We start from the raw sequence: 144,179 nt of genomic DNA, 5'->3' as shown, positions 1-144,179 counted from the left end.
AAGAGGTAAGTTAAACATTGAGATTTTTTTTTCTATTGATAATTTTAGGTGTGTGGAGTTTTCTTGATTTTTGTGTTAATATATTTTGACAAACACTTTTTAATGGTCTTATTTTATTAATTATCACTTAACAAATTTAAGAAAAATTAGTTGGCAATAGTTTTTACTTTGTAACAATTGTTGGCATATGTGTTCCTTGGAGTATTGGGGAGAGAGATATAATTACATAGATTTAGGAACTCACAGTCCTGATCTTAGGATATTGGTATTTTCTTAATCTCTGCAATGGTGCACAGGATAACTTGAGTTTTTTGTTATGGTATAGCATTCAAAAGCAGTAGTACATGCTGATCTATACTTTAAAGTGTTGAGATTAAAATATCAATTTTGTGTTTAATATCTGTGGATTTCATTTTGTAAAAGGAAAACATCATCTATAAGATAATTATGTATTAATTAATCAATCAATCAATTAATTAATAATTATGTATTAATGAATTAATCAAGTTCAGGCCACATACTTAGCCATTTTCTGATCTCAAACAACTCTCCTAATTTTTGTCTTTTCTTATATCAGTAAAATAGGAGAGATTGCCTTGCAATAATGAATTTCTTCTTAGCAATCAGGCTTAAATGATTAATATTTACCAAGTGCTCTTCCTAATGTAAATGCAGAATTTACGAAGGTGCTAAGTGAGCTGATCACTAAGAAGAAGAGAGGAAAAACAAGAAAAATCGTAGGTCAGGTATTTAGTTTCACATCTATTAAGGGAAGCAACCTTTTCGGAAATCACATGCAATGTTTCTTCTCTCATTCCAGCCACCTAACATCACCGACCAATTCTGCTCCACTGCGCAGGCAATATTCTGCTTCATTTGACCCAGTCACGTCTTCAATCTTGTTAAACTACAGAGCACAACAAAACCAACTCCGAAAAAGGTTAACTGAGGCCTTCAGATTGATTGAAACAGCTTGTCAAGGGTGCTGTCCCTCACCATGTACAATGGGTTTTCATTAGAATTTTGTTGTCTGCCTTGGCGTAGTTGGAAACATTCACATGATGGATTAATCAATTTCTGAGCTAATGCATTCACATGTGGTAATGACTTGCTCAAATGCCTCTCTGGCTGGCTGAATGGGCTTAAAGGAATTAAGTAGGACCACGAAGGAACCACACTTTCAATTAAGGAAGAAAGTTGCCAAGTATTCTTTTCTAACCTAGGAAATGAACCAAGCCTGATAATTTCCTTTTATTTCCCCATGACATATTACAAGTTTAAAAAAAGCTAAACCTATAAAAAAATATAACATCATTTGCATCTTCAATTTGTAGTGCTGTTGGATGCACCATTAAGTATAAATGGGATGCAATAAAAATGCATTAATTAGTATAAAAGCAGCAAAAAAAGCAAAATTTCAAGTTCATTTCTCTTCTCAAAAAAGGAAGGCATATATTTATATATTTATGCATAATTAGAAATCACTAACTTATTTTTCTGTGATGAACATAACAGGAAGACTTGGAGAAAGAACTAAACAGAATGATCATTTTCATAAACCATGACTGCACCTCAGGCCTGGGTAGAACTTCTCCTGGTTATTATACTCATAAAGTACCTATAAAAATGACTACATATAGCTGCACATTTATTGTCTGTCATTGTCCCATGGATCAAGTTGTGTTTACAAGCCAAGAGATGATTTTCTTCTCATTTCAATCGCTAGCCTTTCAGACGTCTTCTAGACTCTAGTATGGAGCAGCCTTTGGACACATTTTATAGCCTAGTCATAAAGACAAGTCTCTGATTGAACTGGAGAGCGGTGAAGGGCATATTGAATCCCAAACCTCACCTTGTGTCGCATCCTCTTTGTAGTTTTGAGCCCAGTGATTAACTAGGCTTCAGCCGAGGGAAGAGCAGTTTTCACAGAAGGTGATATCTGGAGGACGTTTCATTTGCTATTGTCGTTCCTTGTCCACCAAAGAGTTTGCAGATCAGTCTCTTTGATGGTGGATGTGAAAAGTCTTGGGCTCATAAAGCTATGCATATAGAGTCCTATAGATATTAAAAACACAACACAATTACTAAGTTAAAAGTTTCGATTTCTGGACATCCCTCTCTTTGTAGATTATGAACAACTTCCTTTTAATAGCAGGAGAAGAGGATTTGGCTAAGTCAATTTCTAAAGGAAGGAGAACATGAAGAGGATATAGCTTTACAAGCCAGCCCTGCCCCAGGACAAAACTTCTTGGTGCATGTGCACCAATGTTGCACATGTCCTTCAAGGTTACTGAAGCCTGCATACTTAAGTTTTCCTGCTGTGAGGAGCTCAGTCTCCTTCCTCCCCTAATCAAGGCTGAGACAACAGAGGCCAGGCTGCAGTGAACTGTGGGAGATAATGGCTGCCCACAATAAAGGGATACACCAGGATATGTGCCCAAATTCTAGCATCCCTGATCCAAATGTGCTATCCCTTTGAATATTGTCTTTGCCTATAAACAGGGTAAATTTCTAAACTGGATAAAGCATTTTAGAAGTTGGGATTTCAAGACAGTGCAGTCTAAATTTTGGCCCGGATTGCAGTCATTTGAAGTCTTGACTGGGACTAGAGGACCAACCACTTCCAGTGTGACTCAGGCTCATGCTTGACAAGTTGTTGGCAGGAATTGAATGCTAGATGTTGGCAAGAGTCTTCAGGTCCTCTCTCATGAGGATCCTTGAGTGTCCTCACAGAGTGTTGACAGGCATCTTACAGATTATGTAATCCCAAATAGGACAAGAGAAAAGTCACTTGGACTTTGGAATCTACACTTTCAGCCACATTCTGTCATTTACATAATCCTCCCTTTGTCATAGCTCTATTTGAGAGTGCGTAGACAAGAGGGAGATAATCACTGGAGACTGGTTGCTATGACTAGGTTCTGATGATAATGGAATCAGGAGCCACAAGTACACAAAAGTTAGTTCCATAATGGATTATATAACTCATAATGGATTAGAGTTAGGGGACTGGGATTAAAGATCTGAAAAAAGTATAGATGGTTGAGACCAGAATTTGTGTGACAGACTTTCATTAACAACCTGGAAGACTGAATAGGTGCATTTATCTCAGATGTCCATAGTGGAAATGTATCTCAAATAAGGAAAACCTGCAGAATAGAGTTAACGCTCTGGTCAGCAAGTATGCGAAATGATAGCATTCAGGCAATGCCAATAAGAGGCCTAATAGATGGTGTCAAATGAATTGAATTTGTGATTTAACTGAAAATAAAAGGAGAAAAGACACTGTGATAATGAGAAAACCTTAAATCCTTCATTCCAAAATCCAACACCACTATCAGCAGTATCTTTGGCTGGGTGGGGAATAACAGCATGCAGATCAGCAAATCTGGGTGAAATGTAGCTTAGGCAGCTCACAAATCCTCGTCTTCAGTATGCGGAAAATAAAGAAAAAGTAAGAATAAAATCAGAAAAGGTTTTGAGCAATAAATGTGGCTCCTGCAAAGAAGTCGTGATGTTTTTGTCCTTTTTTCCAGCTCAGGTGGCTGCCCTGCGATCCTTTCTAGACATCCAAACACGGGTCAGTATGCCAGCATCTCAAGCAGTTTCATCTTGAAGAGCAGAATCTTGCAGGCTTTTCCTCCCAGCATTCATGCTGAGAAACAAATCTTAGGCTGCATCGCAGCATAATTTATTCTTCATTAGTCTAAGATAGGACTTGCTCACGATTACATTCAATTTCAGTGTTTACAGATTCATTTTCATAATATTTCCTCTGGGCTTATTATTTCCATTTGTAAAAACGAACTAAATCTTCGGAGTCACAGCGAGCCGAGATCATTTGCAAGGGGCCATTGCTCTGCCTCACAATCAGCCAAGAGCTTTGCAGCAACAGAGGACACTCCATTTGAGAGTGCTTGAATTTCAGGTCCTCCGGAGTTTCTTATTTTTATCAAGTTTATTTTTTTCTGCCTTGGCTGTCTATGGCATCACAGGTATGCCAGTGTTGAGAGTTATGACATAATTTTGGGGAAAGAAGTGTTTTTTAGGTATGGCTCTGGTTCTTTGTGGATGGCTGTGCTTAGATCCTTTCAATGGCCTCTTTGACAGGATACTGGCCCTTCTTAATGCCATTTTCACAGTAGCCAGCAGAAATCTCCATGTAAATATTAATACAGCTAACAAAACTCTTTGTTGGAGGTTTTGGTTTCCACAATATGTTATTCACCTTTCCATCCTTCTACTGCATTGATTTTTAATTATTCGAGACATGATCAGCTGTGCAGTATCTTTAGTCACTGATACATTCATCCAATGGCATGCTCTAAGAACATGTTGGATATTAGGCTTCTGGTTAAGACTCAGGTGTGCAATGATGCTACTGTCCAGTTCTTGAGAGTCAGGTCATTGTTGCCTCTGTGTAGCATCTTGAAACCTCATTTATTAGAAACAAAAGACTAGCAAATTTATGTATTATATTAATGTCCTATCTTAAAAATTTTTCTTGAAAGCCACTTCGGAGAACCCATGTGGATTTCCTCTGATACAGAACATGGGGGTATTCCTTATATTGATGATTCAAACAGGACCAGGAAGTTACCTATAAAACTGATCAGAACCAACCTAAATATTCTTAAATATTCTTTCTCAAGTTCTTTACTGTCCTATAATCTTTTATTAATTGGTTTCTTTTTTACTGTACTATATAATCTTTTATTACTAAGGATTTTCAGTCTCAAAGAACAAAAAGTTCGTTTGAAATTGACTTGTCTGTACAGGGCATATACCGTGTTTGGTGACTCATACATTCTAGATTGCATTTGACTTCAGATACTCTTGCAGAGGCGCACAGCAATGACCTGGGCTCCATTTCCTTCTTTCGTTTCTTGACTCTGTTTCTGCAATGACCCCATTTTTTTTTTTGAGACAGAATTTCTCTGTAGCTTTGGACCCTGTCCTGGAACTAGCTCTTGTAGATCAGCTGGCCTCGAACTCACAGAGATCCGCCTGCCTCTGCCTCCAGAGTGCTAGGATTAAAGGCGTGAGCCACCACCGCCCAGCTACTGATTCCATTTTCTAAGAGCCCCTGAGAGTCACCTGTTGGATTGCTAAAACTTCTTAGGCTCGTTTTATATCAACTTGACACAAGCTAGAGATGGTTTAGAAGAGGAAACTTCAGTTCAGAAATGCCCCCACCAGACTGCCCAGTGGTAAGTCTTTGGCTCATTTTCTTGATTAAAGTGGATGCAGAGGGCCTGACTCGCTGTGGGCACTGCCGTCCTTCAGCTTGTGGCCCTGTGTCCTGTCAGAAATCAGGCTGCGCAAACCACGGAGAATGAGTTAGCAAGCAACACTCCTCACGACTTGTGCTTCAGTCTGCCTCTGGATTCCAGCCTTTAGTCTCTGCCCTGACTTCCTGGGATGGTGGCCTGAAATCTGTGAGATGAAACTGACCCTTTCCTCCCTGAGTTGCTTTTGATCGCAGTGTTTTGGGGCTATACAAACTTCCTTCTTCTAACAATGTACTCAGCAACTTATGACCCTCACCTAAATTATATATATATATATATATATATATCCCTCTCCTAAGAACATACCTAACAACCTAGGACCTCCATATTGAGTTACGTGTTCATGTCACTCAAAACTGTGGAATAAGTACATCTTCCCCTGACACGAAACAGGGACTCCCTTTAATGGACAGTTCCTATTCAACTATACTCCTGGATATATCTGGCTATGGGAATGAAGGATCCTATTCAGCCTGGACTGGTTGGTGTTGGATGCATGAAAACTGTGTCCTCTAGATGGACTTTTTATTTACCATTTAATGCCTATGCATAATTTGGCATGCATAGTATTAAAATCGGGTGCATTTGTGGTAAAGGTCATGCATGATAGAGTAAGTTTCTTTAGCCTAAATATCTGTAATTCAAAACAGAGAACTAAGGGAGCTAGTCCTTAAGTAGAGAGCCCCCTTCCACTTCCAACCTGACCCATAGATCAAGGCACTCTAGAATACTTTCTCACTCAGTTGGCCTGCAGTCTCTCTGGGCAACACATCTAATCTGCATTATCACGTTGCTTCTGAATTAAGTTTCCTTGCCATTTTGCAATCTTGGCATGCCTTTTTCAATTCCAAGGTCCTGGAAGCCACAGCTCAGACCCTAATCACCAGTAATGAAGCCATATGTGTCTGGGGATCACACACAGTTAGTTGAGGGGGCAGATAGATGTGCACAGGCAGGACAGAGTAGCAAGAATAACAGAGGAAAGTCAAATTACACTCTCCATCCATTCTTTCTGTGAGGGAATGTCAACACACTCGACTTAATGAAGGTGTGTTCAAGATGTATAGCTACAGCTTCTCCAATTAAGATGGTAATGGCCATGTTACGCTCACAGGACAGAATTGAACAACAGACCCGATGATATGAGGTGAGGAGAAAGCCAAACATACTCTGTCATAACATCTTAGAAGAGCTGGCGTTATTAGCCCAAGGGAGTCTTTGGTACATTGCACGAAGGTTGAAGGGGATAATAGTACATCACTTATCTGAAGGCTCTTAGATCAAAATAACAACAGACGTATTGTATAGGACTCAGGAGGCCAGGAGAAGAGTGAAAAATGGCTGCCCAGTGAAGAAACAAGGAGCCTTGTTAAAGCTGTGCCCCCATCACTGTATCTCGTTAAGCACAGTTTCATCAGACAATCTGTCAAGGAGGATGCACACAAAACTCAGTCACCAGCGAGAGAGTGCACAAATAATGCTCTTTGATGGCTATAGACACTAATGTTCAAAGAGCTGCTAAATTTAGCAAGGAAAATACTGGCAACTAATAGGAAATTATTTTGAGTAGAGATTACCCGGTGAAAATAAGTAGATTGTTTCAGGAGGGAACAAGAGGAATGGAGTAGGAGACAGGAAAGATGCAAGTTAAAATTTTGGTCTTGCTATGTAAAAGCAAAACACAAAGGGGAGAATACAGTAAAGGAAAATGGAGTCAACTTCAAACTTTGCAATTCTTGTTTTATATACTGTTTTTTTTTCTTTCCCTATTCTGAGTAATCAATAGAAACAAAAAGCATAGAGATGAGTCTCAATGGTTTCTTGTCCTCTCTGAGTGATTCTGACAAATGACTATGTTAAAAGTCACAACAAGCTGTCTTCTTCCGCGTTCATATTTATTTTACCTCTATGCTTCACAGACAATGTTTAACCCAAGCTCGCTTTGCTCGAACTGAGCTTGCAGCTCTCTTGATAGAGCACTTGTCGAGTATGCATTAAGCCTTGAATTCAAGCCCTTAGACTGCTTAAACATGCTGTGGTTCTGTATTCCTGTAATCCAGCACTTTGGAGCTAGAGGCAAGAAGAGCAGTTCAAGATCACTCTGGGCTCTCCAGTGAGTTGACTGCCAGCCTGGGACACGAGACATTTCATCTATTAGGGAAGAAGGAGAATGGGGAACAGCAGGGAGATCAAAGTACATACACACATGTGTTAAGTTGCCATAATGAAACCCATTTGTCTGTACAGTCAGTATACACTAAAAAACTTTTGAAATTAACAAAATTGAATAGAAACTTGCTGTTACTTTAAACCATTTTTTTCCTTAAAGTTTACTTTATCCTATAATTAAAGCTAAAAGTAGACCTTTCTTTTAACTAAAAGACCTGCAGTCATTGTCTCTTAAAAGTAAAAGCCAAGGATTGAATGCATTTTAAAAAAACTAATTTATAAGTTCATGTTAATGCTATTTAAAGGAAGGGCTTAGGGAAAATAATTAACAGGAGACAGGGTCAAATAGATGTTTCCATCTTGATAGCATTCATGACTTTAAACATGGAGAGAGAGTCAAGATAGCCTTTTTGCTTTGTCTCAACATGTAATGCCTTTTGCCTTGCGGCAAACAAATGTTCTCCAGATTGACCTGATACAATGACTTTTGGCTTCAGAATCATGATCCAAAGAGGCCTTTTTTCCATTTTTTTCCCCAATAACTTACTTTGCCTCATTTATTTTGGTATAGCCGAAGAAAACCAAGAAGACAATAGACTGTTCTCATGAGAATTTTGATGGCAATCTCCTTCCAACATAACTGAGATACATTTCTCATTTCAATCATGCCCAAACTATCATGGTAACTGTGTGCTGTGCCCTTCATTCAGCCTTTCTATAACACTCACGTGGTACTCACAGACATTTGGCCAGTGGGCTGTTCTCATCTGTAACCCATTTGTTAAGTGCAGGTAATATTACCTATTCACCACGGATTTGGAGGGATTAAAAGTGGAAATTCCTGTAAGCTCTGAGGTGGGGTTCAATCTTTTTAAAAATTAATTTATAATAGGATACAAAGTAATGGATTTTGCTACAGCATCTTCATACGTAAGTGCAATTGTACTTCATTCTTATTCATTTTCCAATCCTACTGACTCCTCAATTCCCTGCCTATTTCTTGATGGCCTCTTTACTGCACTCCATCACCCCTTTCCGCATTCAATGTCACACGTGTTCCATTACATGCTTTCCCTCTCCTCCCCCAGTTCTTTCTTCAGGCCCATTCTCTCTCTCTCTCTCTCTCTCTCTCTCTCTCTCTCTCTCTCTCTCTCTGTCTCTCTCTCTCTCTCTCTGTCTCTCTCTCTCTCTCACACACACACACATGTAAATTATGTATCACACATATATGTATTTTACCTATATAACATATATGGGGAAAACATACACATAGTATTTTTCTTTATGAGTCAGGCTTACTTTATTTAACATATTCTTCTCCAGTTCCATTAATTTAACTGAAAATGTCAAAATTTCATTCTTTATAGTTTTATTACCACTGGGTCTGAAGCATTGCTTTGTAATTCTGGGTTTAGATTTCAGAGGGCATGTTAAAGATTTGTTTATTTTTATTTTATACATGAATGTTTTACCCACATGTATGTATGTATACTGTGTGTGTCTGTGAATGTCAGAAAGAAAAAGGCATCAGATTCTATGAAACTGTAGTTACATATAGTTGTAGGCCTCTGTGTGGGTGTTGGGAATCAAATCCCAGTCTTTTGCAAGAGTAACAAATGCTCCTAATGGCTGAGGCATTTCTCTAGCTCACTTTGGGAAATGTTTCATTTGATGTTGATGATGCAATTTTCTTCTCTCCTAACTTCAGGACTTCCTGAGACCAAAGTGTTTTTCCTTTCTGTGAATTATTACCAAGTCATATTACTCCCATGCCTTTCGAAAACCTTATAGGTCTTTCTTACTTCCACCTTCAACAGGATCCCAGATCTTCCTACATAAAAGACAAGCTTCTTTATACTTTTTCATTAAATTGACCATGACTTGTCTCCACATGCCTCAAAGATCAGATCTTAGAAATCTTACTTGATGAATATTTAATACTTCAAGTATAAGGACTGTTCATTCATTTCTTTTGTTTTCTCTATATAACCCTCCAAAGGGATGGAACAATGTAAAGAAAGGACAAAGGAAAGAGAGAAAGAAAATCAATGTAAAGAAATCCATTCCCCTTTCTTGGTCACCCTTGACAATTATACATCGAAGAGAATTGTTCCTGATAGCAGGACACAGGTAGTCTTGCCTTTAGGAAAGATCCATCCACATCTATGCTGGCAGAATATTTTAGAAGCAAAGGACATGAAACCAATAGTTCTACTCTATTTTCTGAGTTCACGCTCAATCCCATCCCATTGTTTCAATACTTTGTTGTTCATTCTAAATTAAACTTCCTCTATTCCACTTACTGCATCTTGTGCCTAGGCTTAATAGAAAATTGTTTTGTATGTCTATTTTTGTCCATTTTGAGTTCCCTATTGATAATGACCTCCAAGAACCACTCTGTGAAACCTTGAGAAAAGGAGCTGAGATTATCAAAGAAGTAGAGATATGGAAAGACACTAGAGCAAAGGAGACATAAAAGTTTCATTGGTTGTATTTGGGGTGGATAGGCATATACAGGTGTGTGTGAGTGTGTGTGTGTGTGTGTGTGTGTGTGTGTGTGTGTGTGTGTGTATGTGTGTATGTGTGTGTGTGTGTGCTGTGTTTGTATTCTTGGGTATGTTATTTATTGAGTGCTCCCAAGCAGAATGTTACCCATTTCATATAAAATGCTCATATTAATTACTGTTATGATGATAAAATACCATAAATAAAAAGCAACTTAAGGAACAGACATTTTTGGCTTATGAGGAATAGATGTTCTCAATGGCAGTGAGATGGCAGGAACAAAAAGCTGAGAGGTTACATCTAAACTATATACACAAGAAAGAGATAGTGGGAAGTGCAAAGGGGTTATAGGCCCTCCAAGCTCACCTGTAGTGATGTGTGTTCCCATGGCTGCACCTCCTGAAAGTTCCACAACTTTTCCAGTGTTATCTACTAGGGATCAAGTATTTAAATATGAGAATGTAAGAGGGACATTTTTCTTTATTTTTATTTTTATTTCTATTTCTAAGTGGTATGTGTATGTGTGTACATGCATTTACCTTGAAAGTTCAGAAGTGTTGTATCTCCTTGGATCTGGGATTATAGGCAGTTGTTAGCTACCCAATGTGGCACTTGTACTTAAATTCAAGTCACATGAAAGAACATGCAATGTTCCTAACCTCTGAGTCACCTCTCCACCCACCTACAGGATGTTTTGTCCAAACTACACTTATGTATTCATAGCCATCTTGTTATGCAAAATTCATTTAGCACAACTTGAAAATTCCCATAGTTAGTCCTTAACAGTCTCAACATTGTTCAAAAGTCCAAAGTCTCTTCTGAGACTCAAGCCAATACTTTAACCATGATTTCCTATAAAACTAAAAAATTTACATGCTTATAACACACACTAGCACAAAGTATACATTCTCACACTGTCTTAGTTAGGGTTTATATTGCTGTGAAGAGACATCATGGCCATAGCAAGTCTTATAATGGAAAACATTTAATTGGGGTGTGATGTGGGAGTGATTTCTTATTAATAAAGAAACTGCCTAGGCCCATTTGATAGGCCAACCCTTAGGTAGGCAGAGAAAACAGAACAGAATGCTGGGAGAAAGAAGCTGAATCAGTGAGTCGCCATGATTCTCCCGCTCCAGATAGACGCAGGTTAAGATCTTTCCTGGTAAGCCACCTCGTGTGCTACACAGAATATTAGAAATGGGTTAGATCAATATGTAAGAGCTAGCCAATAAGAGGCTGGAACTAATGGGCCAGGCAGTGTTTAAAAGAATACAGTTTCCATGTAATTATTTTGGGTATAAAGCCAGCTGTGTGGGCGGCCAGGCGCCAGGAACATAGCCCGCCACTCTTATTACAACAGGGGTGGCTTACATTTTCAGAGGTTTTGTCCATTATCATCATGGTGCGACAGGGTGGTGTGCAGGTAAACATGGTGCTGGAGACGTAACTGAGAGCCCTACATCTTGACTCACAGGAATTGTTCTGACTCAAAGGGAGTGGCTTGACTATAATGAGACCTCAAAACCCACCTCCACAGTGACTCCCTCCCTCCAAAAAGACTATAATTCTTAATAGTGCCACTCCCTTTGGGGACCATTATCTTTCAAACCACCACACATGCCAGAAGGGAAGAATGGAGGCATAGTGAGGTATACTGATTGAAGAAATACCAGAAGGATAAACAACAAATTCTGTAGTTCCATATCTGATATCTGTAGCATTAGATTCAAAAGGCTAAGATGACTTTACTCTTCTAACTTTGTTGCTTATAACATGTATGTCACTCTTGGTCTGGTACAATTCCCTGTATGCAGCTCTCCATGGTACAAGATTTTTCTCTGGCATCTCCAACAACTTCAGTGCTTTACAACAACCTAGGCTTCACTGTCAGCTTCATACGATGGCCTCTAAGTCATGTTACATGTCCCTGATCTTAGATGTTCTTTGAAATCATGGACGAATAATCAATGCCCCCTCACTCTTGTAATTTATTGTCTCCAAAGTTAGTAGTACGTAGACAACACTGCCAAGTTTGTCCACAAACCTGGAATGGACCCTCATCCCTGTAATCATTTTAGTAGAAGCTTTTATATACCACATAAGAACAGAAAATTCCTTGGGTTCTCTTTTATAAGTTGTAGGCTTAACTAGATGTGGACAGAAAGGATACCCTTTCTATTTTAATACAGGACAATAGAATCCTGACCCTTGTCTCCTAAACAATTGAAGCCTCTTCTTTTGCACGTCTTGGGAGAAAGTTTAAGCTTCTTACTGCCCTTTTCCTCTCCAAGAGACACACTTTGTATTTCTTTTTGTCCCATTCATTCGGATTAATTGTAGACTTACATATTAGTGAGGAGCCATAACCATGTGATTCATTGCTATGTTTAAAACTATTCCATTACTTTTTAATTTAGCCTCATGCAAATTCTCAGGACATGAGCAGAAAACAATAAGAACTTTAATAGTCTCTAGTCAACCTGTTAATAGAATCTTTGTTCTGTTCTGAAACCTCATGAGCTACGTACACTTCCACACAAACATTATTCTCAGCAGTGCTGTTCTCCAGGCTCCTATTTGAACAACCTTCTAAAGTTCTGCTTCTACCATCTAACCATGTTTCTAGCCCAAAGTTCCAAAGTCTGACACATTCTTTTTGGTGCCAATCTCTATATTAGCTACCTCTTTGCTTCTGTGATAAAATACCATGGCCAAAAGGAACTTAAGAAAATTTATTTCAGCTGGGCGGTGGTGGCGCACCCCTTTAATCCCAGCACTCGGGAGGCAGAGGCAGGTGGATCTCTGTGAGTTCGAGGCCAGCCTGGTCTACAGAGCTAGTTCCAGGAGAGGCTCCAAAACCACAGAGAAACCCTGTCTTGAAAAAACAAAAAAGTTTATTTCAGCTTATGGTTCCTGGGCCATACATGTCTAACTAGCAGGCAAGAATCTTGAAGAATACGTAAAGCTAATAGATTCATCTCAACCACATACAGGACCAGTTAAAGAAGGGACTGTATTGGGGTCATAAACTCTTATAGCCTGTACCAATGATGTACTTCCTCATCAAGGCTGCACCTTATAAAGGTGCTATAACTTCCTCAAGCAGAATCATTAACTGGGGGATCAAATGTTCAAGTACCTGAATCAATGGGGAACATTTTTCATTCAATTCACTATAGGTCCTGCCCTCACAATCTTATAAGACATAGATTATATAGGCACATATTATGGGAAAGAGAAGAGGCAATCAGAATAAAGACTTATTTGCCCAAGTTCACTGAGCATAACATGACTCAAACCCTAGCTGTTTGGATTCCAAAGCCATATTCTTCTTTAAACCACCATGACTATCTAGACCACTAGTTCTGAATCCATGGGTTGTGACCCCTTGGGGGTCAAATGACTCTTTCACAAGGGTTGCCAAAGACTATTTGAAAACACAGATATTTACATCACAACTCATAACTACCAAATTTCCAGTTATGAAATAGCAATGAAAAGAATTGTATTGTTGGAGGTCACCACAATAGGAGGAACAGTATTAAAAAGGTTGAGAATCCCTGCTCTAGACTCTACACTGCTTGGTCACAGAATTCCCTTTTGTCTTCCTGGTTTCATCTGAAATAAAATATTCCTTTCATCTCCTTTTCTGCATCCCAGAATTCTGTTTAGTCAAACTTACAGCTTTGAGAATAACGTAACTCCAGCGGCTTCATTACATGTACAGCAGTCGAAGGCATCATGTTAAAAAATTACATGTTCTGGCAAGAAAAGGCCCAATGAATCAATTTTAGATCCAATCTACTGAAAGTTTTGCATGTTAACACATCAAAGGGAAGCCCACAGAACATCATGAAAGAACCACTTCTGTGATGCAAACCTTGCTTCCATCTCGGCTTCTGCCCCCGTGTTTTAAGCCGTTGATTAATTCACAGGATACATTTCTTTGTTCCCAAATGGATTAAAAAAATCTGTGTCAAAAGAAAAAAAAAGAAGAAGACACACTGTCCTAGTTCCCTTCAATTAAGAGTTTGCTAGCATATAGTTACAGAAATATCTCCTGTTTCTGCTTTCTAGGAACTACATTCCCAGGAGGAGAGCACTTCTAATGGAGAAGGAATTCCACTGTGTAGGCACAGCCTGCCCTCCATGGCCCCTTTTTCCATCTTTCCATTTACTTTCTATATTTATCTTTGCTAAGATGTGTGCTTCATTTACAAGTGCCTGCAGCTCTTCAAGGCTTGTTACAGAGAGGAAAGAGACTAGTTCCACAGAGCCCTCCTCCTTCCAGCCATCCTGCAGAAGCAGCCTTCCTTGAACATGTGTGCCCTACTCACATTTTTCAATGGCCTGTGCATGACCATTGGGTTATCATTTCACTCTTCAATTGTACCCGTTATCAGATCATGAGAATTTACACATTTTCACAAGCCCAGCTCTGACCCTCCTCACATATGCCTACTCTCTGCTTCCCCATCCCTGTCACTTTGTGTTTACACATTAAGACTATGTAAATGACATTTGTGATTGGTGTCTTATGTGCTATGTCACACATATAGAGTCCTCTCAACTATGATTGTTTCATCTGCCTATCTTAGATTCCATTTTCTCTATTGTTTTCTGTCATTTACCTGTTGCAAACCTTAAGAATACTGAATTTACTAGTTCTGCCTCAGATGGCATCTCTTAAATTCTCTCAAAGTATTCATACATCAGTTTACTCTCAGTTTCACGTGTGGGAAAGAACTGTCCCCACAGCTTCTGATGTCTGTGGTACAGCTTGCTGCACCATAGTCCAGCTTTCCAGCTCATGTCTTCTTTTTCTCTGGGCACTGAGGATGCCTTTTGCCCCCTTACATTAAGTCATTTTTTCCTTGGGCTTGTGTGCTACTTTTGATGCAACACATTTTCTATTGGTTCTCTGATATTAGAAGCCAGAAAAATAAAATGTTGGGCAGATGTTCTTTGACAATTTTATTAAGACCCCCACACTTGATAGGAATAATTCTGACATCAGGGGTGGGAAGATATTGCTCCATTTCTTTCCAATTCTACGTGGCTAGAAACGGTCCAGTTTCATCCTGTACTTAACCCTGCCTATAAAAATCATTTTCTCCCTTCTCTTTGGAACCCTATAAACCATTTTAAATTCAGAATCGCTACATTCTTTTCACATTGCACCATAACAAATCCCCATAAACTTGAGTTTACAACCACACCCATTTAATTATTTTTATCACTATTTCACAATCGTACAGGTCAGAAGTTGACCAGAGTAGGAACAGGGATCTCTGCTAAGTACCACATGGCTAAACCAACTGTCAGTCTGGGCCATAATTTGTGGATATGGCACCTTCCCTGGCTAGCTGTCAGCAAGGGCTGCTCACATCCTGCCTCATGAAGCCCATAATAATTTATGGTCTTTCTTAAGACAAGATCTCCTGAGTAAATTGGGAGCATGGGGACCTTGAGGGAGGGCTAAAGGGGAGAGGGGAGCAGAGAAAAGTGTAGAGCTCAATAAAAATCAATTAAAAAAGACTCCAGTATATCATCCTCTAGGACAACCAGCTCAGAAAAAAATTACTTTTAAAAGGCTCACATGGCCAGATTCAACACACAGGGGTCATAACCATATTTTATAATTGGCCTGGGCAGAGCCCAGTCATAGGAGTTATATCGAGTATACCAAAATGCATCCTTGTATTGGGCTTCACAAGATCATGGGCTCATCCCAGAATCCCATCTGCTGAGATGTTAGGGTGATGTGCCTTTAGGTGTATGATCTCATTGTCACAAAGATACATATGTGTGTGTACACACCACCATTGTTTAAACTTGAGGTGTATTCTCTCAGTCTATCAACTGAAGTTATATGCATCATCATTTCTTCTGGACCTTGCTGGTTCTTTTTCTTCCCCTCTATTTTTTCCTCTTCTTTCAAGACTTCTGTGTTGTTCATTCTGTTTTGTATACTTTCTTCCATATTATTACTCAATTAGTCTTTTTGTTTTATATTCTAGAAAAGCCACTCAGCATTAACTTTCAGTTTTATCATGTTTTGTTTATTTGTGTAATTACATTTCTAGTTTCTAAGACTTATGGTATATCCAGATTTTTTTATGAGAAGTAATTTTTATGTATACAGCCATTTCTAGTCTCCAGTAACTACTTTTCTTTTAAATCTTTCTTCTCTGAATTTGTTTTACCTCATTCTTCTCGATCTTTGGTATAGACGACTTCTAGAAATCCTAGGTAATTCCTACTGACTACTTTTGATAATATAGTCATATATAATTACTGTAAAAGAAAGAGTGAGCTGTTATTCTGACAGGTTGACTGAACAGTATTTCCATAGCATTAGTCCTTCAAGAGGAATGGGCAAGGCATAGTATCTAATCACTCAATGAAAAAATATTATGTTTTTATTGAATGAGAGCAACATACTCCCAGCCAGGCAATGCTGAAATGCCAAAGGCTCTACATTTTCATGTCACCAAAGGTTTCCTTTCATATCATCAAAATTGATGCTGTAGTCTCTTGGAATGAGACTAGTTATTAAAATTTTAACATCAGGTAAGCATCAAAATGAAAAGCGAGAAAAATATATTGAAAGATAAAATGAATCCTGAGAAGTCTTCAGTTGCTGGGGATGGTGTCATATCTATTTCAAATTGTTGGATTAGGAGTGAAAACCCAGCACAAAGAAAGAAGCTTAGTAACCTTTCTTTTAGTTGAATCTGAATAAATTTCAAAATTAAATGAGAAAGTTAACAACTATACTCTCAGTGAGAGAAATGATGAAGAGCTATTCATTAGCATGCTCTCTATCCATGAAGTTAAGATAATTTATTTAAAATTTTAATAATATCCCTATGACTATCTGCTTTTCATTCTCATGGGGAGACTGAATTTCAGGGAAGATAAACAAGGAAACAAATGTAGTTAGAGAATAGTTTCCATCACAAGTATAATATTTGCATAAAGCCTAAATCTTCAGGGGTTTTCATTAGATTAACTTTTTATCCGGATACAAAAGGTATAAATAAATAATGATCGATGTACATGAAGACATAGGGTTCCACAGACCTGGATTAAATCTTTATCTCTGCAGTTTAGTGGTTGGATTATGCTGAATAAGTAGATGATCTTCTCAGAAATTCAGTTTTACCATAAAATGTCATCTATCACACAAAACTGATAAAACCCACATGAGATATGTGGAAAATGCCTTACACATTAAGAGAAACTCAATGAATAAAATCTTTTGCTGATTGTGGTAGGATTCCTACCACCACTCGCCTTTAAGTTATTTACCCACTTGGACGTGGCCTCTTATACTATATATGCCGATGTAAAGTGTGTGTCTGACCTCTTTCCAGGCTGCTGGATTCAGTTGCTGTTCCCCATTTGAGCAGAGGATTGTGATATGTGAATCTACCCCTAAATAAATAACTTTTTATTATTATACTCAAATCTGAGCTAGTGTGGGATTTCATTTTTGGTGTCCTTCTTCATCTGGTGCTCACATGAATCCAGACTCCACACCTACTGGGTAGACTGGCTTGAAGGCCTAGGTCCACAGTCCAGAAAGTCTTAACACCCCCACACGCTTGGCTTGCTTTTACCTAAGTGGTTTTGTAGAACTGCCAACATAGCAGAGCTAACTGTGTGCAGTGATTTGGAAATTTCCCAAGCATGCACACGCCCCACTCCCCGCCCCCACTGTCACGTTCCCTGCCTCGGTTCCCTGCCACATGACACTTGCATAGCTTCCAGTTTGTGCTCCCTGCCTATGAGTTCTGAGCTTTTTCCTCCTTGTATGGAACTGATTTAATAGCTTTTAATCTGCCAAGCAAATCATATTTCTTAGTATTTAACCAGCAACAAGGCAAAAAAGCCAAAGCGGCTCAGGACTATTCGTGGCACCAGGTTGCGCCACTACTCGTGACTGTAACCATGACACCTGTTGCACAATAAAGATTATTACATCTAAAACAATTAACTGGACCTCATACCAGAAAAATATTTTATTAATTAATAACTCAATAAACTTGAAAGCTATATAATGGCAGACAACATTGCCATTGAAATTTTTAGTACCTTTTTTGCTAATACTATGGATTGTATTCTGCAAAGTTTATATGGTTATTGTGATACATCCATTTATTGGATATTGGGACTCAGTTTTCCTTCATATTTTATCCTTAAGAAGGTGGTTTGATGACAAAGCCAATAATGAGGCACATTTAGAAATGATAATCTTTACAGACTAATAATGAGCAGCTAGCTGACAGGATTAATACCATCAAAAATCAAAAGTTACCTGAAAAAATTAACGCTATTGAAGAGGATAACATTAATTTGACAGACAAAATTGAATCCATGTCAAAGGATACTAAGAAATTATCTGAAAGAATTCATATTGTTGAATTTGACAATCAAAATTTTATATCTCTTGTAATCTGTTGGTATGAAATCATTTGTCTTTACATTACACAGCCTCTCAATCTTTAATGTATATGTATCTCTTTCTGATACCTCTGAATAATTTTGATCTAGTTTCATTTCTGTTGCCATAATAAAATGCCATGGGTGGTACCTAATGGGAAAAGGAAAGTTAAAACTTTGAGGTTATAGTCCATAGCTGCTGGGCAGTCAGCATGACAAGAACTTGAAACAGCAAGTTAAGTAACATCCACAGTCTAAAGCAGAAAGAAAAGCACGAATGCATGGTGGACACTCAGCTAATTTTTGCTACGTCTAAGTCCTGAAGGTAAGAAATGGTACCACTCACTTTCAATCTGGGCTTTTCTCACATCCTGAATGGCAGTCAAGTCAACCATTCACAGACCAATGTAGTCTAGACCATCCCTCCATGAGATGATGCCCAGTTATGTCAAGATAGCTAACGAATCTTGTAATGTTAACTAGTATCTCTCTCTGCAGTTGGATGTAATTTGTAATCTCTCTCTGCTTTTGGATGATATTCATTGTAAGCTTATATTCTTTTAATATCCTCTCACTTACCACTGATCTGTTCTGTATAATTCCTTAAATCTTAGAATTTATAAAAATAAAAATGCCTTGATTTTCTAGTGACAAAACAATTTTATAAAAAGCTATGGTAGGTTAGCAGATAGAGTATCTCTCCAGGATGGCAATCTGCACACTATCCAAATAATATCCAAAGATGAGGTGTTATCTTTAAAGGAAAAATTACAGACCTTGGAATCAGATGTGCAGAACCAGAGGCTAGGTGCCTCAATGAAATCACTAGAAATATATACAGGCCAGGAGATTCAGGCTTTACAGAAGACAGTAATAAAAAGATTTGAAATGATTGAGGAAATTATTGGAGCTGATGAACAGGGAAAGAAGGTATAAGGACAGAATTCAACATCACCAGTAGCTGTCAGAGATGACTTACCCAGGGTCTTAGCTTCTTACCTTGTAATCTACTCTGACAAAGTGTCAAGTTCTAAAGGTCCAAAAGGATCCAAAGAAGGTAAATGGATACTTATAAGAATGAATGATCTAAAAGATATTAAGCAAGCTGTTGTAACTTATGGCATGCATTCTGCATTTCTTAGGTGGATGATAAAGACATGGTCTTCTAGCACCAAAGCAATGGCAATTAATGTTTGAAATTTATTTCAGAAAAGAGGCATTTAAAAATATTTCAGAGAAGAGAAAAACTTTGGAATAAAATGGAAAAGCAAAAGGCCTTGAGACTTTCCAAGATCAAATTCTTGTTGAAGGTACTTATGCTGATCTGCAGGTTAAAGCTCTTTACGAAAAACAAATCTTGTCCTTATGCCACAAAGCAGCCTTATATGCTTGAGACAGGATTTAAAGGCAGGAAAAACATTTTGAATCATGTACCAGGGTTAAACAGGGCCAAAGAGAACCCTTTACTGATTAACTAAGGCTGTACAAATAGGAGTAACAGACCCAGATGCTAGACTAGTACTTATTGAATCTCTGGCTTTTGAAAATGCCAATGTAGAATGAGAAAAGACAGAAGGGCCTTTAAATGTTAGATCAGCACCTATGGATGAATAGGTCCTGCATACAATGAACATTAAGACATATAACTATAATACTTAATCTTGGGTAGGAGAAACAATTTTCAAAGGAATGAGGAGACATCAAAATGCCAAATGTTTTAATTGTGGTAGAATAGAACATCTGAGAAGGGATTGTAGACAATGAATTTCTAGAAATAATATTTCCTCTGGGAATGGCAAAAATAGGAATACTCAGCCTTTAGTTATATGTACAAGGTGTGGCAAAGGCCAACATTGGACCAATGAATGCAGATTAACAAAACACAGACAAGGCAACTTGATACCATTAGGAAACTCCTTAAGGGGCTTCTCACAGGATTTGGTTTCTGATCTCTGTTCCAGCAGAGGATTCTGATTTGTGAGTCTACCCCTAAATAAATAACCATCTATTTCTCAATTCTGGTCTAGTGTGGGATTTCTTTTAAGCATCCTCTTCATTTGACACCCAACATGGCTAAATAAAATGGCATTTAAATAATGTAGGGTTCTTTTGAAGTGAGACATGATTGCTCCTGGCAGCATAGATCTATTCCTGAGAGAATGTTGAGCACCAAAGACACTCCACTTGGAGTTTGTTTCCTTTTTGGCAAAACCGGCCTTTGGGCAAAGAACTGACCATGCCTCAAACATTGACAAGGTACATGGTATCCAGACATGGATAAGCAGGACTGTCAAATCTTGCCAAGACAGAGTAAGACAGTTTTGAAAAGTTTCCCGCCTCTGAAAATGGTCTGTCAGTTATTCTAGGCCTTAGCCAAAGTTGGTAGATTCAAAGCTGCAAATGAGACTTTGGGTGATTGCCCAGGTATCCAGTTGTCTCTGTCATGTGTTGCACATTTTGGAAGCTGCTTGATTGCACTTCCTGCTTACTCAAGTAATATTATTTCTCTTCTCATATCTTCAATGAAGTTGAAGACTAGATAGTTTTAGTTACTTTCCTCTCATGGCTTGGCCAAGATATTTATTATACAAGATGTAAACTCATTAAAATAGGATAATTATTGAAACATTTATTGCATGTTTCTTGCTTGACATTGTTTATGCTGGTTGTAATTCTAATTTTTATACCTGATATTTGTTCTTATTGTATATAACTTTGTATTAGGCTTAGAACTTTCTTATTTAAACAAAAGGGGAAGGTGCAGTAGGAATTTCTACAACCAGTAGCCTTTAAGTTTCCTATCCACTTGGGCATGGCCTCTTATGCTATATATGCTGATGTAAAGCACGAATCTGGCCTCTTTCCCTGCTGCTGAATTCAGTTGCTGTTCCCTGTTCGAGCAGAGGATTGGTATCTGTGAGTCTACCCCTAAATAAATGACCTTTTATTATCCTCAATTTTGAGCTAGGGTGGGATTTCTTTTTTAGCATCCTTCTTCAGTTGATAATACGCCATAGCCCTCACTACAATTTTATTTATGAAAACATTAAAACATGTAGAGCATTGCAATTGAATTGAAAGTACAAGTCAGCCCTTTCATATTAATTTGTTCTACTTCTACCCTTGAGGTGATAAAGTGAGGGATGGTTATAGAGATCTGAAAATTACATACTCTATTATTTAATTCTAATCCATTTATTTCATTTCACTTAACTTAATTAATTTTACATTTCATTAAGTGTAAAGCATGTTATTTGTGAGCAGAAAGTATTTGATATATATATATATATATATATATATATATATATATATGTTCATTCTTACTTTAGTTGTAAGTATGCATGTCATGAGTACCTTCATTCGCAGAGTACTGATCATTTTCTATAAGTTTATTGAACTAAGAAACTTCTTGGAGTTAAGGTGACTGTGATAATTAACTGTTTCTTAAAAGAATAGAATCTGAACACAAAGACGGGTTCATTGGCTTTACAAAGTGCATTCATTTCAGGTGCACTGAAGCATTAGTGAAGATGAGAAGTCAGACAAGCATTAAGACATCATAATTCCTGTTGTAGTTACTTTGTCTCAGTGTCCAGCAAGAACAGTATTTTATACAAAGACTAATGCCTTGTACCATACCTAGTTTAGTAGTGTTAAGTTTTCTTTGCAGCAGAGGATGATTTATAAAGACTGGAAGAAAATGGTAAAAAAAAAAAAGTGCAAACTGTGCATTTTAATTTTAATAAGAGAACAAGGGGTTTCCTTAGCACAAAAAAAATCTAGCTTTTATTTACTTAATGATTGACTGAGTGAAAGGATATTAAGCTGAAACCCAGTGTTACACAGTATCCTCAGGAAAGATATACATTGGTGAATAATTAGTCAACCATCATCCTTGATTTTAGAAAGTTTAACAGGGGGAAGAAGAATTAAACAGGTACACCCAAATTACATAACAGGTGAACAGTTACTTATTATAAAATTAGCATATATCACAATAGTAAAAATACTGAAGCTTAAAAATCAGCATGAAACAAAGCTAGAAGGAAGACGGAGTAGAAGCACCAGGAATCTTTCTTTACCATTAAGCTACAACTGAAGAAGCATAAGCAGAAACAGAATCTGCCTACACAACATTCTGGACCTGTGGAGTCTATTGTAAGTAGGGAAGTTCCTTGGGATGTCTTGGGTGGTAAACTGTGGTCAACTTCATTTAATCTTAATCCATAACAGGGTAGCATATATCCATGTACATGCTGGGAGTGATATGCACACATCTTAAGGGAGACAGGACAGAAAATAAGGATGCATATATAATAGTTCTCCCATCCTTATTGTTGTTTCATGATCTCATGATGCCTACCAAAGTGGGTAATCATTTTTAGAAGCCCACCTCTTTGGCTGAAGTAAGTTCTAGTTTCTGGGCTGGAATTAAGTATCTTTTCTCCTTCATTTTTTTCCTTCTCTTTTTAAGTCTAGGATATTCAAAAACAAGCACAGAAGAATTTAGAAATATACTATAGATGTTCTAGACAGACATAGACTTTTAAAAGAAGGATCTAAATTTACATTTCAAGCTATACCTCAAACAAAGACAACATAAAAGTAACAGACTCTGAAGAAGCAGAACTTGGATCTACAGAACTATATTAATGGAAATATCCAGTCTTCAGAAGGAAAAAAAAGGAAAAAGCAAAATTCCAAGGCATACAAAAAAAAAAAAAAAGAATACACAGTCTACTAAAAGGAAAGTAAATCTACCAGATCCTTACCTGATCAAGGCTACTGTTCTGGCAACTTCAAAACAACTCTTACAAAAAGACCAAACATCTTACCCTAGTCACAAAATAGCCAAGCAATATGTGAGTGAAGTGGAACTACCAATCAAGGGAGATAAAAACAAAAATAGGATAAACAATTCTATTCCCTGAAGAACACACAACTCATGTAGAAATTTCCCTGGGGAGATTTTAAAGATTTGAAAACTGGAAGAAGAACAGGTCAGAGGATTTGAAAACTATCTGATTAAAATAATAAAATCTGAGAAAGATAAATAAAGATAAGCGAACAGATCTTGAATTTGTGGGACATCAAACATCAATGCACAGATTTAGAAATTTAAGGAAAGTAGAAAAGGTGCTGATGTTATTCAATAAAATAATGACTGAAAAATTTTTCAGATTTGGCAAAAGTTGTGAATATACATATGTAAGAATTTCAGTTTACTCTAAGCAGGAAAATCTCAAAGAAGATACAGCACATGGTGATCAAGACATTTAAAGGCATTCTTTAAAGGAACATAAGAGAATTGATTCCTCACACAACAGGGATCCCAACAAGGCTATTAGAAAATTTCTCACCAGAAATATTGGATGACGGAGAGCAAGGGTTAATATTTTTAAAGTGCTGAAGTTCATAGAACTGGCAACTAAGAATTTTATTTTGACAAATCTGTCCATCAAAAGTGAACATTTGGTGTGTATTTTCTTCTGTATTTTTCTGACCAGCATATTCTCAATTAAATCATATTGAGATTTAACTGTAATTATTGACCTAAAAGTCAGATATGAGAATGCAACTCCTGACAAAGTCATAAGGTAGAGGGACTCACCTGCCATCCTATAATTATTTGAAAGAGAAAATTCTTAGAGTCACATATCTAAAGACCTTATATCATTTTCAGGAGCCAAGATATTCCTCTGCTGGGTCTTGATCTTTCTGAATCTTTGTTACATAACGGCAAGGTTTCACCCTGATTCTAGGTTTTGAATCTTTTTGTACTTGAGAGACAGGTGAACTACAAAAGAATGTTTTTGCTTTCATGCTTAACCTCTAACTTGCTACAAATTTTTACAATCTCTGTAGGGATCAATCTAACTTAATCATGTATAAACCTGTTATTTTCATAAGTCTTGTGTTTCTTAGAAATAGGTCTGATTCCTGAATCGTTACACCAAAAAGGGCATAAGACAATAATTTTTTTTAGTAGCTTCTGATGGATTTTCAGTAATTTGATTGTCACTTTTACTAGAGACTATCTGCACCAAATTCTTTTTTGATCAACTTTTTTTTTAATTTGAGAATTTCACACAATAATATTTATACTTGTGTCTTTTCCATAGCTCATCCCCTCAAATTCATATTGATCATATCTTCTCAAATGTCTATATAATGTCTACATAAATATATGTATATTATGTATCTATGTATATACATGGTTCCTCACATACACACACATATGTACACACATAAAATATGTTCACACACACAAGCACACAGAGTCCAATTAGTGTTGTCCTTATTTGCCTGTTTAAGGATGATGACTTAGGATTGGGATCTTGTTCCTGAAAGAAGAAGCTGAAAGAAGAAGAAGAAGAAGAAGAAGAAGAAGAAGAAGAAGAAGAAGAAGAAGAAGAAGAAGAAGAAGAAGAAGAAGAAGAAGAAGAAGAAGAAGAAGAAGAAGAAGAAGAAGAACGAGGAGGAGGAGGAGGAGGAGGAGGAGGAGGAGGAGAAGGAGAAGGAGAAGAAGAAGAAATTGATTCTCCCTCGGTGGTCATTGACTTTAGCTCTTCATCGATGGGTGAAGCCTTATGAAATTATCTTCCATCCATGTTGGCATGTTGGCTGGTATCATCTTTGCAAGTCATGTGCAAGGAATAATATTGTTGAGAATTCATAGAATCAACATTCCCTGTCCTGTTGAAATGAAATGATCATTCAGCAGCTATCACAGTCCACAGACACTTACAGTCTCATCTTTTATGATGCTTCTGGAGTCTTAGGTGTAGCTTGTGTTATAGATGTTCCAGGTGGATCTGGGGAAAGAATGGCCACTTATTCTCTGGACTTTAACTTGGTGTAGATCTCTCTTATAGTCTCTATCTTCTTGATAAAATTTCTTTGATAAGATGAGAGAGCTGCATGTATTTATGGATATAAGGATCAGCATTTATATGGATTTGGAATCTATATTACTTGGATTTTATCTTCTCTCCCAGACAGGTGGAGTGATCCAGTTCTCAAGCCTCATCTTACTTCCGTTATCTCCAACCATTTTCAATAACATTTTTTTTATTAGTTTCAACCTCAAGGAAGCAGAAGCTGAACTGAGTCAGATATGCAGGAAAGTCCCATGGTAAGTAAAATAGTGAAAAAAAATAATTAACTCATCCCAGGCTGTGATGTGATGTTGATATCTACGGGATGAAAGAGGGAAGGAAAAGAGGATTCTCAGAGCTCATCATATTTGTGACTCACATTAAAGTGGGTGGGAATTTCTCAAGCAGAGGCTGTCTATTGTAGAGTTCAATATTAGATGTAATATTCTGGTTCCAATCTTCTGACAGTCTGGCTATCAGCGAGTTCTATAGGAGATCCTTTGGAGATCCAAAGAGATGTATCTCTTTGTGCATTGATTTGAAAATACATCTTGAAAGTGAAAACAGGAATATATTTAGGATTCATGAAAATGACAAACAGTCAGGTTGACTAGCTTTTGACTAGTGTGGAGACTGGAAAGCCAAATATGTCAGTTCTCCAACGTTATTGCAACTAGAAGAAAGTGTTCACCCAGTTCACTGGCAGTTCCTGAAATGTACAGCAGATATCTCTAGGAAATCCTATTAGTTTGCAAAAGTTGCTATTATTGCCAAGGATGAAGAGTCTCCATGAAGGATTTAGGCTTATTGCAATCAGATTGCTGTGATAGGATATTAATAGATATTGATTGATTTAAGTATTTATAATTGGGTACTATAATATCCATCTGATTTAGATTCATTTTTGGATGCTGTTGTTTGTTTATATGTTAGCTGGATAAGTAAATCAGTTTAATAGAATTGAGATTCCCTAGCCAGATTTATGATTCTAAGTGAATTTTGTATTTCCAGTGATGCCATAACAAATCAGCAAGGAAAAGAGGAATAAATCTGCTTCTGACATCATGATAACAGTATTTAAGGGAAGAAAATACTGCCATACAGTACATAATGAATTAACTCAACTGAGATTATAATAAATAGCATAAGGAGGAAGGGAAGGAATGGGAACTAGGATTGGTATTTAAAATGAGAAAGGATGTTTTTTAAAAAAAAATAATTAATTTCTAAGCCCTTAGCTTCTATAGTTCTATCACCTCCCAGTAGCATATTTAATTTTTCAATTGATCAGTGAGTTAAATTATTGATTTTGACAGAGGCCTCATGATCTGACCAGGAAAATTCTCACTAATGTGTAACAGTTTACTCTGCAATTGAAACATTCCTTCCTATAGGGAAGCTCTTGAAGCAGGAAGGTAAATGGCTCAAAATATCTTCAGAAAGTCCCTGACATTGACTAAACTTTTTAGGACTCTCCTAGAGTAATTAACAAAGCTGCTGAGAGTCACTGTCAGAAAAACCAACCTGCAAAGAAGACTCTGAGGCTAGACCACAATTGTCTGTAAGAAGCAGAAACCAGCCAAGCAGCCTACAAGAGGGTTAGACCAACTGAGTCATTTGGAAAGGACCCTCTCCAATCTGTTGAGCTACCTGTAAATGAAGCTGTATGTTCTAGGTTCTCAGATTTTGAGTGCAGTCACTCATGCTGGGGTAGACTTTGGTGATTCAGCTGTCTTTGAGTCCTTTTGGCTCCTCTAAGTAAATCTTCACCTATATTACCCTAGTAAAACTAATGGTTCACCAAGTTGATGATACCCATGCTTCAATCTGCCTGTGGTCCTCCTCCACGGGGTGAGTTGTGTGTTGAGTATTTCCAAGAAGAACTTGCCAATGATACTCAAGACATACTTTAGTAATTTCCTAAATTTCTCTCTATTAAATAAAGTTGACAAAAAAATAGGCATCAGAAGTCCCTTATGACACCAAAAGAGATCTTCTCAAACAATACTAAACAAAGACCTTAACAAAGTCATAATTATGCCTAACATGGCAGAATTATCCTACACATAATCAAAAATACACTGTGTCTTCTACAAAGTTAACTGTCCCAGTATTGCTCAGAAGTTCGTGTCTAATGCTTCCTCTGATATTCTCTTAGCTATGAATCCTAATAAAAATCAAAACTGAGGGCTTAAGAGATGTCTCAGTGGACACAACACTTGCCTCAAAAGCATGAGGACTGGAGTTCAGATCTCCAGAACCCATGTAAAGCTGAGTAGGCATGACAGCTACCTGTAATTCCAGAGCTTGGAAGGAAAAAAAATAAAGGATTTGTGGAGCAGGTTGGCTAGCTAGAGTAGCTGGATTTGGGAATCTCTGAAGTCAGAAAAAGATCCTGCCTTAGGAAATAAACCATAAAAAGGGAAGGCACCATACGCATATACACATAAAGGAAAAAAAATCCTTATTTCTATCTGAAGCCTCATGGTTACTTTTCTGTCTGTATTCTACCCACCTTTTAGTCTTGTAAACTGCTCCAAGAAGTTCCCAGGAGCTTCTGCTTAGAGCATTTACTCCACTGTTCCACCCATTTTTAACTTCTTCCATTAAACAGTTCCAACAACTTCTGAACATTAGCTTGCATCACAGAAACAACCTCACTTCTCTGGATCTCAGCATCTTGTGTTAGTCACTCTTCCTATCACTATGAAAAAGACCTGGAACATATTGAAGGAAGGTGATTCACTTTGGCTCACGATTTCAGAGGTTCCAGCCACTGGCAGCTTGTCCAGTCTCTGGGCCAATGGCAACATCCATCATGGCATGGTATAAAAATGGTGCTAATCTTATGTATTAAAGTTAGCAGTCAACAGATTGGAGAGTGTCTTTTCCAAATGACTCAGTTGGTCTAAAACTCTTCTAGGCAGCGTGGCTGGTTTCTGATTCTTCCATGCAGCTGTGCTCTGGTTTTAGGAGTCTTCTTTGCAGGTTTGCTTTTCTGAGAGTGACTCTCTGCAGCTTTGTTGCTTACTCTAGGAGGCACCCAGAAAATTCAGTCAGTTTCAGGGACTTCCTCCCAGTCACTAAAAAAAAAACCTGGGCTACAATAGGAAATTAATTGGTAAGATTTTTTTCCCTAGGGCATTCTCCTAGTGACATAATTCCTCTGAGTTTCTGACACTTCACAATATTGTCATCAGATTAGGAATCCATCAGTAGATTAATCCATTGATGATGTTAAGGTACTAAGGACACAATCACTTCTATGGCTTTTTGTCAACCTTACACGATTTAGACTTATCTGAGAAGAGAAGCCTTGATTTAGAAAATGCTTTCATCAGATTGCCTGTAGACAAGTCTGTAGGGCATTTTCTTGATTAATGATTGAAGTGAGAATACCCTGGTCACTCCTGGAGAGGTGGTCTTGGGTGGCATAAGAAAGTAGGCTGAGAAAACCATGGTGAGCAAGCATGTCAGCAACATTCTTTTATGGCTTCTGCTTTGGTTCCTGCTTCTCTGTTGTGTTGCCTTGAGTTCCTGCCATGAAAAACATTCAACCAAAAACAACAACAAAACAATAAAAAACAAAAAACGAAAACCCTTTCTTCCCCAAGTTGCTTTTGTTTGTAGTATTTTATCACAACAATAGAAACTTAACTACAAGTTTGTTAAACTTAACTTGACTCTTTGCAACCCTCCAGCATTAGGACTTTCAATACATCAGCTGCAGTGTGTGTGTGTGTGTGTGTGTGTGTGTGTGTGTGTGTGTTTCTGTGAAGTGGACAACAACTAGAGCATAGGAAAGATACGAGAAAGACAAGTGGATGCAAAAGGATGGAGCTCTGTGAAAATGAGATTCACTCACCCAGTGTCAAGGCTCACATGACCTGAGAATAAGAAGTTCCCTTTCTTCACGCAAAGTATAATTGGGTCTAAACAAGATTATTGTATTATTTGAATTTGAGGCAACTATGGAATTGAGAAATGGAAATCAAAGTAGAGTTCTACTGCTGTCTACTTATGAGACACTCGACAAGTTTCTTCGCCAACCTAATTTTCAGTTTTCTCAATTACAGCACGAAGAAGATAATAACTATGTCATTGTCATCATGACATAATTTCTCTAAGCAAATAATGTATTAGAAGAATGCTTGCTAAAAATGCATTCAAAATATTACTAAGGTAATCAGGAAGCAATATGTCTGAATTCTAAAGGTTTTTAGACACACTCAGATAAGCATGGTGAAACAAAATAAAACTACACAATTCACTACTTATCCATGGCCTATTTTAGGTGTTAACCTAAATTTTCTGAACATCTTTGTCTCCAATGAATGCAGATCTTTCTTGGGTTAAACCTCTCCTTTGTTCCTCATTTTGTGTCAGTGCACAGTACTGAACTTACTGTGTGGGTGTCAAAACTGCCTTTGTTCTAGGCATTTGGTGTATGTTACTCTGCAGGGGAGATACTGTTATATCCATTTTAATCTGAGGAAAAGGATGTTCAAGAAGTTTAAATAATTGGCTCAAGACACCCAGTTATTAAGGAATGAGATAGGATATAAACCTTGATATTGCTAACTGCAAATTCATGCTATGTAAAGAAATAAATTAAGTTGTATTTAATTCCTCTAGTGAATTTCTTATGTAACAAGCCTAAGTTTATAGCCTGAATCTTGTCCCATAGCTCCATGCATTACACCATGTCTGCCAGGCTGTCCTCTAGCCCATCTCCGTTAAAAGATAAGGATGCTTCCAGGTGACTTACCTAATTATAAGAACTGATACACTATATACTAACCACAGAGGAGGAAAACACATCCTATTGTCTTCACAGTTTGATTTGTTGCTTAATAAACCTGGTCACAGAAAATCAAGAATATTAATATAATTTGAATTAAAACCCTAAAGGTATCTGGGGTCTACAATTAGTTATGCTACCCAGTGAAATCAGACAACAATAGACATAACAAGAGCTTTGAAATTCTGTAGTACAACTGGTTCTAGCATGTGCTGAACTTCTCTTGCCCCTGATAGTATTGGACTCTACAGGGTGTTTTATTAAGTTACTTTTAACTATTTAAGTAAACTATATGAAATGATTTCTTTTAGTATTTACAGAAAAGATAGTGGGGAGGTTTTGCTTGAGGGCCAAGTGTATAGTAAGTGGTGGAGATGAAACTTCAGCAACCAAACATGGGACAGAAGCAGTAGATGGTAAGGAGCTGGATGGCATGGAGGAAGGGCTTGCTTTTCAGTTTTTGAGAGCAGTCTAAAGTCAATGCCGTCTTGGAGCTTACATGAAGAAAGCTTACATGCATAATGGAACAAACTATTAAAAAGGCATAAATGAACCCTCCCACCTTCTGACCAAACGAAGAAGAGGAAAGAGACCCAGAAACCACAGTGAAAGGGAAGTGAGGAAGGAGGCCCAAGAGGAGGGGGCGCACAAGAGAAACCGCTAAACTCAAATGTCAACTTTGTTCATGTTTCCTGGGTTATGAGCAACAGAAAAGGGAGAGAAGAAGTTTCTAGTCAAAGAAAGTAACAAAGGTAAGGTAAAACCTGAGCTTTTTCTCAAGAGCCAGCACTCTCAGTTTGAGATGAATCCCATTAAGTGTCCAATAGCATAAAGGAAACAAGCAAGCAATCAAACAAAATCACATTTCGCTGGATCATAACAGAACCCGAGCTTCCAAATATAACATTGACATGTTTAGGAAATGATAATTTTAAAAAAAATTCCTAGCAGATGACAACCAGGGATGCTACCTATTATCAAGAGGAAAGCAACCATGAGCCAGTTTTAGAGCAATTAGTCCTAGTATTGCCTGACAAAGGTTTTAAAGCGATGATTGTAATTATACTCAAAGAACTGAAGTGGCTGAGCCTGCAAGGAATTGTAAAGCAGGAAATCTCAGCAGAGCAATACAAAAATGAATTTTTCAAAAGGATTTTTAAAAGTCGAACAGTATTGGATAAATCAAAAAGAACCACTATGGGTAAAATAAATGTGTCTCGGGTTTACGGTTCACATGCTTCTTAGATCTTAGGAATACGTGGAAAAGTAAAGAACACATGCGACCACGCCTCACTGGGCATGGAGGAAGCGGTGGCATAGACTGCACACCCTGTGGAAGGAAAGCGGCAGGACTTGATGAGTGTGCCAAAGCAATAGTTTTCCTGTGCCTAGGATGCTGTTTCCAAAATCATATTCCCTGAGATGGCAAGAAGCATTTCTAGAAAAAAATATGTGGACCGTGTAAGCTGTATGATTTGAAAATATAAAGTTTTATTTTATTCTATTAACTTATTAGATTTTTACAAAATACCAATCCAAGTTCCCACTCCCTTCCCTCCTCTCATTCCCTCCACACACTCTTCCACCCCACTCCCATCCAATCCTCAGAGAAGGTAAGGCACATTGCTTTGGGGAAGGCCCAACGCCCTCTCTATTATATCTAGGCTGAGCACGGTATTCATCCAAAGAGAATAGGATCCTAAAAAGCCAGTAATGCAGTAGGGATAAATTCCGGTGGCACTGCCAGTGGCCCCACAGTCTGCCCCAGCAATTCAATGGTCCACCACATTCAGAGGGACTAGTTTGGTCCTATGCTTCTTCCTTCCCAGTCAGGCTGGAGTTGGTAAGCTTTTATTGGCTCAGGTAAACTGTTTCAGTGGGTGAACCCATCATGGTCTTGACCTCTTTGCTCATATTCTCATTCCTTCTACTCTTCAACTGGACTTTGGGAGCTCAGTCCAGTGCTCCAATGTGGGTCTCTGCCTATGTTTCCATCACTTGCTGGATGAAGGTTCTATGTAATATTTAAGATATTCCTCAGTCTGACTACAGGGCAAGCCAAGATCAGTCCCCCTCTCCTCTGGATACTCCTCAACCAAAGAACAGATAAAGAAAATGTGGCACATTTACATATTAGAGTACTACTCAGCAGTAAAAAACAATGACATCTTGAATTTTGCATGATTAGAGAACACTATCCTGAGGAGATAACCCAGACCCAAAAAGATGAATATGGTATGTACTCATAAGTGGCTACTAGGTATAAACAAAGGACGTTGAGCCTATAGTTCATGATCCTAGAGAAGCTAAGTAATAAGGTGAACCCATAGAAAAATATATATAGATCCTCCTGGAAGTTGGAAACAGACAAGATCTCCTGATAAAATTGGGAGCATGAGAGTGGGAGGAGAAGAAAGGGTCGAAGAAGAGGAGAAAAGGGGAGGGGTGAGGAGAACTTGAGGGAACGGGATAGTTGAGATGGAGGAAGAAAATGTAAACTTTTAAACTGTAGTGTTTCTTGGAGTTTAAAAGAAACATGCAAATGTTTGATAGGAGTCTCCAAAGATCAGAATTCAATCCAGAATTTATACATAATCCAACTCAGACTTCTTCTATCCCAGGGCCCATAAGGAAGCTAACATTTTGCAGTATCTGCTCAGGAAACAATATAATGAAAATCCTATCTTATCATCATGGAATTCAAGAGTCTCTGCCAGTCACTTCCATCTATTCAAATCCATGAGTAGATTGAATCCACCTTCCATGAATCTTTGTTTTTAAAGATGTATTTATTTGTATGAACGCTTGTCCTGCATGCCTGTATGTGCACCACGTGTCTGCCTGGTGTCTGTAGAGGTTAAAGCATTGGATCCTCTGGAACTGGAGTCACAGACAGTTGTGAACTACCGTGTGGTTGCTGAGAATCAAACCTGAGTCGTCTACAAGAGCAGCAAGTGCTCCTATTCACCGTGCCGTTGCCCAGACCCACATTCATGATTCTTGATAACATTCTGACCCAGAGGACTGTACGCCAAGAACAGTGAAACAATCTGCTCCATCATTCTGATGCATATTTATTTTATTGCCTATATGATTTCCTCTCTATTATGTTCTACATCAATTTTGTCCTTCTCTGAAGGGTGTAAGTTTTGCATGACTTGTACTTTTTCTTTTTTAAAATTTATTTTACATACAAACCACAGTTTCCCCTCCCATTCCTTCCCCCCACACTCCTTTTGTCCCCTCCACTCCTTCTTCAAACTGTGGGCAACACAATTCCATGGCTGAATGAAAAGGAAACAGTGGTTCTCAGCTTTCCTAATGCTATGACCCTTTCAACATAGTTCCTCATGTTGTGGTGACCCCCAACCATAAAATTATTTTGTTGCTACTTCCTAACTGTAATTTTGCTACTGTTTTGAATTGGGATGCATCTGGTATGTGACCCATGCGAGAGGGTCATTTGACCCCTAGAGGGATTGCAGCCCACAGGTTGAAAGCCACAGCACTAATGCTATTGAAAGCTGGCTTGGAAATCTCCAAGCACTCTCTTTGGTGGTTTCTAGTCTTAGGATTCATGGCATTTATTATTCAACTTATGTTGGAAAAAGTTTCCTAAGAAGGTTTTTCTTTGTTCGTTACTCTATAATTTATAATCATTTTTTTTTCTTCTTGAATTTCAACATGTACTCAAGCCACCCATGATTTCTGTTGAACTTGCTTTCAGGAAGACTGTGTTTCTAAAGAAGTTAGCTATATTGGTCACATTATAGCAAAACTTTCAGGACAATGCAACACTGTGAGAAAGGATTCAGTGACCAAGGGCTTCTGAACACTGATCACTGTCACAATTGTCACAGTTCCACAGCAGTGTGGATGGCTGGAGTCTGAGACGTGTTGTATGGGTGTTAATGCAGTTTTAAAAATTAATTTCAGCAAATTATTTCTTTATTTTTTATTTGTGTGTGTGTGTGAGTGTGTGTGTGTGTGGTGTTAGTGACAGCTCGTGGGAGATCGAACTCTGGTTGTCAGGCAACAAATCAAGTGCTCTTCGCCACTGAAACATAACGCCAGCCCCCATACTCTTTGGTGAAAAAAGTATCTATACTATGACAAAAATAGGTGGCATGTAAAACAAAATTTGGGAAAGAATTTTATTATGAGAAGATATTTAAGGAATAAATCTATCTATATTTTTATGTAATTCCTTAGTTCCTTTATCTGCTAGTAAATAGACCATTTTCTCAGATTTTTATCTCTGAATAATCAAATGCCAGCTGTCCCTTCATATTTATGGGTTCCACATCTATGGATTAAAATAAATGTGCATAAAAATCTTCATAAAAATAAATCTGTACTAAGAATGTTCAGAATTTTTCTTGTCATTATTATATAAAATTAGAGGACAATTCACTTAATTTGATTATCTCTAGTCTCAATAAAATAGTATCCATTTTCTCTCATTTGAGGTTCCATATTAGGCTTCCTTGAGTTTTGTTTGACATATCAAATGTTGAGTCCGAGGACATATATCTGTGTCAGATAGTCCCTTAACTAGGAAAGATTGCCATTCCATCAGAAACACTGATAAAGTTTGAAGACATCCTCATTCAAAAGATGCCTAAATTCATCATTGACTCTGGGTTATCCCTCAGGTTAATCCTGTGTTATTAGTCCCTTTTCTGTTGATGTCATACCACCAGCTTGAACACAAACAATGACTATAAGGAAGAGTTTATTTGTGCTAATAATTCCAGAAGAATCATAATGTCCAGGGAGGAATGTCAGCTGCCAGAAGGAGCAGGAAGCTGAGAGGTTACATCTCTAGCCACATGTAGGAAGCAGATAGAATGAACTGGAAGTGGGGAGAGGCTATGAACTCTCAAAACCCATCTCCAGTAACATAGTTGATTCAGCAAGGCTGCCACAGTTCCCACAAATAGTGCCTCTAATTGAGGACCAAGAGCTCAATTCCCTGCACCTATGGGGGTCATTTCTCATTGAAACCACCATGTCTTCCCCTCCCCACCTTTTCAGGTGAACATACTCTTAAGAGTGAGGATCATCAGGGATGTTACACAGAGAAACCCTGTCTCGAAAACCAAAGACAGAGAAAGAGAGAGAAAGGAGAGAGAGAGAGAGAGAGAGAGAGAGAGAGAGAGAGAGAGAGAGAGAGAGAGAGAGAAGCATTGTCTTACAACCATAGACTAGTAGAGAAGAGTTGCCATGCTTGTTTGTTTCCCCAAGATACAGAAGTCAGTTAATAAAATAAATGTTACTATTACCCGACATGTCTGTAAGTAGCCATATGGAAGTGCCCCCTTGACCTTCCTAGTACTCTCGTACCTCCATCCTTAATAGAACAAGTTATGGCAGATAGAACAAGTTATTTGTTTAAGACCTCTGTCTACTGAAAGACCCGAAAGTGACAAACTTCTCTTATGCCCTAAATACTTTCAATGTCTGATTCCTTAACCCTGTTTTACAGATAAGAAAATGGGTCATTTTTGCAAAGCCCCCATTGGAAAATGATGAAGCTGCGACTCAAGTCTGTCCACTTGATTCAAGACCCTTTAGTGTGGGGGACTCTGGCATTTCTTCATCTGTTGCAGTGGGCCTTGAGAATGACAAGTAGAATTTAATGATGAAGAACAGATCAGACTCCTGCTAGAGAGGAGTTTCTTTTCTGCAGAAGTTTCCTCGGGACCAGCTCAGCATTGCATTCCATGGCTCCTTACTTTATTTTTATTTTTTGGCCTTTTAAGCATGAGGTGTATAATACCTTGTACAAAATGGTATTATTAACATCTCATGACTCCTTAATGTCTTTTAATGAAACACTTTTTCACAGGGTACATTTTCACATCATTCATCTTAGTAAAATTCTGAGGGCTTTTTTTTAAAAAAAAAAAGCATATAATATGAAATCTCCATTTGAGAGTAAATGAGTGAGAACACAGTACCCAAACTTTCATTATTTGGAGTCTCAGATAAGATCCTAAGCAAAACCAGTAGTGAGTAGAGGAAGAAAACAAAAGCTTCCAGTGTTTTAAAAAGAAAACTGTATAGAGGGTTCTTTGACAAACTAGGCACCTAGATCTAGAGGAATAGAAAGTGAGCAGACCAAGGGCATCCACAGACTACACTGGCAGTCAATTCACTCGCACATAGCAGGCTCAGAGCAGATATCCTGTTTCTCAGCTCAGAATATCCTTCTAGGAAGAAGAGACTTCCAACCATCTGCCTAGGAGGCCATCTGCACACCCTCTTAATGTCATCTTGGCATTTCTCATGAAGTTTCACACTATGCGTTAAATATATCTCTATGGATTATTTAAATTGCTACTCAGTTTTTGCCATTATCAAAGTGAAAATCCATATACTGCAACCAATCATTTTCATTTTTTCCCATACTCATGCTGCCATAGGCTTTCTGCTTCCAGAGTAATGTGTTCCAGGTATGAGACTACATGTTTTCCTTAAAACTAATAATTGCAATGCATGCTTACAGTAGTCATTAGCAATTACTAGTCTTTCACACCTGACATTGTATTAGGGTGTTTGCATGATGTCTGGCTTACTATGTACACCATAACCTAGGAGACAGGCAGAATTTCCCATACTCAGTTGTCCAAAGAAATCAACACTGGAAAGTGACAAAATATAGTCTCTCAACTAAGACCTAGTGGACCAGAATATTTAGAAAAGAAATTAGGAATCTCTGTTTTTTCATAACCTTCCCAAGGAATTGTAAGGTAGTCTTGGGTTAAAATGAACATTGGGGAAAGATAGGACAATGTTATTTAAACTTTAATCGTCAGAAAACTGAAACTTGAAGATAAAAATCCTTCACACAAGATAGTGACCAGGTTGTCCTTGACAGCATGCCCTTCAGAGCATCTGCTAAGGGTAGCTTTGGAATTCAGAAGGTGGTCTGGTGACCAGCAGGACTAGGCTCACGTGGCAGCTGGTGAGGAGTGCACATGTCTGTGAGCACTCCTCGTACTGGCTGAATTGGAAGCTACATCCCATCAGATCCTCATGGGGCAGTTTGGAACAGCTCTTATGTTCCATTTGAACAGGGCACTAAACACTGCCTGGGTGGAATGCCTCCTTTAGGTGTTGCCAATAGGTGGCATAAAAGGAACTGGGAAGGTAGGGAGGAAAAGAAACTGCACTATTTCCTGCAGAAGCACAGGAATTTGAGGCAGGTTATTTGCTCCAGACTCTTGGTCATGCTACAGTGAACTTCACGGTGGGCAAAGATTTATGGGTTCCTTTCAGGGCATTTGTTCATCTCATAATTCAGCAACAACAGCAGCAGTTCCAGGGCATAAGTGAGGTTCATGGGCTCTGGCCCAAGGGTATTTAAAATTCTCAATTTAGTATTATAATCCTTTCTTTTCTTTACTGCCTTCTAGCACTTTGTTAAGCAATTCCTGGAATCACACTCTGTTCTGCTTAAGAAAGTATAATGTTTCTCTTTTCTTACCTGGCTACTAACTGGGATGATAATATAGTTATTATATGATAACTATGCTTTAGTAAAAGGATAGATAATAAGGTAGAGACTCATCCCCACAACCTACGAATTCAGAGTCCATGGACTTAACTAATATCAAATATGTCAGAAGCTCTATGAAACACTTATATAAGACAAATAAGATGCCATTTTGCTTTTCTTTTTCTTACTCACATGAGAAATCAATGCTGTGAATTTATTTTGTGCTAATCACTGTGCTAGGTTCTGGGAATCCAACAAAAACATAGCTTTACCGCCATCAAAAAGAGATGTACAGGTAATTGTTTATAAGACGATATGGTAGGGTTGCTAGTGGACTGATTTCTAAGGAAAAGCCAATTTAGCTGTGTTATTGCTGTGACAATGTTGACAAAACAGAGTGAAATGTCACTTAGGGCTGGTACACTTTGGGACAAGAAGTCCTTCCTGAGAAGAAAGCAGTTGCCTCCTGGAAGTTGACAGGCATTGATTACCCTCCTATCTGAAGGCCATGCCTCTGCTCTTCCCTCATTCACCCAACCATCCATTTAGCCATTCACCCTTTCAGCAGCACTGAGGACTCTATTATAGTGAGTCTCCCTGATGCCTTGTGAAAAGGGAGTTTGAACAGAATAAGCAGCTTTCTGATCTTATACAATTCTGCTTTTAAAGAGACAGTAAATTAGCAAATAAACACCACTGCACTTTAAAATGTGCTCTAAATGAAACAACCAAAGCAGTGTGTGTGTGTGTGTGTGGTGTTGTAGTTGTTGTTGTGTGCGCACGCATGTATGAACAGTTTGCTTGAGACAGCCCTCTATTAGAGAGGACTTTGGCATAGAAGTCACGCGCCTTTTCCTCCAGCAGCTAGGAGATGAGCTATGAGTCCTCGAGGCAATGCTGCTAAGGGTCAGTTATAAGCACACTGTGAGTCAGGGACTCATGTAGAGCCCGCACTTTCCCTCCAGCACAGCCATCATCACAGATGGTTTTCAGGATACAGATTCCTTGGGACAGGGATAGTCTTTCTTGAGGAACAGTGTATGGTGACGCATGGCAGAGTGCAATGATCACAGACAACCAAAGGTTGGATTTAAAAGCTCATTTCGCTGCTATTTGGTTTTTGTGTGTGTGTGTGTGTGTGTGTGTCCATTTAAGCATTCATAAAATGACTCAGCCTGCAAGATTACTGTGACAACTGAATTATGTGTTTGGTGTATATCACCTAGCACATTATCTGGTGGGTCAGTAGTAAATATTCTCAGAATTTTCACTGAAATATCCAACTTTCTGACTTAAATGTCAGAAACCCTAGTACTTTTTTTTTTTACAAAGTGATAGATATGTCTCAAAAGAGATGGTGGAGAAGGCAGGAGACAGCCTGCGTCTCCTTCATCCACTATGTATTGATAAGAAGTGATAGGAGGCACGGAAGGATCATCCTTTTGGAAATCTTGCCTTCACAATTTAATAATTACCTCACTAAAATAGCCTTCACTGGTTCTCTGTCAATCATGATTCATTTAGACACTAAGAAAAAGGGTGCATGCATGGGCCCTGAAGTTAGTTGGGAGACTTTCTCCATCTCTGCTCTGATTAGTTCATTATCGTGCATCTCAGAGATTGAAACAGGATATTATGAAGGAGTGAGAAGACCATTCATCAGAGAAACTCTGAATCAGAGAAGCCTTGAAAGTCAGACAAACAAAATGGCTAAAGCGTCCTTCCTGACAAGAAGAGACTGTTTAGAAACCTTACTAGACTTTGGGTTTGTGCTAATCATGCAGTTTCTTGGTTCTGGAATATTCCATAAATATCTAGATTTAGAACTAGAGAGAGCATTCATTTGTTCAAATTCCTGCCTACTATTCAAGCATGAGTACTGGAATTTGGATCCCCAGCACCTGGGAAAATTTAGGTGTACTGCAAGTGCAATTTTAGGGCAAGGGACAGAGACAAGATATCCTTAGTCAAATGGTGAGTTTAGATTCAGGGATTCTGTCTCAAAAAATACTGCAGAAAGCAATTGAGAAAGACATTTGATGTTGACCTCTGGCCTCACACATGTGAACACGCGTAAACCCTTCCCCCCACAAATGTCTAGCCTATTAACCTGACCTATTTCTGCACGCACTCCTTTATTTTTTTTGAAGACTCCATATCTGAGCAAGTTCTTCTAAACTAAATGCAGATTCTGGAGAAATGTGTTCATTCAAGGAATTATTTCAAGAGCTTCGCATGTGAATTGGAACACAGAGTGCACATTTATTAAAGAAATAACTGGTACACATTTGTTCAATGAATAACTGTTTTAATTAGTACTAAAGGAAAAATGCTTTATTAAAAATGGAGAATTTAATGAAATCAGGAGAACAAAAGTGACTCATAGCTTCATGCTATGACATATTCCTCCTAAATACTGACACTCGTAGGTTTGTGTGTTATGAGCTGACTTCCTTAGTGTGTGCCTATGTTATGCCTACATTAAATGACCACACAACAGCAAAGAATTTTTAATGTGATTTGAATAGTTATAAAATAAATTATGAAATTGACTTACTGTACATCATTTAGCAGTATTTATTTGAATAAATGAAACTATTAATCCTATGAAGTGTTTTCAGTTTTTTATATTTATTTTTCACTATTTTAAATGTCTTCTTATTTATACGTACATACACACACACACACACACACACACACACACACACATATATATATATATATATATATATAATGTTTTTAGCACTAAATCCTGAAGAGGATGTATTGGTCCAAACCTACTTAAAATTTTTATTATTTATTTTTATTATTCCTCAAAAGCCATGCTAGGCAATATCTTTTCTCAGAGATTTTTTTATAAGAATAAATGAACAAGACAAAAATGAGAAAGGTATTGGACAATCTGTGAAAACTTTAAAGTAGTCAAGGTATAGTGAGTGAATATATGCTATGCGAACCCACTAGAGTCTGTTAATCGGTCTCAAGAATTTATTTAGGTATGAAATGGAGATAAACACTCACTGACACAGAATAGAAAAGACACCACCAGGACACAGATACACAACTGCTGTGTCCTGCCATCATTCTGCCCAGGGGAACTGGGTTCCAACTACCCGAGAGAGAGAGAGAGAGAGAGAGAGAGAGAGAGAGAGAGAGAGAGAGAGAGATCCTGCCCCCTCATCTTTTAAATGATCATGTATTACAAGACCACACCTCAGGGTTTGCTGCCTCAAAGGTCATTGGCTAAACAGATCGAAATTCCACAACAGTTATGTGCTGAGAACAGTGGTTCTGTTATTCACCAGCTGGTACCTACTTAGTATCTGCTTACAGACAATGCTATGCCTTTTGAAGGCCCAGAACCTCATGGTAAGTCATAGTCTGCTTGCTTCCCAAGACTCATGCATGAACATAAGTAGAGACCACATAATAATCTTGAGTGTCATTTCAAAAAGGTTGCCTTAAGGCAGACTCTCCCCATTGGCTTGATGCTCACTGGTTCAGGTATATTGAATGGCCAGCGAGCACCAGGGATTCTCTTTACAAATGTTCTCTAGATTGAATTCTGCTCCACATGTTTTCAAGGCAAGCACTTTATTGATTATACAGCCTCACCACCCCTACTTCTTGGTGTTCTGTGACTCCAAGGAACACATGGTTAGGTGGCCAAGAACTTGGGCTTTAAAATCTGCTTCATGGTAGGCCAAATTTGAGCTCTACCACAGACTGTCTATGTGAGCTTCAACAAGCCTCATAAGCACCTATGCTTTTAAAGACTGGAAGAAAGGAGAACAACAGGACTGAAGAAGGACTCTTAAAAGAAATAGCTCAGCATTGAGAAACAGATGGTTATTTATTTAGCGGTAGACTCACAAATCAGAATCCTCTGCTTTGATTCCACATTGGGTACCAAATGAAGAAGGATGCTTAAAAGAAATTCCATACTAGCTCAGAATTGAGAGATAGATGGTTATTTATTTAGGGGTAGACTCACAAAGCAGAATCCTCTGCTTGAACGGAGATTAAGAACCAAAATCCACAACTGGAACAGAGATGCCAAAAAAGAGAGCGGACTTATTTAGTATAAGAGGCCAATGGGCAGTTAACCACGGGCAGTAAGACTTCCTACAGAACAGAATCTATATAATAAGGTTGTTTAGAAAAGTAATCCAGTTTATGATAAGAAAGTTGATTATTGACACACAAGGACTGCTTGAAAATAATGGTTATATTATTAATTATTACACTTAAACTGCCTTATAGAATGGCTACTCCAATTGGCTTTCTTTAAATTAGTTTGTTCACTGTTACAATAAAACTTTGAGTTTTTGGAGAAAGAGAGAAAAAAAGAAAAAGAGAGAGAGAATTGGGAATTTGGGTAGAGTATATATGAACTTCTTGGACCCTCTATATTATTATTGAATAAGATCAAATGTAATACTATGATCTTTGGGAATGTTCCTGTTTCTGTCCTGCTGCTCAAAGTGCAGTAGAGGTAATGTCCCTTCATTTACCCACATTGGTCACATTGGTTCTTCTTTTCTTCTTTTTTTTTTAAGGCTGGCATGTTGGGTCTTTTTGTAAAGATGTATTTATTTATTATGTATACAACATTCTGCCTCCATGTATGCCTGCATTCCAGAAGAGGGCATCAAATCTCATTACAGATGGTTGTGAGCCACCATATGGGTGCTGGGAGTTGAACTCAGGACCTCTGGAAAAGCGGCCAGTGCTCTTAACCATTGAGCCATCTCTTCAGCCCTCACATTGGTTCTTACAACACACACCTTGCTCTATATAATTTACTTCATTACTTGGTTGGAGCAATATTAGTTTCCTAAGAAAGCAACCTTGAGGAAAGGATGGAGAGATACTCAGCAGTTCAGGGTAAGTACTTCTTTTGCAGAGAACCCAGCACACACACACACACACCCAGCCAATCCAAAACTGTAATTCCAATTCCAGAGCAGCTGACATTTCTGGCTTCTGCAGCATCGACACTCATGTGCACATATTCAAACAGACACACAGCTGGAGACATAATTAAAAGTAGTACACTTTTAAAAACAAAAGAAGGGGACCATGCTTAGTAAACTCTGCCTGTCTCTATATTACAAACTGTTTGCTGACTAACTTATTGAAAGAATGTTGCCTAATAATATACCCTCTGATATCTAGGCTTCCATATTTCATTTTTTCCTCTTCTATTTTATCTTCCCTTTCACTTTCTTCCCCCTCTCCTCCTCCCTTCATTTGCTCATTCCTTGCTTTAAATTGCTAGAACTGTTGTATGGCTGATGTCCTAAGAATTCCCGTGGCTTGTGTTTTCACACTCTGCCTGTTTTAACCTTAGCAGGAACTTCCAGTGTCAGACACTGCCTTCTCTTTAGCACTGCACAGCTTTCTCCATTAGTCACTTTAGGGTCAGCCTCGTCCTTTGTGATATGGTTTCTTTTTCCTGGAATGCCTAACACTTGCTCCTAGAGCTTTTATGCACTCTGTTGTTTGTGTGCTCTTCTGACGTGTCCCATGACATTGCATTTTTTTTAAGCTAGGGTTTGAGAAATTTCTTCCGTAATGGCTTTCTTTCCTTTGGCTTATTTTTTCCTTCTCTGCAAAATATATTCTTTCAAAATATATTTTAACTGATATATTACATCACTTTCTCACTTCCTTTTCCTCCTTCCAACCATCCCGAGTCTCTGCTCTTTAATTCTTCATGTACTTCCCATTCCCTTTCAATTTGTTTATTGTTCTACACACACACACACGCACACACACATACACACAAATACACAAACACACACATGCATTATATAACCTGTTAAATGAACACGTTTATTGTGACTTATAGGTATATAATTTCAGGGCTGAGTATTTTGTATTGAATAACTAATTATGGGGCACATCCTCTGTTTCTCCCTCTCTTAGTAGTCATTAATTCCCTGTAGTCCTTTCTCTAGGGGTTGGACACTCTGTGACTTTCCACTTCTGAATTAGTATGCCTATTAGTATTATCACTGTTCAGATATTATTTAGGTAGCCACATTGTTGAGGTGTCATAGATAAAGCTTCCTTGTTGTCATTCCTAGGAGATACAATCACAATATTCTCTTCTCCCTTCTACCTTGCTCCTTGAGAAGCTGTGTTCCAGGTGTATCCACTGGAGATGGATACCCTATGTAAATTGATCTCTGCATTAGAACCAGTTGTGATTTGTTGTAATGGACTTCAGTTGTTTCTGAAAAATATTCTTAATACATTGAAATATGTTATTGTGATCTTTGTAATGTTTTTAATTTGTTGCCTTTGCACAGCTTTAATTTCTTCCATTGTGAATGCCATTCAGCCTCAACTCTTTTGTATATTCCAATGAAATAGTATTTTCTTCCCAATTACATTAAATTTCATTAATTGATGTATTCTTCTAGCTTTGTGTTTTCCAATGAATTATTTTATTTAATTTCTCTTGTTTCAGAGTTTTGTGTCAAAAAATATCCTAAATATCCTAGTCCAGTTATGATTTTCCAACAAAATACCACACACTGGATTACTGTATAGAAGGTGTCCACAGTTTTTGATGATGAAAAGTCCACAACCAAGTTCCTAGCTGAAGTGGTTCCTGGTAAGAGTTTGTTTAGTGTTTGAGATCATTACCTTCTCTCTGAGTCCTTATCTGGCAGGGCAGGCTTTCATTTCTTTTCCTACCTACACACAAATCCTACCCTATGATCCTCTCTAATGGTGATGTCTCACCATTAGGACCTCATCAAAATTCATTTGCACTCCCGAAGCCTGTTTGTGTCTCATCACACTGGAATCATAGCTTCCCCATACAAAATAAGGGAATAACATGTTAGGAATAGAACAACATATAACACCAAGTTGTGATGAGGATGTGGTGCTCTGAACCCTAATGTGAAATGGCACAGGCACTTTAGGAATTAATTAAATATATTCTCATATATGTATATAATGCAGAGAGCAGATGAAAACAACAACCTGAGCATGATTTAAAAAAAAAAAAACTTCATTAATCACCGTGTTCTTTCCATGGGAGAAAAAAAAAGATGAAAACGTGTTAGTTAGTATGGTTTTCTGAGAAATCTTTTTCATAAAAATTGAATTCTTTGGAATCTACTGAAGAGAAATAAAAATGTACATGTATAAAAACACACATTTGTGAGCTGGAGAGATGGCTCAATGGTTAAGAGAGATTGATGCACAAGCATAAAGGTTGAAGTTCAGATATCAGCACCTACCCGAAGGTTGGGTACAGTCTTCTACATACCTGTAATCCCAGCACTGAGCAAGCAGAGACAAGAGGAGTGTGGTGGATTGCTGGCTGATAGCCTATCTAATGTCAGCTCCAAGATCAGGCAGAGATTTTTCCTTAAATGTTAAGTCAGAGTAAGGGAAGAGGGACACCTGATGTTCTCCTCCAACCTCAAGGATGTATACTAATTTGCACACATATTTATGTACACATATAACATACATACACTTTCTTATACTTGTACACATACAAGAGATGCGTGTAAATGTTCATAGTAACATTGCTCATAATAACTAAAACTGCAAATAGCCTAAAGCTACATCAATAGCTCAATGGATAAATACGTGATACTCAGTATGTTATGGACTATTAATCATTAATAAAAGTTATAAATGACTGAAATATACTACAAAATGTTTAAACTTTAAAATTGTATTCTTTTTATTTTTTAAAACGATCTTTTCTCATTTTACATAACAATCCCAGTTTTATCTCCCTACCCTCCTCCCATTCCAGATATCTTCCACCCACCCCATCTCCCATGCATCGCACAGAGAAGGTAAAGCTTCCCATGGGTGTCTACAAGTCTGACACATCACCTTGAGGCAGGGCCAAAGCCCTCTGTCCTATACCTAGGCTGAGCAAGGTATTCTTCCAAAGAGAATGAACTCCAAAAGGCCAGCTCAAGCACTGGGGATCCTGGTCCCACTGCCAGTGGCCCCAGAGTCTGCCCCAACCACACAACTGTCGCCTACATTCAGAGGGCCTAGTTTGGGCCTATACAGGTTACCTCACTGTCAGTCCAGAGTCAGTGAGCTCCCACTAGCTCAGGTCAGTTGTTTCTCTGAGTATCCCTGTCATGGTCTTGATACCTTTGCTCATATTATCACTCCTCCCTCTCTTCTAATGGTCTCTGGGAACTTAACCCAGTGCTAGCTGTAGATCTCTATATCTGCTTCCATCAGTTGCTGGATGAAGTTTCTATGATGACAATTAAGGTAGTCATCAATCTGATTATAAGAGAAGACAAGTCCAGGTACCCGCTCCACTATTGCTTGGGGTCTTAGCTGGGGTCATCCTTGTGGATTCCTGGGAATTTCCCTAGTTCCAGGTTTCTTGCTAGCCCCATAATGGCTGCCTTAAACAAGATATCTCTTTCTTTGCTCTCCCTCTCTGTCCTTCCCCCATATTGGCCATCCTATCCCCTCATGGAAGATATCAGAAAATGGAAAGATCTCCTATGATCTTTGTGGAGGCCGGAAAATGTGAGCCTATTTCTACCTGGACCAAAGGAGAGAGTTGGAACTTATCTCTTCCTTTAAGGTTTTTGTGTTTCTACCTCAAACACTGGTCCCACCTAGTTTTAGATCAGAGAGTTCTGCTCTCAGGGTTATTGTTAACGGGTATGACTAATAGCCAGACCTTATACTCCGGGAATAGAGAAGTAGATGTGTTTCTACCTCAAACAAAAGTCTAAGGATCCAACTAGGGGTCCAGTTCCCTTATGAAGATAACTTTGGATTCTACCCAGGGAATGGTTTGCCTACAGAATCTTTTGGTCTAGGATGTGAGCGTTACTTGTTTTGTTCTAGCAACAAACTGTATAACTATGGATGTAGCCTGCAACCTTTAATTGGTATGTTCATTTCCTTGTATCATGTTAATGTAGTCTTTTGTCTTACTCATTTTGGAGTCAGGGGTATTTTAAGCAGTTGGAAATTAAATGTGGGCAAATTTCAGTACTCACTGGAACTCTCTCCTGATACTATACTATATTTTTCTCTGTTTTATTATTTTCTTTCACGTCTTCATATTCTTTACTAATATTTTCTAAATCTCCATGCCTCTACCCTGACAAGAGATATTTTTTGTCAAGGCTGGTCTCTGACAGCTCTTAGATAAGTAGGATCAACATAATAAAAAAGTATTCTAAGTGAAAAAAGTCAGATAGGGTGCATGTTTCTATTTCTATGAAATGTCTATGGATGGGAAAGTTTTATACAGACAGACCAATGGTGAACTAGTGTGAAGGTGTGGACTATTTTCCCATAGAAATGCTAAGAGAAATATTATAAATTTGAAAATGTTTCAATACTAGATTGTGTTCATGGTTGCAAAAATTGTGAACATGTGTGGAAAATTATATATATAATTGCATATAATTACAATGGCTGAGTCATATGTTAATCACATGTTAATGGCTCTACAAGCCCATGGAGTAACACTTGTCATATACGAAATAACTAGAAATCTTGTGTGTGTGCATGTGTGTGTGTGGGGGGGGGGTGTCTGTGCACAGAATAGAGGTTGATGTTGAGTGTCCTCCTCTCTTGCTCTCCTTCTTATTTTTTGAGACAAGCTTTCTCACTGAACTTGAAGCTTGCTGATTCAGCTACACTGGCTAGGTAGTGAGCTCTGAGTAAACTCCTATATCTGCTCCCCTTACCCCCATCCCCGTCACTCAACACTGAGATTTCAGATGCATATGTGTTCCTGGGCTTTCATGTGGGTTCTAGAATTCAAACTCAGGTCCTCATGTTCCTGCAGCAAGCAGATTATTCTCTCAGCATCTTCCCTGCCCCATTCCTTTCTATTTTATTTAAAAAAAAAAAACATTGTTTGTAATTTAGTGGCACATCCTGTCTCAGAAACTCCCATGCACAATCTTTGCCCTGCCTTGCGTCATTTAATTTTGGTGACCATGTCTAGACATCCTCCTGTCTCTGATTTTGTAGCTCCCTTCAAACTGGTTTAATTTATTTCTTTATCTCTTAGCCTCAGTGAAGGAGAACACTTCTTAAAGCTTGCCTCTGTTGTCAGCCAGAGTTTGTAATAGACAGTCCTTTGCTCACAGACCTGACGAAGGGCTGCCACAGAATATGCTTCATCTCATTAGCACCATATCGAGAAGCAGGACACAGTAGGCTTAAAATTGAGCAATAGTTGGCCAATTTATTTTAAATGAGCAAGCTCATGCTCATTTTAACTTACTTTTACACGAGAGATAATTTTACAAGGCAAATTTAGCTTACAATTCATAAGCAGCAGCATTAAAGTGAAACAGAATTGATTTTTACCTACCAGAGCTTGTTGCTCTAATTTGTGAAGAATAGTATAATATAAGTCCAGGAGATGTTTTGTTAAAGTAGATTACAAAAGTGTGACTTAGTCTCTTTTCTTTGGCTGATTCTGATGTCTTTAAGAAAGTGTGTGTACATGTGTGTATGATGTACATATATGTTTGTGTGTATGCACATTCATGTGTGTGAGTATGGGGGCATGCAGAGGGAGGTCAGAGGATACCTTGAGGTGTCAGTCTTCATCTTTATCTTGTCTGAAATGGAATCTCTTCATTTGTTCCCATTGTTTATGCCAAGCTGTCTGGCCTGTGAGTTTCCAGGGACTCTTCTGGCTCTGCCTCATGTGTTGGCTCAGGATTTGGGGACTGGATATGTTTATTACCATATCCAGATTTAAGTGGATTCTAGGAACTAAAACTCGTGTCCTCACACTAACGCAACAAGAGCTTTACTCAATGAACCTTCTCCCTAGGCTGATCCTGACATCATTGGGTAGAGATATGAGGCCCCTATGAAATAAGAGGGAGTAATCTGTGAGGCCACACCTGAATTCACTTTGTAGCTGCATATCATTGTCAACCGAATGTTTACGTTTTCTCAAAATGTACTTTGAGATTTTTTTACCTCAAGTTGATAGCATTGGGAGGTGTGGGTTTGGGAAGTAGGTAAGTCAGAAGTTTCCATTATGGAAAAGACCACACATGGGTCTCTTTCACTTCTACCATGTGAGGACACAGTAAGACGATGTGTAGGAAGCAGAAAGTAGGCCCTTGCTGAACATCAGGTTTGCAAACGCCTTTGATCGTGGGCTTTCCAGCCTCCAGAACTGTGAGGAACAGATATTTATTGTTTAAGACAGCCCATCTGTGGTAGTTTACTATAATAGCCTGAATGGACTTAGACATAGATTAATGTGTAAGCTTCAGTGTGCATATAGATAAGCCTTCCTCTGCCCATTATTGCAGTAGGAACCCCCTTTTCCTTGTTGGATTCTGAATTGAGATCATTTCTAGACTGAAATCTTCTTTCCTATACTGAAATTGTTTCTGAGTAAAATTTATTTTTACCACTACACTGTCTGACTCTGGTTCAACATTTCAGAGACAGGATCAGGACTAGGAAGGTAAATGATGGCCTGACTATGAGGACTTGAAGCCACAGAGACCTGTAACAGAGCTTCGGTATGTGAGGACTGCGATTTATTTTTTTCATTATTTTATTTATTTATTTATTTATTTTTATTGAAAAAAAAATTTCTGCCTTCTCCCAGCCTCCCACTCCTCTCCCCCTCCCCCATCCTCTCCCCTCCCCCCACTCCTCTCCCCCTCCCTCTCCAGTCTGAAGAGCAGTCAGGGTTCCCTGCCCTGTGGAAAGTCCAAGGTCCTCCCCCTTCCATCCTGGTCTAGGAAGGTGAACATCCAAACTGGCTAGGCTCCCACAAAGCCAGAACATGAAGTAGGATCAAAACCCAGTGCCATTGTCCTTGGCTTCTCAGCAGCCCTCATTGTCCGCCATATTCAGAGAGTCCGGTTTTATCCCATGCTTTTTCAGTCACAGTCCAGCTGGCCTTGGTGAGCTCCCAATAGATCAGCCCCACTGTCTCTGTGGGTGGGTGCACCCCTTGTGGTCCTGACTTCTTTGCTCATGTTCTCGGATTTATTTGAATGTTAAAAAAGTCAGTCCCACTGAGCAACAGAAGGAGAGGCCGACAAATACAGAGGATCTGTCAGGAACCTAAGTTAAGCTAATAAATATACAATTATTTTATTGCTTCATAACAATAAAGTGGTCAATCCCTCTGAGACACCCTGACATTTTTATTACAATTTCAAAGCAAATTAAATTTTTTTTTTAAAAAAGTCTAAAAGGCAAGATTCAGTGACAGGAAGTCCTCCAGAGGAAGTCACAAATAAGTAGTGTGAAGTACAAGTGAAGGCAGATAGAAAAAGTCAGAATGAGATTGATGAGAAGAATAGATAAAGTCTAAGCATGGGGGACTTCAAGATAGTCGGAAATCTGTGGGAAAAAGACAACCCAGAAATTCAGTGAAATGAGATCAATATATTAGTAATGCCCTCAGGCTCTATGAGTCTGAAAGCAGAGGGCCAAGATCATTCATGTATATGCTCCTGATAGTTACCTGACACTCCCCAACACAGCATCCTAGACATCTTAGCCATGCACAGTAATCTGTGGTGCCGGAGGCTAGACTTCACATCCTTCTAGAATTCTCCCCCTGCCTGCTGCTAGACAGCTCCCACAGTTTCCTGAGGCGGAAGAAGCATAATGCAGTGAGCTGCAAAACTGGGATGCCCCCTGGCCATTAGATGTGTACCAAAACCCTCTGCTTTGTGTTCTAGCATCATTATCCCTCTTTTCGAGCAGATCCAGATCCTTACACTAAAGTGTTGAAGCTTCCAGTGGGTTGCATGCAAGAACTAACAACATGGCAGGGAGCTGCGCCTGCCATGTAACTGCATGGTCATCTAAACAAGACCTGCGCAGCAACAACACCAGTTTACGTGCCAACTCATGGATAAAGGAAATCTTACTTCCCACCCCTAGATAAAGAACTTTGGGTAATAATGGCTGCTAAAAGAAGACAAATCACTTTTCTCCAGTAACAAACCTCAGGTTTTCCCATCCCGAGTGGTCATCTCTAAACATATGTACATAAAACCAGCATTAAATGGATTCAGGGTGTGTGTGTGTGTGTGTGTGTGTGTGTGTGTGTGTGTGTGTGAAACAATAATGAAGGGGTCACAAATTTGAAATTTGAGAGGGAATAGGGGGAAGGCCTAGAAATAGAGGGCGGGGTGGAAATTATGTAAACACTAATGCATGAAATTCTCTAAAATAAATTTAAAACAGTCAAAAATAATTCTGATGTAGAAAAAAAAAGAAATTATTTCTGGATAAGGTTTGAAAGTTTGGACTATGAAACAGCTAGCATTCAACTCATGGGTTGTTTGAAATTGAGACTTGCTAGCAGAGAATAAAAAAAGTAATTCCTTTCTCTGACTTTCAGAGAAACATATTTTCCCACAGCATCCGCCATTCTCTGCGAGCTAGACCCCTTTATAAAGTTAGTAATGTCTTCTTCTGTATTTGATCACATCTCAATCTCCCCTGTTTGGGAGGAAAACAAGAAGAAAGCAATTTAGAATCATCGGTGTTGAGTACATGTTTAAAGAGTCTTGTTCCAAATAATTTAACAACTCCCCAAACACAAAAATAAATTAGATTAGAAAATTCTAGTGATGAGACTGCAGGGAGGATTAATACTGGTGCTTGAGGGAACAGAATTAGTTATCTTCCTTTTTATATCAAAATTCTTATTTGGTGCAAATGTTCTGCTAAACAGTATATTTTTATTGCTTTAAAATCTCCTCTTAACTTTCCAAGTACTTTCTAGCCTCCTTGTGCATTTGATTCCAATAATTTTGTGAGCTTGATTAGGCAAGCTTTAAAATTCAACTTTACCAATGAGGTAAAAAGCAAGACTGACTTTTAAACAATGTCCCTTTGAAACTCAGGTTTCACTAAACGCATTTCCGAGACTTTTCTTTGATGGACAAGAAAGAAATGAAGTTTGAGCTAGGTTAGACTCAAGATAGAGGCTAGAAAAAAAGGAAACACTGAAGGCCACACCCTGACTTATTAATTAAATTCTTTTCCTCTTTGTCTGACTCAATTTCTTTCTTAGAGGACCACCTCAAGAGTGTTGATAAGGCTAATTATTATAATTAATTATAAATCAGAGAATTATGGGAAATTGTTGGAATCCAGGAACTTGATTCTACACTACATTACTTTGTCTGTGAATTCCAAAAGGAATCATACATACAGGAAACCTGTAGACAGGGCACAGAAGGTACTGTTCCATTGGAATTCTGTAAACCTGTTTACAAATACAAAGTATATGGCCTGGTTCAAGGTTTTCATTGATTCTTGGGACTTGACCATCCTCCAGGGTGTACTTTGGATAGACAAATGATTGAACAGTGATTAAGCAGGTGTATAGGGGAGGTGGAGCCTGGTTCAGGTGCACACGTCCTCCCGTAGATGCTGAAAAGTGGGAGGCAAAATGAAAAGGGGGTTAACTGGCGGAAGGGTCATCCCTGTCTGGGCCACTGCTGAGCCACAAACAGAGAGTGCAGGAAAGTTGAAGGGACCCTGAACTAGGGGAAAACCATATAGCATCTTACTGTTACCTTCTCTTGAAGGAGAGAGGAAGCAAACACCCTTTTGCAGACTGTGGTGGTTAGCTTGTCTAGATTTGGAATCACTTGGAAGACATGCTGCTAGGCTTATCTGCTAAGGTATTTCCAGAGACTTTTAACTGAGAGGGGGAGTTTCACCCCGAATATGCCCTTTACCATCCATGGGCTGATGTTATCTATTTAATAAAAAGGTGATATTGAACTGAGCCATAGAATTCCCCTCATTCCTGACTAACTCAGATGTGAGATGGTCCAGCCAAATGCTTCTGCTATCATGAACTGTACAATGCCTTCAGCACCACAATGGACTGGAAGATTCTTTTAAACAATCTATCTCCCCTTAAGTGACATCCTGTCAAGCATTTGGTTAGAGCACCAAGAAAAGTTTCCGGTAAAGAGGGAAGGAGGGGGGACTTGGGGAAACAGGAGGATCGGGATAAAGGAAGGTTGGATAGGGGAGCACGGAACCACAATTCTTAGTTAAGGGACCCACTTTAGGGTGGGCAGGAGACTTGACCCTAGAGGGGCTCCCAGGTGCCCAAGCTGAGGTCCCCAGTTAGTTCCTTGGGCAGCTGAGGATAGGGAACCTGAAATGACCCTAGCCCAGAGCAATACTGACGAATATCATCCTAGAACTTTCATCTGGCGATAGATGGAGATAGAGACAGAGACCCACACTGGAGCACTGGACTGAGCTCCCAAGGTCCCAATGAGGAGCAGAAGGAGGGAGAACATGAGCAAAGAAGTCGGGACCACGAGGGGTGCACCCACCCACTGAGACAGTGGAGCTGATCTACTGGGAGCTCACCAAGGCCAGCTGGACTGTTACCAAAAAAGCATGGGATAAAACTGGACTCTAGGAACATGGCGAACAATGAGGGCTGATGAGACGCCAAGGACAATGGCACGCGGTTTTGATCCTACGCAATGTGCTGGCTTGGTGGGAGCCTAGCCAGTTTGGATGTTCACCTTCCTAGATATGGACGGAGGGGGGAGGACCTAGGACTTACCACAGGGCAGGGAACCCTGACTGCTCTTAAGACTGGAGAGGGAGGGGGAGAGGAGTGGGGGGAAGGGGAGAGGGGTGGGAGGAGGGGAGAAGAGTGGGAGGAGGGGGAGAAGAGTGGGAGGAGGGGGAGGGAAATGGGAGGCTGGGAGGAGGTGGAAATTTGTTGTTTTTTTTTCTTTTCTTTATTCTCCTTTTATCAATAAAAAAAAATGAAAAAAAAAAGAGAACTTGATGTGCTGCTAGTTTCCAAAAAAGGGAAATTGGTCTTCTGAAATCTGTTCATTCAAATAAATAGACCTCTCTGGGAAAGGAAAACAAGGGGAGATGAGGCAGGCTTCTTCACCAACCCAGAGTCCTGTATTCTTGATTTTTTTTAAAAAAGGGAATGGACAGGAAGTCGTAGGTTATTTTTCCTGTTTCAGAAGCTTCAGTTAATAATAGTCACAATTCAATTCCAAGCACAGCCCACTTGCAATCTCTGAAAACAAGTAGCAGCTAGAAATAAATATTTACTGTCCTCTCTGCCACCAAGGAGGCTGTCATTAGCATTTTAATAATCCTTTCTTGGTTTTTGAAGGAAACATGAGCATAGAATCATAGGTTGGGATTTGGATCGGCTTTCTAGCATGGAGAACTTCTTTTCATACTGATATATGAAATTTTTGCAGTTGCACAACGTAACAGGTTGCATTGTATCTGTGCAGTGCCCCACATCCTGGAGAGCAGGTAATTAGGCTCTAATTCCACCTGATGCCATGGTAAAGTTTATTTTAAGACCCCTGGTGAACTGGGAACTGATTCAGGCTCTTTCATCTTGGGATCTGCATCCATGTCACCACAAAGAATGAAGTCCCCCCCCCCCCATCTCTTTCTTCACCAGAGAAAAGAGGTCAAGAAAATGGAGACTGTCACTTGCTACGTTTTATTTCTTCTGCAGCTAGAACAATACTCTGTTTATCTGATATGATTTTGTCTTCACATATTTAGAGCAGAGAGTAGTATTCAGCCATGTTCCCAGACATATGAAATGCAGACAGGTTTAGGTAGCTCTCCAAGCATTTAATACAGAAACTTACTTTTTAAAAAAGTAACCCAAAGAATATATTTCCCTCCAGGAACTGGCTTTAAGATGGAATTGTGGCTGCTTCCATAGAAAGTTGTTTTAGAGGCTATGATGAGAATTATCTCTGAAAACCAGACAAGCCCTCACAGGTTCTGCTTCTGGCTCCTTTTCAGATGACCACATGACATGGGATTCTCTAGCTGCAGTCAGGAGTTTGGGTTTCATGAGCATTCAGTTCCTCATCTTCACTACTTTTGTGACTTTATAGAAACACTGAAACATGTCCAATACTTCCCTTCTCCATTTGTATGAATAAAAAAGAAAAAAAGATACTGAGATCAATTTAAAACAAAGAAACAATAAAACAAACTCTACATCTTGGGGAAACATGAAACTAGTTAAGACTACACTACTCTCATTTGTATTTATCTATCAATCATTTTTTATCCCTAATTTTCCCAAGCAGTGCTGGATAATCACAGAATGGGGTTTCTTTCAGAACCCCGCATCCCACAAGGCTGCCCCACTGTATTCAATTATCACTGCTACTTCTAGTCTTTGATTTAGAAAATGAGTCATTTTTATATTTCATGTGGTTGAACTAAATGAAGAATATTTTGGTATACAAATATTTTATATTTAGATATGTGTCCATAATAAAGTTTTATTGGAATGCAGACATGCCCATAACTTATATATTATCTGTTGGGATTTCACACTACCGCCAACAAGAGTTTAGCAGAGCTTGTAAGGTACGCGAAATTCTCAAACATTAATTCTCTTGCCCCACATAGAAAAAGCATGCCAGTCTCTGATATGGAGAAAGAAATTATAGATAACCTAAGTGCTGATCCCAAACTGCTGCTTGCTAGCCATGTGACCACAGGAGAGTCACCTTTAATTTTCTTAGGCTAAGGCAAGCATACTTTGTTATGAAAAGGTGTGATTTTAGATTCTTACAGAGAAAATCCCACAGGCTCTTAAGAAGAAAAGGTAATAACATGCCAAGGATGTGGAGATGCCTTGCTGCCCTGCTGATGGTCTTCCTCCACACCAGGAGGCTAAGTGGATGCCCAAAGCCAAAAGGGAAACACTCAGACTCTTTTGAAGAACTGCAGGATTTTTGTTCAACTTAAAAAAAAAACAAAAATAAAAGTATCACTGAATGAGCTAAACCATGGTCATTCTCTAAGCCAGATTGCTTTTACAGCCAGTGCCTTTGCCACGCTTTTCATGAACCATCATTAGGAACGAGAGGACAAAGTCTTCACCGCATGTCCTCCAGGATAAGTAACTGCCACCCAGGAATGTTGTGAGCATACAGAGCCATTCTTCTGCCTGGGTGGCAGGGGAAACGACACTAGAAACATAAAAAAATTAGCCTGCATAGCTTGTATATCAAGCTATTCTTTCTATTCAAATGCCATAACACAAACAAAGCAGTCTGAAAAGGTGGTAATGAAGAGGCCTGTACTCTAGACTACTGTAGGTTAGCAAAAGCCACAGATCTCATGGGGAACATTTCTGATGACTGAGTGACCATCACAGAAATGCCGAGAGCAGAAATGGGCTACACTTACAGATGTGTAATTCCTCTGAAATGTAGAGACTTTCCTGGAGGAAGTGACATTTTCATTATTGTTTACTAGAACATGTAGAATTTGGGTAATTAAAAATAACTCAGTTTTATTAGTATTAATACAGCACACTATAAAACCTTGTTTCTCTACGTGTTTTCTGCATCAGCAGTGTCTTTGAAATCAAGATTCCTTAGGTGCTGCAACATGAAATGATTTTAATTTTTAATACATGGTCACTTTGGACTCTGAAATGAGTAGACTAAGTACTGCAGGTGGAGGGGGATGGGATCAGTCACTTGAGCACCCTGTGTCTGCTGTCCTTCCAAACAATACTTCTACACTGGATGAACCGAAGGCCTTATTTCATTTTTACATTGTCATTCTGCAGCATTCATTTCAATGTTCATTACAGTCAAACCATTTTGATTTCATTTCTATTTGCTCAAATATAGTGCATTTGGGGACTGAATGAACTATACTCGTTCGTGGGCTCATTACAGTCTTGGTTTTCAAACTGTTTTTCTAACTTGTGTGGAGTATAATCATTTCTGTGTTATTTCAACACCAATGGAACCATATAGCAGTAATAATGATATGAATAGCTACCAATTACATGCGACGTGTGCCCTACAGGGCAATAAGCAATATCTATGCAGTTATATAATTTAATCTCTGCAAACAACCCTATGACATAGCTCTGATTATCATCTCCATTTGATTTATGAGGAAACCAAGACTCTGATAAATGAATTAATTTATCGAAGCCTGATAGGTAGAACATAGTTTAGCCAAGCTTAAATTCAGTGCTTTTTATTTGCCTTTAAAATGTTCACAGTAAATATGATTTGGGTATTATATGAAGATGAAGATGTTATTACTACTCTTATCCTCATCATGATCCCACAGACATAGGATAAGTCTATAGCATTAAGAGGCTGATCCGATCTCTGGATCCTAAATCTTCAGCTTATCCCATCAAATAGCCACACCTGTATAATCACAGAGAAATTTAAGAGTGGTATAACCACATGGCTCCCTTGTGCAAAGACTTACATCACCTGATTGTAAGGTTTGCAAGGTACCAAAGGAGATAAACCAGTACTGATGACAGATAGGGGAAATGAGGGAGAGCTTGCATGAAATTCTACTTTAGTTAGGTAGTGGCTGCTTTCAATTATAAGATAAGATGTATTAAGCAAAATAATCCAGAGGAATTTTAGAACATAATATTTCTTAGTAAAGAGCCTTCAAAGTAAACCATCCAATTTTCTAGAGTACCATGCTTCCTAGTGTTGAGCCTCCAGAGGCAAAATATATTCATTGTGCACAGGTTAAACTAATGAGCCAATGTTCCAACCCCTTGTGGGCAGAGGTTCCGTAAACTCTTCCATGCTGTGAGAGAAGCTCTCAGAAGGCATCTCAGAGATGCAAGCCAGTCTTCTGAACAGACCCAAGGGAGTGGATGGAAGAGTAAGCTGCAGCAACTTCCCTGAAGGCAGGATTATTTTCACTTTATGACCAGTGCCAAGCACCATGTCTGACTCACAGTAGGATCTGAGTAGAAATTGTTGAGTGTTTGGAAGGGGTAAGTTACTTATGACACTATGTTGTGCTCTTGTTGCTATAGATACCGCTAGTGACACACATAGAAACTCATGATGTGTTCTAATTCAGTTAGTTTTCACAATACCTCTCGCATTTAAAGAGGCCCTTATTTTATACACAAGGAGTTCATACGGGCAAAGTTTACTCCCTCAAATTTTCCTTAAGACTGGGCACAAGGCATTCTGGATTTAGACATTTTGGGACTTGGCTCTCACACTTGGTTTAATAAGAACACTATAAAATTTATGTGCCTTATTCCATGAGCCTCCCCTGCCAATTGAAGAACTATAGATATTGACAGCTGATGGCCTCTAGGGAACAAGGGTCAGTTTCCCTGAGTGTGGGACATGGGATGTAGAGCACACTCCAGTGGATGCCCCACACCCGTGAGTAAATGTGCAGCAGAAATGGGGTAGCTGGAGTTTTAAAAACTAAAAGAAGACATAAAACTTGAGAGTGGCAAGGTGGTATGGGTCTGGGAGGAGTTATAGAGAGAATTAGAGGTGAATATGATCATAGTACATTGTATATGTGTCAGAAAATTTCAGTTAATTTTAAAATGTCAGAAATTTGTACATTTTCATCAGTCATATGACCACTTGACCTTGCTACATCTAAACCATCTTCTTTCTTTTTAAAGACTTTTCAATTCTCTCTCTCTCTCTCTCTCTCTCTCTCTCTCTCTCTCTCTCTCTCTCTCTCTCTCTCTCTCTCTCTCTCGTGTGTGTGCACTCAAGAGGACAGTTGCCTATGGAGACCTGAAAACATTGGATACTACGAATCTAGAGTTGTGGATGGTTTGTAACCCACCTGATGTCGCTGCTGGAAACCAAACTTGGGTCCTTTACGAGAGCAGTGTGTGCTCCTAACTGCTGAGTTAACTCTAGAGTCACCAATCCCTCTACTTTCTGGTACTAGTCATGTCTTACATTTCAACCAGTTGACTTTGGAGCTTCTGATTTGGGTTCTCAAATCCACTCAGTGCACGAGACTAAAGAGGCAACCATGATGGGAAAACTGAACTGTTGCCATGATTTCTTTTCATCACCTGAAGTAGGGGAAGGTAGAAGGATACTGCAGAATGCTAGTGGGTGGTGTGAGCTTGCACTTCCTGTTTAGTTTACTGAAGGTGGTTCATCTCACTCCCTCAGAGTTCGGCATTGAAAACGAAATGCCAGTCAAACCAGAGTGATTATCATCTTACCATACACTGACTTTCATCCTTGGCAGCTTTAAGAATGTTAAAGTGCTAATCTTAACTGCCCTCTTCAGCTAGAAATCATGCACTCTGTCACATCATAAAAGGGCACTGTGAGATGGAATTAGAAAACATATCCTGTTTGCTTCTCCAATTCTCTCTTCTCTAACTACTTGGGCATAGATGTCATGTGTATGTGTGCTGGATTAGAGGAAGGAGTGATTACATCAGGGAATGCTTCATATAAGGAATGAATATGCATAAGCTAAGATCTAAAATATGAATAGTCCTTTGACATATTTTGCATGTTGGAGGAGGTTCATGTACAAGGCTCTGCATTATTAAGTCTCTGAGAGCTGGAATCTCTTTTCATATTCTAGGGCATCCTTTCAATATTGCTTTTGATATTTGCCTTGGTTTGCAATGGAGCCAGTATCACCCAGGGATTAGGCAGAATGCTCCTCAATTTGATACACCCATCAGTTCTAATCACTGCCCATGCCACTTAGATTTATGACTTCAGTTCCAAAGGGCCTTCTTGGGGAAGCAATAAGTTCTAGTGTGCTGCAAATTTAGACGCCCTTTTAATCCTACAATGAATATTTACTGAACACACATCAGAAAGTAAATCCTCAGTTGGAAATTGATGAGCAAGAAAAGATATATAATATGCCCCATGCCCCAGAAACTTACAGGAAACTGTCCCAGTAGTAAAGACTATAGATGGAACCAGTAATGTGGTCCTATCTTTAAGCTGGCGAAAGTGAGGCCAGATGAAGAAGGAAGAGAGAAGGCAAGATAGACTTGGACCACTAAAGATCCATTTACACACAACCTGAGTCTGTGCTCAGTATCAGAGGCCACAGGACAATTTTTTCACTGTGATGTATAGTTTTTATATTTGTGAAAACATATGAACATCTAGAGATCTCACATAAATATGCAGAAACTGGAAACTGGGAAGATATATCAATATAAGGTCCAACTTTTGATATGAAAAAGACAATTGGCAACAGACTGATTTAAGTAAAGATTCTCTGCTTTGGCACACTCACCACCATTTCCTCCCTCTTAGGGTTCACTAGACATTTAATTTGTTCTACACTCTGTAGGTATTTGCAATGGTTGTTTTGGTTGTGTAACAACCACCCCCTAAAGTTGTCTCTCTGTAACATACATTGTGTTTTAAGTCATTTTGTTAGTCAAAAATTCAGACATGGTTTAGCTGGAAAAATCCTATAGTCTACCTGGTATTAACAGGAATTTTGTAGAAAACAGAACAATGACCTTTTCCCCCAACCATTTCTTGCACTGTCTTCAGTTTTTGTGAATTCCTCCACAGGCCTTCCTAGAGTGGTTGTTCTCCTTGTCTTCATCATATCATGTCATGTCAAGACCATTCCACGCTATTAAACACTGCTCGTTCATCTCTGCTGCCCCCTGAGTTCACCTGGGACAGTATCCGGGGAGTTGTGCTTGTGCCAGGGTAAGATGTGTACACCTCATTAGCTCCAATTAAAATAGTTCTATTGTAGTGCTGTAGAGACCTGAATCTGCTGTGGATAATTTATATCTTATAGATGTGTGTGTGTTTCTGTGTACTTTTTAAATTTTATTTGTTCTTTTCTCATATATTATATCCCAGTCATAGCCGTCCTTCCCTCTTCTGCTTCCCAGTCTCCTGGAACATTTCCAGTTCTATATTCCCATCTTAATTCCATCTTCTATTCAGCCTCTATTCATTTCCTTTAGCTCGAAAATGTGAGTTTGTACATGATTGACAATATAGTCTCTTTTTCAATCTAGTAGAACTGAGACTTATCGTGGCTTCTGAGTTATTACCATGGTGTTTGAATAGACCAATTAATGTCTCTGGGAGTCACTTTCCTAATTTCTAAACTGTAGTGAAATTAAACACCAGGCTCTTGAGATATCCAATGAACTTAATATTTAAGTATTTACCATTGCCTGTCAGTTCCCTTGTGACATGGGCCTTGTCTATCTTTTTGGTGTCCTTCCTCTTTAGTGACAGCAATTGTCCCTCAGATTCCTAACCTCCCAAAAGAACAGTCTCACACATATTATCAACAAATTATTTGACATAATCTAACATAATCACTGTCAATAAGACAGGGTTTTTCTTCAGAAGTTTGCTTGGCAAACTAATAATATTGAGTTCTCGATGAAAAATCTTTCATTCATCTTAAGAGTTTCTGACCTGTGATTTTACTAAATCCTATCAACCATCCTGTCAGGTGGACTGGGTAGGATTGTGACCACCTTTTCACATAGAGATCAGAAAATAGTAGATTTTCCTTCTTAAGGGCACAGACTACCCATAGGTGAGGGGAAGGCAGGAAAAAGAAACTTAGACTCTCTGTTTTCTTAGATGATGTTAAAAGTTATAATTGACATATAGGGCAAAAGTGAACGAGTTCTAAATATCTGCAGTCAGGTTTTACTAGCTGTTATCGTCAGTGTTGCTTAGATACCCATGAACTATCTTGAGCTTTATTTCTTTGATGGAGAGCCAAGCCCTGCGGGGTCAGTTCTGTATGCTGAATGTTTTCCCTCTATAGGTCATGCTTTCCTCTTGCACTGTGACAAGCACTTTCCTCAAAAAGCAAACCCCTTGAAAATCTTTGCATACACTACATTGATATCACTCAAAATATTCTACAGCTTGGTGATAAGTAAGGCACAGATGGAAATAAGACCGACTATGGACATTCTAGGGCCTTCTTCCTTGCCCATGAAGTGAACTGATGTGGCTATGCAAATTGCTTTGGCCAGAAGGGAAACTAACACATGTTATTTCTCAAAAGTTGCCTTAAAAACTAAAGGGCAGTTATTTCATTTTCCCATTTTGCTGTGAGATAGTGGAAAGCCATATGTTTTGTTTCCTTTTGTTTTGGGGTATTTTTGAGTCAGGATTTGAGCCTAGGAGCCTTGAATAGCTTCAAACATGCAATCTCCCTGCCACAGCCTCTTAATTAGACAGTTTCTAGGCTTACACCATGAAGTCCAGACTTCAGAAGACTCACTGCATATGGGTCTGCATCACTGAAGTAATTTAAAAGGTCCCCTACCCATCTGATTGTGCATGTAGTCTGAACGAGCAGTAGAGGTGTGCTGGACTCTTCATAGAGATATCTTTGAGCAATACATATTATAGTGTCTAGTCTATTTTGATTGAGACAGAAACTGACACCTAAATGTGAGTGTGCTTCTTTTTAAAAGAAAACTAAAAATAAAACTAAAAGTATTGTTACAGTCTGGCAGGTGAGCAGTGAGAAAGGTATTGTTGATGAATGGATAATGGAGGTCTTTTCATGCTTCCATTGCCAAGGTTTTATTGTGTAGAACTCAGAATAATGATCATACAGTGCACTTGTAGCTCTAGGAGAACTGATTAAAGAGGATCACTGAATTATTGAGAAGCAAGAGAGAATGGTACTGTCCAGGAGTGACCCATGCAAGGCTTTCTACTTCCACACCTTATCTATGGCATGGGCTTGATTTAGTGTTATCCCAAGAGAGGTGGACATTACACATTTATAAACAGTGAAGATACACATAATCCAAATGCGCAGACACACATGTGTCCTTCATAAGCCTTCATCAAGTGCTTCTTGAGTGCCAATGATTTCTTGGGTTAAGAATAGACCTTGACATTGAACATGAGCTCTTGACATGGCAGCTTCACCAAGCACCAGTTGTATGACCTTGAGGAATTTCCCTTTGCCTCTTTGAGCTTCAGTTTCCTTAGCCATACACATGGAAATGAGAGTATCAATCATAGTAGACTGATGTGACAGCCAAGAGATGCCCAGTGGCTACTATTTGTAGTTAACTTCTGAAAATGAAGAGTAGCCAATGTTATAAGGAAGATATATTTAAAAAACATGAGTAAATCAGGGCAGAGCTCTCTGTTTCCAGCAGGACACAAGGAAGGCAGCTCAGGGGAAATGCTTGTCAAAGATTGCAAGGTGGGAAATGGGAAAAGGGTGATTTAGACAAAAGGAGAAATGATGATAATGAAGGACAGTCCTGCAAAACCAAGCATTCCAGGTAATTATCTTGGGTAGACAGGTGGGTCAACTGCCTAGGCTAGGTAGGAGAGCCAAGAACAGACTTGGTGTAAACCTACATGCAATTTTAGAAAATTTTACTGTTTCTTTTGCTCAGCTCTTTTTCAGTTAGGCTAAAGGGGAGAGTACATAATTAAATTTCATTCCCTATGCTCCACTTCTCTATTTAGTTAAGATTCACTTTTCTGTCTAGATTTATACTTTCTTGGGCAAGTGGGAGCAAGCTTTGTGACTTTGGATGTCAGCTATTTCTTTGTACTCAACAGGAAGGTCTTTTCAAATGAAAATTATGAGAAAAATCCCACCCTATGCTTAGAAGGCCTCCTTATTCCACTCCTTATTTCAGTCATGAAAAATCATTCCAATTATCTGCCTGACTCTATTATTTGAAACAGTTCCCTATCAGCCATTCAACCCAGATAATTGAGCTAAACCTTTAAAATGGGTTTTTAATGGGGGAATAAGGCGGTGGGGAATAAGTTGATCACGATAAGTAAAGTTCCTCAGAATCAAAGGCAGACTAATTAAAGCTAGCTGGTCCATTTGAATATACACAGTTAAAAAATCCAGCTCAAATACAGCAAGGAGGCAAGCTATGTGGTGTCTATGTCTTTCTCAGAGGCCGGTGTACATGGTGTTCTGGGGAGATATGGACAGGTTCTCATCTGGTTCTAAGCTACCAAACCCACTCTAGCCCTTTCACTAAAGGCTCCGAAACAGCATCAGAGCATTGAGAACAGATCAAAGCATAGTTGCTCTGGGGTATGACGGTTTCCCATATAGATCCATCCTGGTGTCATGCATCTGCCATGTCAAGTCCAAAAGCTTTGGAGCACATAGGAATAGTGACCGAGCACCAGGTCGGGATTCCTATCTCTGACGGACTATCTGGTTTTAGACAAAGCATGTTAGGTCTAGTTTCATTCTCTGCTAACCTGAGTTTTGACTAAAGTATCTTGAAAATACTTCATAGCTGCCTCCTCTTACAAATTCAAGTAGATTCTTCAATGCAAAAGGAACTATGTTCAGAGTTCAGCTGCTTTTCAAGGTCCTTGTCCACATGCTTGGTTTAAACAATATCTAGTTCTTGCAGCAATGAGTCTAAATTCTACCGTATCTATCTATCCATCTATCTATCTATCTATCTATCTATCTATCTATCTATCTATCTATTTATTTATTGAGACAGTGTTTCTCTGTAGCTTTGGAGCCTGCCCTAGAATTCACTCTGTAGACTAGGCTACTGTTTCTATTTTATAGATAAATATAGATTTTATAGACATGAGGCTGGGTGGTGTCTCAATACCCAATAAAGCCTACATAGCTCATAAATAGAGAGACTATAATTGCAAGCCAGTCCTCTGGCTCTATTATGCTGTAAAATTCATGCCTTGGTGAAGGTGAGTCTGCCTGTGGCTGGGTTACATTTTAATCAAATCGAACATACTTATGATGATGGTTTTATCTCATTCTTGGGTTACACTATAGACCAGTAGCAAACACAAACTTTTGGAAGAAAATAGTTTTCCTTTTAGTTTTGCTGGGAAAGCAGCTAGCAGTTTATATGAACTATCTTGAAACACACAAGTCTTTTCCTATGTACTGAATAGTAGGAGCTCAAAGTTTTTGTAAATCTACACATTTAACAAGTCTCTAAGATGGTGAACTAAAACCAGTGGGGGAATGTTAACCTATAAGATCTTTCTAAAAAGACTGCCTTCTTAGCTACTACTGTCTGCTTTTGAGAAAGTTTAAACACAGAATCGAGCATCAAAGGAGAGGAAGACAAGGCCTCTGAGATGCTTGCAGAAAGAATCCTTAGAGTGAAGATCTGTTGGATCTTTGTTCCATCTACAAAGTCAGTTTGCTGTGAGCAAAGACAATTTAAATGGGATAAGAATGGGTAGTTGCTGCAGTTCCTGCAAAATGAACTGTGTGATACTAAGCTGCAAAGGGCAGCTTATCTATTGTGGTCCTTGACCACACCCATCACTTTGCTTCCTTTCTAGATAGGTCCAATAGTATGCATTGATTGATGTGGGATTCCCCTCTGTATGCTGTGATTGCCATTGATGAATAAAAAACTGCTTTGGACCTATAGCAAGGCAGAACTTAGCTAGGTGGGGAAAACTAAACTGAATGCTGGGAGGAAAAACACGAAGTCAAGGAGAAGCCACGGAGCCACCACCAGAGACAGACGTGCTGAAATTTTGCTGGTAGGCCACAACCTTGTGGTGATATGCAGATTAATGGAGATAGGTTAAATTAAGATATAAGACTTAGACAATAAGAAGATAGAGCTAATGGGTGAAGTAGGATTTTAAATAATTATAATTTCTGTGTGATTATTTCGGGTCTGAGCTGCCAGGCGGCTGGAAAACAAACATTGTATTTTTTATGTGGGTTTGCTTGTTTTCTGATTAAAGACAGTACTAATGCAATTTCTGTCACATTTTAGATATCCAATAAATAAGCACACTTTGATGAATGAATGGAGGACAAGGCAGAAATCAGAGCAGGTGAGAGAGTGGTACCTAAAGAATTGAACAGAACTGCACTTTGGAAGCTGACGGTCATGCTGTTACTGCTGGTGTCAGCCTCTCCACCGAATCAGCTAAAACCTCTACAGATGCAGCCGTCTGCCCAGAGTACCAGATGTGTACCTTATTAGTCCAGAAGCCACATGTTCCCACTCCTGGAATAATTAGCAACCTAACTGCACTTCCCATTCATTGTGCTCCTGTAGTTCTACCAGGTGTTCCTGGTACCAGGTGTACCAGGTGTACCACACATTCTCCCCTTCACCTCTCACCACCCTGTGCCTACCTCGTAAGAAATATTCTGGATTCCTAGGCTCCATATCAGTTCACTGTAAGACAGTTTCCAAAGCCTGAATTCTGTACAGAAAGTAGGGGATGTGGTAAATTTATTTCAGTGAGCTGGTTAGGAGGGAAGAAAAGGAGGAAGGGTAGAGGGATGAAGCAATGAAGGAGGAAGGATGGATGGGAATGATGGGGGATGGAGGGAAGAAAAGGGGGGAGAAGATCTCAGAGAGGAAGAAAAGATGGGAAAAAGAAGATAAAGACAAAAGAAAAGAATGAGAGGAAGATAAAAGGGAAACGGGAAGGTGCTCTCCTTCTCCACCTTAATATTTAGCTGCTTTTTGCCTCCAGAAAGCTGCAGGCAGGGTTGTTCTCCACCTCACACTGTGTTCCTGAGTTTGGGCACTAGCTCCTGAATAAAGGAGGGCTTTCTCCTCTGGCTTAGACTTTGTGTTTTTCCTGTCCCCAAAGGATGTTCCTGGAAAGTGCAGAGCGGCATAAAATGCCCAATTGTCACTTACTAGTTATGTGCCCTTAAGCAAGAAGCTTCATTTTACTCAATTTTGGCTTTTGCATCTTTAAATACAGTGTTAAGATTTACCTGCAGAGAGCCATGGGGAGGGTTAAGTTAAGTGATACTTGCAGCAAGTACTCAAAAAATCCTGCACTGTTCTCCTGCCTGCTTAAAATATCCTTTCCTTACCCATAAGGCAAATCAACCTTAAGGCTGTTTGCTTTGGGAGGAAGGCAAAGAAGAATGTGGCATAAACAGGAAAAGCAGAGAAGGTTGCATTAGCAAACCCAGCCATTGGTAGCAAAGCCCTTCTTGACTTGGCACCTTCTACTGATTTTCTTTGCTCAGCAATGATTTGAGACTCAAATGTCATTTGGTTTGCATGCTTGGGGGAGTAATAAAAAGAACCCTATGATGAAATGAAGTGGCCTGTGATCTCATTGAGGGGCTGGGGACTGCTGCAGGGCAAGGTCACTGTCCAGTGTAGCAAATGACCCCTTGCAAGAAGAAAATGTAGCAATTTCTAAGACAAAGCACGAGAGAAGCTTCTAGGGCAAGAGACCCTGTGCTGTCATCACAGGAACCAGGCTTGAAAAAGCAACTTGATTTTTGATGAGCTGATCACAAAGCAAAAGTGGCAATGTCTCCCCAAGCTTGGCAAGTACGGAGAAAAAGTCAGCTTGGATAAATTACTGTGTTCTGGAGAAGTCACAGCTTCTTAAGGAAAACTCTCGAGAAAATGGGCTGTTGCAAGCTGTGCCTCCTGCTACTGCCATCTGATTTAACATGGTTCGAATAACAATAGAGAATTATTGTTTATCTAGGGAATACCCTCCCACACTACTGCCACACGAATAATTGCTCATGTAATACTGGACACCTGACCCAGACTTGGCTGGTTTATGCTGTAGTTTCTTTTATCTGAAGTTAAGGAAATAAACATGGTATTGGCATTCATGAGAGCCCTAAGGCAGCTCTTGTAGGCTCCTGGGCAATGGGTTGCAGATTGCATCTTCCCTTCAGGGAAAGTTTACTGTGGGTGGGTGCTGTCCTAGGTGCTGAGATATAGCACTGCGCCATGAGAGATGATGCAATCTCTGAGTGTGTCTCTGTTTCTCTGTTTCTTTTGTTGTGTCTGTTTCACTCTCTCATTCAATTTCTTTCTATCTCTCTCTCTCTGTGTCTCTATCTCTCTGTCTCTGTCGGTAGCTCGCTCTCTTAAAAACATACACACATCTACTACACTTTAACATTGTGCCGTTCATTCTACCTTCAATAGCTCATCGGACAGAAATGGTCTTCATTCTTCAAGGTATCACTTAAGTGTTCCAGACTTAGAAAGCCCTTTGTATTTCTAAGCAATTTGTGGAGAAGTCTATGATTTAAGGTCATATAAAGGGCAGGATATAAACAAAGAAAGATACAGCCATGAATCCTGGTCTATGTCCCTATTCAGTCCCATGGAACTCATGCTCCAGTTGTTCAAGCTAAATAAGAAACAAAACTATGTGAACTGCATCAGATGGGGTAGGGCTATGGAGAAACATATACACAAAATAGCACCTGCAGACAGTTGGTGGTGCAATGCATATTCAAATGGTTTGTAAAGGTCACCCTGCTTAGGGCAGCTGAAATACAGCAGAGAACTGGTTTAGAGGATGGTGCAAGGGTTCTGGGATGGCAAAGTGTTTTCTTTTATAAGTTGACAATTAACCTAAAATGGCTGGAAAGAAGGCGGTGAGAGGCCAAGGTCAGACAACTGATGGGAGGGTAGCTCTTTGTTTTCACTAGTAGGGGAATTTGGAGACTATTTAGAAAGGAAAGGGGCACAGGGTCTGACTTCACATTTCAGATGATCCCTTTGCTGTGTGACCAGTAGCCAATGATAACAGTCAAGAAGAGGAAGAATGAAAGCTGTAATTAATTTGGAGTGTTCAGAAGCCACGAAGGTGAAAAATAGATGACTTCCATGGAGATGTCACTCGCATTGGGGATGACAAGATGGTGGAGTCTAAGAATCATTTGTTAGTAGAGTTAATAAAGTTTTCTACTAGATTGTGTGTGAAAAGCAATTTTCTACCAGCAAATACCATTTTCTCAAGCACAGACACCTTGCCCACCACTCCCTCTTCTGGAACTCTGCCTGTTCTTCAAAGCATAGTGAAGCCTTCCTTGTCTGCAGCCACCCACTGCCTAATACATACTGTCTGCCAGAGAAAGGGCAGTGCAGGACAGCAGGAGAGTGCATTCCAAAAGTCACCAGGGACATTGACTCCATCCATTAAACAGTTCTATCAGCTGTCGGGAAGCTTCCTGATGGAGGATCTGCACATTCAACAACCAGTACTGGCATGGGAATGCGAGGAAGGGATGAACAAGAACTGTGAAAGGGAGATATGAGTGTCTCTTATACTTTTACTCTATGAGACATAGATCTGTGACTCTTTACTGCCAGTGAGACACAGAAATGTAGGTGTGCAGACAGTAAGAGACTGTGAACTTTAATGATAACCTGACTTTTTCCCACCCCCACTCCCTATGTTAAAATAATACATTGTTTCATTGAGAAATCTAGCAGGGTCTCAGGTTTGAGCCAGAAGCTTTTCCATCCCCTTCAGGAATGGAGGCTGGTAACATAGACATGGGTGGTACCTGGTGGACCTCGTGAGTGGTTTTGGACTCTAGTCAAATTCTGATCAACTCTGGATAAGTTCACAATACCTTCTCTCTCACACACACAAACACACACACACACACACACACACACACACACACACACCTTTCCATGTGCGGATTTCTGCTATACAAATCTCAAGTTCATTTCAGAGTCTTCATGAAATGATGTCCAATAAGTACATTGCTCCAATGGGACCTTTTGGATTTGCAAGGTTTAATTCTTGTGCTTCTCTGGAATCTCTCGTGTATAATTGCAGCTGACAGGTTTACGTCTCATGACGGGCATTTTGTCACTTAGCTCCAGCTCCTGCAAACGACTTTGCAGTCTGTCAAGACTAAACCCCTTTAAGCTGTGGCAATTGATGTCGAATAGCATCCACTGTTGTGATTCAAGGCTGAAGCTTACTCTGGCATGAAATAAACTGACTCTTCCCCAGGAAGGAAATGGAACAATTGAAAAGGGAGGGGGTTTCTACATGGAGATGAACGGAATCTGGCAGGTGTGATCAGTAGAGCTCAGGCATTCTGTTTGTTAAGAAGATAGCTCCTTTCTGTTGTAGCAGCCCTGTATTAGCCTGGCAGAAAATATGTGCAGGCTTTGCCCTTGCCTCTGGTGCTAGAGAGAAATAGGGGCAGTTTGGGTAAGAGGGGCCAGGCTTCTAATGCCTACAACCCTTAAGTATGAGAAGGAAGAGATTGCCTACTGCATGGGGCACTTGGGAGGACACATGCTATAATCATATACTCACCTAAATGTTGTCAAAAAAGCAGCCACATATCTTGGAAGAAGAGTGAGAAATAGCCATGGAAACACAGATCCTGCCTTTGTAAAGCTTGGATGCTAGGGAAGGGGCGGGGCTTGCAAGGTGAGTCTCACTGTAGAGAACCCTGAATGCTGTTAGAAAACATAAAACAAGGCACCAGGGATGGAAAGATGGATCCAGGAGGCTGCCAGCTAGGGCTGTCTGGGACCTCATGAGTATCACAGTCTTTCCAGACTTCTCAAGGCTCCGCAGACCTCTTGGAGGCACGCTTTTATCCCATCTATAACACATCAAAACCCTCTTGGGTTTCAGCCTCTCTAACTTCCACTTTGGCTGCGTGTGCCATGAACTATCCTGAGAAAGTTCTCTGTGGATCAGGATGGATTAATTCAAGGTCATCTCCTGTTTTAAAGTTTGCTCCTTAATTCCCTCTGTGAAAGCCTTTTTTGCCAGGTAAAAGAACTAATACAAAAGTTTTTGGCACTAGATCTCAAAAGAAATCATTCTTCTGACATGAGATAGAAAGTTGGGGAACTTGTCTGGGCACCTGGATGGTCTGGGGAGGCCTGGGTCCTATTGCACCATTCCACCGGGCAGTCTTTGTCCAAGGAACCTGCAGTAATGCTCATCACGTAAGTACAGCCTTTTGCAGCCTCTCCAACTCCTTCTCCATAGCTGAAATTTTTTTCATGCCTCACCACTCTCCCCCTGACACAGCAAGGACATCTAGAGTCTGCTTTTCCTAGTGCAAGTTACTTTTTTTGTCACCCTAACAGGGTACCTAAAAAGATACATGGAAGAAAGGCTTATTTCAGCTCACACAGGGGTTCACCTTTTAGTCCCAAATCCTTAGCTTAGCCGACTCTAGATGTGTGGTAAGGCAGAGCACATGGTAGATGCCACTCACCGGAAAGAGGACAGGGAGCACAGAAAGGAAATGACCTGTAGCCTTTCCTTTCCTTCCAGAATCCCAGAATTCAGCATGGTGCCACGTGCATTCAAGATGGACGCATTCTAATGGTTAACTGGGGTCTTTCCTCCTAGGCAAAAGGGAAATGTCTTTCTTGGGTGTCAACCTGCACAATATTTCCTTAGTCTATGTCCTATTTAGAGATCGCCTATTAAACAACCCACATCAAATAGAATAAATTTCGCAAGGTCACTGGGCAAAGATCCCCCTCACCCGTTATGTTCACGCTCCCGGGAGACCATTATCCTCTGCAAAGATTGCCCTTCATCCACCTCGCTGGACAGTGTGCCATGCTGCCTGCCCACTTCTCCATTAATGTCACTCAAGCCCCTCTGGGCTGCACTTTTGCTGGTTCCCCCCTGGCCTGGTCTGCCCTCATGTGAACACACAAGCTAACGAGATCTGGCAAACCCAAAGGGCACATTTCCATGCCGACAGAAGTGTCCTTGTGGCCCCTTCATATATTTCAAGAACATTTGCTTGTGGTGAGCAAGACCTCTGAAGAGACAGAATTCAGAAGGTTTTCCTTTATTGCCCTTGTAACATTTATCTCAGAATTATCCTTTTAGGTTTCTTACAAAAACAAAGTAAAGAATATTGAAAATGTGAGGTTGTAGGAATAATATTCAGGATAAGGAAGACTGCTCACAAGGTTGTGGTCTCCGCCCCATGCTAAGGGAGTAGAAGAGAGGCCAACCTAAGCCTGTTCGTACCTGCCTTCCAGCTGGCATGTATCATGTGTCACTAGTTTATGCACCTTTTTCCTAGCTCTGGTACCTCTCCCACTCTGATGAGAAGGATTAACTTGTAAGAATTTCCCCATGGTTCTCTGGAATGATGCATACTAGAGAAAATGGGATGGGAGAGGGGGCAGAGCATCCAAGATTCGTGATAGCTGTTGTGTCCCATTGACTTTATTGAGGAGGAATCTCAGTCTAATGCCTCTGCTTGCGGGTAACTTGATGGCATTAATAGCCTGACTCAATGAGGGGAAGTTGTAGAGTAAAAGTTGAATCCCAGTTGCCACACTGAAAGCAGAATTGCTTATGAATTTTAAAATAGAAATTTGCCTGCCAAAAATTTTAGACCTGAGGCTAGAAGGGATGGCTCAGAGTTTCAGGGACACTTGCTGATCTTACAGAGGACTCAGGTTCAATTCCCAGCACCCACACAATGGATCACACCTGTGTATAACTCCAGTTCTAGAGGATGCCCTTTTTTGGCCTCATTGAGTGCCAAGCATAGATATGCAGAGTACACTTGTAAGGTACATATAGAGAGCTGAAACACACATATACATAAAAAATTAAAATTAAATAAACACCAAAGAACATAGATTTTCATTCTCTTATTCTCCTTGTATATAGAAATATATAAACTTATACACATTAATGATGTCATTAACATTTATGTAATGTATATACAATATACATATGAATACATCTATATATGAATATACACATGGATAGGCAAATTATGGTATGTGAGGTAAGTTGATGAGTATGGGCTGAGGATTTACTCAGTATAACATGCTTGAATAGCATCTGCAAAGCTCCAGATTCAATCACCAACATTGCAAAATGATAATAAATAATTACATGTCTATATCTCTGTCTAGTATTGGTCCTTTAAACCCACAGCACCCTATGCAATCCAACTTTAGGCAACTAGACCATAAGTAATAGATGTGTTATAAGAGGAGGACTCAAATTTTTAGGTGTATCTTAGTCACTTGATAAATCACTGAGTTGATACTTCTCCACTAGAAAGACTTTATTTATATAGGTGAAAATCTATATGAGCAGAAATGCCTGACTTACCTGTTACTAGTTTCATCACATGGTTGGTGAGGCCAACAGTCATACAGGTGTAGGGCAAACACTATTCATATCAACATCACAGATGTCTATTAATCTTAAAACTATCATCTTCAAAAACCATCCATTCTTTGTGGAGGCCCAAAAATGTGAGCTTATTTCAACCTTGTCTGAAGGTTGGAGAGTCTGAGGTTGCTCAAAGTTGTTGACAAGTATAGCTACATACCCTGACCTAGCGTGTGGTTACTTGGTGTTTTAGGCATTAAGATGGCCCAGAAAGGCAGATCGTCTCTCCCTGACTAAAGGGCAGAGAATTCAAGCATACTTCTCTGCTCCTTCCTTCTTTTGAATTAAGAGGCCTGACCTATGGAGTAACTGCCTTCAGGATACTTGGACTAGGGTGAGTTCATTGCCTAAACAACAGAATGCTTTTCTCATGTATTAATGGCTTGATGTCTCAGTATTAAAGTAAGTAATTGTTCTATTTGTCCTTTGTATCAGGTTAAAGCAATCTCTTGCCTTTCCCCCTGTTGTATTGGGGTATAAAAGTGTATGGAAAATTAAAGGCGGTGGATTTCAGTATTCACTCTAACTCCCTCCTGGTACAATTCTATGTTTCTACTTTATTATTTTCACTTGTATCTTTGTTCTCTTTACTTATTTTTCTAATCCCCATGCCTCTATCCTGGTAAGTGGTATCAAAGTCGAATCTGGTCTCTGACAATTCTTTCCTCATAAATTTATAAAACTAAGATTTTTTCTCTGTAATCTTGCCTTTTAATAACTATTTAGATTTTTCTTACCAAAGGAAACACATTTTACCTATACTTTAATCTCTTTCATTCTTTCCCTTTCTCTCTCTCTCTCTGTCTCTCTGTGTGTGTGTGTGTGTGTGTGTGTGTGTGTGTGTGTGTGTGTGTGTGTGTGTGTATGTGTCTGTATGTCTCTATGTGTATCTCTCATTGCATAGATGTGAGCAGGGTGACAGAGAAATGTTCTCACATAACTCCAATAAAGGAGATACAACAAGTACTTTAAAAGAGACAGAGAAATGATTGTATCTGCTTCTGTTGGAAGTGAAGGGAGCATTCCAATAAAGAAAGACAAGGTAAGACCTTCAAAACTGACATTCCAACCATTTGATGAGAACAGAAAAATATAGCTACACATAAACTGGACCTGGGGAAGCAGTTGTCAAGGTAGACCAAACTACATGTGAGTCCTGGAGGAATACATACTCTTACCCACTCTCTAGGTCTTGCAGATAGACTGAATCTCCCTAAGCAATTCTGTCTCTATAGCTCTTCTGACCTCTGTACACAGCCCTGGAGTAAACAGCTTTCATCAGTATAAACAATCTGGTTAATATGCTCAGTGATGGTGCTATTATTATGTTTGGTGTTGCTTGGTATGGAGATGGCACACACTGAGCCATTCTCAGGTAAGCTAACAACCTGTGTAATTAATGCTGACTCAGCAAAGAGTTGGCAATAAGGGACATTAAGGGGAAGGATGTGTTTTCTCTGTGTTGTCTTTCTTCAAAAGGAAATTAAAGAGCATTGTGATAACAACTCCTTTGTCCTTGGTGGCTCAGAACAAACATGCTATCAGTTTTGTGTCTTCCTTTTGCTCCAAGAAGTAGAGCCTGTGACTCATCTCTTTGAGAACCAAATCTTGGGAAGATAGTGAGTCTACACCAATTGGCATTTTTGGGATACAGGAAGGGTCAGAAGGTGGGTGATTTCTCACTGCTCCTATGTAGGGCTTGGCCATGGAGGTTTTCCTAGAAGATAAACACCCTGGAAAATGATTATGGACTGATGAATGAACAGATTTTATTTTCAGATAATATTATGCCCAACCTAAAAATGCTCCTTTTACCAAGAAATACAACTTTTCAACAAAAGAATACATTTCACGTCGTGAATATGCAATTTTACAGGAAAGAGAAGAAAATGCTTAGGGGATCCCAAAATATCAAAAGTGGAAACTTAACTGGAAACATTGATGTGGCTCCCATAGATGTCATAGGGGTTGTTAGGGTATTAGTAAAGACATCAAACAATATTTGGTTAAGGAAGAGAACCTGTCACATCTCCTTTACTTAGAATCATATGAAAACATTTTTTCCATCCCCTTTGACCCTCCTCATTATAATTATAAAGAGATCCTTTAAAGTTATGAGAGACCAAATCTATCCAATTAAAAATAGTTTATATTATAAAGGAAAAATTTCACAAATCACCATTTCATGAATTGATAAGAGAAGAGGATTAATGACTTTTGAATATGATGCTTTTCAAGCTGTTTGCACCAGGGCTGAGTGCACAAAGCAGCATAGTAGGGGAGACACACTACTCAGGACGATGTTAGAATAAAGAGCTTGTCACAAGAATCATGGGAGCTGGTGAAAGTGCTTGACCAAATCAGTGCCTCTGGGCCCAGAGCTGGGAAAAACTGAACAGGCAGGCAGTTGGGAAAGAAAGGTAGACATGAAATGAGGAGAACTGGAGTGAGCTGGGACCACTGAAGACAAGCTGAAATACCTACATCTGACTTCAAACTTCAACCAAGATTCCACTTGCAACAATCCTGGGACCTGTAAAAGACTTGGTGTCTTTGCTAAGAAGCTGCTGGAGGAGTGCCCAGCAGCCAATCCATGCCAGCGCTGAACAGAACATGACAAGGTGACCACACATGGACTTGCTTCACATACATGTGGTTGATCCCTCACACCCAGTTCCTAAATTTTCCAAAAAAAATGTTTTTTGAGAGCAATACTTAAGAAACAAACTATCAGAAAGGGGACTCTGTGGATAGAATTCCAGCTAAGTGGAGGTGACAGGTCATACGGTCACCACAGTGACCTGTGGGCTTTGGTCATAAGATGAATGAGAAGAGGGAAGGATGATCAGGGTCTAACCCACCTGAGCATCAGAACCTCTGCCAAAACTCTGAGCTCCCTGAAGAGCCAACCTCCGATTTCACATACACAGTTTTCAAACTAATCTGGCAGCTGTTTTTAGTTGTAAATATTTTATAATCAGAGCTATGGGTTTTAACTGCCTGTCTTATTTTAGGATTTTCTTTATGCCTTTCCACAAATATCAAAATAATTAGGTATAGATTGGGGATATCACAGTCAGGAGATTATGAGTCAATTTATCATAATATGTGGGAAAGATCAACCTTTTATGACAGTTATAGCTTGTAACAGGACATAATAAATACAGTGCTAGGGAACAAACATCGTAAGCATATTTTATGTGACAAACCCAGAGAAGATTCAAACTGCGAGCCAGGAAACCTGATAACACTGTAGAACAGTTGCTAATGTTTCAATACAATTAGAAAAGGCCACAGTCTCCTTGAACAAGTCAGTTAAAAACTCAGGTCCAGGGTGACAGGACACAGAACGCAGATTTAGTTTCGTTTTATGCTAACGGTGATGCTTATATTTGAGAATATTTTCCTTTTTATCTAAGAAGATATATTGGCAGGCTCAGAGTTAATCTTCTCAAAGAATCTGAGTCAACAAACTCTCCATTCCCACAGCTTCTTTATTAACTGTTAAATGAGTTTCATTTAGATTCTGCCTCAGCTACATTTTTCCCCAGCCAAAGACGAAATAAAGAATAAGGTGCACATAATTCAAAGTTTCCATTGGATGGAACAAGAAAACAAGTTTGAAGGAGAGAAATTTCTTCCAGAGAACTAGAGTCTTCCTGGGAACAAAAAATTCAGGGCTAGCCTACTGTGGACCTGTGGCTCTGTGTGACATTGTCTACGTAGTTCTAGAATTTGCACTCAAATAAAGCAGTTGGCCATGGGTTGAAAGCTCCCACTGGAGTTTAGGATTCTTCTGCGGAAAATACTTGTACCAAACAACAGGAGAGATTTTTCAGGAGAAAACGAAGCTCAGCATGAGGATCTTCTCCTATATCAAACTCATCTTAAAAAATGAACAATAACTGCAAAACTGAAAATCATCACTCAGAGGAGTCTGTGGACAAAGCGGTATCAGTTTGCCTGGAGGCAGAGAGGACTGTCAGAAAACAGGTACCTTAAGCATATGACTAAAGATATAAAAGTAAAAAAAAAATTAAAATGACAACATGGGAAACAAAACAACTGAAGAAAGCAAGTCAAAACCAAACCGCATCTGAAGAAGGATACCAGAAAACAGGTACCTTAAGCATATGACTAAAGATATAAAAGTAAAAAAAAAAAAAATTAAAATGACAACATGGGAAACAAAACAACTGAAGAAAGCAAGTCAAAACCAAACCGCATCTGAAGAAGGATACAGTTGATGTTCTCGAACAACCTACCATCGTGGTTTTGCAGAGTGGCCATGTGGTCAGACTACATTCTAAATATTTACTTTTATACCAATATACCTGTGCTGTTCTCAGCATTGTTTCTTTCTTCAGTGGGTGAAGTTAATGCAGACACTCATACCTGATCAAAGGCTGAAAATAAGGAACTGCAAGGGCCAACCCCACCAGGACATCTCTGTCACCACCACACCCATCTGCTAAGGTTCAGGGTCTCTACAGATGAGGAAGCAGAAAGAATGTAGGAGCCATCGATGGAGACTAAAGCTAGGGAAAGCTGTATTCTGGCCATGACAGAGCTACTGCACTCATGAGCTCTGTGGTGACCTCCAAAAGGCCTGGGCTAGATCAAGACAGCCAAAGTTCCAGGCGTGGATGGGAAAGAAATGCAGAAGGCCCCATTCCTGATAGAGGCAGTACTGGCAGTATGTGCTGGGGGAGAGAGAGTTATTCTTTGGGGGTTTGTGGTCATTGGTAGGGTTTCCACATGCCAGTGAGCAGCCTCATGTTCACACACAAGCACCCATCACTAATCAGACCTAGTGGGTTATCGAAAGGAAAGATGAATAAAAGAAGAAAGGAAGGAAGAAAAGATTAAGGATAGGAGGAAAGGAGAAAGAGAAGAAAGGAAAAGAAAAACAAAAGGATACAGAGTTGGGAAGGGTACAGTTTGGGGAAGTCTGGGAGAGTTGTGGAAAACAGTATATATAATCATATTACATTGTATACATCTATGACATTCTTAAAAAATAAGGGAAAAAATTCTGAAAGGAAAGACAACCTTCAGGGAGCTGGAAGATTAAATAGAAGATTAGTAGCAACTGAAAAGAGAATTTCTTGACTAGAAAGCCAGCTTATTCTGTTATAAATTACCTGTACTCTAAAATGGGGATCAAAACAAGACTTGCGGAGATCAGAAGGCCTAGAGTCAAAAGGTCTAACTTGCTTTAAAGAGCCAACACATGGGAATATAAGGACACACTAGGGACCAAATATATGCTGTCCTGTCTTAAGAATAAGGCTGACATCCTGCAGAGAGATAGAGGCACAGCGACAATAGCAAAGTGGTTACTATATAAAGGAGGCAAGCGAGTTCTCTTGTAGTTTTATTTTTAATTGGGTTGCCATCTTATTATTAAGATGTAAATTAGCTTCATGTATCCTATATAAAAGTATTTTCCCCAGATGTATGTGTTGCAAATATCTTCTCCTGGATGATGTCTTCTCTCCCTGGGTTCTTAACAAGCCCTTTCTCCGCGACTTTATTTTAGTTCATAAAGTTTACTTTGTCATTTTTTAATGCTGAATGCTTTCTAAGCCTTTCTAAAAATAGAGGCCGATTTTAATGCCACAAAAATTTTATTTCATGTTTTTCTCCTAGGAAGTCTAGTTTTAGCACTCATGTTTAGATTGATAGTTCATTACGAGTTTCTTCTTCATTTGATGTGAAGTGAGAATTTATATTTCTTTTAACCATTGCTGGCCGACTGCTTTTGTCTCTACTTCCTTGAGTCTACAGTAGGAGTGTTGATTTGCTTCTGATGCCTTTGTTTACACTTTCAGTAGTAGCATATGCTGCTGTTCCCCCTGGTGTCTCAGACCAAGTATGGTTCTTGTAATTTTATCCCTTATTGAGAGAGAGAAATGCTATAAAATATGTAAGCTGGAAATGGTGAAAGCGCAAAACCTTGTTTTGTTGCTGATCTGTTGATAATCTGTACTTAAGCATGAAACTAACACTAGAGAATTCTCAAATGCCTTTGCGTTAGGGAAATGTTCTCTTATGACTAGTCTGTGGACAGTATCATAAAATAATCACCATATTGGGACAGTTTCCAAAACACAGAATCATTGAGTTTTTTCCCCCTTTGGTTGTAAGTTTCATGGATTACATGACAATAAAACATTATTTCATATACTTCTGATTTTATCAGCTAATACTCTGTGTAGAAATTTTGTGCTGCTGCTTTGGGAAGATACTAATCTGCAGTTTTCTTTTAATATCGTGTTCTGATTTAGGTAAGAGTCATGCCTATTTTATCCATAAAGCCTGATATAAGAGAGCAAAAGTGAACATAGAATTGTTTTTCAATGGCTACAGAGTTAGCCAATGAAAAAATAAAGACCTGACATGTACTCTATGGAGCAAAATATTTTAACTATTGTTAAAAATTTTAAAGGACATTTATTCTTATTTTATATCTATTATTCTGTTAATTATGTTGCACGTTTACAAGTTTTTCTTTCTCTTTATGTGAGATGTCAAATTTATTGGCAAAAAGTTGTTCGCAATTGTGTGACTTTTCCTGCATTGGTTTGGACAAATACCTATTCGCCCCAGATCCTTCTAGCCACAGATAAAAGAAACAATTCCATTCAAGTCTAGCTTAGGGAACTATTGAGTGCTGGGGTTTGGGTAAGAGGATGACTGAGAAGGCAGCAGCTGCACTGAGAAGCCACCCCGACCATGCTCCAGTACGGGTGACAGCTAATAAGATCCATGTCCCTACAGCTCTCTGCAGGACATGCAGGCAGTTCAGCTGGCCAGACTTCTCTCCTCCCCAGAAACTGTTGTTCTATTCCATCTAGAGTGGGTTGCTAACCCATCTAGCAAGTTTCAGAATTCCCCAGGACTTGTGAGTTTCATTTACTTCCTGAGCCTAGTAAATTGCTTTTCATTTTTGAATCTTAATACTGTCTTTTCAAAACAGAATGTCAACAATTCAGAGGAAATGTCTATAAAACAATAATTTTCTTTACTATCTCTCCAATGCATAGAGTTTGTAGTGACACCACAGTTTTAAACTTCCAATAGCAAAAGCCTGCTTTATCTTTATCATTCTTCTTAGGGATTTTGCAGTGGTACTGTACTTAAATTTTGACTTTTTTGATATTTGGATCATTTTACTTAAAAATTAAGTTGCTCTAATATTTACAATATGTGGTGGTTTGAAAAAATGACCCCCAAAGGGAATGGCACTTTTAGGAGGTATGGTTTTGTTGGTGTAGGTGTGGTCTTGTTGGAGGAAGTGTGTCACTGTAGAGGCTGCCCTTGAAGTTTCATACATGCTCAAGTCACCTCTCAGTGTCTCAGATCACTTCCTGTTGCCTGTTGTTAAAGGTGTAGGACACTTAACTCCAGCACCATGTCTGCCTGCACACTGCCATGTCCCACCATGATGATAAGGTACTGAACCTCTAAACTATAAGCCACCCAATTAAATGTTGTCCTAGATAAGAGTTACCATGGTCATGGTGTCTCTTCAAAGCAATAGAAACCCTAGCTAAGACACCATGCCATCCTGGAAGTCTGCATCATCATGGTTGTGTTTGGTATATTACAAGGTTTCAGAAATTCATCTGTTGCTCTTATGTTGTTGGATTTCTAGGCCTATGGTTTTTGTAGTATCCTCTTATTTTTCCTTTAATGGATGTGGTTCTATAGTAAGCTCCTCAGGATTTACCCATGTACCATCTCTCTTTTTGTTTGTCATTCTTCCTAAAGCTTCACCTGTATTACTGACTTTTGTCCAAAGAATGGGTATTCTGTTCTATTGACTTTCTATACTATTTTTCTGTTTTAAGTTTTGCTTGTAAAAATCCTACTGCTCATTTAATTCTAGGTTCCCTGTTTCTGGTCCGATCATTTTTTATCATTTCATTATTTTCTTTGCTCACTTTTTGTTTAAGTTCCTCTTTCATTTCTTATTCCAGCTCTGACAATATTCTTTATAGGGCTTGAGCAAGTTCCTTAATTATTCAGTCTAGAATACCTTATTGTCCAACTAGGGATAGTACTGCTAACTAAGATGAACTTGATGGTCTCTGAAATATGTTGTCACACAAATATTCAGTGTTAGAAGTTACTAACCATCCAATAATAATCCATTTATTGACTGATTTATTAATTAGATAACAAAATCTCATGAGTAAGGCACTGTAATGTTGGAAAAAAATTTAAGTGATGGGACAGCAGAAATCAATGGAAGAAATGGCACTAAGTCCCAGGCTTTTCTGAATCCAATGTTGATGCTCTTAATCAACACAGATGCTGCCTTATTTTGGATATTAATTTTCTGTGCTAAAAAAAAGCGTTGTATTCATTATTGCAGGTCCTCTTTATACCTGGTTGTGATTTGGATGGTGCCATGATTTACAAGTGTCTCCCAAATATCATGTATCAGAAACGCCTTCCCAACTTCACAAATGGCATTAGGAAGTAAGATCTCTATGAGATGATGAGCTCACTATGGCCGAGCCTGTCTGGATATATTGGAATTATCGTGGGAGTGGGCTACTGTCAAAAAGAGCTTGCTGTAAGAGTGGTGCCTCTTGCTTTTTCTTTCTTTACCTCTGTAGCTCTTCTTCCACACCCATACCGCAGCAATAACTCAAGTAGATTTACTAGCGTCTTTTCTTACTTGTATAAAACAAGTCAGGGAAGTCTCATGCTTTCTTCAATATATGATGTGCCTTCTGTCATTTTTTTGTTTCAAATATGTATTTGAGCTGTCTAGATTTTGTCAACTTGACACAAGCTACAATCATCTTATAAGAAGAAACTTTATTTGAGAAAATGTCTCTGTTACATTAGCCTGTATGCAAGTTCACAGTGTATTTTCTTGATTGATTGATGTGTGATGGTCCAGCCCACTGTGAGCTGTATAAGGCCTGAGCAAGTGGTCCTGAGGTATGAGAAAGCAGGCTAAACAATCCAGCACTGTTCCTCCATGGCCTGTGCTTTGGTTCTTGCCTCCAGGTCCCTGACTTGAATTTCTGCTCCAACCACCCTTAATGATGAACTATAATTATAAACTGAAACATTCTCTTTTGCCAAAAGTTGCTTTGGTCACATTGTTTATCATAGCAACATATTCTAGACAGCACTTAGGTTAAATCTAAAGTACTGTTATAGAATTTAATATCCCCATTTTGTATGATTAACTGTCATATTTGACCTTTTCCATTACTATAAAATCTAGAAAAGTGTGTATAAACTAGGTTTTATAATAAAGTGATAAAACCATAATTAGTTATATCTTTTCTGCTTATGAAATTATGGAACTTACAGCATCATATTTTCATGTCTCTGTTTCATCAGAAATAAACATAAAAATCATGTTAGACTAGATCATATTAAACAAACCTCAACCTCTATGCCATCACCTTTGTTTCCATTTGTTGTTTAAATCTGATAGTCTGGTATGTATAATTAGCCTCCCATTGTATAATTACAGAGCATTAATCTATAGAACTCCCTCCATTGCACCTGTTGATGTGGTTGTTTGGCTGTCTGCTAATTTAATGATGGAGGAAGGTCATTGGTTAAATAAAAAGAAACTGCTTGGTCCTCATTGGTTAGAAGATAGGTGGGAGGAGTAAATAGAACAGAATGCTGGGAGGAAGAGGAAGTGAGCTCAGACTCCACAGCTCTCCTCTCGGGAGCAGACGCCTCAGAGAGAGATGCCATACGCCAGCTCCGACCCAGGATGGACTTAGGCTAGAATCTTCCCGGTAAGACCGGTGCTCACAGATTATTAGAGTAGAGATGGGTTGATCGGGATGTGAGAATTAGCCTGTAAGGGCTAGAGCTAAAGGGCCAAGCAGTGTTTAAATGAATACAGTTTGTGTGTTGTTATTTCAGGGCAAAAGCTAGCCAAGCAGGCGGCTGGGGTGTTGGGGACGCAGCCCCGCCGCCGCTCCTATTACTACAGAAGGTGGATAAAGACAACGCTAGACTGTAGGTCTCATTTATTATTAACTGAGAGTCTCTGGTGTGCTTTTATACAGGTTACCACTTCAATCTCACAAAAATCTTTTAATTGTAGTTCTGTGAGGGAATCGATGCTACAAAGAAGTAGTATTTATCTAGACCACACAGTTGGCAAGTGGTACACAATGTGTTGGAGTTTAGTTTTTACTCCAAAGCCTGTTTTGATCTCTTTGTATTTCTTATTTAAATCCCCTTTAGATTTTCCTCTATTGTATAAATGACACACATTACTCCTCTGCCCCTTTATAGATTGAAGCAACAATTCCGTGATTTAAGGCAATAATTTCATGCTTCTCTGTACTGTTTCATGTTACTCCAGAGATCACCGGAATCTTCAGAGGGTAGATGTTTAAGATATTGCAGTGCAGAGCCTGGTGAGGCCCCTCATAGTCCCAACCACTTTCAACTCCCCTTTTTATCAGCCCTAGCATTTGACGTTTAACTTGTATCTGCTTTCCAGTCAGCAGGACAAAGAAAATTACAATGAAAAACAGTTATTGCAAGTTTGCTGTTTGGTAACTGATATTTCTAGCCAGAGTCTGAAAAGAACCACAAAGATATTTGTCAACAGAAAATTACTAATTGTTTGAAAGTGTCCAGTTTTGCTTCACAGTCTTAGAATAGACTGTCCTGACTCTGATGGCATAAATCTGACATGATAAATGGAGATATGATTACCTTCATCCTACTTTCTAAAACTGTTGTTGCTAACACAAATATAGAGGGACTCCATTCACAGTTTTATGATTACTTTGTTTTTATCATGTGACTACTAATCATAAGTTCATTTGTGAGGAAGCAAATAAAGGGGGGAAATTGCATTTTTGCAAATTTGGGTTCTATTATCTTTAGTGGCCATATGACATACTCTCCTTGAAATTATCAAATGGATACCCTGAGTCACAGCTCAAATCCCTTAGTATTCAATTCTACAATGTAGTCGCTGGTCACATCTTCCTGGCCTCTTTCACCTCTTCACATCAGATTCAAGAGCCAGTCCTGGGCTCCTTATAAGGATCCAAGTTTCCCCTCTTGTGTTTTGAACCTTGTTGATGATTGGCTCTTTTTCTCTTGCCTGGTGGTGAATGTCTCCTTGGGCTGTGTTAACTGGGTGCTAGAAACTCTTGGTAAACATTTAAAGTGGATTATTTCAGCTGAAAAAATAAGTGCACACTCACCTATGCCTGCCATGAAAGGGTCAAGCTTAACCTTCCTTTCTCCTTTGAGGCATTCACATAATTTCCTAGTTTGACATTTAGTCTAACGTCCAATCTAGAAACTGTGAGTGGCTTTTCCATCTTTGGGGGTTGAATTCATCAGATTAAATGAACTTCCTTCCAAGGAAATTCTCAAGCCAAGGGTCTCACAGGTAACACATCAATAGAGAACAGAATTTTATTGGCCATTTAATGTCTCCAGGGCTCAGAAGTGACTCCAACAAGACGCATGTCTGCTGTGCCCTTTCCAGCTGCCACTTTGTATGTTAATTGCTCACCTTTAACATTTATTATCAAATCTGCCGGTTTAAACTCCTCAAATGAAGGGTGGAAGGCGGTCTTTGCTCAGGGGACCCATTTTCCATTGCTTTATGAAAATGAAACTTGGAATTTGTTTACTGCTGATCTGTGAAATCCCAGGTGGGGAGATGCTGACTGTAAAAATTAGGGTAGAGGAGGTTGTGTTTGAATCATGTGTGCACCATAAATTGGATACACTGCAGGCCTGAATTCTCATTCTTCTGTGCACATGCTAGAGTGATTATATAATGGCATCTCTTTTTTGCCTTAGGTGCTTTATATCATTCTAAATAGCATACATGGTAGATAGATTATAAACACATAGGCACACCTTATCAAAAGTGTTTTCTTAGTCAGTCTCAATTATTCAGAGAGGAAGTAGTAAATGAAACCAAAATAGTACGAAAAGATGTTGCACTCTGCTCTTTTTGTGTAGCGATAAACTAATTCTTCTTGGCCTCATTTAGATCTATTTACCCTTGCCTTAAGAAACTAATGACACATTGAGTGTTGGTTAAGGCAAATAGACTACAGCAAACTGACAGGTGCTATATTATTTAAGAAGACAGGCTATAGACAGAAGGTACAAACATCATGATAATCAGAGGTTTATTTAGTTTTGTGGCAAACAGCCCAACCCACTATATCAGCATCTCCTATAGCCACTCTCAGTCTCTATCCGCCATCAGGTCTGAGCACACCACTGTATTTTGAAACCATCATTGACATCTCACTAAACATTTGCCTTGAGCCAATACACAGAGGACATGAGTTTCATGACTACATGAAATAAAGAATCAAAGAAATAGCTGCGACAAATGCTGTTCCTTGCGGTTTATTAAAATCATGTCAGCTCTGTATTTAAGTCGTTACCATTAGGTTTTTTAAAAGGTGCTCATCTGTGGAAGATCAATCCTTTGAAAGAGAACAAGGTTTACTTCTAATCTTTCTTCCTGTTTTCTTTGAAAGAGTTAAAAACACAGCCCTGCCATTCCAACCATAACAATCTTGAAATGTCATGTCTGTGGGCAGAAAAGGGACAGCTTATTCTCTTATCTGGATGAAAGGAAAGACTTCTTGCATTGAAAAATTAAGAATCAAGGATTTTGATAATCCCCTTATTTGCTCTTTTACTTTTTCTTTAAAAACCTTATTTAGAGGAATACTGAGAACTCAAGAACAATCGCAGAGGGTTTTTGATCCTACTGCACGTACTGGCTTTGGGGGAGCCTAGGCAGTATGGATGTTCACCTTAGGAGACCTGGATAGAGGTGGGCGGTCCTTGGGCTTCCCACAGGTCAGGGAACCCTGATTGCTCTTCGAGCAGATGAGGGAGGGTGACTTGATCGGGGGAGGGGGAGGGAAATGGGAGGCGGTTGCGGGGAGGAGGCAGAAATCCTTAATAAATAAATAAATTAAATAAAAAAAAATAAAAATAAAATAAATTAAAAAATTAAAAAAAAACCTTATTTAGTTTTATTTTATATGCATAAGCATTTTGACAGCATGTATGTATGTATGCTCGCCACATATGTGCCTGGTGCCTGCAGAGATAAGAGGAGAGCATCAGACTCCCTGGAATTGCAGTTAAAGATGGGTGTGAGCTGCCATGTTGTTTCTGGGAATTGAACCCAGGTCTTCTTCAAGAGCAGCAAATATTCTTAACCATAGAGCCAAGTACCTAGTTCTTACACATCCTCTCACCTATTAGGTAAATAACCATTTATACTTTTGAGAGGTGCAGTGGTATTTCAGTGTATGGCTGTGTGCTTCTTCTATCAGAGTCTACCTTGTAACATAGAAATATGTGCAAAATTTATAATACCAGAAGAAAAAAGTGATTAATTCTGCCAGGATTATTTGGAAAGGCCACATAGATTCAATGACATTTTAGTCTATGGCTTCAGAAATGATACGTAATTGTTATCATCTCATTTATTCTCATCAAATCTAGGATATGATGGGCATAAAACTTCTTCTGAATTTCATTTGCTGTGTATATAATGTTGGATTTAAGTGCCATTGACAAGAGATAATTCTTTCTATAATAAATGTGGAAATAAGCTCTAGTATCAGCTCAATGTTAACGAGATGCAAATTCTTGCCAAGACAGGATTCAAATGTGTCTTTTTTTTTTAAACTTGAATTTCCCAGTTAGCTCTTGCTTCTTTTCTTTGTGCAGTAACATTCCATATCATAAAATATGAGGTAGGTAAGAAACAACTCCAAACTACTATACTTCTAGAACATCGTTCCTGAAATCTTCTTGATCTTCAAGAAGCCAAGAAGAGGTTGTTGTCTCATTACATGCATCTCCTAAATATGCAATTCAGTTTAGTATGTTTGTGTATCATTGTTTGATACTTTTAACCATTTCTAAGTATTTCAAGAAATTTGGGTTTTGAAATGAAGAAGAGAGGTAATTATTGGAGAACAGGATACCACTCATTTTTCTCTTCTCGAAGAACTGTGAACTTCATAGGAGCTTTATAAGCACCTGGGAGTAGTTCAATATAAAGAGGGAAATGTGTTAGTACAGAACTAAAGGAGATTGAATATGGGTATAAAATCATCTTGAGGAAAATAGATGGGGGTTCTGTAGAACACGGGGTGGGAGGTGTTTATTAGACAGGGTCACTCAATGCAGTGAAAGAATGTGGTTCTGGTTCTAGAGATGAGACAGACAAGCTGTAGACATCGTGGGCTCCATCATGACACTTGTTAGAGGAGGCTCACTGCTTTGCAGGAATGCTTCGTGAATTGTCATAAGATAATGATAAGAAATGTGGAAACTATGGGTTGCCTCTGAACTCTTATGAAATCCTTCTTGCTATTGGTAATGTCCATGTGAGAAGGCCTTTGTGGTCTGGAGCATCTTACCCAGTTCATCTGGCCTCACCAGGAATGAGGTCTGCATCTGACAGTGTGGGTCCTCTCTCTTCTCAGCTTTGTTCTTAGTACTCTTAATCTCTTTAACTATGGGTCCACTTGTATGGGGCACAGGCCCTAATCAATGATATTAGGCAGCCTCTAGGGGAAGACATTTCTTTACCTGAAGCAGGTTGGAAAATGATCTCAGAGAAACCTGATAACTGGATTTACTTGGTTGTGTACCCAGCTTTGGCAAAGTCCCCTGGTTATTGCACTGTACACTTCTGACCAATTGCTATAGCTGGAAGGGAAGGCCATGCACAAAGGTCAGCTAATTGCATCTGTACCAAAGCTTAGGAATGCATTTATTCAGGATAGGTGAAGGTTCTTCCTGAGTTTAACATTGAAACTGTCAAAAAGCTTCCTATTGTATCCCGCATGGACCAGTTCCTACTGAAAGGTCTATTGATCTTACAGGGAAATGGTGATGCATTTGGGGTGGGGTGCAGAGGTATTTTTATCTGGGCTCTAGATCATTATAATGGGAAGAATGGTGAAAGCAATTTCACATGGAAGCAATCTCCAGCTGCCTGTAACTTTGGCTCAGCAAATGTCACACCACAACTATTTACTACAGTATTTATTGCTCTGTCATTAGCTCATAAATAACATCAACCTAGCAACCGAGGGACGATGCCACGCAACAGCAACCATGATAAGAATTTCAGAAGGCAAGGAAGCCTACGTTCACATCTAAGGAGGAGGCGTTGAGAGTAAACTCCAGCAATTACCAAGACTCATAACTTTCCCCATAAAACCAATCTGAGCAAAGCCTAAATGCTGCTTAGAATAGCATTCCTCGCCAGAACTTGCTCATAAAACCACAGAACCCAGTGGATATAGCTCTATCTGTCATAGGCCTGAGGCAAATAAACCTCAAACTGATGGGGATGATGTCAAAAGGAATCCCTTTGGGTTTTAATATTCACACTGAAATTCTGATTCTGAGGACTAAATGAGAGCTGAGAGCCAACTAGTTTGTTAGTGGTGTTTTTCTAAGAGAAATTTTTTTCCATGAGAGATGCAAAGAAAATTAGGACAAAACCCTCTATTCCTGGTTTTGTGTACCGTCTTCTAAAGACATGAAACATTTTGTTGTGCCTCTCTTCTTCAAGTTTACATCTTACCAAATCATTTTTGCATCCCTATTTGATCATTATAAAATAATTTTCAGGAGGAATTGTCACCAGGATTCTTGGTTTTTTTCTCCAGGCTCTCGGGCCACCCATTTTCTTCTAATCCTCATGGGTCTCCTCCTCTTATCTCCACGTTGAACCTTGTAATGACCCATGCCAGGAGGTCACTCATAAAAGAAGCTGGATCTCTTTCATCTTCAAATCTCCAGCACCCAGCTTGGATTCTGTTTTAGTAGAATTTAGAACATTTGGAATCCATGTGAGCAGATGGGTGGAGGTTGCATTTTCTGGTATATGAGTCATTGTGGCAATGAGCTCAAGGGGTTCATTTTGCGCATCTCAAAATGTAGGATCTAAAGACCATTCAACTAGCACTAGTATATTCACACTGGATAACCAAAAGACAGATATTGAACCTCCCTGCATCTTAATATCTGTAATTGCAACAAGAGTTTGCAATAACTCCCTCATTATTTTCCTGTTAAGATTAGGCAGAAAGTATTGATTTTGGACAGTGCTAGTTATGATATCTGGCATTAAAGAAGTTCTCCAGAGTTTATCCATGTTACCACTTAACTAATGCTCAGGTAGGTACCTTGAAAAATTCTAAAGTGATGTGGACCTTCTCAGCCAACAAAGTGTACTGGATTGTGGAATGACACTGACCCATGGCTGTGTCTCATCAACTTCAGAGAGTGGAAAAACAGTGTCTGAAGCCATGGTCTCTGTCTCTCCATGCCTTTTCTTCCCATAGCTCTACCACTGCTATGAATGTCACTGAGTTGCTCAATCAGCTCTTCTCATGCTCCTATATAGCCTTTCTTTCTCTCTGTTTTTAGAATTCAAGCCATTAAGATAGCTTGTTCCCTTCCCAATATTTTCACACAGTATCACATCCTTTCCCCCTTCTGAATCTTCCTTCTCCTGTGGGAAGGAGTTCAGTTCATGGCACAATTCAGTCTAAAGGGTCTACTCTCGCCTCCTTGCTGGTCACAGCCATCCACTGTGTAACTTCCAGAAAGATTTCAACCACCATCACAGCTAAATCCCCTGCTTTAGTAAACAAGAATGATAGCACTCTCCATCTTGTAGCATTGTGAGGAGGTCGCACATTAAAACAGGAAAACGTGGGTGAATGTCTTTCACTATGGAGTAAGGGGTTGACAGAGGTTGGTTGCAAATGAGACCATGTCTGACATGGGAAAGCATGTAGAAACCATGAACCAAAGATTTAAGTTCTGTGGACAGATATTATGTTCTTCAACTGCTCTAAACATGTTGTCTCCCAGCCCTGTTATCCCATCCCCATATACACGTATGTCGCACAAACAGCTTTCTTAGGCCAAGAACTCAGAATCTTAGTCTGAAATTTCACCATGGCACATCTGTGGATAAATGCCTGTCCCTCAACTACCCACTTCCCAAATATTGCTGCTAAAACCATTATGTTTATTAAGTGGTTGGGGCCTTGGATATTTTCATCAGAATCCCAGTCTAACAGACGCCACACTGCCAGGAAAAATACAATGACCTCCACAGCAGCAACCTCAAAACCGTTCTGCTAAAGTTTTCTTGTCTCTGGTTATGTACACATTTCCTTTGTGAATTACTTTTCTTCCAGGCCCTTGACCCACTGCCATTTACAAATATTACCAATGAGATGTCTGTTTCACCCTTGTGACCAGCCACTCATACCCAGTGTGTGGTACCTGTCAGTGGATAAGCAGTCTCAAGTTCATTATCGGGCAGAACAGGAAATAAGAACAAATCTTGGCCTTTAACCTCGCTTTGGTGGATTTCAGAAACAAGTTAAGAAATCCTTCGAAAACCAGCTCCTGGAGGCACAGAGGTGGGGAGGGGAATGTTTTCTTGAACTTTTACAAGAAAAAGCTCAAATTTTCTTGCCATATTCAATCCTGACCTTGGCCCTACCTCTGACAAAATGCTTTGTTCCCCCTGTAGGTACAAAGGAGAGAAAGAATAAAATAAAAAGCAACAGAAATAGCAAAAGTCATAGTGAGACCTGCAGAGGTCTGCTCTCCTACAGCATACAGCAAGCTAAACTGGGGAACAGAAGTAATGTGAGAACAGCATTGGCAGGGACACGGAGCTACTGTTGTTCACTTGTGTCCTGTGGGAACCACCGATGAAGGGCATATGCTGTCCCAGAAGGAAGGCCCAGTCAGGAGCACTGCACCACACACAGCTAAGTATGCCTCTCTGCATTTAAGTGCAATTAATTAAACTAATGAATAAAATTGTACATATTTATAAAGCACTACATGATGTTTCAATGCATGCATGCCCATGTTGTGTCGCATTCAGACCAGAGTGAACAGAGCTGGTTCCTCAAATGCTTACCCTTTCCATGTGATAAGAACCCCTAAAACTTCTTTTTTGTCTTCATACAGAGGCCATCATTATCTGCAGATACAACACTGTGGCATTGAACACCAGAACTGATTTCTCCAACATAGTTGCAACTTCTGTACTGTTTTTCATTAATAATTTTGAAAACATTTATATAGGCTTTGTTAATATACTAATCCAGTAATTAAGACTATGTCTTTTCTTGGTTCTCCACTCCATTCTCTTTCTTGTTCCCTGGGAGACACTACTCAGAGAGCACTGTGGTTGTTGTTAGTGAGTCTGAGATCACTGGCTTCATCTCCAAATAGAAGAATCTTTGCTTCAGGCCCACAGGATATTTATAGCTATCACAGCCAACCTTGTTGCTACCCAGTTGCCAAAAAAATGGTGCACTAGCATCTTCCTTTGGTATTTCTCAGCTACTTACTGGTGGATATTGACTCAATGATATCCAAGCATTCTTATTATGTGGGTGGGACAGCACCAAGGATCTTGGGCCTGACATTCCCCACAGTGAAAACCTGCCACAAAATAACCCCATATTGGTTTTTTCTCTCCCTCTCTGTGGCCTTTTTTCATTATCAATGATCATCCAACTCCCATCTCGTTGTCAAGCTATTCTTTGAAGAACTCAACATTATGACAGGATAGTACATGATTCTCAGCTTGGTTGATTTATGGGAGGAGATAAACTAGATTAAAGGCATATTTTATTGAAAAACAAAGAAAAATTAAGAGCAGAGTAATCTTGAGAATTTTGCTGAAAAACAGTTGATGGTAATCAGTGGAAATAAAAGAAATGGACATTTACAGAATCATTAGGCACCGAAATAAACACAAATTGGCAATGGTCTTCCAACCTAGGTGAGGGTGTACTGCCAGAATATCATAATCTGGGTGAATTATAAACATAAACATGATAGGAATCCTGCTATTCTCTTGTATACTCCACCTGACTCTACCCTCAGTGAAAATGAATAGGGTGTCATGTCATGGCTAATATGAGATAAAAAGAGTATAAAGAAATCCTAACCATTTTAACTTGTGAAATGAAAGCCCAAGGGGGTATGTAGATGTTGCAGTAATTAGAATCTTCTTTTTTTTCAATTTAGACATGAGGTATTACTTTCTTTGCTACTATACCAAAGAACCACAAATTTAATATCTTAGAACAATATTAATTCTAGAGTTGAGGGATTAGAAATCAGTTTCACCAGTGCAGTATCCAGTTACCAGCAGGTTGCTTCCCCCCTGGAGACCTCAAGAAGAGGGTCTATGTTCTTGCCTTCTGCTTTATGTAGCTGTATTCTTTGACTTGTTTCCTTGACACAACTTCAAGAACATTGCTTCATTCTTTATTTCTTTTATCTCTTCTCTGTTGCCAGCTTCCTAATCTATCCCTCTTACAAGAGACTTGTGATCACACTGACCCACATGGGACATCTATCCACTACAAGACCACTAAGAATTTCAGAGTCCTTTTTGCTGTATAAGGAACTGACATTCTGATAGTCTCACTTTTTGTCTATAAAAACAATCTCATTTTGATTGTATCTTCTTTAGCTTCTCTAAGCAATGCATTCTAATTGTCAGTATAAAGTCATGACATAGACTACGTTAAAAATTTCTACATATAACACTTTTGTTGTTATTTATTCTGTCTTTTTTCCCAATTGGTTGATAATCAAGTAGAAAATTTCTGCTGACTTCACAACTATGAAAAATTCATTGATTATCTTTAGAGGTTTTGATTATTTTATATTCCTTAAGAAATTTGGTGGGTGATTACGGGGAAACGTCTTCTGGATATATCATGACAACAGCACATATGAACTCACAGCAATTTTGACAGCATGTACAAAGCCTGTGCAAGCTTGAGACAAACCAAATCCCAGCATGTGGAGAGGGGTTGGGTACATAGTCTCATCTCCAGATGTGGCACCACTGGCAATTATTAACTTGGGAAAGAAAATGTTAGTTTTCTCTAAGAGTGTAGCCCTTCACTAGTCAACCACACTCTAGTGGAAAGACCACCCATCCAAAAATATTTTGCACAAAACAAATTGGGTCTTGACAGTTTTTTTTAAAAAACATAGAACTGGGTGCTTATGGAAGTGGAATGGATCTGGGAACAGTTGTGGGGTGACTAAAAGTCAAATAGCATGTCACCTGACTCTTAATATGAAGGTCTGTTTAAGCATCCATATTGTAGCAGAGGTCCTGGTCCTCTGACTCTTATAATCTTTCCACCTTCCTTACAATTTTATTTTAGTTAGGTGTAGGGTTATTTCACAAATATATCAGTTGGCCTGGGTACCCACAGTTACATATTCTTTGCATTGTGACCAGCAGTGGGTCTTTGTAATAGATTCCATATGTTGCTAAAAAGGATTCTTTGATGAGGGATTAGATCTCCATGCCCCAGATAAAGAGCTACATGCAATCAATGGCTGCAGAGAAAGCGATAATCAGTTTTTTCCAGGGAGGAGCTTCTTGATGGGTTATCTAATTCCAAATGGCCAGCCCTAAATAAAGTACACATAAGTAACAGTAAAGGCCCTCATTAGGATGTGCATGTGTGTTTGTGTATGTGTGGATATTATATATATGTAATTATGTGTATGTGTAACAATAATAATCAGAGAATAGGTCATAAATTTGAGAGGAAGTTGGGGATACATGGGAGGAGTTCTTGTGGGGAAAGAAGGATGGAAATGATGCAAACACATGACTCATGTATGACATTCTCAAAAATATCACATAAAAAATTGAATTATCCAAGTTGACCTCAAAATCAGGATCCTCCTGTGTCCACCTCCTTCAGCAAATCCTCATGGGAGCCCTTACCCTTTGGGAGGAGTGGATGGCGTGGCTTGGGGGGAGGCAAAGGAAGAGCAGGAGGAGAGGTAGCAGGGAAAGCTGTGGTTGGGATGTAAAATGAAATTTAAAAAATAAATTAAAAGAGGGTAATGATGAATGATAAATATCATCAAAGTGCATTATATACATATATGAAATGTCATAATATAAAACTCATTATTTTATACAATTTTTATTTAAAAAGAATTAAGTTACATTTGTTTTTCAATTTACAACAGCATAAGAGAATCACTCACATTCCAAAAAAAGAAGGATAGGATATAATGAGACAGATCAAACAAGCAAAGCCCACATCCAGTAGGGCAAATGACAAACTCCAAAACTCCATGTCTGCCATCCTGGTATTATCAGGGAGTGGTCTAGGTTCCAATGGCTTTGACAGCTGCTTCATTTCAGTTCTGCTGGCTTTAGCACATGTGACTTCTCGATGTCTTGGTTCCATTCTGTGTCTGCCTCTTTTCTCAGTGGGCATCCTCCAGCCATGGCATCTCCAATGCAGCTTAGGTTTCACATACCCTGCTTCCTGCAATCACCTCTCTGGACTTTCTTGTCTCTAATTAGAAGTATCTTTTGTAGATTTTTTTTTACAAGGCAAGGCCATAGTGTATAAACAGAATATTTTACATATTTTCTTTAAATCCTTATAAGTTAACTTTTTTCTTATTTTTTCATTATATTGACAATTGTTCTTGAGTTGAAGGAATTTATTCTCTCAATTTTAACTGAGATATTAATTCTAGATTTATTGTATTTGATTGTGTATGTATGTAGGGATATTTCATTTGTATATTAATAAATAAAACTTGCCTGAAGTTCAGAGAGTAAAACAGGCACACTGATCAGTATTACAGACCAAGTAGTGGTGACACACACATTTAATACTAGTAGCCATGCTAGTTTGCTATAGAAACCAGATGGTAGTGTTGCATGCCTTTAACCCCATTATTAAGAAAGAATATAAAATGAGAGGAGACAGCTCTCACAAACAGTCTCGTTCTGAGATTCATGTAGGCATGATCACCATTTCAGAATGACGTAGAGGTAAGAGCCAGTGGCTGACTGTTTTGCTTTTCTGACCTTCAGGTTGAACCCCAATTTTTCTCCTCTGGGTTTTTATTAACTGTCCCCTATCAAGTTAAGAACATCCCCTTCTATTTTTTATTAAGTAATCTTTTCTAAGATTTTATTTTATGTTATATATTTTATTTTATTTGTGTGTATGAATGTTTCGCCTTCATATATGTATGTGCACCGCATGTGTGCCCATTGAATCCCCTGGAACTGGGGTAATAGTTGTTGTGAGTCACCATCTAAGTGCTGGGAATTGAACTTGGGTCCTTCTCAAGAGCAACAAGTGCTCTTCCCACGGAGACATCTCTCCAGCCTGAGTAGCCTGGGTAATTTTTTTAGCAACAAGAAAATGCTAGGATTTTGCAAGTCTTTTCTTTTGAATTATTTTTTCTTAATTGTCTCTTGATATGGTGAATTTTATTAACTGATTTTCAGCGTTGATGTAGTTTTACTTTCATAAGATAAATCCTACTTTGTCACGGTGTACTGCTTGTTTGGTATTCTTACATGGAAGTCAAGCTTCTCCCCTGAGAGTTCAGAAATTGACTTCACTGATGCAGTTCAATAGAAGGGAAAATATACATATTTATAAGCATGCACAGATATCATGGAAAACATTACAAGAAAAAGAAGGACCAGGCGGTTGAGTCTTAAGTATCCTCTTGGTAGAGAAGAGGGCAGTAGGTGTTATAGGCTATTTAGAGGGAATAGAAACAAGTGCTAAGGGAAATGTATGCGCCAGAAGAATGAATAATCGTGTAGAGCAAAGTTTCTGTGGGCTTTGTATGTGGTGTTTGATTTTGAATCTTTTTCTCCCACGTTATGAGTTTAACTTTCTTTGGTTAGTGGCATTTCAGTAAGAAGCCTAATGACAACTGTGTTCTTTTTCAGACAGATAAGGGACTTCTAAGGAAACTCTCCCCTGCATTACTATGCTGAGTCAAGAACAATTTAAGATCCAGAGTAACATTTTTCGAATATTATTTTCTAAGCTGCAACATATTATTACAATTAACATATTAGTTTGCTTTTAGTTTAGAACGTTTACATTACTATCCATAAAAAAATCATTGCCCGGAGCTTCCAGATTTTGTAGTTTTTGTCATCTGGGTCAATTTTTACCTTTCAAAGAATTTATTTTGAGTAATCTATTTGTTGTATTTGTTGTTATATTTATAATACTTTATTCCTGGGATTTCAATGTCCTAGAAGCCAAAGTCATATCTCCTCTAAATCTGGTGATGTTGGTAATGTATTTCTAATTTTTTCATGTATCAGTTGACCATTCATTACCTTATCAGATTTATTGGTTTTCCTGATGCTTTTGATTTCATTGGTGTTTCCTTTCAGTCATTTGAATTTGTCCATTTTCTCATTTCTACTTCTTTCTATTTAACTTGTTCTTGTTTTTCTTGTTTCCATTGGTGTTATCTTGTTCGCAATGTGAAAGAAATCGGTTTCCTAATAGTATAGCTATAACACTTAATGTGTAATTAGCACTTTTAACCATAGACCCTGCACTAAAGACCTGGCGGTGTTTCATTTTGTGCTGGCTGCTGGTCAGCTGGCAGCTGCTTGATATGACTAGTTGATAGGACAAAGAAAAAATTGAAGCCACCAGAAGGGATTTAGAATCTTGTGTCAGTTACGCTGTAGCTGCATGTTTGCTAAAGGCTGTTGATATCCTTGAGCTGTGGAACATTGCTCTAGGCTTTATAAATGCAGCTGAGCCTGACCTAAGCAGAAATTCAACCTCTTACATGGTTTCTGCAGTGCTGTGGGGATGTGCAAAAGAAATCCTAACTACACAGGGAGCGAACACTGAGGGAAATACAGACTAGCGAGGTAGGCTTGGTGATACGAACGGAGTAGATGGAAGAAACACGTGATTACATTACGATGGCTGCCTCAGAAAGTGATCAGGAAAATAACTTGACAAAGAATACAAGAAACATTATCTCAAGAAAAGGATGTGAAAGTTAGAGGATATGGTAGTAAATGTTTTCATATGCTTATGGTATATATGATGCATACTATAATACACATATTCTCATATGATTATTTTTCTGTGGTGAGATTACCTAAAATAGTCTCTCTTATTAAAGCTCCAGGATACAACACTATTAACCTATTCAACATTAGCTCACTAGCTTTCTTCATTCAAAATAACTATGTTTTTTACTCATTGTCCTAAGGCCCTGCATTTTTCTCCACCCATCTGTTAACCTCCAGCATAGTCACCATCACTCTACCCTCACTACATATTAAGACACTTGTTTTCCTTGTTCTCATATGTGAGAATTTTTCTTTCTGTGTATGGTTTATGTCACTTAGGACAATGTCATCTATGTTTAAAATGACAGGAACTCATCTTCTGTATAATAATCTGCTGTGTGTGTGTCTGTATATACGTGTGTGAGAGTGTGCTAATACATGTGTCCTGCCACTTATTTGACTGCCCTTTTCATTTCTTGATCATTTCATTTGCTATGCTTAAACTTTGTCAGTAGATGTAATCCCTTTTGTTTGCTTTTGATTCTATCTTTAGTACTTGTGGGAAATGAAAAAAATCACCATTAAAGCTAATACAAAGAATGTCATGTCTTTTAGGATTGTTATAATTTCAGTGTATTGTGTGTGTATGTGCATATACATGGGAATCATGTGGGTTTTGCAGTGGGTGAAAGACTGAGCTCAACTCTGAATAGCTATGCGTGAGTGAAAATGCATAGACAAGGAACTAGGTAGCAATGGCACTGTTGAGAAATTAATAAGGGAACAATGAGGCTAAGGAGAATTTTAGCTAGGATCAACCATTTATAGTGCCATTAATGCAGTGTAGGCTGCTCAGATGCCTCCTAGAGGATGATGCAAGAAGACAGAGCTGCTCAGATATTAAGAGTAACCAGGAACGAAAGATGACAAGTTCTTGATAAATTTGTTTAACAAGGTTCTGGGTTTAGGAAAGGCACAAGTGGGTCTTCAAGAAGTTTGGGACATCTTTGTGTTAAATACTTTCAGACATTAAATCCAAGAGGTGCAGGGCTTCCAGGAAAAGGATCTAGGTGAATCTACGGAATGTAGACTTGGCCAATTCTGGTCAGCAATTTGTAAAACTCAGGAAATTGTATATTACTGTATGTTATTCACAAAGGGATTTTTCTGAAAGTGTAATGTTCTCTAATAACTGACTGCCCAAGACCATAGGACATACATTAAATGGTCTCACATGTCATTTTCTAATTCATGAACTAAAGATGAATACTACTTCTGAATCCTTATCTAAAGAACTCCAAATAAAAAGATTCCAGAGATATTTGCACAGTAACGTTTACTGAATCACTGGCCAAAATAGCTATGTTATGTAACCAACCTAGATGTTCAAAAACAAATAAATGGATATTGGAAATGTGGTCTATATTTACACAATAACTAACATTTTTTTCACCTGAAAGGAGAAATAATAATAAGTTATATTGTCTGTAGGAAATCAGATGCTATAGCTAGATAAATTATGCAAACTAAACACTGTATGTTTTCTATCATATATATATATTCTAATAGATTTTATATTGGTACATGAAATCATGTATGTGTTTTTCACATGAAAATGTAACTGTCTAGGGTACCTAGGGGGACTAATGGGAAGGGAGAGAAGTGTTGAAAGCAGACTAGGGTTGAGAGAGAATATTCTCAACACACATACGCTTTATGAAAATTATATTTTATAATAGAATACCATATACAATGAATATACACAATTAAAATCTGAAACTAGATTCTAAATAAAGACCAAAAGAAAAGGAGTCTCTTGAGTTTTTCAGAGGAAGATATATTTTCATGAAACACTGCACAAAAGTTGATATGACCAACAGAATGGAAAGCTCACTGGGAAGTGTCAATCCCTCTCACAGGAGATGGCTTCATGGCTCATTTTCATATCTCCAGAAGAGCAAATGCACTTATTTCTATTATGTTAATGCCAGAAAGACTGTTATATCTGCCACACCTATTTGTCACCCTCTTGATTCTACAGCTTTCACACTCAGTCTCCCGTTCCCTACAGGCAGCCACTTTGTCCTCTGCTGTGTTATGCATGTATAACTATTGCTTTTTCATTTGAGGTGGACTGTTTAGTTTCCATGACTCCTGCTGAAAGGCAGAGACCTTTTTATTTATATTAAATTCCCTATATACTATTACCTAAGTCAATAGTCCATGTTTAATATAGCTCTCTGGAAGGTCATCTGCTGAGTGAACTGTTGCCTTTAGTTACATTGTATTGTTGTGCGGAATACCCAGACAAAAGCAACTTAAAGGAAAAATTATTTATTTAGCCTACAGTTCTCCAAGAATACAGTCCACCACAGTAGGGAAGGCATGGGGGTAGAAACAGAATGTCTTGTTTCTGATGAACCTGCAACAAGAGCTTGAAGAGGAAGTAGAGCTTTGCTATCCAGCCACAGACTCATCCCTCCCCTCCACCACCACTCTGCATACACAGTGATCAACTTCTAGCAAGACTCTACTTCCTACAAGTTTCAGATCCTCCCCAGACAGCACCAATAGCTGGTGACCAAGTGCTCAAACATGACCTTATGGGGGCCATATCATAGTCAAGCCAAAATGAGTAGTATTCTAGGCATTATGCATTTTTTCTTGGAGAGACTTTTTGTATTAAGTCATCAACTTTCAAGATTTTGTCTTTGTTATATTTTCTCTTTGTTAATAATAACATATGTGTTCACTATTAGGCCAAGGGGGAAATATTCCCCTCAGTACTATTTCTTCTTGATGACCACACTCATTTACCCAGTCCTTTCTTATAGCAAGCTTTCCATCTGAAGATCATTGGCTTTCTATTTTCACTGGTGCTACTGAATGTGTATTACAGGTATAGAGAACTCTCTGATGACATTAATTGTAAATAGGATGGTTCAGTATGGGCACAGTGAAAGAGGGAAGGGAAAAGAGTAAAACCCAAAAGAGAAGCCTATAATTAATAATCTCAGTCACAAGGCAGGAGAGTAAATTTCTTTCTGTAACCTAATTATTCTCTTACAGCTTCCATACTTGCAGCTAGTCATGATCACTTGCAGTTTCTCCTTTTATATGCTTCCCTTGAATTATTTCACTCGCTGCTACAATCCCACTTACAACAATTTCCCATTGACTTTACACCAAGTGTAGTCTATGATGACCTACAATCTACATATTTCTGCAATCCAGTTATTCATTCTTTAACTAATTATGTTTCCTTCCAGAAAAGACTCCAGGTGCCTTGAAACAAATCCTAAATTTTTGTTTGCTACAAACATCATCACAAAGCCTTTTTCTTCAGGAGCCCTTGCTCTCTGATGATGAATCCCACAGCTTCCTTTCCTACCCTCCGCTTTCCTGACTCAGGAAGGGCTTACCTTCTTTGGAATGCATGATGACCTTGAAGACATAATGTAAAAGATACAGATGTCTTTCAAGAACTTTGGGAAAAGAAGAAGAGCAGAGGGGATGAACTATCCCTATAGACCATATCTTTTCCAAGAAGTGAACTGTAAAGCCAGTGCTTTATTTACTCTTCTTAGCTATGGAGGCAGCATCACTGAAGAGTCAGCCCATTCCTCATCCTGGGTCCCAAATAAATCTTTCCAAAGTGGCTTACCTACCACTGCAGAGTCTGCACGGAGAGATGAACTCTGCCATTATAACACCTCAAGGAAGTGTTATATCCAGAAAGGTTTCCCTACCCTGCTGAAAAAAGAGGTGTCAGAGGAGATAGAAAACTTTTTATTTTTCTTCCTCTCTCAGTGTGAAAACATTGTCACTTATCCTGTAAGCAGAGCAAGAACCTGACATGTCGCCTTAAGTCACCTCCCTTGCAATGTGACAATCCAAATCCTTAGAATAACCCATGGATTAAAGCAGTGAGATTCAAAGTCCTCAGCTCTAATTAGCAGAAGGCAAAATAAAAAGCTGGATTTCCAGCCATGGTCAAAACAAGAGACTTAAGAAGAGTTGAATCCCGAACAAATTACTTCTCGCATTTAAAAAATCCAAACTCATTCATATAACTTTTTTCTCATTCACAAAAGAAAAGCTCACAAGGCAAGTGTAAACATTACATTTCTTGTCTCTTTCTTACAAGGAAATTTAAACCTAAACTCATTATTCAACCATGCCAGACATGAAAACTGACTTTTCTTCCAAACTCTCCATTCAGTTTTTATCTATCTTTTCTAAAACCTGCTTAACTTTTCTACATGCTAGATCTGAAGGTTCAAACTGTGACCCTAATAGACAAAGCCCTGTGTCTTCATGGAGTTTATGTTCAATAGAAGAGGGGAGGGCAGAAAACTGAAATGAGCATGCAGCAGACAAGAAAAATTCATAATTTCTAACAGAGTGGTGGGACGCAGAGTATAAACAGTGCAAACACAATCACGGTTACGAAAAATTTATAATCTAGTGAACAAAATCCACAAGAATTCAAGAAATAAAGTCAGAAGTTGACGTAGGTACTAAGATGAAAAATTGAAGAAAAAAATCCAGGAATGTAGACTGTAGGTCTGTGGGGGATAGTAATGTAGGGAGATGTTGAGGAAGTCTTCCACAGGGACAGCAGTTCCTCTTCCGGCTGTCCTTCTTGACCTCCTGTGATAAATTAATCTTGTCATATTGCTTCATATAACCTGCAGAAATCCTGAAGCATATTTTTGTGTTATTGAGGCTATTGATTTATCAACAGTGACATGCCACATGGCTCTGGGCCCCCCTATGGAATGTAATTCACAGTAAGGTTCCTGAGACATTTAAATGAAGGTTCAGGTTAAAGTTCTTGCCAGAGCCAGGTACATCATTTTCCCCAAAGTCTGGTAATCCTGAACTGCTAGAATGTAGATGTGATAGGGAAGCAGGGTTTAAGGAATGCGCTGGGGATCAAAGGCTATGAAAGAGTGAAAAGTGCTGTTTTACAGGTATCGTTCAAACTCAACAAAGGCATCAAGCAACTTCCTAGGGATATGAAGGCTAAATGACCAGCACTATTTGGAGCAAATGTTTACAAATAATAGCCCATGCCCTGTAATAGATGAAAGATGATTTATCACAAATAAGTTTCTGTTTAACCAGTGAGGTAGGTACCTAGAGGTTCGCTATAGTGTTGTTCTATTTTGATCATGTTTTAAACCTTCTGTAATAAAATATAAAAAGATTGAAAGGAAAGATATGGAGCAAATGGTTTTGATCGTTGGTTTCCTAACTGAAGTCATTACACGTTCTTGATGGGTTGGAACAATCTTTGGCTGTGAACAGGGATACAGGAGAGAAGGAAGTCAACAGGGAACTATGAGTAATAACATCTACAGATAAGGAGATGAATCCAAGAGTCCACATCACCAGATTGAGGCAGTTTACCAAGATGTTCACCACAGTGCCCCCTACATGCTATTTTTCTTCCCACACCTCAGAAAGTTTCCAGAGTGGTTTCTGGCCAATAGGGGTGCCTCTTATTTTATTGGTGCTCTATGGTGGACCTAGCTTTGATCTCCCCTAAAATTCTCCTTCTTGCACGAGTGTCTTTGCACTGCATTTTGAGAGCCAATTCCATGATTATTAAGGAATATAGGAATCTAAGGCTGCTTGAGGCTACCAACAGTGGGCTCTGGAGTCAGTATTGTTACTGTTGCTTCTCCAAACTTCAGGCTCTATTCTAGCACCCTACTGTCTCTCCTTCTACACAGTGGCTCCTTCCTAAGTAAATTAATTTGTGTCAGAGACAGGGCACTGCAGGTTGCCATCCATCTTATAAGGACAGTTGGGTGGCAATGTGTCAAAGCTTACCCTAGAATCCCAGGCTCATAGACTTGGTAAACAGGAAGGCATCCAGGCTTTGCTCACTAGTGACTAAAGATGGGTAGTATTCATGGCTTCTACCATCCCTGTTTTCAATGCTACTTATATTCTTTCTCAGCAGAGATAATGAGAACTTCAGGAAACAGATTATTCTTTTATTCCTATTGGCTACTGCGCTGTTTGACTGAGGTGTGACTTTGCCTAAACAAGTATATGACTAGAGGAGGGCTTTGAAAGTTGAAAGCCTCATGCTAATTCCAGCTTATTTTCTCTGCTTCCTGCTTGTAGTTAAGTTGTGAGTTCTCAGCTTCCTGTTCCTGCTTCCATACCTGCCATTTGTTGCCATGCCTCCTTGCTACCATGGAAGCTCTCATTCCTCTGGAGCCATAAGCCAAAATAGTTTTTCTGCCACAATTTGGGTTTTGCTCTGACATTTTATCACAGTCATGAAAGATAACTACTGACTCATTAACTTATGATTGACAGTTTATGTTTGACAGAACCTAAAGAGGATATAGTAGTTCCCCAAAGCAAGACAAGAGGGGAGACTGCCTCTTTCCTAAGGTAGTCTACAGGATAGAGGTTCAGGGATAGAAATGGGGAAATTTTGCTCTTCAGATTATCCAAGCATGGTCTATGGCCTTCTGCTGATGCCAAATATTGATACTGCTCTAGGTTAAGGTTCATAAGAATTATCCATTGTTTTGTGGATATTAATAACATCATCTTTTAGTAACAATATTCTGTAAAAAATAAATAAAGATGGGAGATGTGGGCTAAATACAGATTGACAGGAGATTACTTAATAGGAACACATACAAATATCTTTCAGACATAAATATAACAGCTTATTTGGAAGAATAAATTTTTAAAAACTGATTTCCATGTTTCTAAGATGTATCATCACCTTTAGTCTCTACATTGGTTACATAACTTACTACATTTACAAATTTTCCAAATGACACTGAGACTTAAAGTCATCTAACAGATAGGTCACAAGTGGCTGTGCTTCTTCCATTTCACGTTAGATAAGATTACGACACCATTCTTAGCAGAGTAAAATGTGTTTGAAATGTTAAGGTAGCATTGGAAACAAAGATCTGTATGAATTCTAGCTGTCAATTTTAGGAATTCATTTGAGTGTAGCATCCTCATATATTCAAATCCTTGATCTCTATGGTTTTAGACCCTTCTAACTTAGAAATTCTCTGATTTTTGGTATAAAGAAGAGCTAAAAGGAGATCAGTAGACTTTAGATGAGGTGCTGGGAGCTTCAAGCACTGTATGTTCGTTAGTTTCAGTCCTACAGAGCTTTCTAGAAATCTGATGTGAAAACAGAGAAATAAAGTGAGAAGTAATCATGGGAAAATACTTACGAGTTTGTCATACTCTCCATTGTGACAGGAATGTGACACCAGTCAATTAAGAGTCATATGCATTCTCTTTGCAAAGAAAGAAACATATAACCAGCAGAAGAACACAAGTAATAACAAGGAATAAACCTTCCATGACTATGTAGAAGATCCCTAGGACAAAACCCTGGGCAACTTGGCTTTGAGAACATGCAGCCCATTATGACTATAATTGTTTTCTTCCAAGAAATTCTTGTTCTATGAAAGCAAATAATAAAAAAGAAACCCAGAGGGAGCTACAGGTGATGAGCTGAGACTTGGGAATGGAACTCACAAGAGAACTCTTAGGTAGTTTTAAAATTAAAGTAGAACACAAGTACATATAATCCATCATCTAAATTTATTCAAGCAATATGATCATTAATATACATACAAATAACAAGTCACAGAAAACACTTCATGAAGAAATGGCTCACAGAGTACCCAAAACACTATGTGAATGGGTTGTAGTAAATTGCATTGAGTAGAATTCACTATGGATTTTTCTGTTTGGGATGTATTTCACACATTACCTTATATGTTCTTCACGATAGCCCCAGTGGATGTATTTCATATACCATTTTATGGATGAGAGAACTGACAGTGGGGAGTTTCTGTTGTTCTTGTCACGGTGCATTTCCTTACCATTTTATTTAGTAAGCGGGGATGGTTTTAATGTTTAAATATTGACTGATTAATGCACTGAGTGATCATTATTTTAATATGGCATAAGCTGTGAAAATGAGTGTCTCGTGGAGACAGGCATTTCTCTCTTATTCTTCTGCATTGGCTGTCTTCCACAGCTGGTGAATGCTACCTTGCTTCCTGTCTCACTTCTTTTCCAGACTTGCTGTCCTTTCATGTCTCCAACTGGCCACATCTCCCATCTCTGCATCCTATGGTTTACAAGGCTGTAGATGCTGAAGCCGTTGCTTAGGCACTTTTTAAAAAAGTGTTTTTCTGGCTTTGTTTTCCTGAAAAAGCTCAGTGATGAAAGAAAGCATCATAGCCTACCAACCGTCTATCCTACATCCCATCATTGTGGGAAACATACACTCTTTACATGAAACTCAGAACTTCCTGCTACCCAGACATGTGTTTGACAACAGCTCTGTGTCTGCAATTCCTTCAGGTTCTACATCTTCTTTAGTTCTCTTCCCCTATCTTCAGTATGAACCCTCCCTGAACTCTGAAGCTGATCCAACCCTTTCTTGGCAATTCTGCAACACATGTATACACATATAATGTTATATATATATATATATATATATATATATATATATATATATATATATATATATATATATATATATATATATATAATTGTGGAAAGCATATGTGAACTGAGAGCTAATAATAGTGATTAAGATTGAAATAAAAGGACTTGTTGCTTCCAGTAGCCATGCCTACCAAGTGAAATCTGCTAAAACTATTGAACCAACCTCAACAAAATTAACACAACCTGTAAAGTTATTATTATTCACTCTCATCTGACATTGTGGCAAGACATAAGCATGTCCATCTATGCTTCTGATAAAGCTCTCTCATAAAACCTTCCCAGGCTTTTCAACATTATCTCATATAAAATACACTTCAAGCCTCTAGTTATCCCCATACCACCCCCCACACACCACCCCCTCCTCCTCTTCTCTAGACCATGTAGATCATTTTTTTTTACCAGAATCTAACTATAGGCTAGGATGTATCTCTTAATGTGCCCTTGAACAAAAACATTTCTAACTGTATGACATTTGAATGTGAGACATTTGGAAAGCCACCAGAATTAGAGGAATTATTAGAGCTGGCTTCAACAGTGGCAGCAAGGGTATCATAAAACCGAGAGTAGCAACTCCAACTAGCAAACTTGCTGTCCCAGAATGCAACACCCTCTGTCAGGATATAAGGCAAAGGATCCTCATCAGAAGTGAAGCAGATCTGGGACCCACACTTTTAGACTTCTTAGACTCTAGAATTGTGAGCCAAATTAATTCCTAAATTACCTAGTCTAGGATATGTTTGTTATAGCAATAATAAACAGACTAAGATAGTGACAAATAGCATCATGAAAGTTTAACATATATTAAATTTTATACATCTAATAAGATCAGGAATTATTGTTGTTCCAGTTTTACAAATGAGAAAATTGGTACAGACAATTCAATTAGCTTGCCCAAGATAATGCATTTATGAGGACCACATACTGCATATACATTTAGCTCAGCTACAAGATAAACATCTTCTAAACTAACAGAGTAGTGAGTAGAAATTACCTGGGAAGAAAGACAGAAACCCCTCAAGCTCCAGATCCTTAACAGGCAGACACTAAGCCTGAATGACAGAAATACATTGTGCACTTAGATTCTTTTACAATTCATCAGTGAGAACTTCGGTGCAAAAACATGAATACTATTGACATTCTCACAGATTCAGTAACTAAATAATGTTGTTAGACTTATATAAATATATATGTCAGATGATTATATTGAACTCTGATAGAATGGTGTGCACGACATTAATTCTAGGCCTTCCTTGGACAGTCAACAAAGTCTGGCATACCAATTTGAAGTAGGACCATACCTTTCCCCCTGTATCTAGGCTGAGCAAGGTATCCTACTATAGGGAGTGGGCACCAAAAAGCCAGTTCATTCACCTGGGACAGGTCCTGGTGCCACTGCTAGCACCCCACAAAAACAGATCAAACTGTATAACTGTCACCCATATTTCAGAGAGTCTGGTTTGGTCCCATGTGGGTTCCCCTGTTGTCATTCCATAGCCTGTGAGCTCCCACTAGCTCAGGTCAGTGTCTCTGTGGTTTTCCCCACCATTTCTCCCAAGTCAGTCTTCTTGATCTCTCATGTTCCCATCCTCCAATCTCTCACTTCTACCTCTCCTCCTACTTTACCCAGGAGATCACAACTATTTTTCTTCCTGGAGTCCTACACATGTTCCTCTTAGGGTTTCCCTTTTTACCTATATTCTCTGGAGTTGTGGATTGTAGCATGGTTATTCTTTGATTTACATCTAATAGCCACTTGTGAGTGAGTACATACTGCTTTTGTATTTCTGGGTCTGGGTTACCTCTCGCAGAATATTTTTTTCTAGTTCTACCCATTGCCTGCAAATTTCAAAATGTCATTGCTTTTTACTGTTGAGTAATACTCCATTGTTTAAATGTACCACATCTTCTTTATCTATTTTTTGGTTAACAGGCATCTAAGGTGTATCTAGATTCTGGTCATTACAAATAATGCTGCTAAGAACATAGTTGATCAAATGTCCTAGTGGTATAATTTGCATCCCTTGGGTATATGTTCAAGAGTGGTATTGCTGGGTCTTGAGGTAGATTGATTCAAGCTCCTCTATAGAGCTGCAGTAATAAAACAGCTTGGTATTGGCATAAAAACAGCCACATGGACCAATGGAACCGAACTGAAGACCCTGATATTAATCCACACACCTATGAACACCTGATTTTTAACAAAGAAGTCAATATTTTACAATGGAAAATAAGCACCTTCAACAAATGCTACTGGCATAACTAGATGTCAACATATATAGGAATATAAATAGAACCATATCTATCCCCATGCACAAAACTCAAGTCCACATGGATCATAGACACTTATCCTACTCTATGGGAGTGATCCAAGTCTAGGACTGTGTTTATGTTCATAAATAAGCTTTGAGAGTCCTAGACTTTGTAATCAGTAAATAACTTGAAGTTCACTGTGTCTGAATGATTCTTGCCTTCAAGTTCTCCATGTATCTTTCTTATGTTAAGGAACAATGACAAACTCTGGGAACCTGGGAGTCACTGTCATCAGTGGTGTAACCTATGATCACAGAGAACTCCCTGACCAAATCCACTGAATCTCAAAAACATCATCAACAACAAAAATAAAACCATGAATGTAGAAAAGGGACAGTGTTGGGGTTGAAGGGAGAAGTAGGCAAGAGAGAGTAGGGGGTGAGCAATCAGAATGCACCATATACATGCATAAAATGCCGATGAAAAACATTTATAAATAATTCAAAACTAAAAAAATCATTAGTTTCTTTCTTTGAAAAACGCATTTAAAATTTAAGCAAGATTTTTAAAAGTATCTAACTGCAGTCCTGTGTTTTCCAGAAGGCAGGTCTCTGAAGGCTGAAAGATGCCAGATTCATATTCCTAACCCAGCATTCACTAAGTCAGAAGTTGTGCCTTCCTCATGATTACACATAAGACACTGCAGCTCAGTGGACATCTAAGACATCTCAGCCTTTCCCACAGCATACCAGAGAGGGTCACACTGCTTCTCTGAAGTCAAGTGTCTTCCTGCCACTCACAGAAGACTTTGAAATGCCTCTTATGGTGCATCAAGTTGTAAACAGTCAAATGTGAACAAACCTGGAAGCTCAAGCTTGGATTACCTAAAGGGGTCCCTGTGTTGGAGACCAGCTTTGACAAAAATACCACTTACCAGGGTAGGGGCACGGGACTAGAAAAGTTAGTAAAGGGCACAAAGAAGCAAGTGAAAATAATAAAACAGAAAACATAGGATAGTACTGGGAGGAAGTTCTTGTAAATACTGAAATCTCTGCTTTTAATTTTCTATACACTTGTATATCCCAATAAGGCAGGGGGAAGAAGACAAAAGACTACTTGAACATTATACAAAGGACAACTAGAGCAGTTATTTGATTCAATATTTTGAGCCATCAAGTCACTAATAAGAAAAGCATTCTGGTGTTTAGGCAGTGAACCCACCCAAGACCAAGTACCCAGAAGGCAGCTACTCTCAAAATCAAACTTGCCATTTCAAAAGAAGGAGCAGAAGTATGCTTGAATACCCTGACCATTGCTCATGGGGGAGTGGATCTACCTATATAGGTCATCTTAATGTCAAAAAGACCAAGTAACCACACCCTATATGAGTATATGTAGCCCTAGTTGTTGTCAAGGATTTTGAACAAGCTAAAATTCTCTGACATTCAGACAAAGCGGGGAAAGGCTCACATTTTTGGGCTTCCACGTCGCTGCATCTCAGAACATTGAGTAAAATCATGCTGGCAACAGAGTCAGCTGTGTTTTCTCCACAGGACCTTCACTGTGGATGACCTCATCCCTACCCAATTGTAGGGTTCACTCTAAAATAAGTAAGAAATGTGACTGAACCATCCAGAAGACTCAGGCTTAAGGATTTCAAAGGCTTTCGTCCCAATGTAACTCAGGAGCAGCACATTTCCATGACTGTGATGTCATATTTGATCTTCTTAATGTTTACTGATTTCAAAGGTGATGGTCATCTTGGTTAGTTTGGCAGACTTTTAAGAGAAAGCAATAACATGGCCATGTGACTTTTATTTTCTATCATCTAGTATCCAATAGCCTTTTCTGTCAGAGACATTTCAGAAGTACCAGTTAACCACAGTATGTGGAGGTCTGCTGAAGCCATCTGAAGCTCTTTGGCTTTCACTGACTCTTGATTCTTTATTGACACCTCAGGTCCCTAAGAAAACCTCACTGGAGTAAGGGTTTCCATCATGAACAAAGGTTAGGCTTTTTTTTAATATCCACAGAATTTTTCCTTGCTTGAGTTTTGATGTCTGGGCTGTGTCCCAAACAGATTCCAAACCAGCCATCAGAGGGCATCTGATAAAATCAAAAATCATCACTCCGAGGTTCCCTGGGCTTAACAAGGTTAACCCCCTGAGACTGTAAATATGGTAAAGCTACTGAATGGTTGGGCACAGAGGGAACTGCTAATTAAGTTCAGAGTAACAGGGCAAATGAACAGTGCCAGCAATTAGATAAAAACCACTCTGAAAATCTCGGATCCCTTTGCTAATACAGAAAACCTTTAGAAAATGTTTCCTACAAATTGAAATAGAATAAGAATGAATAGTCTTGAGTCACCAGGACCTGAGATCATTTTCCTCTGTTTTTACTAGGTTTGAGACATGGAAGAACTATCCCAGATATCTCCCCCGTTCTCTTGTGTGTGAATATGGTATATATGTGTTTAATCAGTGTGTTCATGTGTGAACATAGCAAGTGTCAGAGTTCTTGAGTGGGGGTCACAGGACAATCTTGAGTGTCAGTTTGAGACATCAACTCTTCTGTTGGTCATCACTCCCTACACAAGCCTGTGACCTCCCATGCATTAGCTATTCTGTTCCATGTCCCATTTTGTCATAGAAGCACTAACACTGCAGACATTTACTGCCAAATCGGACTTTTGTGTGGATTCTGGGCACACCGAGTCAGGTTCTCACACTTGCACAGTGAGCAGTTTACACACTGAACCACTTTCCAATTAGATATTTTCTAATTTCCTTAGCTATTTAGATATTTTAAATGAATGATCTTAAGAGTTCTTTCCTGGTCTAAAACAGTACCTTGTGCTCTCAGCATTGATCAGTTATGTGAGCCATTCTCAGCTATGTTCCAATCCTGTGCATCCTAGGACAATGGGTGACTTCCGTGACAGCCACTGACTTATTAATACCTGTAACCTCATCCCCATACCCCACTATAACAGCCTAGCTCTAGACATCACCAAAGGGCCCAATCCAACTCCCTGTTGAAATCTCCAGCCTAAAGTCATGTAGAACTATACATTTTCTCTAGTGCAGTGTTACTTTGGGGAGTGGGGAGATGGTCCCATAGCTAAGATTGCTGCTCAATCATGAAGACCCAGGCTTTAGATCTCAGAACTCCATCACAAGGAAACAGATACAAAGCTTCCATAAAAAACTAAGAGAAATTGGCCCCAAGTTTCTCCTTCACTAATTTTCTCAGGTTCTTAGGTGGGGGGTTTGAAGCACTTTTTAAAAATTTGTTATCTGATACATGGAAAATATCAAACCATCATCTACTTTCATTTATGTACAGATTAATGCTGTTTTGAGTATTCAAGTAACAGATATTAAACTACAGGTGCAGTTTGAATCAATGCAGGTGGAATCAATTCTCTGATCTGAGAGTACTTACCTTCTATTCTCGATGCTTCCTTCTCTGGGGCTGTTGACCATATTCTCTTGAGTCTTCTTCCTGATTCTGTCTGATAAAATGTCTCCTACTGTTGAAAATGCATCCTGGGTACCAGTTATTCCGTGCATCTTCGGCAATTTCTGCATGGAAATGGTATATTAAGATTGGGAGCTAGATTACTTGACCAGGAAAAGATCCTAGCTCAAAAGATCGTATCTTGAAAAGAAAAGTAGATGGCTCTTGAGAAGCAAAACCTGAATACACACACTGATGTATTCGTGTCTCTAGACTCAAGCGTGTTTTTTTCTTCCCCAGCTTGGTTAAGATTCCATCAGTCAGCACTTCTACCCATTACTCTTCAGTTCTCCACACAGAGAAAGCACAATCACTTTGCTTTCTTCTCCAGGCATGCCCAGGCTAGGACTGAGTCTCCTGGCCTCTTGCATTATAGACTGTCTCCAGGAGTCTCCCCTCCTATGTGGCTCCCTAGTCTCTGCTACCCTTCCTTGCTCTCATTTTTTATTCCTCCCACTGAGTTGGAGACCAATATTTAGACTCTTGCTGCCTTTCTTGGACACCCTTCTTAACATATCTATTGTGAGGTCATCTTGTTCTTCACAAAGTCATTTCCTCTGAGAAGTTTTGCTGGGGCTTGCCATTTTCCCACATCCATATGAACTCAGACTTGCCTCTCTCATAGCTCCCTGGAAAACCCATTTAAAACACTGCTCCTGGGTCCTGTTGCCAGAGGGGCCCTCTTTCCATCATGGTGTCCACAGTGTGGAGTAATGGCCCTTGCAACCTTGTTCAGTGGACACTCTGAAACTTACCGCAGGCTAGCTCGCTCCCCCAGGAATCTATTCCAGGAACATGCACCAAGTGGACAGCAAATCCTTCCATGATACACTGCAGAGCTTTATTTAGTGACTGTCTCCTCCACTAGACTTTACTGCTTCTGATATCAGGGACAAGGTGCCGTAATTACAGCAATTTGTACAGTAGTTTATTGGAGCCTGACAGGTGTTTCCTCAATAGTATTTGATGAATGCATCTCCCCAGCTGTTCTGCTGCATCTCTGCTTCCTGACAACCCTTGCATTTGTATAGCAGGCATTGTGCTTGCTGCCTCAGGACCTCAGCATCAAGACCACTGTCTGGTAATCCCTAAGTGCATAGGAATTCGTAAATAACACCACTGTCATTGCCTCTGGCCCTTATTGAATGCCTACTTGGTTTTTCTAGGACATGTGATAAGCAGTTCTCAGAAATCATTTAATATAACCATCATTAGGAGGCCTGGGTTACTCTTTTAAGGCAAGGCAGTTAACTGACATTTTGAGGATTTAAATTTTCTTTTTGTTCACCCCTTTCAGAGTTCTTGTCCTTCTCTTTTACTTCTCATGACCTTTGCTCAATGTCATTTGATTATATAGATAAAATTCTCAAAAATAAAGAAAACCAAGAATACTTCAAAAGACACAGATATAGCCTCAACATTTGATTTCAACTTATGTAACTGTTAATGTGCATGTTTGTGTGTTTGCCTCCTGGAAAGCTGACCACGTCAGCTGCTTTGAACATGGCGTCCTTACTAGAGTCCTACTTATCTGGTATAAGCTATATCCATGAAGCGCTCTCTGTTTTCAGGGTGTCCTTTTGAAGATGAGAGACTTCAGGATGTTTGGGCTACCTTCTGAATATAGATGTTATCTAGATCTTTATGATTTTTGCCTTTGGTTATTTTTCTATTTATAATGACTAGATGAAAGTAGCCCTCAATTTATAAGGAAGCATTTCTTAATGGCTTTGTCTTTGCGAGGTTCAAAGTTTTTTTGTGGTTTCAGAAATAATATTCTCTCTGTGCCCTAGAGTAGCCCTGGTTTATAATAGAGTTTTCAGATAATACATGCCTGTGGGAAGTTCAGAAGCCTCTCCTGTCTACAGCTCCAAACTGGAGTGTCTTGCAGAAAGTGGGGCCTTCTTAGTTAACCAGACAAGTCAGTTATTTGGAGTGAGTTGGAAAGAACTCCTGCTGTAAATATCTCCCAGCTTCAATCATACTGAAGTTAGGAACTTAACAGGTTCAAGTATCAAGTATTCTGTGAGAAAGAAGGTTGAGCAAGAAAAAACTGGTATGAAGTCATTCCTCCATCCTCTGGTTCTTGCTGTTTGTAGTCGTCTCCACACAGAATGACCCCTTCATCTCTTCCTCCAAAGGAGATATGCCACTAGCACTCTCCATTAGGATTTTTCTCTGCTCAAAATGCCTGGCTTTGGTATGAGTTCAGTGCAGAGGCCACAGGATCTTCCCAGCAAGTGTGAAATGCTGACTCCGCTAGTATGGTGGTTTGAAAGAAAATGGCTCCCAAATGGAGTGGCGCTATTAGGAGATGTGGCCTTATTGGAGTAAGTATGGTGTTGTTGGGAGAAAGTGTGTTATTGTGGAGGTGGGATTTGAGGTCTGTATGCTCAAGCCATTCCCAGTGAGACAGTTCATTTCCTGTTGTCTGCATATCACAGTGTAAAATTCTCAGCTCCTTCTCTAGCACCATGTATGTCCGCATGTCACCATAACCCACCATGATGATAACAGACTGAACCTCTGGACTGAAAGCCATGCAACTAAATGCTCTCTTTTCTCAGAGTGGCTGTGGTTTTGGTGTCCCTTCATCGCAACAGAAACCCTAACTAACACAGCTAGCTAAAGATGCCCCATGTGGAAGTACCAACTACAAAATAAACAATAGGGTGGGCAAGCCACTGTTTGTAGTTGTCTAAGAAGTTAGCCCTTTAAACGCTCTCTTGCTGCTGGAGAATTCTGTGAGGTGACAGTGGGATGTGAAGCAGACGAGACAGCTTGGAGTCAGTTAGACTTAGCTCTGCCAAAGAGAAGGACTGACCAGACAGTTTGCCCATTCTTGAAACAATTGTTCCTGGTTGCATGTTAAACGTCTGAATTTTCAAAAGCAATCTACATTCAGAAAGTCACTCAGCAAGTGAAAGAGGGGGCACAGAGGAGGGAAGGGTGTGTTCCTTCCTGTACTGAGCTCGGCTGGCAACTTGGAGCTCCTGCACAGTGGGCAGAGTCACGTCTAGCTCAATCCAATTCTGTGACTAACATCAGAACCTCATATCCATCCCCACACACATGCAGCCTATAAGACAGTATGGACTTTAATATAAGCCAGTTTATTGTGTCCACTATTGGAAAACTGTTTGGTTTTTTCCATGTAAAAATGCACACCTGGGTTCTTAAAGGTTGTGGTCTCTAACTTATAGGCATTGACCAGGTATAGACCTTGGATCAAGCACCACAGCTTCCTTCCTCATTGGAAATTTGGAATTCAACCAACAAGTGAGTGAGTTTGGGCTAGACATCCATCTGGGGCAAGCAGCATCATGATGGCAGTAAACATGGCCATCTTTGCCACTTAATTCCCCCAAGGGAGAGGAATCCAATGTACAATAGATGTGTGTACAAGAGATGGGAAGAGATTCTGTTTCTCATTTCTAGAAACTTCTTGAAAGCCAGTTTTATTCCCAACCTGTATTTGAAAGATAACACTTTCTTATTATATGAAAATTTCCTCTTTCCCTTAGGTAACTATAATTTGCCTAATCCTATAATTCACCTAATGCTATTTCCTGCCAGAGTATTAAAAATAATCAAATGATAAACACCTCCATACTCTGTTCATTACATGCCAGATAATTTTTATAGGGGTGCTGCTGTGGATTAAGCTTCTCTTCAAATCATACACTGAAGCTCCAACCCATCCAGTTAATGTATTCGTCAATAGGACTTACAGGAGATAATTAAGATTTATCATGGGTTGAAGGTTAAAGTCAGGTAAAATTGGTTGCTTTTTAAGAAGAGGGAAATGGAACTCACGGATGCTGAACCAACAGTCCGGGAGACTGCATGGGACCCACCTAGGACCTCTGCAGGTGTGTGACAATCTTTTATTTTGGTCTCCTAGTAAGTCCTTTAACAGCAAGAACAGGTTCTCTCCCTGGCACTTACTTGATTTTTGGTAACCAGTTCTCCATGCTGGATTACCTGGTCTTGCCCAGATAGAAGGGGAAGAGCATGGTTCTGCCTCTACTTGATGTGTCATGCATTGTGCAAGCCCATGTGAGGCTTCTCCCTTTCTGAATGGAGACAGAGGAGGAGTGGATGGGGATGGAGAGGATATGGGGAAGGGGAGGGGTTGGGAGGAGAGGAGGGAGGGTGTTATGGTTTAGGTAAAATGCTGTGGTTCCTAGGTGGTAGCAGTAGGCAACTGTGGGTGGTTTAGGACAGTGGTAGTTGGGAGACCACAGTGGGCCATGAGAACATCTGGTCCCATGAAGGCCATGGTGGGTGAGAGACAGAGATGGATAGGCAAGCCAAGCAGAGAAAGTGGGTATTTACTTAGTAAGTTATGGAGGGGAAAGGGAAAGGGGGGGAAGGAAGAAGGGGGAAGAGCAGAGAGAGACAGTGAGAGAGAGAAAGAGAATCAGAGAGGGGAAAGAGGAGAAGGGAAGAGCACAGAGGCAGAGAGAGGGGGGAATGGGAGAAGGGGGAAGAGCAGAGATAGGCAGAGAGAGAGAGAGAGAGAGAGAGAGAGAGAGAGAGAGAGAGAGAGAGAGAATCAGAGAGGGGAAAGAAGAGAAGGGGAGAGCAGGGAGGCAGAGAGAGAGGAGAAATGGGAGAAGGGGGAAGAGCAGAGAGAGGCAGAGAAGGGGGGAGGGGAGAAATGGGGAGAAGGGAGAGAGGCAGAAGCTGCCTCTTTAAGAAAGAAATAGAAAGGAAAGAAGAAGCTCAGTCTGAAACTGGAAGGAAGATCCACTTGCCTAGAGAGTGGGGGAGCTTATCTTTTAAAGGGACAGGGCAGACCATTATATTCCCATCTCTTTTTTATAATAAAAAGGTAGGAGGTTAGGCACAACAGGTTAAAGGAATTGGGGTGACAGATTCTCAAGACTGCTTCCTGCCTATTTGTGAGCAACTGCTGCCTTGGCTCCTCTCCTCCCCCGCCTGTTTCTCTCTCTCTCTCTCTCTCTCTCTCTCTCTCTCTCTCTCTCTCTCTCTCCCTCCCTCCCTCTCTCTCCCTTCTCTCCCTTTCTTTCCTCTTACCCCTTCTCCCATTCCTTCCTTTCCCTTTCCCCTCCATAACCCATTTCTCTGCATGGCATACCTATCCATCTCTGTCTCTTACCCACCACATGGCTTCCTGACTAGGACCTACTGGCCCTCGTGGCCTGCCACTGCACTCCTTGGGAACTACAGCATTTTATCTAAACAATAACAAAGGGGAAACTATTTGGTATGCAAAACAAATTTTAAAATGTTATTTAAATAAAAAAAGAAGAGGAAAATGGAGACCTAGAGTGTTCATGCATGATTGTAACACATGGGGGGCTGGGCCAGTTTACTATTTGCAGACAAACTTAGACTACATAGCAAGTTCCAGGCCTACTTAGGCTATATAGCCATACTCTGGGGAAAAGAAGAAGAGAGGGAAAGAAGGAAGGAAGGGAGGGAAGGAGGAAAAGAGGAAGGAAGGGAGGAAGAGAGGAAGATGAAGGGAAGGGAATTAGAGAGGAGAAAGAAAGGAAGAAAGAAAAAAGAAGAAGGAAGAGGAGAGTGGAGAAGAGACAAGAAAGAGGAATTGAAGTTGGAAGAGGAGAGAATCTCTCTCCTTGCACAAACAGGAGGGAGGTGAGAAGGCCCCATTAACAAACCAGTAGAGAGCCTTTATGAGGAATTAAAGCAACTGGGGTTTCTCAGCTTTCATAATCCATAGAGATAAATCTCTCTTGAATTTGGTACCCCAACTATGGCATTTCACTCTGGAAGGCTGAACATGACTGACACATAAACAACCATTATTACTTCTTTTACCCTTTAATTATCATTTGCAACTACCATGCCTCATAGATGGATAGGATCTCAAGGGTTTGATCATGTATTTGAGGTCATACTGTAGATATAAGACCTGAATTAGCTCTTTCCAGACAAAGTTGGAGCCCACTAATTCAGCTGTCTTTCTCAGTAATTGGATCCCCAAACAGTTAGCTCAGACTATTTAATCTAAAATAGCACTTTTTACATGTTAAGATTTTGTCTTGGCTGGTATCCATTACTGCAGGCAAAAAGGGAAAAGGATATACAGTTGATATTTTCAACCTGGAAACCCATTCCAAGTACCGTCTGTGTCAGAGTGAAGGAAGCTTCTGCAGGCACAGTGGATAGGGAGCCTGGAAGCCCCAGAGCCCTGCAGCACAGTGGCCTTGGGTTATCCATGAGCACTGAGGCCTTCAGCCAGAATTCTGACTAGGGAAAAGTAGGCCTGCACAAGGCTTTGCTTCAGGGCTGGCATTTCTGCCTCCAGAGAAACATGTCAGCGCAGTTTCCCAGATGCAGCTGGAAGCAGGTGCTAGCCCAGGCAGAGGATGACAACCTCAAAGCTGAGCTTGGAACGTCAGCTCAGGACACACACTGATTTCAACTGGAAAACCATATGGCTTTTCCTCAAAGATTGCTTTAATTAAACTTTATTTTTTTATATAGTTACAGATTCATATCCATACCTGTAGACTCACATACAGAGAGGTTCCCTGTACCTTTTGCCTGTTCTCCATCAGTGCTAATGTCTTAAGGCTGTGGAACAGTCTCATGGCCAAATGTTGATGATAACATTGGTAATGTGTTGATGACCTCACTCCGACGTGCAATTGGACTCATGTGTGGGTTCAGAGATCCACTCCCACAGTAGGGAGAAGGGCTGGCTCAAGAGAACTCTTCTTGTCCTTTCTAACTCCATGTCCATCCTCCACTGACAATACCCACCTGGGCAACTACAGCCTGTTTATACCTTAGCTGCTTCAAATTGCTTGTGCACGGAATCACAAGGTCTGAAAATCCTTTGAGTGGCCTTCTTAAAAGGTTAATTGTTTGATGTTTGATAGTTTTTTATTTATATATTGAATTTTAGTTTTTTTCACCCCTAGTCCTTTAGTTCTCTCTCTCTCTCTCTCTCTCTCTCTCTCTCTCTCTCTCTCTCTCTCTCTCTCTCTCTCTTTCTCTCTCTCTCTCTGTCACTGAAGCTCTTCTCAAGTTCTTCCCCTCCTTCTTTCAAGTCTTCTTTCTGTATGTGGCCCACTGAGCTTCTCGCCAAAGTATGGGTGGAGGCTAATTTACTGGAACAAGGACAACTTGTCAGTGGCTATGCTATTGAATAAATGAGGGATAGATACCCCTCCTTCAACAACCATTAATTGCCATAGCCACTCAGGGAGAGGTGGGACTTTGTGAGCCCACCACACATCTGTAATGGAATGTTGAGGGGCTTAATATGGTGCAGGTATTATGCAAATAATCATAACTGCAGGGAGTTCCTCAGAGCAGTGGCTCTTTTTGCTGTGTTTTGCTGCACATCTCCCCATCTTCCAGTTCTCACGTTCTTTCTAACCCCGCTTCTGCAACATTCACTGAGCCTATGCGCTGTTGAGGTTCATTTCTTTCTATTGCTGAGTACCTGACATTCCACAGTCTAAATGGACAACACCTTGTTTAATCCTTCACACACCGATGGGCATGAGGTTGTTACCATTTGAGAATACTGAATAAAGCTGGCAAAACTACCAGGTGTCGTGGGTTTTTGTTTGTGGGTTTGTGTGTGTGTACATGTTTGTTTCTGTAGGGAAAATATTCATCACTACACTTTCTGGATTGTAGGTGAGTCTGTTCTTCTTAAAGAGAAATTATCAAACTGTCTTCTGCAATGCTCTCTGGCATAGCCAACAGCTGTCTCTGCCTTTGATGTTCCTATTAGTTTAGATTTTAGCCATTCTGGTGGGTGTGCAGCAATACATTAGTGTTTTATCATGTATCTCCTCCATGGTAAGTGATATAATCTATCTTTTAAAGTCCTTATTTACCATCTGTATATCCTCTCCAGTGAAACAGCTGTCCATGCCTATTGTCCATTTTATGCTTGGATTTAATTGAATATAAAATTTTGAATAGTAAGAGGTTTGTTGTTTGGTTGGTTTAGGGTTCTATTTTTCACATTCTAATTGCTATCCTTTGAATACATAGTTTGGAGACTTAGAAATATTTTCTTCCAATCTGTAGAATGTCTTTTCCTTCAGCTAACAGAACTTTGCAAAGTAAACATTTTTAATTCAGATAAGGTGAGATTTATAAATAAAACCTTCTTTAAACCATGTTTTATGTATGTTAAGCTCAAAATCCCTTTGCCAAGTCATGGACACCAAAGATTGCTTCCTATAGTTATGGGGTGGGGGACATATGCACATGTGTGTATATGTGTGTGAAGGTGCATTTATATGAATAAAGAGGCAGGAGATCAACATCTCAGATCTTCCTTGATCATTCTCCACCTGACTTTTTTTTTTGAGACAGGGTCTCTCATTGAATCTGGGAGATCATTGGCCGAGCAACACTGCCTAGTCAATGAGCCCCTTGATCTACCCATGTGTTCCCCAGCAGTGCTGGGGCTTCATGCAAGCAAAGCTACACTTGTCTTTTATGTAGGTCCTGGGGATCCAAATTCAGATCCTCACGTTTACACAGCAAGCATTTTACCCACTCAGCCACCTTCCCACTTCTCCTCCAGTCTTTCAGATATTTCATAGTTTACATTTCAGTTTGCGATCTGCATTTCTGAACTATTTCTGATAAAAATCCAATCAAAGCCATGAATCTAAGAAAAGGAGAAATGCATTCTGCTGGCTTTCTATTTATTCACCCATTCACTCAGTTATTCAGTTAGTCAGGCAATCATGATCCTATATAGCATAGCATAGCATAGCATAGCATAGCATAGCATAGCATAGCATAGCATAGCATAGCATAGGTTTCCTCTGTCCAGGGTCATTTAGGGTTATTTTAATGGAGGACAAGCAGCTCCCTCTGTTAAGTGAACTGCTCCCCACAATGGCAATGACAAAGCCCGCCTACAACCACCCGGAGCAATAATAAAATGATGTGCCGTATTTGAACCTGTGATTCCTGAAATCCTCTCACTTCTATACAGCCAGAGTAGCCAAGGCTTCCAATAAACCAAGGAGAATGCTCACATTAGTGCTGTAAACAAGGGGGAAATCTTCATAGAAAACAATGTTAATTTGAGCTCAGAGAACAATTACTGAAAAGCTTCTACTTAACCTCTCCAAAGCTCAGCACAAGGAGTGGTGCCTATCTACCTCCCACATGGGATGGCACTGCCATGCCCACTTGGTTAAGGCTAAGATTGGAGAAAGGAGAACATTGACATCTTGAGTGGAAACAGAGGTACTGAGAAAGGTGGGTAATTAATCAAAAGACAGATAATTTCAAATGAGATCATTCCTCAGACACTTTGTCAGTCCAGCAGTCACCTGCTACAAGGTTCATCCTTTTGTCATTGGCTTATGTATCCCAAAGACCTACTCCCATTGCCTTCCATGCATAATTAATAACAAACAAGAACATGTTAAAGAGCTAGAGAGACTCTTGGTACTTACTGAGGATTTGTTTCAGGTCTCATCCCTTCATTAAACTCTTGCAGAATACATCTTCTTTATGTGATTGGTGTGAATCTGTGTGTCAACTTTCTGTCTCCACTAGCAGAGACCTGTGCAAGAGATGCGCTGCTTATCTGTAGCCATAGCATTTAGCACACTGCCTGTCTCACAAGAGATGACCTCCAAATAAACATCAAAGTGTAAGAGAACTAACTCCATTGTCCATCTCTGCTTGAGATGTGCTGCTCCCTCTGGAGCCACTGGGCTCTTTTTTGTATCTATAATTCTATAACCTGGGGAAGATGGAACACAGACACTTGACGGTGGACGCAAGTGCTTGTATAGCCCAGGCTGATTCTGCCTTCTAGGGCCAGCTTGATTTATCCATTTGCTGTACGAATCTTTGCACTGCTCTCTGCCACTTCTAGACAGCAAGGAAACAGAAAGTGGAAAAAAGTGAGATTTAAGCATTCTTGCCTTTTCTTCAGTGCCAGAAGCCTGCTTTTGGGAGAATTCAGATCCCAAAGAGGATGTGTGGAGTTGGGGTGGGGGGAGGGCTCATACACACACACACACACACACACACACACACAAACACACACACAAGATAAGAGGAACCCTGATTGCTCTTTGGACTTCACCCACAGGGCAGGGAACCCTGATTGCTCTTTGGGCTGATGAGGGAGGGGGACTTGATTGGGGGAGAGGAGGGAAATGGGAGGCGGTGGCGGGGAAGAGACAGAAATCTTAAATAAATAAATAAATAAATAAATAAATAAAAAGAAGAAGCTAAAGCCTGAACCTTTGGACTTGTGTCAAGGATTTACAGTAAGTCATATCTGGATTCTCTTAAGATAAAACCCATATGGATAGAATGGATAGCTACCCCGTGTAAAACTGTACCTGAGATCATTGATAGAAAAAAATACAAAAATAAATGCTTCTATTGAAATTAAAAAAAAGATAAGAGGGTGAACCAGGATGGCTGCCAGCAGCATTTAATTGATAAGAGACTACACTTTTTATACTGTATAGTTGCACATAGTTTTAATCTGGAGAAAAGGGAGCATCTGACATCAGGTGTGGCTTGAGATCAGAGATTGAGGAACTAGCCTTGACCTTGACAATAGGCACCAATTGAGTATTAATGCCTCCAGAAATAAGAAGAATGACTGCTTTATCGAGCTGGAACTTTCCTCTAGCACCCAGGGAATAGAGACCCTTATCCAAATGCCTGACTTTGGGAAAAAACTTCTTTTGAGGAGTGTACACAGTTAAGGTAAAAATAAATGCTGCAGGTCCCTAAGGGGTCTGTGGGCCATGAGAGACAATGGATCCCAGGCAGGGAGCCATGCGACAGGTGAGAGACAGAGGCCTGTCTTGTGAGGAGCCACGTGGGAGGAGCCCCAGCCTCTGTGGGAAAGAGAGAGATGATAGGCACCCATGCAGAGGAAGTGGGTAGTTATTTAGTGGGTTATGGAAGAAAAGGGAAAGGGGAGAAGAGGAGATGGGGTTAGAACAGAGACAGAAGCAGAGAGAGAGAGAGAGAGAGAGAGAGAGAGAGAGAAGGGGGAAAGGGGAGAAGTGGGGAGAAAGGAGAGAGGCAGAAGATGATGATAATGAACCCTTTCCTCCCCAAGATACTTTTGATCATGGTGTTTCATTATCGTAATAGAAACCCTACGATATCATGTTTGTGAGTCAGTAGAAGACTTCTGATGTGGGTTGTCCTTCTGTATATGTGTTGCTTTTATTGGTTGATGAATAAAGCTGTTTTGGTCATTGGTTTCACAGAGTAAAACCAAGCAGGAAATCTGAACAGAGAGAGAGTAGGCAAAGTCAACGTGATGCAAGCAAGTCTCAGAGGAAACAAGACATGTAGAAAATGAGGTAACGCCATGTCCATGTGGCAATATATAGACTAATAGAAATGGGATATTTAAGATGGAAGGACTAGCTAGAAATACACCTGAGCCACTGGCAGAATAGTGTTGTAATTAATACAGTTTCTGTGTGATTATTCGGGTCAGGACAGCCAGGAAAAGAATGTGCAGCCTCCCTGTACAGACAGCCTCAAGGTAACTCCTTTAGCCTTGCATACCTGACATTTTTTCACATACAGTGTAATGAATAGAATGAAAAATGAGAAGTGTGAGAAAAAATAACATACTACCAACAGCATTTCAGACATGTATTAATACATGTGATCTTTGCAAAAGGAAATATGATCATTGAAGCTAAAAATAGTTTAGGTCACACAAGAGAAATTAGATGAAACACCTGGGGGAATTAATGTACTTGACAGGAAAAGAATCACCAAGAATAAGGAGAGAGAAGAGCTATGAAATACAAGGGAGGTAAAAGGAGATAGAGAGGCTAGGATGAGAACTTAGAGCCCCATCTAATTGCTTCGGAAAACAAAAGGTGAGTAGGGAGAAGTGTTCTTCAAAAAGAATTGGTGATCAGATTTAGGGAGACAGCTTACTGAAAGGAAACCCAAACTTCAGGCTTTGTAGTTAAACTGCTTTACATCAAAGACAAAGATAAAAGCCTGAAGGGCAACCCAAGAGAAATGTCAGATTGATGAAACTGGACGATGGTTCGGCCCCCTGCTCTGTCTGTGGAGGCCAGAGAGTGAAACCCTGCCTAGGTGAAGAGAAAATAATGACCTGCAAGATTTCCTTGCCAGGAATATGATGACCCCAGAGTGACGGTGAAGTGCAGATGCTATAAATGAACAAAACCTTGTCACCAAGGAACCCTCGCTGAAAGAGCTCTGGAGGAAAGACTGACAGAGAAGAATACTGAGCCCAAGGAGAAGGTGTGAGATGCTCTGCAGGACAGTGACGGAAGGAAGCCTACGTGTGGGCAAACCTGTGCCAACACTGGTTACAGAAACAATGGCAACAGCAATTAACAGAAGCAAGGACATGGAGAGTGGAGTTAAAAATGCTCATTCAAAGCTGCATGAAAGGAGGAGCTGATCCTTACAGCAAAAATGTGAATAAACATGTATCCTCTTAACTAACTTGGGGGAAATTTTAAAGGATGGCAGAAAAAACTAATAGTGTGCACATTTTAATAGTGTGACTAAAAATGACTAGTAACACTATTTTAGACAGAGACCCACACTGGAGCACTGGACTGAGCTCCCAAGGTCCCAATGAGGAGCAGGAGGGAGAACATGAGCAAGGAAGTCAGGACCACGAGGGGTGCACCCACCCACTGAGACAGTGGGGCTGATCTATTGGGAGCTCACCAAGGCCAGCTGGACTATGACTGAAAAAGCATGGGATAAAACCGGACTCTCTGAACATGGCGAACAATGAGGGCTGATGAGAAGCCAAGGACAATGGCACGGGGTTTTGATCCTACTCATGTTCTGGCTTTGTGGGAGCCTAGCCAGTTTGGATGTTCACCTTCCTAGACATGGACGGAGTGGGGAGGACCTTGGACTTTCCACAGAGCAGGGAACGCTGACTGCTCTTTGGACTGGAGAGGGAGAGGGAGAGGAGTGAGGGGAGGGAGAGAAGGGTGGGAGGAGGGGGAGGGAAATGGGAGGCTGAGAAGAGGGGGAAACTTTTTTCCTTTTCTCAATAAAAAAAAAGAAATATTTCAAAGAAAAAATAGAATGAAAGAATCACACCAACATATGTCAACCACAAAGCCAAATAAGATAGAAGAAACTAATTTAATATATATTGGATTGTAATAAATATTAGATTTAAATATAACTTTAATTATAAAAATAATTATTCACCGTATATTCATTCAGCAAACTTTTTCTTGAGGGCTTTCTATGCAATTGATCTACTCTTACAGTGAACAAAAGTACCAATTATGAAATAGTTCTAAATAAAGTTTGTTACTCAACTTTTTATTACTGTTTTAAAACTCCTTAGATGGTGCTAGAAAGATTAAAACTCTCTTTCTTCCTCTTGCAGAGAACCCGGGTTCATTTCCTAGTACCAACATAGTAGTTCACCATCATCAATAAAAGATTATTGTTTCAGAGATTTCAAACAAGGGGGTCTTTGGTCTGGTTACATTTCAGCCTGGGGTGAGGTAGTATGACATGGCAGACACATGGTGCAGAGGAAAACTACTCATCTCACAGTGGCCAGGAGACAAAGAATAAGGAGGAAGGACTTGGCACCTCAATATATTCTTCCAGGACCATAACCTGGTGATATTTCTTCTTATAAAACTACTCATCTCACAGTGGCCAGGAGACAAAGAATAAGGAGGAAGGACTTGGCACCTCAATATATTCTTCCAGGACCATAACCTGGTGATATTTCTTCTTATAAAACTCTACTCCTGAAGTCACTCAGCACCGTAAGCTCAAGACTTCACTGGGACATCTGCTTTGGGAGGCTACTGAAGACCAATCCTAGCAATGATAAACAAGTTAACTTAACAACACAGGATAGGGACTTATCTACAAATATAGAGGAAAATTTATTTATGCATGTATTCAATAATATTTTTTGATTGTCTGTGGAAGATCTGGCCATGTAAACTAGCAAAAGTATGTTAGTGAGCAAAAGAGAAGTTTGTTTTCATGGAGCTTTCAATTTTATGGATGGAGTTGGGCAGTTACTCAAGAAAGATACTCATTGTGAATGTGTCTTCAAAGCACCTACTATAGGTTTATGGTCTCTTTGTCAAAAGCTTGCATGATTTAACTTAGTTTGCATACATAAAGCTTTGTTGTATTTGCTTAAAGTACCTTCTGGGGCTGTCTAAGCTGTCTCCATCTACAAAGACCATCCTTAGGTCCCTCCCAACAGCAGACTCACTTGCACAAATCAGATTTTTTTGTTGTTGTTGGAAGGTAGGTGGAAGTTGCATGTGCCATACCAATTCAAACCAACTAGAACCACTTGGGGGTTCTAAGATTGCTGTTTGAGTTTTGCCCCAGTTTACTATACTGGAAACAGGATCCACTCTTTAGGCAAAGGACCTGTAATGACAAGGTGTGGAACACAGTTACATCTACCCTCATGGATATAGACATGGCCATGATCTTGGTTGATAGAACTATTAGGGTTTGGGGTCATGTTAATGCTGCTTAGCTTACTTGAAAAGTTGATGTGGAAAATACACACAAATTATTCCCAGCTATTTCACTACGGCACACTTTTAGGTGATGTCCATTTTATCTACTTCGAAAATGGACATCATTCTTTACAGAACCATCCCAGCTGTGGTAAACTCAGGGGCTGATTTTAGAATTCTTTCTGAAGCTTTGCATATGATTTCAGACAGAGTAGAAAGATTTGAAGGCTCTATGACAAAAGCAGCACTGCCAATTTCTTGTTGTGCTGTATAATTTTAGATCTCTCTCTCTCTCTCTCTCTCTCTCTCTCTCTCTCTCTCTCTCTCTCTGTGTGTGTGTGTGTGTGTGTGTGTGTGTGTACTGTTTTGTATATATCTACAAGTACATAGGCCAAAGGAGGATATTTGAGATTACAGATGTGGAATAAACTGTATCTGGCTTTTTAAGTGAGTGCTGGCTGAGCATTTAAGCTCAGGAACCTGTGCTTGCCTAGCAAACACTCTTAGCCACTGGGCCACCTTTCCATCTGTGATTTGAGATTCTTGGCATGGTACCCACATCTGTACCCAGATGCACACACATGTACACGTATGAGAGGTAAAGAGAAAGAGACTGACTTTTCTCAATCCCTCTACTTGAGGTAGGAATAATAATAATATTCATTCACAAATATGGTCTGTGTGTTAAATTAAGAACTATACCATACAAGCAATTTGAAAACAGTATTAGTTACCATAGGTTTTTTCTGAGCTAGCTGTGAGCCAAATGTTGTATATGCCAATGAAGGCCTGTGTCTTCTACAATAATCTTCTTAGCAAATCAGAGCACTTGTGGTTGAATGAGTGAGGGCTCCACAAATGTCAAGGCAGAGTTTTTAGGTGTTCCAGATGCTGGTAATTCTTTTATGCACTCTTGAGTCATGCTGCTAGTTGAAGCTTGGGGATTAGTGAGTTCTGATTAGGATAATCTAGTTAAAATATTTGGAATTACTTCAAGCATGGATAATAAGAGGAAGTTGTGCCAAGAAACTCAATAAGTCATCACTGTTTCTCATGAAGAATTTAGAAAAAGCTCAGGGATTATTGAACTGTACTTTCTGATCAGAGACCAAGAAGTACTCCAAACACACTAACACATTAAGGGAAAAAATTCACCTGAGGATATAAGGTTTGCCTTTTCTTTAGATTTGAGTTACATTCAAGGTCCAGGAATTACTTTTTAAAAAATTACTGTCATGATAGATATCATAAACTATAAAGTAACCAAAAACCTAACTGACATTTTTGATACATGATTCACCAGTGTCTAGAGGAAAGACATGAAATACCACATTATTGCTAACTTTTGTGGTTGTCTGTAGAGGTGGAGGTGATTATGTGTATGGTGATGATGGTGGTTGTGGTGGTGGTAATGGTAGTGGTGATGTGTTTGGTGGTATAAGTGACTGTGTGGTAATTGTAGCCACCACATATAATAAACTTTCCGACAGTATCATCTTATGTGAACTTGGTTCCCATAGCACATTTTTTACATGAGGACAGCTTTCCCCCATCCACAGTAAGATCTCCCACCTCAGTCCTCAGCAGTGCAGTTTAACCCACTCAAGGGCATTATTAAAACACCCCTGTTTGGCTATGGGACCTTCTGTATCCTGAGAACATCTGGTGAAATGAAAAATACTTTATATGTTTATTGTTGCTTCTGCATTCCTTCTGTGAGTCCTGAACTATCTTGGAAAAATAGCTTTGGAGAAGCCTAGTAAAGGGCTCTTGAGCACTGTTGCCTACAGCCCCTGGTTCTGTTGAATCTCAAATTCAACTCCAATTCCTCAGCATTAGTCACTGGCTAGCCGGTCAAGAGAGTGGTAGTAATGATGGTGATATGATGATGATGGTGGTGATGGTGGTGATGATGATGGTGATGATAGGCTGGTGGTGATGATGATGGTGATGATGGTGGTCGTGATGATGATAATGGTAATGATATGTATAGAGGTAGAGGTGGTGGTGGTAGTGGGTGATAATTGTGTGTGTATGTGTGTGTGGTAGTAGATGTAATAGTTGTTGTGCTATGTATAAGATGGATGAGGTGGTAGTTTTAGAGACAGTGGTGGTATGTGTGTGGCTGTACAGGTGATGGTGGTAGTGGTAATAATGATTGAAAGGTGGTGGTGTCAAAAGAGATGCTCCAACCTCAAACATTTTTCTTTTTTTGATAAAATTTATTTTATTATTTATTTAAGATTTCTGCCTCCTCCCCACCACTGCCTCCCATTTCCCTCTCTCTCCCCCAATCAAGTCCCCCTCCCTCTTCAGCCCGAAGAGCAATCAGGGTTCCCTGCCCTGTGGGAAGTCCAAGGACCACCCACCTCCATCCAGGTCTAGTTAAGTGAGCACCCAAACATTTTCAATTAAAACAAAAACCTATTAAATATCTAACTTTTCTTCTTTTTCTTTTTCTACCCCTCCTCCCACAGGAATAATGGGAAACTCAAACCTATGCATTATTGTCGGGTCACCAGCAGAAGGCGATGCTAAAAGAGCAATGGGACATATTTTTGTATTGTCCAGATAAATGTGAAAAATGCTTGTGTTTGTAGAAAAAGAAGGTGGCCACTGAGACCACTCGCAGCTGCCTCTGTGGATTTTTCGTGGTATATAGAACAGGGAATAGGTACTAAAAGGTCTCAGGCATGTCTTTGGGTATACATCCTTCAGGCAAAGACAGTGTTGTAGCAACTATCTCCTTGACCTTATGCTTCTGTGGAAGAGAATTAGTCCCTTTGGCGCAAAGCTACTTTGTACCTCCATATTTTTCCATATTGACTAATGTAGATTTTCGCAAACTTGTTTCTGCCATTGCACCAAGATCCACCCTTTTCTCAATCTTTCAAGTGTTATCTATCTCTTAGGAATTCTTGCTGTAGGACAATGGTCTTGTCCCGTGTTACTTGTATTGTCTTAATAAAATGCTAACTGGCCATTAGCCAGGCAGGAAGTAAAGGCAGGGCAATAAGAGCAGGAGAATTCTGGGAAGAGGAAAGACTCAGTCTGCAGTCATTACCCAGACACAGAGGAAGCAAGATGAAAATGCTTCACTGATAAAAATACCTAGCCATGTGGTTAACACAGACAAGAATTATGGGTTAATGTAGGAATCAAGAGTTAATAAGTTTTTCCTTTGGTTCACCTTCTTACTTAGCTTCTTTAGGATCACCAATTGTAGACTCTGTGACCCTTATTTATGGCTAGAAACCAATTATGAGTGAGTACATCCCATATTCATCTTTTTGGGTCTGGGGACAACGAGGGGTGCACCCACCCACTGAGACAGTGGAGCTGATCTACTGGGAGCTCACCAAGGCCAGCTGGACTGTGACTGAAAAAGCATGGGTTAAAACTAGACTCTCTGAACATGGTGAACAATGAGGGCTGATGAGAAGCCAAGGACAATGGCACGGGGTTTTGATCCTACGCAATGTGCTGGCTTTGTGGGAGCCTAGCCAGTTTGGATGTTCACCTTCCTAGATATGGACAGAGGGGGGAGGACCTAGGACTTACCACAGGGCAGGGAACCCTGACTGCTCTTTGGACTGGAGAGGGAGGGGGAGAGGAGTGGGAGGAGGGGGAGAAGGGTGGGAGGAGGGGGGGAAATGGGAGGCTGAGAGGAGGTGGAAACTTTTTTTTCCTTTTCTCAATAAAAAAAAGAGTTAATAAGAAGCCTGAGCTAATAGGCCAACTAGTTTATAATTAATGTAAGCCTCTGTGTGTTTCTTTGGAACTAAATGGCTGTGGGACTGGGCAGAACAGAAACTATTGCCAACAAATGGCACCAATGTGGACAACTAAATCTACTTAAAACCTGAGAGAGTTTGGGAAGAAGTTCTAGACACAAAAAAAGAACAGAATTAAGCATGGCTTCTTGGTAGCAGCATTTTCTCTGATGAACTCTGTTTGCTAGAGGCAAACTCATCTCATTCAAGAGAGATTTCCTGACTCAGCTATAGCTGCAAAAACCTTGCAGCTCTTTTAAGAGGCCCCACCATAAAACACTTAAATGATGTTGATGAATAGCCAATAGCATACTTTTTTGTAGTGGCAGGGACCTTAAAACTCCATAGAGTTCTGGCAATAAACACGGCTCTACTAGTACCTCTGCCATGAAGCTAGACTCTTAAAAAGCTAAGGAATGGGGTGGATCCAGCCATCAAAGCCACAGCTTTAATCCTAGCCATATTGGCTTAGCAAATTAAAGACTCATGTGGTCAGAAGAAGAGAGAGATGTACAGTAAAGATAGATTCAGAAAAAAAAAACCTTCTGAGTGGTTTACAGTGTGTTTTAAAATATGTGTAGGCTTGGGAGAGAAAAGAAAAGGCTAAAAAGAGAGAGAGAGAGGAAGAGAGAGAGTGAAAGAGAAAGAAAGGAAAAGAGGAGAAGAAGAGAGAGAGAGAGGTTGGGTGTGGTGGCACATGCCTTTAATCCCAGCACTTGGGAGGCAGAGGCAGGCAGAACTATGTGGGTTCAAGGATAACCTGGTCTACAGAGTGAGTGCCAGGACAGTCAAAGATACACAGAGAAACTTAGTCTCAAAAAAACAAAAATTAAAAATAAAAGTGAAAGAAATGGAGTTTAAAATAAAGCCAGGTAAAGATGGAAAATACACAGAGAGTCTGGATACTGTATGTTATTGTGTTGTCTTTGAATGGTTTGATGGCTGCTAAAGGACATTTGATTACAAATGTTGCTGGATTATTATAACATATATATTTTGAAAATTCTTTGACTTCAAAATTTAAGTCCAAAGATAAGTTACTTTGGAAAAAATATTTTGTTTTTCTTTCCACAGGAAGTGAGAGACTGTGGATTCATTCTGGGTTAAGAAATATCAGGTTTGATCAAGGAAGACCCTTTAAGAAATCTCTGACAGGAGCAGATGGCCAAGATGCCTTAGTTCTACATCCAGAACAGGCTTAAGATTGCTGGCTGAGGTGATCAAGCCTCACAGAATATTCTAGTTAGGACCTGACCATAATTATAAATTTTCTTTAGGTCCCCATAAGATTATCAGTGCTCCCAATCAGCAGGAAGTAGCCTAGAAAACTACTCCCACATTACCAAAAAATAGATTATGAATATTTGTCTTTGTATAGAGTATTGGTTACAAGTTGTTAGGGATAATGGTCAGGGGGGAAAAAGCTAAACAAAGGAGATTAGATTCAGAATTCTTGTTTTGAAAAAAGGGGGGAGTGCTATGGGACAATGTCTTGTTCCCTGTCATTTGTATTGTTTTAATAAAACACTGATTGGCCATTAGCCATGTAGGAAGTAGAGGCAGGGCGATGAGAACAGGAGAATTCTGGGAAGAGGAAAGACTCAGTCTGCAGTCATTACGCAGATGCACAGGAAGCAAGATTAAAATGCTTCACTGATCAAAAAAAAAATACCAAGCCATGTGGCTGACACAGACAAGAATTATGGGTTAATGTAGGATGTAAGAGTTAATAAGAAGCCTGAGCAAATAGGCCAACCAGTTTATAATTAATGTAAGCCTCTGTGTGTTTCTTTGGGACTGAATGGCTGTGGGACTAGGCAGGACAGAAACCTCTGTCAACAAGTTCTCTTCTCCCATAGGTTTCATGCAATGCTTGGTGGAAGTTAATCCTTCCATGGTTTGAACATGATACAAAGCAGTCATTCCGAAATTTTGTTGACTGTTGACCCCATCTAGCAAAAAGATTCTAGAAACCTTCCCAAATACTTGTTTACTTAAAATTATCTAAAGCTGACCTATATTAAATTGCTAACATAAAACTTTTCGATCTATGAAAAGGGCCCATCACCAATAGAGTAGTTTTTTCTTACATGTTGTCATAATCTTCAAACATTTAACAAAAATCATATAAAGATAAAATTGATCACATATCATAAATGATGTCATTTTATTATATTCTGACACAGGGAACTTTTCCTTCATTGAAGCATCTTACTACGAGTAAAATTTGGCTAGCTTAGATGTTAAACCTCCCTCTCATTGTAATGATTTCCCAGTTTTGTTAGCTAATTTCTCAAGCCTCATACCGCACTGGAAGCACAATTTACCATTAAGAAGAATCACTCTGCAAAATTCAAGAAGTCCTTGTTTTTTACTGCTGAGTAATACTCTAATATGTATATATTCCATACTTTCTTCATCCATTCTTCCGTTGAAGGGCATCTAGGTTGTTTCCAGGTTCTGGCTATTACAAACAATGCTGCCATGAACATAGTTGAGCATATACTTTTGTTGTATGATAGGGCCTCTCTTGGGTATATTCCCAAGAGTGGTATTGCTGGATCCAGGGGTAGGTTGATTCCGAATTTCCTGAGAAACCGAAACACTGCTTTCCAGAGTGGTTGCACAAGTTTGCATTCCCACCAGCAATGGGTGAGTGTACCCCTTTCTCCACAACCTCTCCAGCAAAGGCTATCATTGGTGTTTTTTATTTTAGCCATTCTGACAGGTGTAAGATGGTATCTTAAAGTTGTCTTGATTTGCATTTCCCTGGTCGCTAGGGAAGTTGAGCATGACCTTAAGTGTCTTTTGGCCATTTGAAGTTCTTCTGTTGAGAATTCTCTGTTCAGCTCAGTGCCGATTTTATAATTGGATTGATTAGCAAATGGATGGAAATAGAAAACACTATCCTGAGTGAGGTAAGCCAGACCCAAAAAGAGGAACATGGGATGTACTCACTCATATTTGGTTTCTAGCCATAAATAAAGGACATTGAGCTTATAATGCATGTTCCTAGAGAAGTTAAATAAGAAGGTGAACCCAAAGACAAACACATAGGCATCCTCATTAATATTAACCTTCATCAGGCGATGAAAGGAGACAGAGACCAGAGGAGCACGGGACAGAAATCTCAAGGTCCAAATCAGGAGCAGAAGGAGATGGAGCACGAGCAAGGAACTCAGGACCGCGAGGGGTGCACCCACACACTGAGACAATGGGGATGTTCTATCGGGAACTCACCAAGGCCAGCTGGCCTGGGTCTGAAAAAGCATGGGATAAATCCGGACTAGCTGAACATAGAGGACAATGAGGAATACTGAGAACTCAAGAACAATCGCAGTGGGTTTTTGATCCTACTGCACGTACTGGCTTTGGGGGAGCCTAGGCAGTTTGGATGCTCACCTTAGGAGACCTGGATAGAGGTGGGCGGTCCTTGGGCTTCCCACAGGTCAGGGAACCCTGATTGCTCTTTGAGTAGATGAGGGAAGGTGACTTGATCGGGGGAGGGGGAGGGAAATGGGAGGCGGTTGCGGGGAGGAGGCAGAAATCCTTAATAAATAAAAAAATAAATAAATAAATTTAAAAAAGAGAAAAAAAAAAGAAGAATCACTCTGTTTCTGTCCAGAAACAGACTCCCACAGGTGTCAGCAAAGTATGGCATATCAAGTTGCTGTAGGACTAAGCTCTTCCTCTTGTGTTAAGCCTTGGTAAGGCAAGACCTTATGAAGGAAAGGTTTCCCAAAGCCAGTCAAAACATTAGGGACAGTCTCTGTTCTCACTGCTAGGAGTCCCTCAAGTATACCAAGGTACACAACTCTCACACATATGTAGAGGGCCTAGATTTATCCATTGCAGGGGGAAGCAAAAGAGAGATGGGAGAGGGAATGAAAGAAAAGGAGAGAGGGGAAACTGAGGTCTGAGTGTAAAATGAAGCAGTATTTTTAAAAGAGTGACTGTTAAAACTGTTCTCCAAAAACCATGCTGCTCTTTCAAAGGTTGCTATTGCTATGATGGAGCCAGGTTTCCTATGTTGTTTTAGGACCAGCTATGTTGTATTGAAACAGTAAAAACCCCTATATTCTGAGAATTCTCTTTAACTAGGACCACTTTTGGCCTTGGATATCTTGGGAAACTCTCTTCATTTCAGAGCTTCTTGTTTCACAAGCTCTTTTTCCTACTCACTCCAGGTGCAAGGGCTGTTTGTGGTGCATGAGCCTTTTTCCCTAACCAGAACTTTGTGAGAGGTGTAGTCCTTGGCATACACTAAGCAAATTCTATCCTCTCTCCATGGGATACAGAATTGGGACATTGCATTTAGAGACTGTGTAGTTAAGTGTGCTACCAAGCTGAGAACTGGAGTTGCTCCATGCCTGGGATAAAACTTCATTTACTTGCTGTGTGCACAGCAGAACAGAAAAAGTGGGTTTGAGAAGTGAGATCAATGAAGCAGATAACCGGAGCAAAGCAGGGGTGAGCTAACAGTTGAATGAGCTTCCTAAGCCAGCTCGAAGGACACTTTTGTAGCTCTCCTACCAAACTCTCGCCTACTTAGCTTTTCAGGGGAAGCCGATAATTTCTATAAATGGACTCAGTAGATAAGTGTCAAAATGAACATCCCAAAAGCTTTCATAGAAAGAGGCAGAAAGGACAAAATGATATCTTGGCTTTGTTCAAGTCTCAGCATAAGGGACTTCCTCTGCAAGACTGTAATTACTGTGGGGCTTACCTAAACTGCAGTGAATCATAAAAAAAAGGAAATTATTGCCAGCAGTCCTTGTTCTCTGGCTCAGAGCTGAATGGGAACTTTAATAATATTATAAGAATTTTTTTCCTACAAAACTAATTCTCAGAAATGGTATAAATCGGATGTGTGTTTATTTTTTAAGACAAGCTTATCTTAATTGAGGTTTTCATAATTTTGTTTCACTGGCTCCCGTAAAATAAAAAGAAAAGGAAGAGTTGTATGGAAAACTTGAGTGTCTAAATTAGTTTTTTTTCTCTGTACATTTTTTTAATCCCTTTTGAACATCATTTTAAGATGTCTTTCACCTCTTGGGACTGAACATTGCACAAAGAGGTTGAACAGAATCAGTGATACAAGACAGCTATAAAGTTCTGAATAATTATCAAAACACTATGAAAACCAGTGCTTCTAACCCAGTGTGAATGATCATACCCACGAGAGCACATTGATAAGATCTGTAAAGTGGTGGGGCATCTCACTGAGGACATCGGGGTTGTTGTAATACACACACTGCCTCACTTCCGGTTCCATTGGCCCTCACGTCATTTGTAGTACCACGCCAGTTACAAAGAAGAGGGAAACCAAGAGGTTAATGAAGCTCTTCAAAGAAATGCCATGAGGAGGTAATAGAGTGGGAGCCCAGACTGGACTTGATCGAAGGCAGCCCCAGTGCCCTGCATTTTGATTTAGTTAAAAGGTGATAATTGAGTGAAACACCTGGTATATAAATGTTTGATTGGAAGATTGTTAGTAATAATACATAATTTTTCCTTTTATAGTTATCTGTTCTTAATTAACAGTGTCCAGTGAATTATTAATCTAGTCTGCATTTCTCTAACAGTTGAAAAAATCATCATACTAATGTTTAATCGCAGCATGGAAACAATAAGGGGTTATCCTGCAGGACTCCTTTATGTTGGAGCTCAGGGAAATGCATTTTTAGTCATCTTAATGTGAAAGAGAATTCCTAAAAAGACACTGATTTGGTTCAGGGAATAGATGAGTATTCCAATAAAGATGAGCATTCTTCCTGGGGACCCAATTCCCACGGAATGCATGAGAGTTCTCTATTGGACTGAATGTGTCTCTTTCCCCTTGATTATGCCTTCCCTTTAAAGAACGAAACTGGCTATGAAGCAGCTCAGAGATTCATTTTTTAATGAAGTTATTTTTTTAAATAGAATAGGGTAAAACAAAAATCATTATAAATTGGGCAAGGAAAACCAACAGAAGGAAAAGAGTCCCAAGAGAAAGCACAAGAATCAGAAATCTACTCATTCATACATTCAGGAGTCTCAAAAAAAAAAGCACTAAGCTGAAATCTATCATATATACATAGAGTTCCTGGTACAGATCCAGGAAGACTCTGTGCTTGCTGCTTTAGTCTCTGTGAGTTCATACGAGCTTTGATCAGTTGATGTAGAGGGTCTTGTTTAGAGATTTATTCTTGAGGTCCCAAGTCTCTTGGTTTTAGATCTCTTCTCAATGATAAGAATTGGAAAACCTAAGATACAGGGTCAGTGGGATAAATAAAGGAGTGCAGGCACTTGCTGTCATGCCCAGAGACATAACATCAGTCCCCTTAGAGCTCACATGATGCAAGGTAGGAGCTAACTCCTGTAAGTTGTCCTCTGCCTTCTACATGTGCACAAGCATGCACACACATCACACGCACCTGCACACAAGCACAAATAAATAACAGGAAAGTTCTATATAAGGATACAGACTGACCTTGAAATAACTTCAAGGAGCAGAACAATTTAAGAGTCCCAGACTTATATTTACATAGATATTGGTAATCAAAGGGGGTGGTTTCTAAACATAAGAAGAAAAAACCTTGCAAATTGTATACAAATCACTTTTAAATTTTACACAGAGCCTTATTTATGCATGTAATTCTGAACACTCCCTTGTGATAAAATACAGATTCCTAGTATAGAGACAAAATTACTGCTAAAAGTCCACATCATAGCCACATATTCTTTTTAAAATGTTTATTATATGCATGCTTGTGCACTGTGTGTGTGTTCCTTGTGCCCACAGAGCCCAGAAGACAGTGTTTCATTCCCTGGGACTGGAGTTGCAGATGGTTGTGAACTTCTGTGTGGATTCTGAGAATTGAAAAACATCATGTGTTTTTAACTGCTGAGTCATCTCTCTGGTCTCAGATGTTAATTTTTATCTTCAAATGTAGGGCTATTTAATACCATGTTCTCTCTCTTTCTTCTCTCTTTCTTTCTCCCTCTCCTCTCCCTCTCTCAGACCTTACAGGAGGCCAGAAAGATGTTTCAAATTTTAGTCACAGTGTTAAACATTCCTATAATAAATAGCTAGCCACATATACAGTACTTCAATGGTGATGAATAGAGCTATATGTCCCTCTGTTGTCTTATGCTAAAAGTAAACAAACAAACAAGGCTGTGTCTGCATTACTTGCAGAACTGATGTGCTTGCCAAGGACTAACAGTTAGCTGAACTCCCTTAGCTGTACCCTGGGCCACTTCTGAGTGGAACACAGTGAAGAGAAACCCTGCACCCTGCATTGTAACCAATCACATTGTTCTGAAATGAGCTACAGGGTAGTCTTCGGGAATGCAAAACCCAGACCACTTTTTATGATATTTAGTGTTTGCTTAGCCATAAATATTCCTTAAAGTCCACGCCGACTGTCTGACAGTTTCATTTTCTGCAGACTGCCAGACCGAGGCCATACACCATGTCTGATCATTATCTTTGAATCGAGATCCTGCCCTTTGGATGGTTTATCAATAGCCCTGGCATTCTGACTATCCTCTTTGGCACCAGATTAATGACTTCTGCCCTGAATTCTGCCTCAAAGCAAAGTGAAGGATAGGACAGGATTGTAATGCAAGGACAGTCTTATGCCTTCTCCACGCTATATCCCAGCTGCCCCAGGCTATAGGAAATGCTCACCTCTCTCCATGTTTCTCACCATGATGTCTTTGCTCATACTAATTTCATTGTGAGGTTAAAAAACTCGGCTTTGCAATTCCATTGAGCATCAACACCCCTGCCTGACCTTTACAGGTTGACATCACTGAAGTTACCTTCATGGGACTTTGTATAAAAAAGTAGCACACGTCTTCTCTTTGCTTTCAAATGAATCAATTTGACATTTTGCAGAAGTATACTAAAGACTAAATTACAGAGCCTACAATCTAACATATCCAAGAAAACTAATGTTCTGGAGATTGCTGGACAAGAGATTGAAGTTTCAAGGGACCCTAAGAAGGCTACAATAAGGTACTATGCTGTCTTGCAATAAAATGGTTACGCAATGTTAGATAAGGATGGTAGCGCTGTGTTTGTGTGTATGGGAGGGGGCAATAAAGAGTTCAATATCTCCCAGAACTCAGGAGGCAGAAGCAGATGGATCTCTGTAAGCTGGAGGCCAGCCTGGTCTATATAGTGAGCTTCAGGACAGCCAGAGTTACATAGTGAGACTCTGACTCAAAGGAAAAAATGATTCCCTATGAGTTCTTCACAAAGTCACCGAAACCAGCACACTCAGCCACATCACCCATCAGTCTGTGGATGCCTTGTCAAGCTGATCACAGGACACTCTTGCTTCTCCTGACACCACCCCGCTCTCAGGGATCCAGAATGCAGCACGTATCCCTGCCCCCAGATGGGATCACTTTCTCCCTGTCATTAACTGAAGCCATGTGCACATTCTCTCTGCTCCTTCTATATAGAAAATGAAGGCATCGTCAATCTGACTGACACTGGAGGTGGTTACTAGCTTATATCAATATACATGTAATCATTGAAGTTAGGCATGCTCACACCTTTTCTTTCTTAGAAGTTCTATCCAGATATGGTGAGTAGACTATGAAAAGCTCTGGTCCCTAAGGACAGGACAGCTGTTATTCATTTCTTCCTCATCCTGATTCCGTGTCATCACATGACAATTGAGACCAAGAGTCAACTTAAGTATAGCAATCTCTCTTTTTTTCATTAACAAGCCAACATTCTGAAGCAATAATAATTGCTGGGGGGTACAGTAAGAAATGCTGTCATTGCTTTGAGCCTGAGTGGCAAGCTCCCCTTAGCCTGTCAAGGGTATGTCTATGGTAAGGTAATTTTGCATAGCTTAAGATAAACAAAACCATTCTGACTTTTATTCTTGTTCTTTGTCCTTTCTTGAACATGAAAGCAAAAGGGCTGGAATAATGGACAGTGTGGATTCAGTCATTCGTGGGCCCTCTGTCTGCCATACCATCACCACTACAACAACCCTTCTCTCTGAACCCACATGGCAGCAGCTCTATCGAGCTTCTCTCAGCTCCCCTGTTCAGAGTGCCTTCCCCAAACAGGCCTCCCAGCAGGCTTTGCTCTGCATCTCCATCTGCCTGCTTGCTATTCACAGGTGTTGCAATGATTTGTGCACACATGTCTCTCCTCCCATAGTTGAAATTCCACAGAGAATTACTATTCTTTATACATCTTCTTCTGCTCCCAGAGCTGTATCTAGATAATAATAGGCTCTCAATAAAAAGTGGCGAAGGAACATTAATTTAACATCACTTGAATGCAGCTTGCTTTTATTCCCTGAGGGGGAATGCACACCTGCCATTTTCATAAGTTCATCTCTCTAGAGAAAGAAAGAAAAAGCCACCATAAGCTTATCAGAATTATTGATCTAACTTTAAAAAACCCTCAAACTATTGCAACATTTCATTTCTATCTTAGCTGGGAACCTTTCAGAATGTCTGTGGACTTTATTTAGCTTTTAAAGGTTATGTGCTGCTTGAAGCCCTGCTTATCTTTCAAGAAGATAATGTTGCTGCTGACTTGTGAGGAGAAAGCTCTCCCATCCAGCTGCCTGGTAAACAGTCTTCAAGGCATGCACACTTGGAGCACCCATGAACTGAGCAACCAGATGGTCAAGGGTGTTGCACTTGGACTGCCTAGGACCTGTGACTGAGGCACCAATTAAGGGCACATTCCTATCCCCTACAATCCCAAACATTACAGATCCTTGTCAAGGTGACCATCCCAGCATCTAACTGTTGTGATTGGTGTCAGTGATAGTCTCAGAACTTTCTGTGCCATGAAAACAACCAGAGGCTCCCTTGGTAAAGCACATGGCTTATTAGCATGAGAAATTGAGTTCAAGTCTCTAGAGTCTGCACAGTGCCAGCACCTGTGAGCCCAGTGCTCCTATGGGAAGATTGGAGGCAGAGAAGGCAGCACCCCAGTAGCTCACAGACCAACTAGCCCAGCATGCAAAACAGCAAACAAGAGACCCTGCTTCAAAGAAAGTGAGAAGCTGTGCTGGAATTGCCACACTCATGCCGTGGCATCCATGCACACGCATTCATATATTAAAATACAAGTCAATAAATAATTATCTACCCTCTGAGATCAGAGCTGATCCACTCCATACTGGCTGATAAAGACACTGAGGCACTGATTCTTTAAGACTCAGCCAAGGTCACTACTATAGGACCCCCTGCTTTCTTAGAGTTCATGGCTCTAGGATTAGACAAAAGTGCCCATTATTAGCAACCATAGGAATTACTCAAATCTCAAAGGTCACATTGGAATATAATTTTACTCAATGAAATACATTTGCTCTGCAGTTTGGAAAGTCTTGATCTGTAACGACAACCATGCAATATGTATTCATCTCAAGGTATAGAGTATACTGATCACTGCCAGAAAGATCTCTGGACCCCTTCCAAGACAGCCCCACACCTCCAGGAAATTATTTTGCTTTTTACCATAGATTATTTGTTTGTCATTTTGTGTTTTTGCTTTTAACTTAACCCAATTATTTCAGACTCTTATCCCTTGAGTTGTGAGAAAATTCGTTTCAATCAATGGGAACTTTTCCCATGGGGCTTCTCTGGGGCTTGATTTATTTGTTCCACTTAAAATGGTTGAAATGATAGCATGTGTACGGGTGTGCCTGCATGTGTGTGTGTACAAATACACTCGATCACAATAAAAAGAAAGGTTCTGGAGACAATGTGATAATGCTATGGAAATAAGATTCGGATACATTTTCAGTCAAATAAATATGTGCACTGATCAGATGACATCACAATTAACTGCCTAATTAACACATTCTGCCAGAGCAATGCGCCTGCCCCAGCCACAGTGTTAGGTGGTGGACACAATGAAGCAAGCATCTCCCTGGAAGAAATATGCAGCACAAAGCTATTTTCCATTTAGGGTCCATAGCTATGCCTTGTAGATGTTATCTATTGCCTAGAATTTTGGGCGAAATTCCATTGTTTTATTTTTAGTAATCATTATTTTAACTATACAATTTATAGTATAAATTTAACAATTTATAGTATACAATTTAACTATACAATTTACAAATTTATGGATACAGTATGACCAGTTGATACGTGTTGACTGCATACAATGATCAAATCCAAATAATCAATGTTTCCATAGCCACGTTTTAAGAGTAGTATAAAAACTGTGTGGGTGTGGTGTTTAAATGCAAATACAGAATAAATGAAGCAAGGTATTTGACTGTCTCATATCCTTGGCATTACTTTTTTAAAAAGAAATTTTTACTATTTTAATTCATATCTGTGGTGACCTTAATTGCCAAATAAAATTCTTATATCTAACTTACTTTTCTGCTTAGTAGGCAGGTATAATATTTTGTCTGTCAATTTACATGAGGTCAAGAGAACTACATTCTGACAAGTTATACAAAAAAACAAATAATTTTGATTTATTAACCACTGTATGGTTTTGTTATGTGCTTTGTGCTTTCAACTTCCTCTCTTCTAATTATTGATAAAATATAGATTATGATATGCAGTCCCTACAATTCCATAGGATGCTAAAACCTGCCTAAAGGCTACCTAACTTAATATGCCTCTCTCCTTCCCACTCATCTTAGACTCTATTAATCACTATTGCACACTCTGGCTGATGTTTCCTTTTCTTTTACATATAAATATTATATGTAATTTCTAAAAATATTGAAAACAGACTTTTTTCATACAATATTCTGATTACAATTTTCCATCAGGCAGCTCCTCCCAGATACTTCCCATCACCCTCCTACCCAAGTTCACACCCTGTCTTTCTCTCTCTCTTTCTCATTAGAAAACAAAGAGAAAACAAATTAGAAATCAAAGGCATCTAAAAAATAATACTAAAATAAAATAAAAACAAACTAGAAAAGGACAAAACAAACAGAAAAGAAAGAGCCAACAAAAAAGAGCAAGAAACACATATAAATGGAGAATTACACATTTACACAAAAAAATCCATAAAAACACAAAAACTGGAAATCATAATATACACATAAAGGACCTAAAAGGTTAAAATATTTATTTATTTGTTTATTTATTTATTTATTTGATTTTTCGAGACAGGGTTTCTCCGTAGCTTTTGGTTTCTGTCCTTTCCAAATTTTAAAAAGCTCAATAAAATATTATGAGACACAAAACCTCTAAAAATGGTGTGGAGTTTATTCTGTATTGGCCATCTGCTGCTGGGCATAGGGACTGCCCGTAATAGAGTGGTTTTCTACCTAGGGACACTCCCTTGGGGAAAACTAATTTTTTCTTTGTCAGTGATTTTCATTCTGGTGGTTGCCATTTTGTCCAATTGATGATTTCCTTGGCTGTACAAATGTTTTCAGTTTCCTGAGGTCCTGGATATTAATTGTTGTTCTTAGTGCTATCAGTGTTTGTAGGCAGAGGCTGTTCATTCATTTCCTGGCCACCCTGACCCAAAATAATCACACAAAAACTATATTAATTACAATTCTGCTTTGCTAATTTATTAGGCTTTTTATTAAGTAACTCTTACATCTTAAATCAACCCATTTTTATTACTCTTCATTTTACCATGAGGCTTGTGGTTTACCAGTAAGTTTCCAGGACATCTATCTCCTTTGGCATCTCTCTGACTCCGTCTTTTTTTCTCCTCTATCTCTACTTGGAATTCCCGCCTTGCTTTATTTTGTGCTGCCATAGGCCCACAATAGTCTTTTTTTTTTAATTAATGAATGGTAATAAAACATATTTACAGCATACAGAAGGCAATTCCACAACAAGTGTTCTGTTCAGAAGGTCTTCTCATGTGCCTATGAATTTACTTTCTCTTCAATTAGATTCAGTTCATCTTGCCTTGTGTTGAGATCTTTGATACATTCATAGTGGAGTTTTTGGCAGAGTGATAAATAAATATGGGTCTATTTGCATTCTTCTACAGGTAGCCTTCCAATTTGACCAGTATCATTTGTTGAAGATGTTATCTATTTTCAGTTTTCTTTATCAAAACTCAGGTTACATAGGTGTGTGGACTATGTCAGCATCTACAATTTAATTCCACTAATCAGCATGTCTGTTTAGGGGCCCAAACAATGATGTTTTCATTATTATAGCTCTGTAGTACAACTTCAGATCAGGTATGGTGATACCTCTAGTTATTCTCCTATTATTCAGTATTGTTTTAGCTATCCTGTTTTTTTTCTGTGTTTCCATATGAAGCTGAAAATCTTACTTTCAGATTCTGTGAAGAATTGTGTTGTGATTTTGATGTGGATTGCATTGAATCTGTAGATTACGTTTGGTAGGATGGCCATTTTTACTGTATTCTACTTATCTATCACTTTTCCATCTTCCAACATCATCTTTAATTTTGTGCTTCAAAGTCCTAAAGCTTTTATCATACAAGTCCTCCACTTGTTTAGCTAGAGTTACCCCAAGACATTTGGGAGGCTATTGTGAAAGGTATTGTTTCTCTGATTTCTTTCTCAGTCTGTCTTTTATTATAGGAAAGCTACTAATTTTTGTGAGTTAAAGTGTTGTACTCTGCTGAAAGTTTGTAAGCTGTAGAAGTTTTCTGATGAAAAATTTAGGGTTATTTATGTATGCAATCATAATATTTATAAATAAAGATACTATCACTTTTCCCTTTCCTATTTATATCCTCTTGGATTCCTCCAGTTGTCTTATAGCTTTAGCTAAGACTTCAAGAACTATATTGAATAGATACAGAGAGAGTGGACAACCTTATTTTCTTACTGATTTGAGTGTAATTGATTTGAGTTTCTCTCCATTTAATTTGATGTTGGCTATAGGGTTTTGTAAACTGCCTTCATTATGTTGAGTTATGTCTCTTGTGTCCTCTCTAGGGCTTTTATCATGAAAAGATGTGGGATTTTGTCAAAGCCCTTCTTTATGTCTAATGAGATGATCATGTGGCTTTTGTCTTTCAGCCTTTTAATAGGGTAGATTACACTTATTTCTTTATTTATGTTGCATCATCCCCTAATCTCTGGTATGAAGCCTTCTTGATCATGGCGGATGATCTTTCTGATGTGTTATTGGATTTGGTTTGCAAGTATTTTATTGACAGATTTTGCATCTATGGTCATAAAGGAAATTATTTTGTTAATTCTCTTTTCTCTATTAGGCTTTTATGTAGTTTAGTTATCAAAATAACTGTGACCTTGTAAAAATAATTGAACAAAATTCTTTCTGTTTATATTTTATGGAATAATTTGTGGAGTATTGGCATTAATTCTTCATTGAAAGTCTGGTAGAATTCTGCACTAAAACCATTTGGTTTTTAGCTTTTTTGTTGGAAGACTTAATTACTGTGTCTATTTCACTAGAGATTTTAGGTCTATTTAAATTGCTTATCTGATCTTGATTTAATTTGGTAGGATATATATATTAAGAAAATTATGGCCTGGCGGTGGTGGCGCATGCCTTTAATTCCAGCAGTTGGGAGGCAGAGGCAGGCGGATCTCTGTGAGTTTGAGACCAGTCTGGTCTACAAGAGTTAGTTCCAGGACAGGCTTCAAAAATCACAGAGAAACCCTGTCTCGAAAAACCAAAAAAAAAAAAAAAAAAAGAAGAAGAAAATTACGTATTTATTTTAGAATTTTCCAATGTGGTGGAGTATAGGATTTTTTAAGTATGTTCTTATGATTCTCTGGATTTTTTCAGTATCTCTTAGTATGCCCCCTTGTTGACTTATAATTTTGTTAATTTGGATCTTCTCTCTCAACCTTTTAGTTAATTTGGCTAAGGATTTGTCAATATTACTGATTTTCTTTAAAGAAAAACGACTCTTTTTCACTGAATTTTTTCATTGCTTTGTTGTTTCTATTCTTTATATTTATTCCTGAGTTTGATTATTTCTTGCTTCTGCTTCTATTGGGTGTTATTTCTTCTTCTTCTTTTTCCAGAACTTTCAGCTATTCTTTTAAGTTGCTAATATGCTATCTCTCCAGGCTTATTGGGCTGTTTTTAATGTAAGTACTTAGTGCTATGGAATTGCCTCCTATGCTGCCTTCATTGTGTCTCATAAGTTTTGGCATGTTGTGCTTTTATTTTCATTCAATTCTAAAAAGATTTTCTAAGTTCCTTATATACTCTAGATCAATATTCCTTTGTCAACACTTTGCACTTCCCCCCTTGTTTGGTAAAGGTTATCTCTTCACTATAGATTGTTTCCTTTTCTGTGCCAATGCATCCTCACTTCATAGAACTTTATTTGTCTGGTTTTGATTTGTTTTCTGTACTGGGGGGTCTTTCTGTGACACTTGTCTGC

Source organism: Microtus pennsylvanicus, chromosome 2 (assembly GCF_037038515.1).
Source record: "Microtus pennsylvanicus isolate mMicPen1 chromosome 2, mMicPen1.hap1, whole genome shotgun sequence".
NCBI lineage: Eukaryota > Metazoa > Chordata > Mammalia > Rodentia > Cricetidae > Microtus > Microtus pennsylvanicus.
This window is presented reverse-complemented; position numbering follows the sequence as displayed.